Genomic DNA, 130841 nt, shown 5'->3' on the forward strand with positions numbered 1-130841 from the left:
AACCAAAGAAATGCGATCTGGTGTGAAGAACAACTCACCGTTGCTGATTGGCACAGAGGTGGTGGAACGCGTCCACCAATTTACTTACCTCGGGAGCGTCGTGTCGGAAACGGGGGGATGTGAGGAGGACATCGCCTCACGGATCGCCAAAGCCCGAGCTACTTTCGCGCAGTTGAGACCTGTTTGGCAGTCACGACAGCTGACCCGAAGGATCAAGCTAAAAATCTTCGGGTCCAATGTCAAAGCCGTAGTGCTTTACGGGTGCGAGACGTGGAAGGTCACAAAACTCATCTCACGCCAAATCCAAGTCTTCGTCAACCGATGTTTGCGCCGTATTCTCGGAATGTACTGGCCCGAGACCATCTCCAACTCAGAACTGTTGGAGAAATGCCGCGAAAGCCCCATTGATCGACAGATTAAACGCCGCAAATGGGGATGGATTGGCCACACACTCCGAAGGGATCCCGACCACATTCCCAAGCAAGCCTTGGATTGGAATCCTCAGGGGAAGAGGAAGCGTGGCCGTCCTCGTCAAACCTGGCGTCGCACTGTGATAGCTGAAGTGGCGAGCATCGGTATGACGTGGAGCGAGATGAAGCATGAAGCTCAAGACAGATCGAGATGGAGAACCTCTGTGGACGCCCTCTGCCCCATCTAGGGGTCATAGGACTTTAAGTCAAGTAAGTCAAAAACTAAAGTAAATTAAGTTATGATTTACAGAAACGAAACTTTTTACATAAAATACCGACAAACCCGACCCGTTATAGGCATTTAAAGTTCGAAATCCTTTATTTTTTCAATGAAATGTTATTTGAAAAGTTATTAATTGTTCATTTCTAATCGTTCGTATTTAAAAAAAAAAAAAAAAAAAACAAAACAAACGTACAAGGCCATTATTTAAAAACAAATTCTAAATGCATTGTCGAATACAATACCATCCAATATTATCAAGCGATAATGAATACAATAATTGTGATAATTCGAACATACGAACGTCAATATACGAGTAATTTCATATTACACGCTTCAATTTGGCGCTCTAATTTTGAATTTAATTCAAATACCGAATTATACATTGTTATAAAACAATTGATCTAAAATTTATCAATATCATAAAGTTTTTCGAAATGAGTTCGTACATATGTTACTTTAAATTCTGTATTTAAATTTCGAACACAATATTTGTTTAACATTATATTCAAATAAATTGATGAGCCTATTTAATTACAGAGTATCCTAACAGAGGAGCCTAGAAAGCCTTTATTATCCAATTAACGTCCAGTTTCGAAGACGTTATAATTTCAGACGTTGGAGTTTGACTAAGAATTTTAAGTCTGCCGAATTCGATGTATTGTTTTTATTGCCCAGTGTGATCGGATTCCATCAATAAGCATTACATAGGATAAAACAAAGTCGCTTAGATCTTTAAAATTACGCAACGAATTCTGATGCGGTTTTATTTAATATAAAGAGTTATTCAAGAAAACGATTTTTGTAAATAATATATGGACAATATGGTAAAGCAACACTGATGGAATTAGATATTTCTTATGTGATGTCGTAAATAAACAAATTCTGTAGAATATTTAGTATCGATATTGCATCCGTGCGAAGCCGGGTCGGGTCGCTAGTAAGTTCATAAATGTTTTAAACGTTTAATGATGTACAGTCAGAGTCAGAATTCCATTCCTTTATATAGTCTTAAATTCTTAGTACCTTTTAAATCTAAACATCAAACCATTGCGACGCAATATGCTATTCTCATTTACTTAGTGGTAGGGCTCTGCGCAAGCCCGCCTGGGTAGGTACCACCCACTCACCAGATATTCTACCGCTAAACAACAGTACCTAGTATTGTGTTCCAGTTTGAAGGGTGAGTGAGCCAGTGTAACTACAGGCACAAGGGACATACCATCTTAATTACCAAGGTTGGTGGCGCATTGTCGATGTAAAGAATAGTTAATATTTCTTACAGCGTCAGCGTCTATGGGTGATGGTGACCACTTACCATCAGGTGGCCTATATGATCGTCCGCCAACCTATTCCATAAAAAAAAAATCTCAATCGGTAAAGCAGATTATCGCTCATACTGTGCATACGAAAATTGATCTTGACGAACCTTTTCTTACCCCGACTGTACATATATTGTCGTTAAATCGTCCATTTTAATCGTTCCTCAGAATAATCGCATGATTTATGACATTATTAACTTGTCGGAATTTAGATTATTTTGTCCACAATTATTGTCTTATTTAGTAAATCCGATGGGAATTATGACGAATTTTAATCCGTATAAATGACTTAATAACATCGAAGTGTATTTACAAATAGTATTTAAGCTCGACGAGGTTCATCCGATTACTGTGAAGTTATTAAGTGACATATTAACACGGATTTTCGTTTGCGTCATACATATATCTACATTGCATGTCAATCTGAACCGAATATAGTGGATTCACACCTGGCCATCCAGTTATTTTTTTTACTCTTAATTTTTAATCATTAAGCCTCAGATACACTAGGGAACAATTGGAAGAAGATCAACATTTTGTTTTTGATTTTTATTGTATATGTACTGGAAGTGAGGATAAGCTTATAACGCCAAGTTTCCGACTCCGCAAACTACTGAGTTTCTTGCCGGTTCTTCTCGGTAGAATCTACTTTCCGAACCGGTGTTAGCTTCACTTAATTGTTAAATGACTATTCAAAAGTGCTTGTAAAAGCCTACTTGAATAAAGTTTATTTTGATTTTGAAACAACTACCTAGAGTGTCACCAATACAAATGGCGTGAAATTTACTACACTAGTCTATGTTTATAAAATACTAGGACGTTTGCAATATATTACAGAATTTGTTTATTTACATTACATTACATACAACAACAACAGCCTGTAAATTCCCACTGCTGCTAAAGCCCTTCTCTCCCTTTGAGGAGAAGGTTTGGTACACATTCCAACACGCTGTTCCAATGCGGGTTGGTGGAATACACATGTGGCAGAATTTCTATGAAATTTGTCACATGCAGCTTTCCTCACGATGTTTTCCTTCACCGCTGAGCACGAGATGAATTATAAAGACAAATTAAGCACATGAATCAGTGGTGCTTGCTTGGGTTGGAACCCGCAATTTTTGACACCGACTCCAAATATAACAATAATTATAACTACATGATATAATCGTTAATCGACTTTTAAGTAGTCTAATATTTTTCATTTCATTTAACTAAGGAAGACTCTAAAAAATATGTTCAATACGCAATTATTTTTATTACTTTTTCGTGCATATTCATTTGTTTTAAAATAGTGTTTTGTTTGAAGTCGGTTTTTCTTTTTGTTAAAATTTTATTTATTTTTTGATTTTAAATGAAGCTGATGTTGACTAACTAATTTTTTTTAATATGGATAGATTAAGCGTTCCGTTTATATGAGTCAGAAACTACTTCGAGGACAATTTCAAAGGAAACTTGCGAATAAAGCAAAAATAGACTTTCGAAAATGCGGATTTAATACGTCACGCGGCGTAAACTACAAGGATCCCTCGAAAGAGCTGTAATCGAACTCAGCAAAAAAACTTTGAAAAAGACCAACTATATTTCGTACATCATATGACATCACATCACATACACAAAATTTGATTAAAGATAGTAAGAAATTCTGCCTCATATCGCACCCTAACTGCGAGCCGTATAGGAGTTCCATCACTACATAGTATAAAACAAAGTCGCTTTCTCTGTCCCTATATCTTTAAATCTACGCAACGGATTTTGATGCGGTTTTTTTAAAAGATAGTGTGATTCAAGGGGAAGGTTTGTGTATATAATACATGAACAATATAGTAAAGAAACACTGATAATTTTAGAAGTTTGCGATGTGATGTCGTATATAAACAAATTCTGTAGTATATTTAGTATCAGTATTGCACCCGTGCGAAGCCGGGGTGGGTAGCTAGTTGATTATAATATTCGACTATGATAATTACATAAACATAACCACATTACGGAAGGTGACTCAAATATCCAAATAACCTATAAATAAAAGATTCGACCGAGTATCGCTAACGTGCTCCTCAGAATTGTTCCGTTCCCTTCCGTTCCGTTACTTTGACATGGATCCTGTGCTCAGAACCTTACCAAACTTTCACCAAATTACCCTTGAAGTATATATTTTATTCACCTATTTGTCGCGCATATACATAATGCAAATTTAAGACTTATGTCGTTTTCACATGGATACCATCATCGGAAAAAAAAAATAAAAAAATGGGACCCCACGGGAAGCACTACCTTTCAAACAAAAAAAAAATTATCAAAATCGGTCCACCCAGTGAAAAGTTATGAGGTAACAAACATAAAAAAAGAAAAAAAAATAAAAAATAAAATACAGACGAATTGATAACCTCCTCCTTTTGGAAGTCGGTTGAAAATGATATATTGTATAGTTTGCTTGATTAAAATACGTTTGATTTGATAAAACCTTTAAATTTAAAGGCCGGCAACGCACCTGCAAGCCCCTTGGTGTTGCCGAAGTCCATGGGCGGTGGTAGTCACTTTCCATCAGGCATTGAGCCTCCCGCTCGTTTGCCACCTATGTCATAAAAAATCTAAGGAAATATGATATAGGGTAGCAAGCAGATAAATTGATTGAAGAAGGTTTTTATACATAATACATGGACAAATTACTTGAATATTATGACATGAGCTTTGAAAAGAATTTATAACAGTAGTTTAGTTTAAATGAATTTCGCTCGTGAAGCTGCAATGCTCGAGTCGAGACATCGAATCTTGATTGATTGAATACATTGTAAAGGAACGTGAAACTTGGATGGAGCAATATGGTTTTCGTGTTTCTCGATTTAAAATCGATTGATCGAGTTCTTTAAATTTAAACTCGATTCATATGAAGAAAGAAGGAATTCATTCTTACATATAATATAATATACTAAAATAAGAATATGTTTCAAATTAACTTAAATTATTCTTACAGGTCAATTCACTTCGCGCCTCTATATTATTACTTTCGTACTGCATTAGTATGAGTGACGCTCGTACTTACAAATTACCTTAGTGTGTGTGAGAGGACTAAAAGTAAGGACAGCAAAACAAATAAAAATATTTGTTAAGTTTATTTTATGGAATATATGGGACTTAATACTGAGATGGCCCAGAAGTTAGAACGCGTGCATCTTAACCGATGATTTCGGGGTCAAACCCAAGCAAGCACCTTATATATGTGCCTAATTTGTGTTTATAATTTATCTCGTGCTCGGTGTTGAAGGAACACATCTTGAGGAAACCTGCATGTGTCTAATTTCATCGACATTCTGCCAAATGTGCATTCCACCTACCCGCATTGGAACAGCGTGGTGGAATATATTCCAAGCCCTTACCTTAATGGAAGAGGAGGCCTTAGACCAGCAGTGGGAAATTTACGGGATGTTACTTTACTTTTTTGCTTTCTACGGGAGTTTTTCCAGCCCCTCTGGGAAGGTACCATATATTCTGCTTAGAAATAATATGTAGCATTATTGTGTTTTGGTTTGAGCAGTGACTTAACTGGTGCAACTATAGCCACAGGGGACATAACGTCTTAGTTCCTACGATTGGCATATTGGCGACAAAGTTAAAGTTTCTTACGACGCCTGACAATGGACACTGACTATTTACGTAACTATAAATATAAAACTATATACAACATTTGTGTTGTTTAATGAATTTAATATTTAAATTAATTTCAGCTGGAATATTATTAAACCGACTCAATCTCATATATGAGATCTAAATATCATATAAATGTCCTATCAAATAATCTAAATATTTTATCATATGAGATTACGTCTGTGCAATAATATCATTATTTACTTATATAATATAAATTATTCATTATATAACATATGTATCATCTATCCTGAAGTATAAAGCTACTCATAAAAGTTAATCACAATCGGACGCCAAGTTACAGAAACATTTCCTTAACAATCAATTGAATTTGAGAAAGAGTATTGTCAAGAATTTTACAAAGTAAAGAGATTTATAATATATACGACGTTCTTTGATTGGCTGAATATACAAACATATTATATTATACTAGTTACCCGCGGCTTTTCTCGCGTAGAAAATATAAAATATTACATTGTTGTAAGATCTGTAAATAAAGATTTACAATACTTTTTTCAAAAGAAAAGTAGCCTATGTCCTTTTTCACGCTCTAGGCTATGTGTGTGCCATTTCATTTAAATCGGTCCAGTCGTTGTGACGTGAAAGAGACAGACAGACAGAGTTACTTTCGCATTTATAATATAAATATGGATAAGAAAATTTTGCTCAAAGATTTCAGACATAATGTAGCAAGTTTTCTTTTGAAATAAACGAACAACAGTTCTCTCAATCGTTTGAATCTTATGACAACGTTAAAGTATTTTAAAGTGTAATAAAAGATAATATGTATCAAGTTACACTTATTACTTGAACTTAATTAAATAACTTTAAATTTATATTATTTTAAATAGACGTACTTCTAAAGTATAGTCTATGTAATTGTAAAACATATATAGTGTCTCATTTGACGTTTGATAAGTATGTATACTACAACACAACTTAGGTGTATCATCGGCAAATACAATAAATCGATTACCGCCGATTTATACAACCATTAGAAATACCTCCATATCGCGCCATTCGACGCTATTCGTCGCTATAGATTCTCGCGTCAGTTCAACCCGAGAAAGCAAGTGCATGTAAATCGACGTCTCAAACACTTCACATAAGAAATAAATATTGATGATTTGGGATAGCGTATCTAATTCGGATGTGATCTGTTTTACGAATTTTGCCGATGCTACTTCTAAGTTGTGTCGTACTATACTAGTAAATTCGAATATATATTTTTATATTTGTCTGGAATTTGACGAACTAAATGGACGCAACTAATGCGACGCAGAGGAAAAGTTTTGGGGTAAGCTACGGATTTTGTTCATTCAGTAAATAAATAAAAGTTTCATATTGTCTCTGATACAAAGAGCGATTATATTTTTTGTATGAAATGGAAAGCTTTAACTTATTTAAAAAAACAACACTGTTTATCCATATAGTTGCAAATTATTTAAAAATGATATACGAACCTTATTCATTATCTTTCTATTAATGAAACCGTAATCGCTTGAATTTTTTAAAGAAGAAAGCGGATATATAAACAGATGATATAGAAAAAGCTACTCTGTGTTATATTATTTAAGGAATAAATTCGATTAAGAATGACAGTGGAGATAGGGCATGACATCTTAGTAGAGCGTCTTATAATTTGCCGTCATAGTATACAATTCCAATGAAACACTAACAGATGTGACCTTTTGAGAAATCAAAGGAACAAAATATATTTATATAAACTAAACTTTCATATAACCAATCGTTTAATCATTACATAGTATAAAACATAGTCGCTTACCGCTGTCTGTCCCTATGTATAAAGATCTTTAAAATTACACAACGGATTTTGATGTGTTTTTTTAATAGATAGAGTGATTCGAGAAGGTTTTAGTATATGATACATGGACAATAGAGTAAGAAACACTGATAATCTTAGAAGTAACTAATGTGAAGTCGTAAATAAAAAAAATCTGTGGTATATTTAGTATCAGCATTGCTGCCATGCGAAGTCGGGGCGGGTCGCTAGTAAGAGTCACATCAATTAAATATTTTAATTCTTATATGCATTTTGGGCACATCATATAATTTATAGAGAAAAGTCCAAGGTAATCTCTAGTTTTAAGACAGTGCAATCTCACCTTAACAAGCCTCACATTTTGTTTTCAGTACGTCGAATCCCGTGTGCGAGAAAGTATCTCAGCGCCGTAGTTCTGCGATAACGTCGATACGATAGCGTAAGAACAGCTACGAGATAGTTCCGCTAACGTTAGTTCATTTGATCTAAATTATAACATACCAGCGTTTCACAACCATTTCCCCAATAATCGTTTCATTGAAAATTACAAATTTGAGAGAACCTTCAGAAAATAAAAGGAAAATTTATTAAAAGGCTATTTTATCGCTAATTGCGATTTCCTACAGATGTATTGTAATTCAATACAAAACAATTGTGTCTACGTATAGATACATATTCTTTATCTTATTTTATTTTGAGATTTTTGTCCCACATAGGTACGTCTGTCCCATTGTGCCTTCAAGTGTCTATACAATAGGAAATAAATTAAGTGATGAATACACTTAAAAACATTTTGTCCCGCAACATGACTGGCAACACTCAATATACGTGACGCTGCAACATTGCACCGAGTCTGCAACGCAACGTGTTACGTGACACGGTACATATTGCTTGCTCGCGTCCCGTCCGAAGAGCACGTGCCCCGCGTCATTGCTGCGCCATTTGTCACCGAGTGTAGTCGTGTAGGTAACTTGCCTCTCAATATTATGTCCTACGAAATGCAAACAGCACTAATCACAACCACTTCCTACTGATGAAGTTATGCAGATTTGTCTCAAAACATTCATGGAATATGTACTTGTTGGGTGCATGTCTTGTAGCATGTTGCTGTTGCAGATGTTTAAGGCCTAGGATAGCCTAGGATAGCTACAAGTATCAAAAAGTACTAGCGACCATCCCCGGCTTCGCACGGGTACTTGATTATTATGAAAAAAAAAATTACATAATTTTATTTGGTGGTAGGGCTTTGTGCAAGCCCGTCTGGGTAGGTACCACCCACTCATCAGTTAAAGGCACAAGGGACATAACATCTTAGTTCCCAAGGTTGGTTGGCATATTAACGATGTAAGGAATAGTTGATATTTCTTACAGCGTCATTGTCTGTGGGTGATGGTGACCACTTACCATCAGGTGGCCCATATGCTCGTCCGCCAACCTATACCATAAAAAAAACATAAAATAATTATTAATTGTAGCTTATATGTTATTCTGATGTATAAGCTACATTACTGTAGAATTTCATCCAAATCCATTCAGTAGTTTTCTCGTGAAAGGGTAACGAACATAAATACATCCATCCTCACAAACTTTCCCATTTATAATATTAGTAAAATGATAAGCAGTGCTCGTATCTATAAAAAGTATACACGTATACATCTAGTCTTATCTCATATTAAATTTGTGTTTTACATTTAGTGTTGTATATATTTTAAGAAAATAGCTAAACGCTATTCTCTTGATACTTGCATTATTTCACACCCCTCGCTACGCAGGTGTAGTATCAAGTATCAGCATTATTAGAGGCGAGTGTGCATCGTAAACTGAAGTGCCAGTTAGGTTATTAGCTCTTAGCGCAAACTACTTAACTGTTATTATTAGCTCTCATGCAAATAAATTTTAATACAAACGTGTGCAGATTTATTCAATTGAAATTAATAGTACATTTAAGAGATCTAAGATAGTTGACATGCAAATATTAATACTTTATGAAAATAATATTAAGACTATATGTCCCGGCGTCTCTCTCTCCTTTTGGAAAGGAAGTTTTCAAGATTATTCCACCACGCTGCTCCAATGTCGCTTAATAGAAACACGGGACAGATTTTTCTACCAACATTGCTGTTTCCCTTCACCATATCACTATATATCGATCGATCAATCACTATTGATCGATAGCACACCTTGGGAATGAAACGATCGCCTCCTGGCTTTTTCATTTCATATTAAATTGTTGATATAATATATGAGACAAAAAAACCCGCTGAGTTTCTTTTGCCGGTTCTTCTCAGGTCAGGGTATTTTCTTTTCCGAACCGGTGGTACTGTTTCAATTGACCATCAATAAGAAAGTGTAATACTTCTATATAGAGTAAAGTTATTTGAGTTTGAGTTTGAGTTTTGTTATCAAAGTTATCAATACAAATTAAGAACTAGACAATTCTGTTGTCTACTGGTTAGAACCTCTACCATCGGTTAAGATTCACGTACATATAATTTATTATTGGTAAAGAATGTCTCTATACGACGAATTTTGACTACATCTATCAACCTCCAAGCCTGGTCTGTGTTTGAAAAGATCTAGTGCACAAATGACTAGCAGGCATAAATGAACTTACTATTCCCTTATTGTATTTGCAACGGGATAAACAATCGATAAGACTGAAGAAAGATCAGATACACAACTTATGACATTAAGCTTTCAAAATAGCGCTGTCAACTTCATAGCTTCTAAGAATTTCTAGTAAAGTAAAAAGTAAAAGTAAAGTAACAGCCTGTAAATTTCCCACTACTGCGATAAGGCCTCCTCTTCCATTAAGGAGTGGGCTTGGAATATATTCCACCACGCTGTTCCAATGCGGGTAGGTGGATGCACATTTGGCAGAATTTCGATGAAATTAGACACATGTAGGTTTCATCACGACGTTTCCCTTCACCGCCGAGCACGAGATGAATTATAAACACAAATTAAGCACATATATATATATGACACATTCGACGACCTCCGTGGTCGAGTGGTGTGTAGGTACACCGGTTTTCATGGGTACGCCACTCCGAGGGCCTGGGTTCAATTCCCGGCTGAGTCGATGCAGATTATCATTAATTTTCTATGTTGTCTTGGGTCTGGGTATTTGTGGTACCGTCGTTACTTCTGATTTTCCATAACACAAGGGCTTTAGCTACTTACATTAGGATCAGAGTAATGTATGTGATATTGTCTCATATTTATTTATGTATAGTGGTGCTTGCCTGGGTTTGAACCGGCAATCATCGGTTAAGATGCACGCGTTTAACCACTGGGTCATCTTAGCTCAATTTGTAGTGAGAAGTACTAAATGATTGGTTTATTGGTCTGTTGAAGAAATTCCCTTCACCAAGAAAGTAATATAATCTCTATAAAGGAAACATTGTGTTCAACTGTTTTCTCTGCATAGAATTTTGAGTCTCTAATGACAAAAGCAAGTTTTCTTGACATTGCTTCGTTTAACCTTCGTTTATTTTATAAAAAAGACAATTTCAGTTCATTAAACCAGATTGCGAATCTGAACACAAAACTCCAAGTCGTTTCCATCGTCAAGATATTGCTGATTGTAGCTCGAGTATAACTTAAAACTTTACAACCTGATACGGAACAACTTCAAATGTTACAGATAGGAATACACATAAAAAGTTTAATGGGCACGAAGATAGGGTTGTTTTAATTAAAATTTATTTAATATCAGACCTGTATAACATTGAGCCGAGATTGCCTAGTGGTTAGAACGCATGCGTCTTAACCGATGACTATTAGTTCAAACCCATGCAAGCACCACTGAATATTCATGTGCTTAATTAGTGTTTATAATTCATCTTGTGCTCGGCGGTGAAGGAAAACATCGTGAGAACCATCATGTATATAATTTCATAGAAATTCTGCTACAAGTGTATTCCACCAACCTGAGTTGGAACAGCGTGGTGGAATATGTTCCACTCTAAGGCCTCCTCTCCCCTTCTCCTCAAAGGCCTTAGCCCAGCAGTAGGAAATTAGCAGGCTGTTGTTGTTTGTTTGTTGTATAACATTTTTTGAATATTGCCCTTAAACCATGTTAATGTTAAACTATAAACATATTAGAATTTTAATTAAACATATTAGAATTAGTGAACTGTAGCTGTTGGACAATAATATAAACATAATACCAATTAACCGATCCAAATAATACATAAAAAAGAAAAATAAATTCATAAGAAATGCTATAAAAATACATATTATGTGAGATAGTATAGACGTGAAAAAATGAAACTTATCTAAAATATCCTAAAAAACAAAAAGCAACTTTTAATCTACATAATATGTGTGCGTTTTTGCGGTTTCTGCGTATTTATAATAACTAATACGCTGAAAACAATATTATGACTATTTGAGTTTTAACGTGCAAAAACTGTGCCATCTCTCATTACACAAATTAATTCAAAACAATTTAATTAAATTAACCAAAAAACCAATGAATCAAATTCCATCACCTCAAAATTCAACATACAGCCGTTAATATGCAAATTAAATCGTTTTTCAGTTAACAAAAAACAGATAACAAAAAATATTTGAATAGAATTTCAATTTTAACAATCTATTTCGCAAATCCTATCACGGACTAGCCACAGAGTCGAATGATCGAAATACCTAGATTTCGATAGCAATCTAGATTCCACGTGTTACTCCTGTATATGTGAACTGCATTCTACCCGCGCTTTAATTAAAATACCGACACCACTTTCCTGATTACTTCACAACGTAATATGTAAGAGATACCCTATTTTAATCGAAGAAAGAATAATTAACATCGTATACGTCATAATATTGTACACTACTAAATATATTTATATATATATATATATATATTTTGTTTACACTTTTTCATTTAACTACTTATTTCCAGTACAATTTAACTACCAAAATTCAAATATAATAATGCATAAATAAGTCAATGCATATTTTTTTTAAAGCCATAATGAATATCATAGAGCTCTCGACCAACAATATTGTTTATGGTATTTCTCATCTTGTGGTTGAAATAGGTTGTATGTGCTTTTTAAACATCACGTTTTATTAGTATAAATCTATCTATTAGTACTATCTGATTGGGCCCCAAGTTGAACGAAATGGTTACTGGAATAAGAACTTGAATTCTACCGATTACTTTAATGTTCTTTGTTTACTGTATAATGCAGGCATGTGTTGCATGTAGCATGCGTAAGCGATCCCATGGCGTCCTTCGAAAGCCGGCGAGGGTAGCGCTGGTTTTTTAGTGGGTAAACCCGGCGTACTTGGGCGCACTCGGCGTCCTGGGCTCCGAGGAGTACCCCCCCACTTTCCATCACTTGGGGGAAGCGCGTAATGCGTTTTTCCAGCCAGAAAAAAAGGCATGCCCGTAAATGCCCAAATAAATGCAAAGTAATATGACTAAACAACTACAAAGGCTTTATAAACGTGTAACGAATCTTAAAAAATCTAAATATATTTGAAAAACATTTGTTTTTTATTTTTTTACCAGTTCATATTGGTCTAAATAAATATCAGTAATCCGAGTATTTCTATGGATATTCAAATTTAATATTGTTTACAGGGCATTGTTTGAAATAAAACTTAACGTTCCACATGAATTAGAAAGGTTACAAACAAATACTTAATATTCCAATTGCTTTGAAAATTAAAATATGCTATAAACTCGAGCACGGAATACCCATTATATCAAACAAACGCATTTCTCCAAAATGTTTATGTGGTTTTTGTATATGCGTCAGATCTGAGAGCGAGCGGTTCACCAAAACATCAACCACCTTAAAAACTTTGGCCTCTCGAGAAATACAGAAAGTGCTATCTTCAGGGCCGTATTTAGGGGAGGGCAACAGGGGCAACTGCCCTGGGGCCTCCTCATTAGTGGGGGCCACAGTTTTCAGCAAGTTAACAAATACCGAGATATAGTCAAATTATAATAATGTTATTATTTAATATTTTAAAAGTTACCGATACAAGTAAATAAATCATAGCTTACTGATTTAAATAAAAAAGTCATTAATTCATGATAATATAATTATTATTTCAGATTCTGTTTGTCTAGGGCCCCCACTGCTTTGTGGCCAGGGGGCCTCCAGACCTTTAAATCCGACTCTGGCTGTCTTAGAACAAATATCAAAAGTTATGCTAACAGGTTCCTACCAAATTTGGCGAGACCAGGTCATGCACGGGCAGTGATGGTGAACGTTGACACGCATTGCGAAGAAAGATTCCTTAACGTTTTTGTAAAAGATGAAAGATTTTGAAAAGAACATAAACAATGAAACAATGATAAACGGTGATATAATAATGAATAGGCTGATCATGATGGAACCGAAATGGCCCAGTGGTTAGAACGCGTGCATCATAACCGATTGATTGCGGGTTCAAACCCAGTCAAGCACCACTTAATATTCCCGTTCTTAATTTGTATTTATAATTCATGTCTGCGGTAAAGGAAAACATCGTGACGAAACCTGCATGTTTTATTTCATAGAAATTCTGCCACATGTATATTCCATTAACTCGCATTGGATCAGTGTGGTGTAATATGTTCCAAACCTTCTCCTCGAAAGGGAGAGGAGGCCTTAGCCCAGCAGTGGGAAATTTATAGGCTGTTGTTTTTGTTGTTGTTTTTGTTGTTGTTTGTTGTTCATGATGAATGAAGATATGTAGAAAGTACCCAAAAGTGACATTGAAATCCTGAAAATTTCTATAAAAGATGGTCTTCCATGCCATTATAAACGAGACACGATCTATCTTAAAGATCGCAAAGGAAGACTTTAAGAGGTTTCTTTGATTAAACTAATACATACCATATTACAATGATTGAAAGTTGAATTTCCCACAGTATCTTCTTATCTAGTATAACCTCTGCAATAATTAGCAGAACGAATGAACTTACCTTCATATCGTATATTATTTTAATTTATTCATTGAGATTATTAACATCAGTCTGGTTTTCAAATTTACAAAGTTCTAAGCAATAATTATACATTATATTACAAAAATCTTAGTTAATCTAATCATATTACGAATTGCACAAGACCATTAAGAAATATTAATAAAACTTAATGATTATTTGGAATACATAACTATATTTATCAAATCAAATAAATATATTATAGTGGTTAGAACGGATGCATCTTAACTGATGATTGGGGTTTCAAACCCAGGCAAGCACCACTGAATATTCATGTTCTTAATTTGTGTTTTTAATTCATCTCGTGCTCAGCGGTGAAGGAAAACATCGTGAGGAAACCTCCATATCAGATAAATTCTGCCACATGTGTATTCCACCAACTTGCATTAAAACAGCGTAGCGTATATGTTTTAAACCTTCTCCTCAAAGTGAGAGAAGGCCTCAGCCCAGCAGTGGGAAATTTACATGATGTTGTTGTTGTTGTAATTTTTTTAGCTGTAGGTAATTATCGAGAACTGATTGTTTATAACGATTATTCGTAGACACCGTTTGAACTTTTACTATTGAATCAAACCTTCCTTGAACAAAGCCGTCCATCAGGATAAAGTGGTCTTCTCACTGGTTTGATCTTAAAACTCGATTATAAGTACAAGCTATACTACTTTCATAATGATAATATAGTCGATATTATCATTATACAAGAAATAATTTTCTGTCTTTCATCGTTGTTGTTTTTTCATACATTTTATATATACAGTCATGTCACCGTAAGATTACAAAATTCGTTAGATTACAATCTGACGAGTCAGATTGTAATAATTACATAAAAAAGTAAATATAAAAATAAAGCAATTACTATTGAAATGCATAACAACAATCACAAAATAATGTACAACTTAATCTTATTACGTTCAATATATTTACATAGAAATTTACAAAAAGGACTAAACACAGACATTAACAAACATTCAACGTTAATAGGACGAGGAACTTTAGAAGGGAGAACGTCGTAATGTCGAACAGTATATGGAATAAGGAACCTTCGTCTAGACCATATTCACACAAAGAGTGATCTCTAACTTTAATTTTACGCAGGTGTATGGGAGTACATGCATGACCAAGGCGTATACGACAGATAGTTGTGGTGACCCAACGATTAGCTTGCCTTTGTAAAGAAAACCAAGGTCGCCTTAGAATGTCTGGTTAAAGAGAAGCATCAAATTTATCCTTCTAATTTGATGAGGTTTTCCAAAGAGAGCTCCAGGATTTATCTAGGTGAGTTTTCGCTAGAGCACACTAGTCCTGAGTAGAATTTTTAAAATGATTAGTTGACCCATATGAGATATAGCAGATATAGCGAACGATTTCGCTATATTGTAATCTATCGAAGTAAAACTATCAGATTACAATCTGACAATAATCTGTCAACTGTCGAAAGCTCTTCCTGATTGGCCGATTTGAAATATTTTATTACTTGTAGTACTGGACGCCGAGGATCAATTTTCTTAGTATCTATGAATATAATTGTGTAGATAACCTACATTAAATCAGCGTATTCAGCTATAATGTATTTTGTAACCAATATAAATAAATAAATAAATATACAGCACATCGAAATAAAGATATCCATTACACTAGCAAATTGCGACTTTACTCATCATCTACACACCAATAGATAGATAGATAGATAGAATATACTTTATTGTACACCACAAACAATAAACTTTACATGGAACAAAATAATAATAAATTAAAATGTACAAAAAGGCGGTCTTATCGCTAAGTAGCGATTTCTGCCAGACAACCTTTGATTTAGGGAAATTGTGCAGCGAAAAGGTAGGTGGTGCCTTATATATACAATAATACATATATAAATAAACATACATACATATATACATAAATATATATACTAATAAAATAAATGAACAATTACACATATAAATATAAATGAATATATTAAATATATAATATATAAGTCGTCTCAAATTTAATTATGTAAACACAAAAATTTAAATAAGTCACAGTAAGTAAAAAAAAAGGAGAAACAAAATAAAATTAACAAACAAAACATAAAAACTATACAAGACCATATAGTGACTAAGTTTCCATAGCCAGATAGTGCTCTTTTACCAACCTCTTAAAAGACAATAGCGTTTGCGCTTGCTTAATGTTAATGGGTAAAGCATTCCACAGTTGGATAGCCTGTACGGTAAAGGACATTTTGAAAAATTTTGTGTTATGCACAGGTATCCTCAATGTCAGATTTTCAGCCGATCTTAACCCTTTATTATATAGTCCTAGGAACTCAAATTTTTCCTTTAAATAAGTCGGGGCATTAACATTAAACAAGACGCAATAAAGAAGCGAGAGAACATGCAGATTCCGGCGAAAGCGAATAGATAACCACTTGAGTTTAGATCGAAAGTTGGAAACATGGTCATATTTGCGCAAGCCAAATATGAAACGTATAGCAATATTTTGGAGTCGCTCAAGTTTGTTTAGTTGGTCCTCGGTTAAATTAAGATAGCTTGCGTCAGCGTAATCGAGAATAGATAGGAGTAAAGATTGTGCTAACATAATTTTGGTTGGAATAGGAAGGAAATAACGCAGACGCTGTAGAGATTTAATGGAGCCAATAGTTTTCCGACTCAGTTCTTTAATATGGCAGTTCCACGATAGAGTATTATCTAAATGTATACCTAGATTTTTAACATTTGGACTATAAGGTATTACGGCATTATAAAATTTTATGTTAGGTAAATCAGACCAAACCACTCTCGAAACCAAACTCTGGCTGCCAAAAATAATGGCCTGAGACTTAGAGGGGTTCACCTTGAGACCATGAGACTTACTCCAATGGCAGATCTCTTCCAAGTCATTATTAATGGCAGAAATAGCAAGAGGTAGGTTCTCTAGGGTGGAATGGCGATAAATCTGTATATCGTCTGCATACATGTGAAAGAGAGAAGTGATTTTAGATGTTATAGAATTAATAAATAGTGAAAAGAGTAAAGGTGACAAGACGCCGCCTTGAGGTACGCCGGATTTTACAACACTCCAAGACGAGACAGTCTCATCAATACGGACACGTTGCCGGCGCCCTCGTAGGTAACTGCGAAACCAATCAATAACTGACGGAGATATGTTAACAGAACGTAGCCGACCTAACAGTATATCATAGTCGACAGTGTTAAAAGCATTGCTAAAGTCAAGTGAAGTCATAACTGTTAGGTGCTTATTGTCCATTCCCCAACGAATGTCGTCGGTAACTTTCACCAGCGCAGTAACCGTACTATGACCAGGACGGAAACCGAATTGTAAGGGATTTAGGATATAGAATTGATTAAGGAATAGACTAAGCTGGTGATGGACTAGCTTCTCTAGAACTTTTGAAAGGAAAGGTAGAATGGAGATTGGGCGAAAGTCGGAACAAGTGCTGGGGTTAGCCTTTTTTGGTAATGGAATAATTTGAGCATTTTTCCATGCATCAGGGAATTCGCAGGTATTAACGGAATGGTTTAGGATGTGAGTTAAAACAGGGATAATGATGTCAATGATAGGTAATATCATACTACGGCTAATACTATCGGTGCCGACAGCATTGGACGTGATAGACAATATGTTATTTTTAACATCACATTCAGTAAATTGATTTAATGTAAACGGTGGATAATTTGGAGTTGACATTAAAGAAAGAGTATCAAGCGTAGATTTTCACCAATCAGTGTTATCAACACAAGTTTCTTATTGCTGAACGTGGAATGTTATCGGATTTCCTTGGTGGTAGGGCTTTGTGCAAGCCCGCCTGGGTAGGTACCACCCTCTCATCAGATATTCAATGGGTGAGTGAGCCAGTGTAACTACAGGCCCAAGGGACATAGCATTTTAGTTCCTAAGGTTGATGGCGCATTGACGATGTAAGGAATAGTTAATATTTCTTAAAGCGTCATTGTCTAGGGGTGATAATGATCACTTACCATCTGGTAGCCCATATGCTAGTCCTCCAACATATTCCATAAAAAAAATAGAGAATTAAAATAATTTAAACCATTTATTTTGCTACACATACACCTTAATTACTAACATCGATTGTGCACACAAAAATAATTAAATTCAAGGAATATAGTGTTGGTAGCAAAGAGTTCATCTCAGTACATGCTGTGCTAATGCACACCACTAATTTTCAGATGGACCCTGACTATTGAGTGAATATAAACACATGCTCACACACGAAAATTAAAATAAATAAATGAAATAATACGAACAAAAAATTAAAAATCACTTATCCTTGAGAAAAAAAAACACATTAAACTAAATTTGACAACAAAGAAACATCACAAGAACTTAGGTAGTTTTACCCGAAAAAAAAGACATGAAAAATTAATATGATAAATACTTAGACTAAGAGGTAGTATGACTGACACTATATTTGGAGGTTGTTACTCTGACTTTTGTTTATTTAAAAATAATACCGTCAAATGTTTTTTCCAAGTTACCTGGGACGTATTAATTATTATAGTAATTATAAAAAAATAGATTTTTGAATACATTAAGTATTATTTTCAACTTTCGTTAGTACATAACCATTTTTAAACTCATAATGTACACTGATTACAATAATTCACAATTTATTTTTCGCATTGTCAAATAGCCTATTTAGATATTCAAACCTTAATAATAATGCAATGTTAGCATTCAGTTTCCCCGACGTCGCCTACGTCATGTTCCCCTATAACTATGACGTCAGCTGCGAGTCCATAATTCTGTTCCAACTTCACACTGGATGCTAAAGTTATTACATAATAAGGAATATTTTATTTCTTTAATCCGTTTCTTATCATTTATTTACTACCTTTTTATTGCTCGATCGAATAGTTTATAGAATATTGATAAAGTTAATCTATTTCCTTCCTTTCTTTTTACTCCACATAATCTATGGGTTTGATTTATCCAGATAAATAATGAGACAAAAAGTCTATTGACTCACATCGATTGTTAAATTTTATATATTCTGTATGGAAAATAAATCTATTTTTGGAATATAAATGATGAATAATAAGTAAGCTTTTTACAATAAGAAAAATCACTAAACAAAGTCATATTATAGTTTTTATTACTATAAGCCCTGCGATAGTAAGCCAGTCAAAGTAATGGCCTGGGTACATTAAGAATTGATATAAATCATTCTTATCACCGTTAGTGGACTCCAACAATGGGATCTAAAATGTTATCCTGTTATCTATAATAGAAACAATGGCTAAATTACACTTTAAGCCAAAATATAGGAGTTTCAAGGCTGAAAATTAAGACATTATAACTAAGCGGATCATACCAACCGTACATTAGTTCTTTTACAATGAAATTACTGACTTTCAACACTGGCTAGTGTGATTTTTTTTCTACTTCGTATTCCGATTTCAAAAATTGTTTATCAATATTTTAATGACATTTCTGTCAAACGATATACTGTTCATTTTTTTCTGCAATGTGTTCGATTTTCCTTCGCAATGCTTTTTTGTATGACTAGTAAAAGTTTTAAATCTTGCATTATTGGCGAAGATGTACTAAGGCAGCTCGGAAGACCAGATATATCAATGATGTATATGGAATAGGATCCGCATACTAATGTAAGGTTTGTTTTTAATTAATTTGTGTCAAATAGGAAAGATTAAAAATATCAAAAAGTGAATACAGTAGCACAGAAAAGTAATAGAATGACGTCAAAGTTTGTCTTAACTTAGTGAATAACAACTAACTCTTAATAGGTTTGTCATATTTAAAGAAAATTGGACGTATGACAATCGAAATGCAGGGAAGGCTGCCTCAGAGGAATTGTACATACTTAATGGACGCAAATACGGGTTACTCTCCTAATCGGATGCGACGGAAATCCCATACCACTGCAGAGAGATCAGGTATAAGACTAATTCCTTTATGTGTAACATTGTACAAAAATTGTCCAAAAAGGTTGCAATTGAAAATTTTCGGACGGAAACATTTTGATTGGGTGAATCGAGGGATTGATTCCGAAACCTTGGAATCTGCCTCATGCTATTCCATTAAAAAAACAAGTTCATAAAATATCACTATGAAAACTATACAAGTTGAGAATAATACGGTCCTCGTCAAACGGCAAACTTATTTTCCAAATTCAGCTAACTTACTTTCATACTTATCTTTATCCGTTGGTAAGTAGCCTCAGTCCAGTTTGCGAAAGCAAGCGAACTTAAAATCGAAGTCCATTATACAATGGAGTAACTTGACTTATTCTCGCTGTATTGTGCCAGGAAGGATGTTCACTCAAATTAAATCAAACTTTGCAATTAAAAGTTGCAGGCGAGTTGCCTTCTCGCCTTTGAGTCGATGCACTTCGTTGCCTCCGACTCCGATATTTGATAACTCTCCCCACTCTCCCCTCAAAGTGATACCTTTGTGAGAAACGTCATACTTTTGAAGATTAATTACGTATTCACTGTGAAATTCTGATGAAAGAGTGAACGAAACTTTTGCTCTGGTTACATTGGAAACGTAAAATGTTTTAATTAAATACTTTCCGATAACTTAGTGATAAGTAACAACTAAATATCAAAAGTTTAATTACGTTAATGAATAGAGTTGACTTCATTTGAATATGGAATATTGTTATACTCAAGCATTTCTATTTTTTTTTTCTATTTAAAACTTCGTCATTTTTTATTAACGTACATTATTTTTTTCGAGTAAAACCTTTTTGGATGCTATGGAAGTAAAATTTTGAAAATCGAATGTGAGCGTAATTTCTCGAAAACGATATAAAGTTTCATTTGAGTCAAGTATGTTGACTTACACCGACCTATGCAGAAGTTTCATTTCAGTCAAATATTTTGAGTTGCACGCACTTATTTTCAATCCAATTTGAACATAAAATAAACTGCAAATAACGACATAAATTATGTACTTGGTAGTAGGGCTATTTACGAGTACGTACCACTACCTACCTACTAATATCGAGTACTAAACATTTTCTGATTTGAAACTTTTGAGCCAATGTAACAACAGGCATATTCACATCAAGAACACTATTTTCTTATATCGGGTTTTTGACAACCAGCTATAAGTGCACACAAATATTTTTGAAACTATATTCAAAACTCCAATTACTTGAAATTTCAAGTAAATGGAGTTTTGAATATACTTATTCATAATATAGTTGTTGTTGTTGTTGTCGTTAAAGACAGTTATTCATTTTATAGTTATGAATAATCATTCATATTATCAAAGTCACTAATGATAACATTTGAATATATGAAATCAATCAATACTGTTATTAGTATGTATACTTGTGTGTCTTACAGCTTTCAAGCTGATTGATATAGTGTATTGAAATTTCGAACCGATTTTGATAATTGAACATTTAAAACTTCCGTCATTAAATATGTATATGCTTTTATCTATAAGAACATGATACTCGCGCTTGGTACGTTAATAGTCTTACAGGGGATTACGTAACTGCAAAACGTAACCTTTGCACTACATAGTATAAAATAAAGTCCCGCTGTGTGTCTGTACAAAACTCAAATTGATATTCAAATTCCTTTTTTTTAATAGAGAAGCATAAAACTTACTTATTGGTAGTCAAATTAAACGCTACCGGCTCGGAGAAGTAAACCAGACCTCAGTCGAACCGGCGAAAGAAAATCAGCGGGTTTTTTTTAAATTCAATTTATGATTAGATCTTTGAAACTACGCAACGAATTTTGATAACATTTTAAATTAACAAAGTTATTCAATTCAAATTAATTTTATAAGCTTATACAAAATATACATAAAATAACTTTTGAAATTTCCAATGTATTTTCGTAATTAAACACCGTTTTTTACCTTACATTGCAAACGCTGACGATAGATCAATTTAACGAACACTTTGAAAAGGTCTAAAAAAACGTCTGTGATGGTAGAAGTCTCTTAGGGATAATCCACAATAACCACTTCACATCATTTTTTACGAGAAACAATCGCTTTTTAACGAAGCTATTTTAAGCAATACAGCATTAATCCATATCCAATTAAGTACATTAAATACATTGTGAATTTAATGTAGATCAATTTCTTTTGTAGCATGTGATTTAAATGAATATTTTCGAATACATAACATATTTAAAATGCAGAGTCATAGTGGTTCGTATTATGTAATGACTGAAAAACTGAACGTTGTAAGGCTTTCTATAGTATATTTAGTATCAGTATTGTACCCGTGCGAAGTTGATACTGGTAGCTAGTATATAGTTATATTCAGCAATGAACCCTTTCCATACACGCCGCAAATTCTGTTATAAGAATTGTATTTTTAAATACTTAGTATATTTTATCATATAGACATTACAAAATCGATCTCCTAATTTGTTTGTCAGTATTGGTATATTTATATATAAACATATAATAAAATTGGAGTGTCTATTTGTAATATTACAATAGCCCTTTTTTACTCAATGCATATGTATGTACATATGGTACATATACCAAAATAACGTTGTTTACAATTTTTGTCTGTCGATCTGTGTGTCTGTTTGTTCCGGCTAATCTCTGGAACGGCTTGACCAATATTGACAAGGAGTAACTTAAGCTACAATATTTTTTTTGTTAAATTCAAACGCGTACAAAGTCAGGGGCACAGCAGTAATATTATAGCTTTAGCCGCGATCTGACAGTCGACGTGTCATCCTGCTGCTGTGACAGATGGTGCAACTGTCACAAAACGTCAGGCAAAATAAACAAAACAACTAATAATAATAATTAATAAATTGAATAATGAACGTATATTTTAGAATATAATTTTGGTCCTTTTAATAAATATATTCTAGCCATTAGTAATAAATAATAAGTTATGGTTAATAGCTATTTACTCTTCCGCCAAATAACAGTACTCAGTATTGTTGTGTTTCGGTTTGAAGGGTGAGTGAACCAGTGTTACTACAGGCACAAGGGACATAACGTCTTAGTTCCCAAGGTTGGTGGCTCATTGACGATGTAAGGAATAGTTAATATTTCTTACAGCGCCATTGTCTATGGGTGATGGTGACCACTTACCATCAGGTGGCCCATATACTTAATAATAGTAGGGGACTTACGCATGTGCCTTCTAACATCCTAACGGTAAAATGGTCACCACTACCCTTAACTACATACCAATAAATACCAATCTTGGCCACAAGGACTCGACAAGGAGGTTCATTGTCCTTGTGTCTAGTTATACTGGATTTTTTCAAAGCAGTATATAATAATACCAATAATTGACCTATACCTACTGAGAATCACTAAAATAACTTAAAACCAAATCTTTGTTTCATAAGAAGATGCATTTGACCATTGTATGTTAGGTTAGAGCTGAGATGGCCCAGTGGTTAGAACGCGTGCATCTTAACCGATGATTGCTGGTTCAAACCCAGGAAAGCTCCACTATAATATATATATGTGCTTAATTTGTGTTTATTTTGTATTCATCTCATGCTCGGCGGTGAAGGAAAACATCGTGAGGAAACCTGCATGTGTCTAATTTCATCGAAATTCTGCCACAAGTGCATTCCACCAACCCGCATTGGAACAGCGTAGTGGAATATGTTCCAAACCCTCTCCTTAATGAAAGAGTTACTGTTACTTTACTATGTTATTAACATAAGTTATACACTTATAGCTAATATGATCTGATATAAATTAGCAGAATAAGTTACTCCACTTGGGATAGAAAATATATATATTTACTTAAAACAATTTACTAACCGACCATAAAATAACTCAAACTTCGAATTTATCTTAACAATATTAAATCACCAAATCCCAAATATTGAAGAATTCTACTTTACCTTACTTACTCAGTCAACTAAGCTTACAAATCCAAAAAACTACAACAGACACTTTTAACAAATTACATATTCTCCCAATATCGACCTCCCGTTCGAAAAATAAAATCAAATTACAGTTCTATGAAGATCTATCAACACAACATAATTTTTAAATCTCTCTTTTTCTTGATCAAGTCTTATTTAAAATAGCAAACAAGATTATAGCAAAATAGTCCGGCCAGAACCAACAAACAGATTGTCAACAATAGGTACCCAGAAAGTTAGTCCAAAAGTTTCACTTAGCTGCCTTTGTTCCGCCGTACCACTGGCCTCTGTTGAAAATTCTGCTTTACAATAATTAAACTAAGAATTGAACAGAATAATATCAGCCCCAAATTAAGTTAAACAGTTAAAAAAATTGTTTTGTTAATGATTTAGAATTAATGTTGGTTTTAAAATGTTAAAATTAGTAATTTTTATGCTACAAAGTAAACTAACTAGTTTTGAATAGTTATCAAACTTTGAGCATTATATTAACTAAATTTAAAACGTTTAAAACATTATCCCTTAAAAATCGACAACATTTTTGGATTTTTAGTTTGTTCAAACTTAAAAAGAAATCAAAAACAATGTAAAGAATGGTCAGTGTTTATTGTAGAACCTATTTCTGTAGATATCTAATAAAAACAAAACGTATAATTAATAAAAAATATTATATTTCTGTTCAGAAATTGATAAAAATAGCCAGAAACGTGTTACGACGGCATGCTGCGCAAATTACTTCGAAGATTAATGTTACATTTGGGTATAATACTGCTAACGAATGCATCGTGCGTTTTTGGATTAGCGGCTTTCATAGACGAAATTTTACTCACAAAATGGGCCATTGGGACGACTACAGACTAAACATAATAACTACTAGTTACTGATAAGTAAAATATGCAAACTTTTTTTATAAATAATTACAATATAGTGAAAAATAATGCGTTAAATTGCAAACATATTTCAGTTCACAATATTTCGATAGTTTACAATCTGACGAGATAGATTATAATCTAACTAATTTTGTAGTCTTACGGTCACATATATAAGAATTATTAACATTAAGGTCTTAACTATATACGTATAAATGAAAATTGAAAATAGTTGCTGTACAAATAATGATTGCGAAGAATGCTAGCAATTTTTTACGTTGATTCGCAATACCGATCCTCTAAGCAAATAATGAACCAGCACTTCTCTCACCAGCGGAGGTAATAAGGCGGGGTGTTATAATTTTAATGAGGGCACTACTACTCCAAGATGCAAATGTTTCAAACTACAGACAGTATAGATATAGTTTGGAATAAGATACGAATATTAAAATAGTTATGAAATGAGTACAATTCAAAGGTAAATATTTCACGCAAAACATTAAAACATCCTTAAATGAAATCAAGTAAGAATTTTGACTTTATTTAAGTGTCATTGGAACATATTGGGAATAAAATTATAATCTATAGTTCAAGAATTAAAAGGCCTCTTTCTATTATTCTGACTGCTAATAACCTTCTCCACAATATTTCATCAAAATCCATTCAAACGTATAATCGTGTCGGTAAAAATGTATTCTACGTTTTTAAAAGATCTAAAACACCTCTATGTAAGCTTTAATCGAAGTCCTTTAAGCCTTTTTGGAATGAAAAGTTAATTACATAATAACGTTATACCCCTTTCTCGTAGGAACTTGCATTTTTCCGAATTATAAAGTAGCTTATGTCATTCCCCGGTCCCTACACTATCTTTATGTAAATTACGTCAAGCCGTTGCTCCGTGCTACGTGGGAGCGGAAAAAAGTGACATGGTTTTGCATTTAGAATATTAGCCAGCTTATATTGCTGTAGATCTCCAGATTCAAGGATCAAATGACGAGGTTTTTTAGTCAATATATTCTTCATAATAATCTTTGGTTGCTGGCGTTTCATCCTGTGTCAGGAAAATTCCGTCAAGATTTTGGTCCTGATTGGATTAGGATGGTCCTATTGGATCATGACATTATTATAGTTTTAGATCGTCCCCTCGTCATATTGACGCGATATCCGATGGTAAGGATTTGTAAAGGAAAGTCTACCTCAATAGGTGGCACTTACTCAACATATTATACCTCCAAGCAACAATAATATACAGGCTATTGTTGTTTTAGTTTGAAATATAACGAGACAGGAATGAAAGGAGACAAAGTAAGTACATATGCAAGAGATATAACATGTAAGTTAGAAAGATTGGTTTTTTATGTTAGTTAGGTAATTAAGCCTCTACATAATCAAAATTCTCTTTCCACGGTAATAATAATTCATGAAACATTTTTATTAAATAATAAATTCGTCAGTAATGAAACAAAAGAGTAATTAAATATGATATTAACACGCGAAAACCACTAACCTAATTATTTCGTATAGGTCAGCGGACAGTAATAACATTATAGGGTTGCCAGAATTATTAAGATATTTAACAAACAACAACAATAATCAAATACTTCACACTAAAACCATTCCTATAGCGATAACCCTATTTTGAGGAGGTGAAGCCTAAACGTGATTTAAAAATAAAAGCATGTATTTCATAACAATTCAACTTATTTAATTTAAATAAACTTAGTATATAAGTAATTTTACTGTTTTGCATAATAGCGTTCTGCTATAGATCGATTTATTAACTAAAATACATTTTATACTGTTTCTATTAAAATGTCAGTCTGTGAAATTAATTAATTTCGTAAAACAAATCCAAAGTAATTTTTTAAATAAAAAATTAAATGAAAATGGATTCCATTTAAAACTGGTACAAATAAATAAAAAGTAAAAACACAAATAATAGTTATAGTACACTTACTATTTTAAAAAGATCCTATATGCCAATGGTATAGTAATACTGGGGGTTGGACTCTTTTGTATATAAAAATAATCTCCAATAAAAAAATTCAAATTTCGAAAATAATTGAAATGATCAGATCAAGTTTTAGCGACTATGGTAGATGATGAAGTGTTTCCATTCCAACTTCTGTAGTTGTGCGATCCATTGTACGGTTTATGAATAATGGAAAAATCATTCTCACTGCGAAGTTGCTTAGAACAATTGACAATCTCGATTGTTAAACAGTGAGCTTCTAGCATTTGCAATTCTTTACATTACACCTCTGCGATAATTGTGACAGGTCTTGACAAGTTCTTATAAGCAATGGCGGCAGAATTTCACCCTATAGTAATAAATAGCTTGAGCAATGAGATGGATTTGGCTTGAGTTGCTTTCCTTGTTTAACCAGTATTGGTAATTTACAAATGACACATGTTTCCCTTTTCACCGTGATAATCCTGTGATTTGAATGCCTTCCGGAATTTGAATTAAATTATAGTATAATTTTATAACTTACCTCAAAGGCTGCGACTTTTTTTCAATATTCATTTATTTAAAAAAATGGTTCGTTCGATTAAAAACCAAAGTACTTTCATACATTTCTGGTATTCATCTTAATTGGTCAATAATTAAAATTATTATAGTATACAAAATATCCGAAACATTATTAACCAAATAAGAGATTGAGACGGCGTGTTTAAAAAATATATAACAGTATTTTTTTATTAATTAACACAATAATATTGCAATAGATAATTTAAAAATGGAATAGATTTCAAACTATTAACTCTGTCACAAATAAAACACCAGCCCTATACCAAAAACAATCTAAAACTTTAATCATAAAATGTTATAGATCCTTAATTTCGGGTACGTAAAGCCGATTTGTACATGACACTCAACAATCCTGCATTTCTATGAAATGGTTAAAGTTATATGAAATGGGTCAGGCTTAGAACGGACACGTTGAGGCAATTTACGTGCAATAAATATTTATACCATTTAGTGTATTACGCTGGCATTAAGTATTGAAAATATATGATACTTAACCCAGGTCAATCTGTTGAATAAATATATACATATGGGACAACATCACATACATTACTCTGGTCCCAATGTAAGTAGCTGAAGCACTTGTGTTATGGAAAATCAGAAGTAACGAAGGTACCGCTAACACCCAGACCCAAGACATCATAGGAAACTAATGAACTTTTTTCTACATTGACTCAACCAGGAATCGAACCCGGGCCTCGGAATGGCGTACCCATCAAAACCGGTGTCTACGGATCTAATATTATTTCAATGCTATTTTTATTCATTCATAAAAACAACTGACTCAACGCAAATCTAACCTTAGATTGTTACATTACAAGCAAATACATAATGTAAGGGATCGCCCTTTGCCATTAACCGATAAACAGTAACCGAACGAACAATTAAATATAAAAATGCCATTAATGACCAAAACTACACACAGACATAAGTTTTGATAAGAGAACGTTGGTATTAAAAACTTTGACCACTGAGGATATTATCAAAGAAGACAAACCTACCCACCCAGTTATCAATTACCCTTACTCTCATAGTTAGCAATTACGTCTGAAAAGCGATCAGGTGCAAGAGCCACCGCTAACGATATCATAAATCTGTTGCTGAATGAACAAATAAAACATTACCTTACTTTTATTACCCAAAGCATTCGAATGCAGTCAATGAATTTACCTTTATTGGATCATGTTGCAACTAGAAAGAACTAACTTTAGCCATGATCCTTTGTAATAAGATATACACAGAAGCGTTGTAGCACTGAGGGGCTCTGGATGAAAACCGTGAAATTGTGATCTATATGATCTAATGATGATTATGGATAGACTGGTAGAATAAACGCTAGATGAGGAACGCACATATTCCCATGAAGACCGATCACCCAAAGTAATAATGGCATTCATTAAGATTCATTGAAGAAGTGCTCGTCGAAACGCAAACTTTAAAATTATTAGCATATGTATAATTATGATATTATCATCAATTTTCTGGCATAAAATTAAATCGCATAGTATTTCAGAAGAAGACAGAGAACAACACCAAAAAAAAGTGTCGTAAGACCCGATTGGAACGAAGATGTTTTTTTATATATACTGAGTATTCAATAATATACCATGACATCATTTAGAATATTTTCATAAAAATCATATATAACAGAAAGAGACAAAAAGAAAAGAGAGAGAGGGAAAGGGTATCCGGAATAACGTTTACCTTTCCCCTCCAAGAAAATATCCTTACGTGACAATATCGTCTTCCTCGTGCTGGAAGCAACGTAAAAGAAATTCGTTCCAAAAAGTATCTACTACTGAAAATTAAATCGAAAGCCAAACAAATATATTTTACTGACGTGAAATACCTATTGACGTCAATAAGGTGACGCTGACACGTGACACTCTCTCATGCCTTTAAGGTTAACTTTAAACCAGAGCTGTAATATTGAACCAAAGCATCAATAAGCTTTTATGTTAATACGTGTTACTTTGTATATTTATAATATATTCCATTATAAAAAAACTTTTGCTTAAAATTTCGTTATGTACACACTTTTGCATAATCATTGCACTCTTACTTATATTTTAATCTGAATAAAATATTTCAATGAATTAAAGGAAATTGCTTCGCAAACTATTTATTAGAGAAAAAATATTATTGTGATTGTACCTGAGGAAATAGGCACGTGCTATGCCTTTTAAGACCTTCAATTTTCGAGTAGATACATTGTTTCAATCTACCACGAAAGATTTAGCCAGCGTAAGTGTAAGCGTCAGTTCTTTCCTTTTAATATATACAATACCTTTACAGTTCAGCTATTTAGTGTAAAATATTTAGAGAGTTATGTTATATACAAATATTCCTCGTTTACCGCCCTTTCTATTCGTAAAATCTGCATCAAAATCTATTCAGTAGTTTATAAGGTATAGACAGAAAGAAAAAGCGACTGTGTTTTATGATATTTATATACCTAAATAATTAGATAGTTTATACCTGTAAAATATTTTAATAAATTATTATGGGAGCTGTGTTTTTTCAAATAAAAATACGTATATCTGTTTATTGAAGGTTTATTGGATGACGATTGAAATATGGCTTTCCCGCCATCACGGTCATTGGCTTTTATTGTGAATGATACTTTTTACTCTGTGCAGTATTGCGTGCAATCCGTGGATTTATCGTCTGTTAAAATATTCGAATTCGTTTTTTAAATATTTTCAATGTTTTGTTTATTATAGTGAGCTTTTTATTACCAAATAAAATATTTAAATGTTTTTAATCTGTTGGTCAATTTTAATACTTCTGTTATTGTTATTTGTTGATTCGCGTAAACGTACAATAAAGAAAATGTTTTTATTTAAGCTCCATTAAATTATTTACTATGAATTACGATGCAGAATTCTCAATAACGTAGTACTACTTTGTGTTTTATTTAAATATTGAACTTATTTATTCAATCCTATTTTCTAGGAAAATTTATTTTGTAATAGGGCTTTGTAAACACGTGAGTGTACCGCACTTGTATATTATTTTTAACCTCCAAACAGTAACTTGTTATTGTTACAAGGGACATAACATTTTTTTTTTTTTATGAGATATGTAGGTGGCAATCCAGGAAGAGGCTCACCTGATTAAAAATGACTACTACCGCCCATGGACATCTGCAACACCAGGGGGCTTGCAGGTGCGTTGCCGGCCTTTTCTTGAAGGTTCCCATTTCGTATCGGTTCGGAAAAATCGCCGGCATAAGCTGATTCCACAAAGTGGTTGTGCGAGGCAGAAAATGTCTATGAAATGTTGTGGAATTTCGGACATTAAGGTGGTGCGGGTGAAACTATTCAAATGATTTATGAAACATTAATGTAATAAACATAATTACTATTTTATACATTTTTAACTTTGCCGTCTCGTAAATTCAAAACGTTTATAAAAAATACATTGGTAAAAATGGCGTATTATTCGATACAAGATTTTGTAGATGATAAAAAGGCGTGGAATTAATACCTGTTGACTTCCAGACAGGATATATAATTGAATTAACTAACATGACTGTATTTTTTTAAATGTTGAAAAAGAGTAACTACTGAGTTTCTTGCTGGTTCTTCTCGGTAGAATCTACTTTCCGAACCGGTGGTAGCTTCACTTAATTGTTAAATGACGATTCTAAAGTGTTTGTTAAAGCCCACTTGAATAATGTTTATTTTGATTTGATTTGATTTGATACAGTATCAATGTTTGTGAGCATTGGTTATCACTTATCAGGTGGATTCCTTGTTACAGTGGATGTGGTTCTCTTTCACACGACATCTCGATGATAAATCTGCTTCAGTTGATAAAGCTGGCAGTAACTAAAGTTTGTAACTTTAATGCTAGCAGTTTTTAATCGTTTATATTACATGGATATGGTTAAGACTCTGAATAAAAAAGACAGAAGAAAGCAAAGATACCCGGAAACTGTTGGAGGAGGCATATAACCGCCGACGTCTTGACAGAAATAAACTAAATGTACTTATTCTTATGTATTTTCTTATTTTCTATGATGTTTAAAAAATAAAAGGTAGATCATGGACAACTAGAAAGTTAAATATCGAGATAACGATATCACGATGACAAATATCTTTGGGTATACTCGTATCTCGATGTTCAGAAGATTGTAATAAAACTACTTACATAATAAGAGTCGAGATGGCCCAGTGGTTAAAGCGCGTGCATCTTAACCGATGATTGCGGGTTCAAACCCAGGCAAGCACCGCTGACTCATGTGCTTAATTTGTCTTTATAATTCATCTCGTGCTCAGCGGTGAAGGAAAACATCGTGAGGAAACCTGCATGTGACAAATTTCATAGAAATTCGGCCACATGTGTATTCCACCAACCCGCGTTGGAACAGCGTGGTGGAATATCTTCCAAGCCTTCTCCTCAAAGGGAGTGGAGGCCTTTAGCCCAGCAATGGGAATTTACAGGCTGTTGTTGTTGTTGTTTACTCACATAATATTAACTTATGTCACTATAATAATTTACCAATCGACACATATATGAATTATCTGCTTATTGTATATTAATTATCCTTTTACCGCCCATCTCCGAAACCAGTTACTTCTACCCTCCCCGTTCAAAATCCACCGCCTTTTGTTTTTCTCGTGCCAGGCAGTACCAGCTCGCCACACCACGCCACGAGAGGAAGTGATGGGAGTCCCACCTCGGTGTCGATAACCGAATCAATAATCATACTAATAAATGTTATTTCAAATAGAAAAAAACGTATTTAAAAATCAAAATCGTACTAAATATTATTATTTAAATTAAAATAATAAGTGTCGAGATGGCCCAGTGGTTAGAACGCGTGCATCTTAACCGATGATTACGGGTTCAAGCTGCCTGGATTTGCTCCGCTGATTCATGTGCTTAATTTGTCTTTATAATTCATCTCGTGCTCAGCGGTGAAGGAAAACATCGTGAGGAAACCTGTATGTGACAAATTTCATAGAAATTCTGCCACATGTGCATTCCACCAACCCGCATTGGAACAGCGTGGTGGAATTCTCCTCAAAGGGAGAGGAGGCCTTTAGCCCAGCAGTGGGAATTTACAGGCTGTTGTTCTTGTATATAAGTTTATTTAAAAATCATGACAAGATGCACCATTGGGTCTCGTGAACATAACAAGTAATATTATCGTGATCAATATCCCTCTTTATCTATTTGAAAGTTTTTTATATAAAAAATATCTTAATTCTCATCTGCATATATTAAGTTCTTAACGTAAATAAACCTTAAAATAAATAAATATTAACTATTCCTTACATCGTCAATATGCCACCAACCTTGGGAACTAAGACGTTATGTTCCTTGTGCCTGTAGTTACACTGGCTCAATCACCCTTCAAACCGGAACACAACAATACTGAGTACTGTTATTTGGCATATCATATCAATCAATCAACCAAAGTAAACTTTATTCAAGTGGGCTTTTACAAGCACTTTCGAATCGTCATTTAACAATTAAGTGAAGCTACCACCGGTTCGGAAAGTAAATTCTACCGAGAAGAACCGGCAAGAAACTCAGTAGTTACTCTTTTTCAACATTTAAAAAAATACAGTCATGTTAGTTAATTTTTAAGTTAATACAATTATTAAATTAATATATCCTGCCTGGAAGTCAACAGGTATTAATTCCACGCTTTTTTATCATCTAAAAAATCTTGTATCGAATAATATGCCTTTTTCACCAATGTATTTTTTATAAACGATTTGAATTTACGAGACGACGGCAAAGTTAAAAATGTCTGTGGAATTTTATTATAGAAATGGATACCTTGCCCCAAGAAAGATTTATTGACTTTGCGGAGTCGGAAACTTGGCGTTATAAGCTTATCCTTGAAAGTTATCAATGTTACTGTGAATATACATGATATTGTTGTAAATATATTGCGACGCAACAGTGAGTATTCCTACTCTGTTTTAAACATCCCGAAGAGAGTCTCTAGCTCCAAGATTATAAATAAACCGAATTGCTCTCTTTTGTAAAATAAAGACAGATTCAATGTCTGCAGCGTTACCCCAAAGTAATATGCCACATGACATAATACTGTGAAAATAACCAAAATAAACTAAACGAGCGGTATCAATATCAGTTAGTTGTCTAACTTTTCTAACCGCGTATGCTGCGGAGCTGAGTCTCCCTGTTAGGGACGACAAATGGGGACTCCACTGAAGTCTGGAATCCAATTCTATTCCCAGAATGGCGGTAAAATAACTGATGAGTTGCATAAGAAAAAGACAAAGAGGCATCAAACATAAAATGCAAGGATGTTTTTCGTTTTTGGTAAATAAACGGTTTAAAAAATAAGTTGTAAATATTAGCATACATCGCAAAAAATCCTGTATTGGTTCACTTCTATTTATCAAAATCAAAGTATTGTTTATTCGAGTAGGCTTTCAACTCTCGGTCTGAATTTATATAAGTAAAACTGACAAGAAACTCATTAGGAGTCTAGACTACTATACCATATATTTTATTAAAACTAGAAAGTTGGCTTGTGAATAACCCACAGAGCCAAGAACTTGGGGCTGTGTTATAGCACCAAATCATTGCAGGTAGTGTGGAGGAGCTTTGTTATAAATACCGAATCATCACCTCGGATGCTCTAAGGGTTTTGTGCAATCACGTTTCACCCACTCACTCACCACAAATATACTAACCAAATAGTAATAAGTTTAGCTGTGTTTTGATTGGCAGGGTGAGTGAGCAAATACTATAGGCACCAGCGACAAAACAACTTAATTCCTAAATTTAATGGCAATTTAACAATTAATTGCTATTCTTACATGATAAATGAATATGGTCTGTGGTCAGCTTGCCCAGGTGTTCGTTCGCCTAACTTAAATGTAAAAAAATATATACTCATGATGCCTGCCTCCATCGCCGATTAATACAATTATAAATACAACATACTTAAAAATAAGAAAATTCAGCAGTTGAATCTGCAATCTTTGGTCAATGCACCAGTTCTAACCATTCAGGCATTACAAGTGCCATAAATAGAGTAGATGTCTCCAAGACTTGTGGTACATTATGGTATTAGAGACTCCTAGTAATATAATCAAGATATGAGAACTCTTTAGTAAATTTTGTGTAAAGTATGATCTGATCATAGTTTTTCTTTACTAAAGATAAACTATGATCAGATCATAATAACTGTGATAAACAAAAAAAGTAGTAGGTATCATGTAAATTGTTCCATTTCTTAAACTTCAAATGCTTAATGTCCTAAAAGACAAAAACTTGGGTATTGTCGTAGACTTTCCGTAAATATTAATTCCTGTGATTCAGTAGAACAATGATTAAATGTATTTCTTACTAGATATAACTTATTAGATACAGAAACTCAAAGTTTTCAACTAACATTATATGAAATAGGTAATATATTCTAATAGTTTATAAAAATAATTTCTGATTAGTCATTAGTATAAAAATAGTTGATAAATGAGTCTTGTTTAAACGAATCCTTACTAAAACAAAGTGTTAACATTGTTTTTAGTGTGTGTGTAGGTGTGTGTGCGTTATAAACTTGTTTCTTGCGTATTAAGTACACAATACTTACCTACCTACAGTAGGTAATAGGTTGAACTTGAAACAGGTTCATTTCAAGAATTAAATACGGAATCGGAATTTCAAGGAAAACATAAAGCAGTGCCATCTAGCGTTACCTGTATTAACTTATAAAAGTATTTTTTCCAGTGTTGCAAAGCAATTTCATCACGTGCTAACTATCTGGCTAACCAAACATTCTGTAGCATAATAATAAATATTGCGATTATCATTTATTTTAAATTAAAATGCCTTTTAGGTAATATATGATTAACTCATACTAGAATTTAACTTCCATAAATTCATTTGTTTAATAATAATAAAACGTAAGTTGTTAGAAACTGGTAATTATTTTAATTTTCAATGTTCATTCATTCGTTCTTTTTTTTTAATTTCTTGAAGAGCAAAATAAAAAAAAAGTTTTATAAGATTAAAATTATAAAGAGGTTTATAATGGCAATACCAATAAAGTGAGCCATCGCCCTGTTAACGGTGTCATGGCGGTTTGACTTGTTGAAGGTTTTTTTTGCAATAACTTAATAGTTAATGTGCTTTTTAGCAGTGTGATCTTTGATTTTTGTGTATTATATCAAGTAATTCAAAATAGTTAATAATGCGCGAATACAAAATAGTCGTGCTAGGTAGCGGAGGCGTGGGAAAATCCGCCCTGACAGTACAATTTGTACAAGGCATCTTTGTGGAGAAATACGACCCCACTATCGAAGACAGCTATCGGAAACAAGTGGAAGTTGATGGACAACAATGTATGCTCGAAATTCTTGACACGGCCGGCACAGAACAGTTTACCGCGATGAGGGACTTATACATGAAGAATGGGCAAGGATTTGTATTAGTGTACTCGATTACAGCGCAATCGACATTCAACGACCTGCAGGACTTGCGGGAGCAGATCCTGCGGGTTAAGGACAAGGATGACGTGCCGATGGTGTTAGTGGGCAACAAGTGTGACTTGGAGGCGGAGCGCGTGGTTGGCAAGCAACAGGGCGCTAATCTCGCGAACCATTTCAACTGCGTTTTTATGGAGACCTCCGCGAAGGCTAAAATCAGTGTGAACGAAGTGTTCTACGATCTAGTGCGACAAATCAACAAAAAATCTCCCAAGGAAGAAAACAAAAAGAGAATCAAAAAGCCCATATGTCAACTGCTGTAAGGATCGCGGCGCTTCCGACGCATCTAGGTATTAAATATTTAATAATTTGAAAGACTTCTCGTACCCGGATTTGGCTCTTGACAGTTCCAAAAGTAAACTAGGTCGGGTGAGCATGGTTGGTTATTGAATATCTTGAGAATTTTGCAATTGTGCATTTGTTGAGCTAAAGTGGTCCAGTGCTATAGATGAGTGGAAAATGCATCACAGATCTTCACCTACGGTGTCCCGTTCCGACCAGTGTATAAAGTAGATCCCTACTTTTCGGTCTGTGTATTTATAATTAGTGTTTTATTTGAGGATCCATTAAAAGATTCTGTGTGTGTTTCACTCTCAATATTCCATTTTGTATAGTGTAAATGACGCCATGTTCAGAAGTTTACAACTTGAATGTCCTATTTACTTTGTGATTTCAATTCATATAGAAGGCTATAATGAAAGAATATTGTAAAATATAATTGCCTAAAATATTTCCTCTTGTATTTTTATTAAATAAAACAATCTAACCGGTTTTACGAGAGATAATAAATTATGTCATTAGAGTATTGTTAAAATTCCTGCTTAGTTCAGACAATGAGTGGTTATGAGGAACAGGATAATGATTAAACTAATGATTTATGAAGTTCTGCGTAAATCACTCGTCATATTATAAATGTAGGTTTATAAGCTTTAACGATTTTGCACAAGTTTGTTTTAGTCAAGAATTAGTTTGTTAATACAACCATTTGTTATAATAAATGTGGTAATGAGTAAGTTACATAGGTTATATAGTCGGTACATTGTTTGGTTATCTTTGGTGCAGGAATGTATCAATGTTTTGTCATAAATTTGATATGCGTTTGATAGTGAATGTTCCTGTGTGCGACACAAAGTTGCCCAGTCATTCCGTCTGTCTGAACTAAGCAGATATGTTATGATAGCATTTACTATTATTATTTGATTTAGAAACTTCTGAAAGGCCAGAGTGAGTTATAACAGGCTCTTGGGAGTCCTGGAGTTTGTGCCAGCGGGCCTTAACCAATGTATAATGTTTAATAATTAAGAATACATTAAATTTTTTCAGATATATTATTGTCTTGTTATATAATACAAATGTATCAAAGGAAAAGTTAATTATGCAACACCATATAGGACTCAAATTACTTTTGAACAAATATTAGTGAGCCTTAGGTGAGTGCACCCCACCAATGTAGTGTGTCCAGTGTCTGTCCGAGTGCAGTCGGCACTCATAAAAAACTATTCCTTAATGAAACTAAAGTTTAAAAAATTATCGTTATTGTAAATGGGATAAAGTTTTATGATTACTGGCTCATTTAAATGTGAATTACCAGCCTGTGTTGCTACTATGAAAAACTTTGTTAAATTACTAATTATAATAGGTGTTCAAATATTGTTACGGTTTAGATGTTTCCATCATTATCATTTCTGTTAAAATATAAGATTAACTGCACAAGGATATTGGTAATGACTTGATCTGAGTTGAACTATATTTTTATATATATCGTGCGAATTAAGAACTTATATTTTTATCTTTTCAATCAATAATCGACATGTACAATTAATTTCTTTTTTTTTTGCAAATTTATCAATAAAACCAATTTTAAATATTCATGTTTTGGGTTGTATTATTTTTTCTCGCTCGCGACGTTGTCAGTTATGTGTGTCGAAGTACATCGCGATGAGTCACGCCGCAGGCCCGCACTCGTGGAGCCCTGCCGGCGACATATGGCAATTGAATCGGAATTTTAATGGAATTTAATTAAATGAAACAGCCAATTACCATCTACTACTATTTTATTGACTCGACGTGTGTAAAAAACTTTTATAAAACGTGTCTAACATCATTTAGTATAACTAAACTACGTAGGTACAATGTTCGGAAAGAAATAATGGCAGTGTGACGTGGCGGGCGTATGTCGACATTCTAGTAACATAAGAATTGACACAGTCCAATGGAAATGAACACAATACGCCTTCCTCGACTATGACCTATAAACCAAGCGTTCTAATTATAATATTACAAATCAAGTGTTGAATTACGTCGCTATAAACACCACTACGGCCGCATCCCATCAAATGAAACAGGGTCTAATGCATAGATCGAGTTCACGATGGGGCACGCATCACTTAAAAACATGTTTAAATAATCATATCACTTATTATATTATATACTCCAAGCGTGGGAGATAAAATCTACATACAATTGCGCTCTAAAAGTTTCCATGGTCTAAAAAGACGATAATATGAATAAAATTTTGTGCTATTCTTATCACCACACCCAGAGCGTTACGTTCGCGCGTTATCAGCTGGATATTTATTGGGGACATACATCCAAATGTTCCTGCACATTTTTACAAGTACATACTCTGTAGGTATGTTAACGCTTAAATAACAATACTATGAGTTCTGATAAACATTGATACATAAAACCGGGGACGCATAAAGCATTGTACACACAATTTATATTTAAACTTATTTAGTTATATGTAATGGAAATTGTTAAGTGATGATTCGCGTAAGTGCTAATAATTTTTAAACAATACACAAATATAATTCCTTTAATTAAATTGATTACAGTATAAATTATCCTCGTTTGAGTCACTATTACACGTTACTTAACCACTAAAACATGATATAATTGGCTATTAAACCATGAGGTGGACGTAGATGACGTACATTAATTAAATCAACCATTTCAAACGATTAAAATTACTACATTGAAAATGTATTAATTTAAAAATGGAATTTCTCGATCGTATAATTGAATTAATGACGTTTATATTTGGAAATGATACAGTATACATGTATGATAATGTTAACACCTACACATGTGCTCAATTTGCCTTATTAGTTTTTATTGGAGAGGGTTGTTGACTGTCTAGGGTCATCGAAGGCCGACACGAGTGGGGCCAAGAGGACCGCTTCAAAAATCGTGATAAAAGCGTACCATTTTATAAAAAGTTAAATATAGATTTTTATAAGGAAAAAAATAACCTAGAACGCCTTTTTGGATTCATTGGTATCGTATGTGGTCGGAATGAAACTCGTCCATTTCTTGACGTGAATATTTCTGTCTATGGCACTTTCACTTTCTAATTATATAAGTTTCATTACCCTCCTTTTATAATAAGTACATTAAAAAAATACCTACGATAATAATTTAAGTACATGCATATTCTTAAGTGTAACACAACACTAGCATAATAGTCAATACAAAAAAAAAAAACAAATAAATAACATTAATATGTCAAACAAATGTCACTTTTAGACTAGACCGGTTCGCTGACTCATTTGATAAAAAAAAAACACTTCCGCTGAACTTCCGTGTGACGAAATGACCTCAACACTAAGTCGTGCGTCATCATGAATCACTTGAAACTTGAAGAAGGTTGAGATGTGGATTAAAAATGTAAAGAACAGGGTCACGATGTTGACATAAAGTATCTCGCTACTAATTACCCAACTGCAGACAAAGATGATGCATTTCGCGTGAATGCACGCGCCGCCTACACAGAAACCATATTAACAAAAGCGCCGTTACATTCAAATATGTATCTTGTATATGTAATGACGTCACAAGGTTCATAAATCTAAAATGATGTTTTGAAACGGCTATTTTTAGCGTTCTTCAGCTTACTATTTTTGAATATAAATAAGTTCTATTTACTTTGACAATACCTTTTTTTTAATGTGAAACTTTTTTTTTTCTAAATAGACAAAAGTGAATTGAAATTATTCCCAAGAAAAAAAAACTCCAATTTTAAAAATTAAAATCACGTCAGCTGCTGGGCTAAGTACGGCTTTGTCATGGAAAGTTGACCGAGTTTACTAGACGGTTCTATTTCAATTCAGGTTGATAGCACAAAGTATCGTGTAATTCTTTTTATTAATATATCCGTTATGTTAGTTCATTTTTTGAGTGATAAGCATACGAGTTACCCATAGCGAGTTCGTACAGGCAATGTTCATATAAAGATTTAACCTTCTTTTAATGGATCTCTTTAGAGAATCCTTTTTTTAGTGGATTCGTTATAAAGCTTCCTAGAGTCAGTAGTTATGACTGACAGTAGGTTGGAACAAATGATTTTATGAGTTAAAGCATTGTTATATAAAAAAACAAATGCGTCATTTTTTCTAATATCTTTTGTCATATCCAAAAACCATTCTACAAATCTTCATAGAATATTTATGGCTTGATAGACATTTAATGGAGTTATAAGGAAACATGCCCAATAGAAAGAATTATTTTACCTTTATAATCCAAATAGATAGATTTTTTTGTCTGAACAGCAAAATAAACTCATATCATAAAATATTGACTAGACATAAAGCGTACATTAAAAGCGATTCTAATTCTAATAATAAATAAATATATTATATATTACGAACGATGACGTCATAAAAACTCTAAAGTGCTCTAAATGTATTATCCAAATGTTTGACTCGTCTTTAATGAACAATTGGCATCATATTACTGTATAAATAATGTAATTGTTTCTGCAATTCAATTTGTATGTTTAAAACCTCCCAAAAAGTCACCAACAGTTATAAACATTAAATAGATGTTTATAATTGTTGACAACACGAAAGTTGCTAATTTACCATTCGCAGACTCGAGCTCTAGAAACAATCACCTTTGTCTAAAGATAAGGTGATAGAATATTAATGACTTCCCTAATGGTTCTCTACCGAGAGTTATTTCCAGGAATGGTTATTTCCTGTAAGGAAACTACTTTAGTCGCACATCTTAGATTTAATATCCCCGAAATAATTTCTTTAGTTGGTTATTTTAACAGATAATTTATATTAATAGTTTATTTCTTTTTTTTTTCTTATGTCAAAATTCTTTGATTGAGAGCTAATACAATTTCAAGATGGAATTTGTACGATGTATTTTTACTTTTAAGTGCATATAAATACACAAAAAAGAACAATATACATCTGTTACTAGTAACTTAATTACAGATGCTTTAAACTGAGTACGCATTCTATAATGTGCGACTAAATTTTCATTCCAAATATATATGTAAATCTATAATATGCGCTCTATAATTTTATAATTTGAATAAATATGTATCATCACTTAAATAAATACTTCAATATTTAAAAACTAATGACTAGTGCAAAAGTGGTCCTTATAATATTTGGTACAAAGGTCATTTTTGACATTTTCAAATTTGAAGTAATTTCACAGATTAAAAAAGTTTTCGCAAACAATTTTAGCTTTACACAAACACGATACTGTTATCGTGTATCTGTTATAATTATTATAAAGAGCACTCAATAGATAGCTGTTAAGCCGTTATTTTGCGTAATAATTGTAATGTTAGGTACGATAAATAATTAAAATTTATTTCCAAGAAATATACTGAAACTAAACTGAAAAAATCATCATCATCAATATTTTGTTTGTATTAGAAAAACGTAGGTAATAAAAAAATTACCGACTGCAAATTAAAATAGGACCAAACGTAACTTGGGCAGAATAATAAAAACTCATCGATTCATAAATGGCCGAGATCCAGGTAAAAAACATTTGAAAAAAGAATGTGATGGAATCGATAACTCTCTTTTTAGTCATTTTCAAATATCTCGAACTTACATGTAAATTAGTTTAGTTTTAATCTTAAAACATATAATAAGTTCGTTAATACGTAAAAACGCACTTTTTCGCAGATTGCAAAAAATGAAAATTCTTCGGGAAAGAACTACGTTTCTTTAAATATCGAAAGGATTCTAAATTTAAAATTTAAGAAAAAAAACTGGTCTCTGAAAATAATTTTAAACAGCATCTCAAATCACGTGCCTGATTATAACAATCTCAGTTTCAACTATGAAAAGATTATTTGAACTATGGAAAATAAATTATGATTGCATTTAGTAATCAGTGAAATTACTTCGATTTCGATACAAAGTCGCGAAAATACGACGTATTACTAAAAAACAATGGAGCCTATTAAGTATCTCCACATTGAAAGACTATACGGAAAAATCTCTCAAATGTATCATACATACATTTTCATTTCTCAAAATTGTCTACACAAGTTCAAAATTGAACAGTTTTACTATAATTTATTTTTCTTTTCTTTTCTCTTCTTTTATTTTGAGGAGTCAAAGCTGTCGTTGAGCGGCGGAAGGCTGTGCGTCAGCGTGTTGTCCAGCTTTCTTGCTTCATGCTCCAAGGTGTAGGAGTCCAACGCTGGATCCTAGGGAAACATTATTTTCACCTGTAAACCTTTGTCCTGAAGCATTACATTATAAAGTAATTTAATCAACAAAGTCTTCCGTCACATAATAATAACATTTCATGCAAATAATGCCATGTAATCTAAAATACCATAACTTGAATAACAGATAAATAATCAAACTAGTTTTTATGTAATCTATGTACTACAATATAAAAGCGCATACTTAAATATGATAAATATGAGACAATATCACATACATTACTCTGATCCCAATGTAAGTAGCTAAAGCACTTGTGTTATGGAAAATCAGGAGTAACGACGGTACCACAAACACCCAGACCCAAGACAACATAGAAAACTAATGATAATCTACATCGACTTGGCCGGGAATCGAACCCGAGACCTCGAAGTGGCGTACCCATGAAAACCGGTGTACACACCACTTGACCACGGCGGTCGTCTACATATGTATATACTTCTACGTTAATATATTTTATTAAAAATAAATTAACATTTTTTTTGCTGTCTTTATTCCTAATCGTCTCACGCAAGTAAGACATTTTGTAAGCACGAGCGTCACGTACACTTACTAACGCTGATATTAATTTTTTAACGTGTGGCGTCCCATGTGTGAATATATCTAACAAGACACGATCGTATTTTCCCAACCATCCTCACGTTTTCCTGTATACCATCCGCATGGAGTGGAGACCTTGCAACGCAGATTCCAGTTTTTAATTTGTTGATGAATTTTTTTACTCGGCTCTGAGAAACGCTACATACCCAGGGCCGGATTTAGGGAAGGGCAACCGGGGCAACTGCCTTGGGGCCTCCACAGAGGTGGGGGCCACAAAAGTTTTCAGTGAGTTAACAAATACCGAGATATAGTCACCGATACCAGTCAAGAAATACTTATTGATTCAAATTAATAAAAACTTAATCCATGATATTATTATTAGAATCTCCACGCTCCTGTTGGTCTAGGTCCTCCACTGCTTTGTGGCCCCAGGGCCTCCAGACCTTTAAATGCTCTGTACATACCCATCGCATCAATCATAAGAACTTTATACATTTGCCTAAAATAAAAGACCATGTCTAATAGTGTGTATCATAGAGTCAGCCGACAGTCACACCGTGGTATAGCTCGCGTCATGTAAAAAGAACGCTAGCAGTCAATCTGCGCACTAGACTATTTATCGGTCTATTTGGTGGTATGAGGTGCGGCGGGACAAGCGCCGCATGCTCGCCGGTGCGCTATTGGCTCGTCAGTCGACCTTTGCTATCCACGCTGTGTCCACGTTACGTTTGTTCTCAAAATACCATCACGCAAAAAAGTTTTTATTACGAAATGGTTTTACATAGGAAAGATAGAAATAATATTTATGACGTAAATTGTTTTATGAAGAGAGAGGATGATATTAAAGCAGTTGATAATAATTTATAACAATCTACAAAATGGTGGTCCGTTTTATAGATTGGCACAAAATGGTTCGAATCTAAATATTAAAAGGTTCAAAAGATTCGGAATTTCTTACTGTCTTTCTAACTAGCGGCAAAAATAAAAGAACTGAAAGCCTGCCTATGGTGTGCCTATTAAAATTTAATTTGTAAACCCGCGAGCGAGGCTACTTTAAAAATAAACAATATGCCTAGTACTTTCTTGCTCGATAGTACACATGCGCAAGCACACCCCTCCGCTTTCTTCCAGCGTTCTTTTTACACGACGCGGTCTATATGCGCATGCGCGGCGCTACCTGCTCGACGGCGCGCAGCGAGTCGCCGAGCGCGGCGCGCAGGCGCTGCACGTCCCGCGCGGCGCGCCCGCTGCGCGACACGTAGGCCTGGCGACGCCGGATCTCGGCCGACAGCTGCGCGCGCAGCGCCGACAGCTGCAACGCACGAGAGTGACATATATTTAAATAAAACTAACTAACTTAAAGACAACATTAGTGTCATATATGTGCACTTGAATGTCACGTCCCTAATCAACGTGACTGACGAGGATGTGACTTCTTTCAAAACATAACCACAAAGTGAGGTTATGATATAGACACTCATATGACATAGACACGCAAAAAAATAGACAGTACGACCAAGCAAAACAAAAAGGGCCTATATGATTCATAATTTATGTCGTGCTCAGAGAAAAACAAATTTCGAATTTTAACTTCTGACATTACAAAATTAAATATATTATATTGCTCACTTGATGTTCCAAACGAATGATCTGTTGTCTATGACTCGCTTCCCTAGCCTCCAGCAGCCTCTCAGCTTGCAGCGCCGCTTGTCTGTATTGCTCTATGTCTTGTCTATTGCTCCCCGACGAAGGCTTATCAGTGAAGTAACGATTACGAGCCATTGTTAATTCCGTTTCCTGAAAATTTGAAATTTTTAAGAGAAAATTTATACATTATTATTTACGCAAGGCGGCAGGCAGGAGCTGGATGCGAGTAGCCGGAGAAAGACCACAGTGGCATGCACTTGAACCTATGTCCAGCAGTGGACAAAAATGGGCTGATGATGTGATGTGATTATTATTATAATATATTTACCACTTTGTTATTTTTTAAAGTTAAACAAACAATTACTATCCTATATCCAAAACATCGCTGAAGAATTAACAACACATTTGATTTTATATGGTATAATTAATCTACGTAACTTTAAGTACAAGTGAAATTCTTAAATAGTACAACTTAACATCTTAATCAATTACTTTATATGTATATAACGCACACATTCGAATTTAAATTGCACACTTATGTAATCACATACTTCCCTCTTCAATTCACCCTCATCTTGGTGAGTCAAACATACCGGACGGAAGCTAGCGTCAATCACGAGTTATTTAACAAAGCAAACCCATAAGTATTTATAAATGATTCTTCTAAAGAATTTTACGAACAATACTGAACACTTTGCAAATAAATAAATGCTTCTTTGCAATCAGTATCTACTGCAAGTAGTTCTCGATACAAGGTTCTTTGTAAGCTAATGACAGCCAAAATAATTATAAAAATCTAATTGAATAATTAAATAATTAAAAAAAATCTTAAGCTATATCCTAACAGCAAGTATGGTTATAATTAAAGTAAAATCACAACATATTATAAAACAAAGTCCCCCGGTCGTGTTTGCTGTCTGTATATTCGCGATAAATTCTAAAAGTACTGAACAGATTTTCATCATATTTTCACTAATAGATAGACCGATTCATAAGGAAGGATTAGGTATATAATTTATTGAGATTTTGGTGTAAATAAGTTGAAATAGAATGACAATTGTTAAACATGTCTGAAAAAGAATTGACCTAAAGTTTGTATACGCGCTCAGCCTAAAACGAACAGTATACTATTTCTACTTAATGCTCCCAGTGGTGCCTGATCTACCAAAAAGGTAAGGCCACAGTGTTCCCAATTTTTTGAGACTTTTGGCTGTTATAAGTTTAAACCACCTCGATATTGAGGATTGAGTCGAGATGGCCCAGAGGTTAGAACGCGTGCATCTTAACCGATGATTGCGGGTTCAAACCCAGGTAAGCACCGCTGATTCATGTGCTTAATTTGTCTTCTCAATAATTCATCTCGTGCTCAGCGGTGAAGGAAAACATCGTGAGGGAACCTGCATGTGACAAATTTCATAGAAATTCTGCCACATGTGTATTCCACCAACACGCATTGGAACAGCGTGGTGGAATATGTTCCAAACCTTCTCCTCAAAGGGAGAGGAGGCCTTTAGCCCAGCAGTGAGAATTTACAGGCTGTTGTTGTTGTTTGTTGTTGATATTGAGGCTGAGGCTTAGAGCCTCAATGCTACTACTGAGTCGTAGCGGCTACAGCTTCATTCAAATGGAGATCTATCGCAAGATCAGTTGGCAGATCTAAATCTATCTATACACTTAAACAATCAAACTCAACATATTTATAATATAAGTTCAATTTAATTACTTTATCAGAGAGTTCCTTCTCGAGACGCCTGATCTTCATTTTCAGTTCTCTGTTCTCCAGTTCCAAGAGGCTGAATTCAGAGTTGTAGGGCTTGTCCTTGCAAGGAACTTCCTTGTAGTCTTTATAGCCGCGTGAGTCTTTGGTAGAATCTGCGCCTAATATAAATATAAATCTGAGACAACATCACATACATATACATTACTCTGATCCCAATGTAAGTAGCTGAAGCACTTGTGTTATGGAAATCAGAAGAAACGACGGTGCCACAAACACCCAAACCCGAGACAACACAGAAAACTAATGGTAATCTACATCGACTCGGCCGGGAATCGAACCCGAGACCTCAGAGTGGCGTACCCATGAAAACCGGTGTACACACCACTCGACCATGGAGGTCGACAAACTAAGAAACAAACATTAATAAAAATTTCAAAAACAGCCAAGATTGTGTTGGCAACACTGACATCCTAACTTTCATTATAACATTGAATCATAGATTGTGGAAAACATTGTGAGGAAACCTGCATGAAGTAATATATGGAACTTTTCAATGTGAAGAGGCATTAGCACAAAAGTGCAAAAGTTATAAGTTATCATTCCTCATATCAACAATACTTTCGGAACAAAACTATTGTCTATATTAATATAAAAAAATAATATTTGAGAAAAAAAAAACAGTAACCTTTTGGTATTGATTTGAATATACATTCCAAACCGAGTCCTTTACATTTAAAACATACTGAAAAATGTCTTTATAAATTTATATCAAACTAGCGGCCTCTTGCGGCTTCGCTCGCGTATTTATATATAAAAGATAAAATATAAAAGATAGATATATGGTATCGCGGACTTTTTTGTAGAAATAATTAAGACGAACCAAGTAGCCGTACATTGTTTTTAATTTTAAGCAACTGTTTAGCCAGCGCACGCAAATAATACTGTTTTATGAGGTTTTTTTTCCGACTTGCTAGACATAAGTTGTGATAGCTTGGTTATTACACATGTTATAGAAACAATTTACAGCCTATAGCACTCGGGAATAATGTAGCTTTCTGCCAGTTAAGAAAATTTTAGAATTGGATTATGAGTTCCAGAGATTACCCCCTACTTACAAATATACAAACTTACAAATTTTACCTCTTTATAATAATATAGATAAAAAATTATAAACAAAATAATATTTACCAGAATCAAGATCAGAGGAATAATAGACGCTCTTCTCGGTTCTATCATGGCTTTTGCTGCGAAGGACAGAAGGTCTGGTCTGGATCATGCGTCTCTCGGCGTCCAGCTTCCTGACCGTGTCTTGCAGGGCGTCGTTCTTGGCCTTTAACTCAGACCTCTCCCTTTGTAACGCGTGCAGCTCTCGTTCCAGTTCACCGCTGTCGTTGCTCTCCTTACCGTCCCAGGTTGTCATGCGAAGTTGGGACTCCAAATCCGCTCTGGTGGTCAAACAAATATATTGCAACCAACATAATTATTAGAAAGACATTTTTAATTTCGTCTAAGAAATGGAGGTTATCAGTTCGACATGTGTGTATGTAACATTGTTTATATATTATGTTTTAATTTGAGTATGATGGTAAGTGTGTGTTTGTCCACGACTTTCTCGAAAACTAAAAGTTGTGTTGAAGTATCACATTTAATCTAATTTAGGCATACTTCAACTTAGGGAACAGTGTAAATTTCATTAAAATCGGTGTAGTATTTCATAGATATTTTTTATCTTTAGTTCACTAGCTATTTCTAATTTGGAAGTCGGTTTTTTTTTATATTATGAGTGACTTTGTAAGCAATTGGCATATAGAAACTTTATCAAGCGTTCAATTTTTTCAATTACGTTTTTATTTCTCTCGTAAAAAAGCCTATATCCTTCTTTGAAGTACAAGTTTTCTCCATAACAAATTTTATCAAATTCGGTTCAGATGTTTTGCCGTGAAACAGTAGACAGGTAGATAGTGTGTCAGTGTAAATTAGTTATGTAAAGAGAAGTGGGTGGGGGCAGGACGTTAGGTTTAATAATTTCTTTAGAACTAACGCGCACTGGTAACTTTTGTCACGGTGACTGTTTCGTCACTCTTGTCGAGTCCATGAATATGTATGGAGGTGCGCGCACGTTACCTGTTGACTTCGAGGCAGGATATATTAATTTAAATAATTGTATTAATTAACATGACTGTATTTTTTTAAATGTTGAAAAAGAGTATCTACTAAGTTTCTTGCCGGTTCTTCTCGGTAGAATCTACTTTACGAACCGGTGGTAGCTTCACTTAATTGTTAAATGACGATTCAAAAGTGCTTGTAAAAAAGCCCACTTGAATAAAGTATACTTTGATTTTTTTAATTTTGTTTTTTTTTGTTACGACGTGACATTTGTATCTGCACATATTCAGGGACTTGACAAGAGTGACGAAACAGTCACCATGACCAAAATCACCAGTGCGCGCTAGTTCTTAGTGTTCCCCTGACCACGAACGAAAAATCTTTGTATATGTAATGAAGCCAAAGGAAGGAGGAAAATGATATTAATAATACCAGGCGTTGCTAATTATAAATAAATAAATATGAGACAATATCACATACATTACTCTGATCCCAATGTAAGTAGCTGAAGCACTAGTGTTACGGAAATCAGAAGTAACGACGGTACCACAAACACCCATACCGAAGACAACATAGAAAACTAATGGTAATCTACATCGACTTGGCCAGGAATCGAACCCGGGACCTCAGAGTGGCGTACCCATGAAAACCCGGTGTACATACCACTCGACCATGGAGGTCGTCATCAATTATGATGTTATATATCTTGTATTGAAGTAAATAATGTTACAAACTTTTGCGCTTCCAAATTGGCCATTTGGTTGGTGAGACGGTGCGTCTGATCCTCCAGCGTGCAGTTGAGACGTTTCAGCTCACTCAGCGCTGCCTTAGCGCTTTCCAATTTCTCGGTCAGCACGCGACGCTCGTTCTCACAATTGCCTAAAAATTCAACAACAACAATAGCCTGTCAATTTTCCACTGCTGGGATGAAGCCTCCTCTCCTTTGAGGAGAAGGTTTGGAACATATTCCATACGTATGGCAGAATTTCTATGAAATTAGACACATGCAGGTTGCCTCACAATGCTTTCTTCATCGCCGAACTTGGCATGAATTATAAACACAAATTGAGCACATGAATATTCAGTGATGCTTGATTAGCTTTGAACCCGAAATCATTAAATAAATAAATATGAGACAACATCACATACATTACTCTGATCCCAATGTAAGTAGATAAAGCACTTGTGTTATGGAAATCAGAAGTAACGACGGTACCACAAACACAAGCCAAGACAACATAGAAAACTAATTCTAATCTATATCGACTCAGGCGGGAATCGAACCCGGGACATCGGAGTGGCGTACCCATGAAAACTACACACCACTCGACCATGGAGGTCGTCAAAATCATTGGTTAAGATATACGCGTTCTAACCACTAGGCCATCGCGTCTCCAGTTTTACTCAATTCCCCTTATTCTAGTGAATATGTCACGTCACTTGCCAACATTCTTTTGCATCTGCCGCAACTTGTCCATAGCATTGGATTCGTTGTTCTTGGCCTCGTTGAGCATTCTCTGAGTCTTGCTCAGTTCCGCTCGAAGCTCGCTTTCGGCCGTGGCGGCCTTCTGCAGCGAGGTGGAGAGTTGCTCCACCGTGCCCTTGAGAGAGGTGCACCTGTCTTCCAGCGAAGCGATTGTACGCGTGTAGCCCTCGCAACGCTCTTGAAGCTTCTGTTGATGAGTAACATTGAAATATTAAAAAATCTATATAAAATATGGTACAGGTGTTAGTGTGTATAAGACGTTAACAATAGGGCTGTATTTAAAGAAGGACAATCGGGGCAACCAGCCTGGGGCCCCTACAACAAAAGGGCCTCACAATAGACATTTAATAATTTTAATGCAATATATGTTTAGATATCTGGAAATAGTAAAATTGTAATAATATAATTACATATTTAGAGGAGAGTTGAGGCTTCTTGAATAAGACTCTTGATGAGTGGTCGAAGGAATGATTTTAATGAAAAATTGCACCGGTATATATACAAAAAATACAAAATAAATTAACCAATCAAAAAACAGTATAAAGAAATAATAAGAAATAAAAGAGACGGAGGATATCGTTCCGTCTTGCTCGCACACGCTGACGTCACGCGCCGAGCTGCGCGCGTATTATGCCGGGTCGCGTATCTGCTGCCGCGATGTTATAAATATCGCCCCCGCACGTCGCGTCAGCCTCCCGCGAATTACCGCGGATGCCCCAGGGCCCCGCAAATACGCGACCCAAAGGGAAAACGGCGAACCAATAGGCGCGCCCCTAGACCGACACGAGCCCGTAAGGCACCGACGCGAGCCCCTCAGGCACCGACGCAAGCCCCTCAGGCACCGACGCGAGCCCCTCAGGCACCGACGCGAGCCCCTCAGGCACCGACGCGAGCCCCTCAGGCACCGACGCGAGCCCCTCAGGCACCGACACAGGCCCCTCAGGCAAACGCGACAGCCCCTCAGGCTACCCAACCCAGGGCCCCTCAGGCCACCAGTAAAGGTGCGTGGGATAAACCGTTGCCCATGGTCCGCAAGACCGTAGCGGCAGCCCCGCCACCACCACGTCACACCGCGCCGCGAACGGCAAACGCCCCGATCAGACAACCAACTAGGTCACGCCCGGCGGAAAGGGACGCGAACAACGTCCGCGACTTCTTCGCCATATGCAACAGCCTAGACATGGACGGCATCGACTGTTTCCTGGAAGAGTACGCAGCTAATCCAGGAAACATCGCGTACTTAATCGTTAAGTACTGGGACCTGTTCGCACAGGTCAAAGCACTCCGACACCCTTCCAATGGCCAACGCTAGGATTAAACCGCGTTCGCTAGCGTTAGTCACGTTTAACGCAAACGGGCTTATCCAACAGATCGATCTAGTTCGAGAATTCCTACGAAACCATCCCGTCGACGTCATGCTAGTGCAGGAGACGTTTCTAAAACCAAACTCGCGTAGCCCTAACGTGGCCAACTACCGCATCATAAGAAATGACCGTGACTCCGCCCGAGGCGGAGGCACGCTCATCTATTACAAAAAGTCACTGCACTGCGTGCCGCTCGACAGCCCGCCGCTCACCAACGTCGAAGCGTCAATCTGTCAAATAAGTATGACAGGCCATCAGCCCATCATACTAGCATCAGTTTACCTAAGTCCATCCAAGGACCTATTAGAGAGTGACATTAGGTCACTCCTTGCAACAGGTAGCGCGGTCATTCTGGCCGGCGACCTTAACAGTAAGAGCCCTGAATGGCACTCACGCCACACAAACCAGAGGGGTAGGAAGCTAGAACAACTAGCCCACCCCAAATCATGTAACTTCAATGTCATTGCACCAATGACACCAACCAGATTCCCTCGATCGGATAACCGAAAAGACAGGCCAGACGTACTCGACGTAGCGATCTTGAAAGGCGTAACCTTACAGTTGCGCTCAATCGAGGCACTACCAGAGTTAGATTTCGATCACCGTCCGGTACTTGTCGAACTAGGACCCGACGACCCACTTCATTATCCCTACAAAAAGATTGTCGACTGGAATAAATTTAAACAACAGATCCAGTCCGTAGACTCACAACTTTTAAAAGACATCCCAGACAGTATTGACTCCGTCGACGTTGCGGAAGCAGCTGCGACGAACCTCACGACTCACGTACGCGACATGATAGATGAGTGCTCCAGGGAGGTTCAAGTACGCCCTAACGAGCGTTATGAGCTCCCTGTAGACCTCAAACACCTTATCACGCGGAAAAACGCAGCCACGCGAGCGCACGACGCTTTTCCATCGCAGGAAAACCGGAGAAAACTCTGGGCCCTTCAGAGGGACGTCAAAGCGCGTTTCGAGGAATTCCGTAACTACACGGACGGCGAGTACCTTGGAGAAATCACGCCATCACACACTGCGTTTTGGACGATGCCGAGATCTCTCAAAGGCTCAATGGCCACTACGACCATGCCTCCGATAATACGACCAAATCTTCCACCCGCAACAGACGACTTGGATAAGGCCGAGTGCTTGGCCGACGCCTTAGAAAGCCAATGCTCCCCGAGCATTCACCCGGTAGACCCCGACCACCTCTTAAAGGTGGACGAGGCCGTAAATCGCATAAGCTCCGTGCCACCGATGGACGAGCCACTGACTCCGACGTCAGTCGACGAAATCGAAACGATCGTCAAAGCCCTTCAGGTTAAAAAGTCTCCCGGTGCGGACCGGATAACCAATAAAGCGATTAAAAGCTTCCCGCACCAAATCATTTCTCTCTTGGTGCTAATATTTAATGCCCTTCTGGCAGGATGCTCCTTTCCAGACCAATGGAAAGAAGCCATAGTAATAGGGATCCCAAAACCAGGGAAACCTAGGAATCAGCCCACGAGCTACCGACCCATCAGCCTATTGAGCACTCTCGGAAAAATATACGAGAGAATTCTACTAGCGCGAATCAAGGCCATCGTTCAGGCCAAACAGATCACGATACACGAGCAATTCGGCTTCAGAGCCGGACACTCGTGCGTCAACCAGGTCCACCGCTTAACGGAAGACATATTAAAAGGCTTCGCCTACAGTAAAGCTACCTCCACAGGAGCTCTATTCTTCGACGTAGCGAAAGCATTCGACAAAGTCTGGCACAATGGTTTATTATATAAACTACACTCACTAGGGCTGCCAGACAGACTCGTGCTCACCATACGAGACTACTTGACGAATCGCACCTTCCGCTACCGAGTTGAAGGAACCCTGTCCTCACCTCGCCCTATCAGGGCAGGAGTCCCTCAGGGCTCCGCGCTATCTCCCATTCTTTACTGTTTATTCACCAACGACATTCCGAAGGCCACTCCAATGGTCAACCTAGCCCTCTTCGCGGACGACACCGCACTCTATACGACCTCAACCTCGACTAAGGTCATCACAAAGAGACTCCAATCCGCAGCCAACGCACTAGGCAACTGGTTTAGGAAATGGAGAATCGAAGTTAATCCGGAAAAAAGTGTAGCAGTACACTTTAGTAGAAACCCCAGTTACATAAAATGGAATCAGGGCCAACCGGGAGACATTAAAATATTCAATAAACCGATACCGTGGAAACCGGAAGCGAAATACCTGGGGGTCACCCTAGACAGTAGACTAACTTTCAAATCCCACGTAACTAGAGTCCGAAACAAAGCAGCGTTCGTACTAGGAAGACTGTATATGATGTTATGCGGGCGGAGTAAAATGTCCCTTAGAAATAAGACGACACTATACAAAGCCTGCATTCGTCCTATCATGACCTACGCGAGCCCTGTCTTTGCTCATATCAAGGCGACGCAAATCAAAAGATTGCAGACCGTTCAAAATAGATTTCTCCGCATTGCCACGGACTCGCCGTGGTACATCCGTAACGTAGATCTCCATAAGGACTTCGACATCGATTCGATCGCGAAGCATCTCAAAATACTATCGACGGCGTATTTTGAGAGAGCTAAAGAACACAGCAATCCGCTGATTGCTCAATCGTGCCAATACACCTCTCGAAGAGGTAATATTCCGAATAGACTCAGGCGACCTATGCACGTCCTGAACGACACAGACGATAGCCTCACTATCGCAAACAAACCATTTGTAGGGAATAACACACTACACACCACACACCCACAGCGTTTCCGCCGGCGGAAACGAGGACCCAGTTATGCGACGTCTCGGAGGCGGCCGAGACGTCAGTAAATTCACTCAGTGGTAGAATCACTCCCCACCGATTTCGTCCTGAGCCGAGGTGCGATCTCATAGGAGACACCCTCAGGACGAACTTTAGTTTTAATTTAGTTTTAATTTAGAGCCCCGCGCTCAACCTCAGGGCAGGGGACATTAGTTCTCGCCCGAAAGTCAGGTGACGCTGTGAAGGCCAGTAGGGCCAACAGCAATACACAACACACAAAAAAAAAAAAAGTCGCGTCAGCCATTTCGTTCGAGCGCCGCGCAGAGAGAGGACGACTGCACTGAAGATCGCCGTGTCGACTTGCCATATGTTGTGTAGTGAAGTGTTGAAGAAAGATGAAGATATGAAGATAAACGAATCTAAAAACAGTCCTTTTCAGGACTAATCTTGTTTCGATACGACTTGAAAAACAGTCCTTTTCAGGACTAATCTTGTTTCAATACGACGCAAAAAACAGTCCTTTTCAGGACTACACTTGTTTCAACGACGACGCGAAAACAGTCCTTTTCAGGACTAATCTTGTTTCAATACGACGCGTCTTAACAGTGCTGCTACAGGAGTCCCCCTCAAGTGAAACGTACCGGCAGTTTGATGTTGCGACCTGACCTTGATGTTTTGATGTTGACAGGCTGTGACGTCAAGTTATTCGATGCGTTAGGTAACTGGTTTTCTATGGTAACGGTTTTTTTGTGGTAAGGTAAGGTAATGGTAAGGTTTGTATCTAGTTGAGTGAGGTTATTTTGTTCTTCTGGTTCTTGCAGCACGTATGCAGGTTTCAATCGGTCGATTGATATGTTGGTTTGACGGTCGGGTAATTGAATCGTAAACACCTTATTCGATCGTTGTACGACTCGATAGGGACCTTCATATGGTGCTTGAAGTGGCGTTCTTAATGCGTCGACTCTAATAAACACATGACTGCATGTACGTAGGTCTTGATGCACGAAGATGTGTTTATTGTTTCGATGTGTTTCGAACGGCTGAGGCTTATATTGAGCGATGTTCGCGCGTAGTTTTTCGACGTACGTACTATCCATCGTAGATGTAGGTATGGATGTGCTTGCGTCGAAAAAGTCGCCGGGCAATCGTAGGTTATAGCCGTAGGTAAGCTCAGCTGTGCTAACGCCGGTATCGGTGCGTAGTGCGGCTCGCAGTCCGAGTAGTACTGTAGCGAGTTCATTGCTCCACGAACTCGTGTTCGATAGTTTCGCTCGCAGTGCAGTCTTCAATGTACGATGCCAGCGTTCGACGATTCCGTTGCTTTGCGGATGGTATGGCGTAGTACGGATTTTGTTTATTCCGAGAATTTTCACAAGGTTATTGAACAGGTGACTTTCGAACTGTCGGCCTTGATCGCTTGTTATTGTGGCGGGACATCCGAATCTTGCTATCCAGTGATTATAGACGACTTCTGCGACTGTCTCAGCTGATATGTCGGCGGTAGGTATAGCTTCGGGCCAGCGGGTTTGTCTGTCTATCATCGTGATTAAGTAGCGATGTCCTTGTGCTGTAGTAGGAAGCGGTCCGACGATGTCTATGTGGATGTGTTGAAAACGGTCGCTTGGCGGGAATGCTTCGATGTGGCTTGACGTGTGACGTTGTATCTTACTTTTTTGACAGTTAATACAACTTTTCGTCCATTGAGCGATGTCCGAGTTCATTGAAGGCCAAAAGAATTTTTTCGTAAGCATCTTGCGCGTTGTTCGGGTTCCGGGATGACTTATATTATGTACGCTGTTAAAAACTTGCTTTCTATATTCTTCGGGTATATAAGGTCGAATTTGAGATGTAGATATTTCGCAATATATTTCGCTGTCAGTGTTCGGGATATTTATTTTTTTGAAGGATAAGTTGCTCTGTTGTAATAATTTTTGAATGTTGCTGTCTCTTTCTTGAGCGTTCGCTATTTCGCTGTAATTGATTGTGGATGGGCAGGCTATTGCTTCGATTCGGCTTAAGGCGTCTGCGACGATGTTATTTTTCCCGCTTATGTGACGTATGTCCGTGGTGAATTCGCTTATGTATAACAGCTGTCTTGTTCGCCGCGGAGTTTCGTTCGATGTTTGCGTCTTGTTCATAGCGAATGTAAGCGGTTTGTGGTCGGTGAATATTATTATTTGTCGTCCTTCGAAGATCTTACGAAAGTGTTTAACTGCCATGTAGATAGATAGGAGTTCTCGATCATATGTTGAATATTTGATTTGTGCGTCGGAGAATTTCTTTGAAAAGTAAGCGATAGGTTGCCATTTCTCTTTGATATATTGTTGTAGGACGGCTCCTGCGGATGTATCGGATGCGTCGCAGAATATCGCAAGCGTAGCTTGATGTGAAGGGTGAGCGAGTAAGGTGGCGTCGGTTATGCTCTTCTTACACGCTTCGAAGGCTTGCGTTGCTTCTTCGGTCCATTGAATGACGGTTTTATCGCGCTTCTTTACGTTGTGTAGGTATGAGTTTAACGGAGCTTGTAGTGTAGCTGCGTTCGGTATGTGGTCACGGTAGAAGTTAAGCATACCGAGAAATCTTCTTAATTCTTCTATTGTTTTCGGTTTAGGATAGTCGACTATTGCTTTTACTTTTTCTTCAGGCGGTTTAATTCCCTCTTTAGAAACGATGTACCCGAGGAATTTGACTTCAGACTGGCCTAGGTTGCATTTGGCGGGGTTGATAGTGATTCCATTCTCTTCGAGTCTTCGTAACACTGTTCGGAGATGATCTCGATGTTCGGTTTCATTGTTTGAAGCGATGAGTACGTCGTCGATGAATGGAAACACGTAGTCTAATCCTCGAAGTACTTGATGTATAAAGCGTTGGAATGTCTGTCCGGCGTTTTTTAATCCGGGACACATTCGGGGAAATTCGAATAAACCCATTGGTGTTATAATGGCGGTTTTCTCGATGTCTTCTTCCCTTACGCTTAGTTGTTGGTATGCTCGGTTGAGATCGATCGTTGAAAATATTGTTTTCCCGCAGAGATGATACGTAAAGTCCTTGACTCGCGGTACCGGATAGCGATCGGGTTTTGTAATCGCGTTGAGTCTTCGGTAATCGCCGCATACTCGTATGTCGCCGTTTTTCTTAGGAACTATGTGCAGTGGCGATGACCATGGGCTTTTACTCGGTCTGCAGAGTCCTTGTTGTATCATGTTTTCGAACTCTTTCTTGACTTTTTCATATCGATGTGGCGGGATCGGTCGAGCGCGACAATGTATAGGCGGGCCTTGTGTCTCGATGTAATGTTCGACGTTAATCTTCGGTTGTAGTTGCATCGCAGTTAGTCGCGTAGTGCCGGGAAACTCTGCTAATATTTCGTGGTAGGCGTTGCGGATATCTATACTGCGGACTGTCGGCGTGTCTGTTGATGTTATAGGAGCGTTGATCTTGAGATTTGTGACGGCGTCAATCAATCTTCGATTTTTTAAATCTACGATCAATTGATGGTGGTTTAGAAAATCGGCTCCTAGTATAGGCTTTGACACGTCAGCAACGATGAATTTCCATTTGTACGGACGTCGTAGGTTGAGATCGAGTTCGAGTGTTTTTTCGCCATATGTTGATATTGTCGTGTTGTTCGCAGCGTACAGTTTGAATGGTAACGGCGTTGTTTTCTGGCCTTGTCTTCTTGGTAGAACGGATATGTTAGCCCCAGTATCTACTAAGAAAGATAGTTTCGTCTTCTTGTCTGTTACGAATAGGCGGTATGATGTAGTAGGAACGCCGGATTCCGCCGCAGCCAACGTTCTTTCTAGTTTTCCGATGCTTCTTTTTTATAGCTGCAGGGTGTTGTGCAGCGCCTCGCTTGACTACCGAAACGACGGTGGTAGTAACAGTAGGGTGATGATGATTCTTCACGTGTGCGGGATCGGGACGAGCTTCGTTGGCGGGACCGGAAACGTTGACGGTGATAGTTGTATGGCGGTCTTGTATTCGGTCTTGCTTTTAACTCGGCGATTTCGAGAGATAATTTTCGGATTTCGTTTATAAGAAATTGTGTGTCGGTTTGATTGGTTGATAGCATCGGCGATTGTATTGTAGATGGTTGCGTGGAGACGGCGGCGACCTCTTGTGTCTGTTCTATCATCTTGTCGGCGAGGAGTGCGAGCTCTTCGAGTGTCGTTTTTGAGCTGAAGGTTTCGCTGACGGCTAGGACAGAACGGACGTGTGCTGGTAGGAGTTTAGTCCACATCATACGCAGCGTTGAGTCCGAGACCTTGTCTCTAGCGAGATTTCGCATGCGTCTGAGTAGCTGTGTGGGTTTTTGATCGCCTAGCTCCATCTCGGCGAGAAGTTTTTGGAACTGACGGCTGTCAGATTCTTCATAGACGGAGATGAGTCGATCCTTGATGGCCTGGTATTGCTGTTCCTTCGGGACGTTGAATAGGATATCGGATATTTGTTCGATATCCGCCTTTTCTAATTGTACGAGGACCATCTGTGTGAGTTGAGCCTGGCTCCTCTTCAATTCCTCCGTTGCGGCTTCGAAGCTGAGGTACCACAGCCGTGGGTTTTCGCGCCAGAATGGTGGTATTCGCATTGACAGCGCAATACTCGATACTTCTGGGGTGCTTGCGAAGGCTTGTGGCAGAGCTTGATTGTTGTCTTCCATTGTGTCGAACAGGGATTCACGTCGGATAGGGATTCGTCGAGCAGGGATCCGTCGAGCAGGGATTCGTTCCAGCAGATTTTTTTTGTAGGTAGCTGGGCAGAGATTCTTCTTCTTTGATAGTATTCTTGCTTCAGAGTGCTCTTGTTCGGGGTCACCACTTTAGAGGAGAGTTGAGGCTTCTTGAATAAGACTCTTGATGAGTGGTCGAAGGAATGATTTTAATGAAAAATTGCACCGGTATATATACTAGGGTTGCTGAGGATTCCTCTTCCGCTTCCTCATAATGCAAAAGTTCCGCAATATTTTGGGTTCCTCAACCGATACCGCTTCCTCATAAATAAAAATTAAAAATCCTCTTCCTCTATCGCTTCCTCAAAATTTAAGAGCAATTTATGAGGAATCTGGAGCTATAGTAGACACATCACCCACCGCTTCCACGTTTAGTAATAGAGGAGAGGTGCGTGTTACTAAAGCTACTATTAAATAACGACATTAAAAAAAACTAATTAATATGCATGAACACAGTCTTTTATGGTGGAAAAATGATCCGAAATATTTGGGAGCTTTAGGGCAATACCTATCTTCTCCTCCATCAAGTATGCCCAGCGAACGACGTTTTAGCAGTGTTGGATTAGTACGAGTATATAATGAGTATTCAATTCCTTTATTTTGATTAATAAAATAATTGACTTAAGTAATTAATAAAGATATAAAGACTGCACTTTTTTTAGTGTATGTATGTTATGTACAGACAGGACAACGGCTTTTCGGTTGGGTCCGCTAGTATTTATATTTTCCTATCTTCCTAATCCGCTCTCTCTGCCGCTTCCTCATCCGCATCCTCTTATTCGAAAAATATCCTCATCCTCATCCGCATCCTCTAAATTTGCGTTCGAAAAATCCTCTTCCCCCTCCTCTTCCTCATAATCACTTCCTCAACAACCCTAATATATACAAAAAATACAAAATAAATTAACCAATCAAAAAACAGTATAAAGAAATAATAAGAAATAAAAGAGACGGAGGATATCGTTCCGTCTTGCTCGCACACGCTGACGTCACGCGCCGAGCTGCGCGCGTATTATGCCGGGTCGCGTATCTGCTGCCGCGATGTTATAAATATCGCCCCCGCACGTCGCGTCAGCCATTTCGTTCGAGCGCCGCGCGGAGAGAGGACGACTGCACTGAAGATCGCCGTGTCGACTTGCCATATGTTGTGTAGTGAAGTGTTGAAGAAAGATGAAGATATGAAGATAAACGAATCTAAAAACAGTCCTTTTCAGGACTAATCTTGTTTCGATACGACTTGAAAAACAGTCCTTTTCAGGACTAATCTTGTTTCAATACGACGCAAAAAACAGTCCTTTTCAGGACTACACTTGTTTCAACGACGACGCGAAAACAGTCCTTTTCAGGACTAATCTTGTTTCAATACGACGCGTCTTAACAGTGCTGCTACACATACAACGAAATAAATAAACTATTAACAAACTTTACTGAAAGAAATGAAATTATTAATAATAATTAGGGGCCTCCACTCCTGTGTCTACGGGGCCTTTTTTTACTTCTCGCTGGAAAAACGCATCACGCGTTGTCCCCTACTCCTCGGAGCCCTGGACGAGTGCGCTGTGTCTACAGGGCCTATGAGTTCCAATGAACAAGGTAAGTGCCCGCGGCGGCGTGTGTGTCTACAGGGCCTATGAGTTCCAATGAACAAGGTAAGTGCCCGCGGCGGCGTGTGTGTCTACAGGGCCTATGAGTTCCAATGAACAAGGTAAGTGCCCGCGGCGGCGTGTGTGTCTACAGGGCCTATGAGTTCCAATGAACAAGGTAAGTGCCCGCGGCGGTGTGTGTGTCTACAGGGCCTATGAGTTCCAATGAACAAGGTAAGTGCCCGCGGCGGCGTGTGTGTCTACAGGGCCTATGAGTTCCAATGAACAAGGTAAGTGCCCGCGGCGGCGTGTGTGTCTACAGGGCCTATGAGTTCCAATGAACAAGGTAAGTGCCCGCGGCGGTGTGTGTGTCTACAGGGCCTATGAGTTCCAATGAACAAGGTAAGTGCCCGCGGCGGCGTGTGTGTCTACAGGGCCTATGAGTTCCAATGAACAAGGTAAGTGCCCGCGGCGGTATATGTATGTGCGTGTGGGGGCGTGTGTGGGTGTGTTTGCGTGTGTGGGTGTGTGTGCGTGTGTGTGCGTGTGACCTTGAGCGCGAGGTCGCGGTCGCGCGCCGCCACGGCAGCGCGCTGCGCGTCGCCCTCCAACTGCGCGCGCCGCACGTCCAGTCGCGCCGCGCGCCCTGCACACACAAGCCTCTTACAGAACAACTACTGTCGGATTTATGTGTTTATGTTTACCCAATAGTCAGGGGCCATCTGAAAATCAGTGCTGTGCATTAGCACAGCTTATATTGAGATGAATCCCTTGCTACCTACACTGTGTTCTTTAAATTTAATTTTTTTTTTCTTTCCTGTTTATGCTATGTAATGTATGTGTGTAACAAAATAAATGGTTTAAATGGATTGTATTACTGGCGACATCGTATCACCACTGTTTAATCTCTTTAAAGGCGATCAAATTAAAAGATGCCCACGATAGACGAGGGGGAATTCCAGAAATATTTCGATATTTCAATTGGATATAAGAAAAATATATATGTATAATTTAAAAGTAGCAAGTAACTTGTAGAGTTTTAGATTTCGAACAGTCTAAAACTATCAAAATTTCTTTAATAATTTCTAGAGTAAATAGAATATGAATAAACATTGTTACCAACCAGAAAGTTATTTCTAAATTGTACAACCTTCACTACTGAGTAACTATCTACTAAATAACTTTCACTACTGAAATTACAACTACACAAAAAAATGCATTAAATAAACTAAACAGAGGAAAAGCCTAAATTCTTAACATTATTTAACATCTTCACCTAAATATCACTTTTGTCTTATCAAACAAAGAGTACCTTCAGCGGCTGCGAGGGCCTCCCGCAGCTGGCCGACTTCCTGCACGCGCTCTGCTAACTGCACTCGGAGACTTTCCGATTTATTCTGTAACAATTAATAATAAAAAACAATCATTTAATTATCAAGTACCAATGCAAAGTAAAAACATGGGAATTAGCCCCTGTTTCATTTAATTTGGGATGTGCCCAATTATGTATAATTTGGAAAATTTAATTTATTGAATAGGCGGTTATATAAAATCCTCGTTGGTGGTTCTCTCATATTCTGCGGAACCTCATAATCAAATCAATTTCTATATTTAAATAAGCTGTTTAAAATTATTACCTAAATAGACATTTACGACTCCAATTAATTTCCTATTCTTGTAACATTTTACTATTATAAAAAAAAAACAGTATATATAATATATCAAATATATATTTGTATTAAGTATTGAGTTGAGAGTGGAGATGGCCCAGTGGTTATAACGCGTGCATCTTAACCGATGATTGGGGGTTCAAACTCAAGCAAGCACCGCTGAATTTTCACGTGCTTAATTTGTGTTCAGAATACATCTTCTGCTCGGCAGTGAAGGAAAACATCGTGAGAACCTTTATGTATTTTATTTCATAGTGCATTCAAACAACCCGCATCGGAACAGTGTGGTGGATTATTTTCCAAACCTTCTCCAACAAGCCCAGTAGTGAGAAATTTACAGGCAGTTGTTGTTGTATTAAGTATAAGTATTAGAGTGTAAACATTTGTATGTAAGTTTATGGATGCACCGCCTACCCAAATGTTCTAATTTTTTTTTGTGTTTATTCCAAGGATTTATTTAGATAAAGTATAGTAACATAGACGTAATAATAATATTTAGCATTACTTTCCTACCTCGTTTTGCATTTTGTCCTCAGTGATAGAGCTCAAAGTCGCTTCCAGACTGGTTATCTTGTCCCTCAAGTTGCTGATCTCCACCGTCTTTGCTTGTACCGACTCGTTCTGAAACGAAATAGTTTATAATTTTTTAATGATATTTTAATTGTTTTATTTACTACCTATATAGTTTTACTGTCGTGTGAATTCGTGATTTTGTCGACACTTTATTATTACTAAGAATCGGTTATACAATATAGTAACCATAAATTATAAGATAATCAATCAACCAAGGCGTTAATTCCACTAATTTATAATGATTATTGGACAACATCACATACATTGATCGCACACATACTCTGATCCCAATGTAAGTAGCTGAAGCACTTGTGTTATGGAAATCAGAAGTAACGACGGTACCACATACACCCAGACCCAAGACAACATAGAAAACTAATGGTAATCTACATTGACTCAGCCGGGAATCGAACCCGGGAACTCAGAGTGGTGTAACCATGAAAACTGGTGAACACACCACTCGACCATGGAGGTCGTCCTTTATTAGATTAGATTAAAGTGTGAAGTGGCAATTTGTTAGTAGAATTACTCTAAACTGGCTTATGATTAAAATAAATTATAGATGCTGGTGTCATTTCTTACGTGATGGTATATAGTCGCATCAATGTGCGGTATAGAAAAAGTTACAATTTAAAAAAAAATCAAAATAGAGTATTCTATTAAAGTAGGTTTCTACGTGCACTTTTGAATCGTCAATTAACAAAGCCTATAAAGTGAACCACCGATTCGGAATGCAGATTGGACGGAAAGCAGGCAAGAAACTTAAGAGTTACTTCTTGTCAACATTCAAAAATAAAAGTAATGTCAATTAAATACAATGACATATGTATATAATATGTAATAAATCATGCCTGGAAGTCAATAAGTATTAGCTCCATACTTTTTTGCCATTTATATAATCGTATCCTGAATAATATCCCTTCTTTACCAATGTATTTCTTAAATAAATATTTGAATTTTTGAAACAGCATTTATGAAAACAACTAATTAAAATCAACAAGACAGTAACATCTCCTATAGTTACCAATTTTTGATCTATATTTACTTTTTAAACTTTTCAATTAAAATAGGCTATTTGACAATGTGAAAAATAGATTGTGAATTATTGTAATCAGTGTATATTATGAGTTGAAAAATGGTTATTTACTAACGAAAGTTGAAAATAATACTTAATTTATTCAAAAATCCATAAAAAAAATGCATTTTTTCAAACGTTTGTCACGTGACACAAAACGCTCCCGATTGGCCGGGCTTATGATGAAGTCACTTTATTGTTAACCTTGCTTCTCTACTATGTGTACCGTAGATTAAAATACAGCAAAGTGACATCACCGACCCCATTGCAGCGCCATATTGTCCAAGTGGCGTTTTCGCGCGTTATTTAAATATGGAATTTTTAATATGATATTTTTCGGCAAATATGTACTAGAAATAAAAAATACAACTTTTACTGTGCGTTAACTTCTTCTAAATAATATAAAATGGATGTTAAAAACCAGTCAAATAGCCTATTAACAGAAAATTCGACTGACCAAGGCATTCAACTGGGCTTCCTTCTGGCCGAAGGCTGCCTGCAAGCGGGATTTCTCCTCTTGCGCCGTTCGCAAGTTGTTATTGAGAGACTGCAGTCGTCCCTCGCCCTTGCCCTGTTGCTCTGTGGCTTCCTTGAGCTGCTTTTTCAGGACTGTCAGTTGCGATTTGTAATCGTCCTAAAATATTTGGTCATAAATATATTAGGACGTATTTTGATATAGTACATACACATAAATATTAATAAAGTCGATATAGTCCAGTAGTTTGAATCTACAATCATAAGTCGTCTATATAATTTCCATGTGCTTATTAATCTTTGTTTATGGACTTGGACTTGAATCGACAGTGATGGAGAAAATCGTGAGGAAACCTGCATGTAATGCAATAAGGTTCAAGCTCTCCTCATAACGGAAAGGACTTTAAAGGGCCTGGTTTTTTTTATACAGGCTGGTTTTTTTTATGTGATATCTTCTTATGGGAGGTTAAACCAGCGTTACGTAACGCGTTACGGCTCATACAACAGCGGTAGGCACAAGGCAGGTTCCTTTCTCCAAGTAACTATAGCCCTATCCATATTTCGGGCTGTTTAAGTTATAACGTCTGTCGGGAGTCAAATCCAAACGTGTTTATAAGTATTGATGAGTCGAGATGGCCCAGTGGTTAGAACGCGCGCATCTTAACCGATGATTGCGGGTTCAAACCCAGGCAAGCACCGCTGATTCATGTGCTTAATTTGCCTTTATAATTCATCTCGTGCTCAGCGGTGAAGAAAAACATCGTGGGGAAACCTGCATGTGACAAATTTCATAGAAATTCTGCCACATGTGTATTCCACCAACCCGCATTGGAACAGCGTGGTGGAATATGTTCCAAATCTTCTCCTTAAGGGGAGAGGAGGCCTTTAGCCCAGCAGTGGGAATTTACAGGCTGTTGTTGTTGTTGTTGTTATAAGTATTAGTTTATTGGATCCTACCTTTTCTCTCTCAACCTGGCACACTTCGTGCATCAAGTTGCGCATGCCCTTCTTGATCAGTTCCGGATCTACGTCGATGATTTCGTTGCGTTCTTCCGAATGATCGCGACCTGGAATTGAGGAATCCAAACTTTTACTTGGCTGTAAAGTTATATATAATATACACAAAAAACGTGTTATAAATGGCTAATACTTTTTAAAGCACTGATGTATTTGGACGGTAGTGACAATTTATCCACAGATTATCAAAAACAAAAACTGGTACATTATACCTACCCAAAACGAATTTGAGTCACTTCACTTCATCAATCAATCGATCAATCAAAATAAACATTATTCAAGTAGGCTTTTACAAGCACCTTTGAATCGTCATTTTACAATCAAGTGAAGCTACCACCGGTTCGGAAAGTAGATTCTACCGAGAAGAACTAGCAAGAACTCAGTTCTCACTCTTTTTTAACATTTAAAAAAAAAGAGTCATGTTAGTTAAATAAAATTATTTAAATTAATATATCTTGCTTGGAAGTACACAGGTATTAACTCCACGCTTTTTTATCATCTATAAAATCAGATAATTTATCCGAAAAATATTTATTTCTGCCACCACTCATTCACCTGTAATACTATCGCCAAGTAATACTCTATATTTCTGTGTTGCGGTTTAAGTTATGAGTCGTCAGTTTAAGGATAGATACAAGGGATTAGATAGTATCAGCTGGCTTATCAGCGGTGATCTCTTACACATTTAGGTTTATTCAGTCACGTGACCCTGCATGTAAAACTATTTATTTATTAAATACTAGTTGCTCGCGTTTTAGAGTTTTGGTAATCACGTGTGAGGCAAAAAAGTTCAAATTTGTTTCATACCAAATTTCATCAAATTCGGTTCAACTGTTAGGTCGTGAAAGAGCTACAGACAGGCAGACAGAGTTACTTTAACATTTATAACTTTAATATCGTCGGCATGAACGATTAAAGGAAATAATAGTAAGTAAGCTTGCGGCGTGACGTACCGCGGTGCGGGCTGTAGCGGCGCGCGGGGCTGGCGAGGCGGCGGCGCGGCGCCAGCGAGCCGTCGGGCTGCACGCCGCACACGCGCCGCAGCGCCGCGCACACGCCCGCCAGCCGCGCCTCCGCCAACCGCCGCGCGCCCTCGCTCTGCGCCAGCGCCGCCTCCACGCCGCGGCACCGGCCCTCGCTGCCGCCCAGCCGCGTCTGCGCGACACGTATAGTACGACACAACTTAGATGTCGCATCGGCAAAATTCGTAAAACCGATCACATCCGAATTGAGTACGCTATCCCAAATTATCAATATTTATTTTCTTACACGAATATGATCTTTGCACAAACGTAATAACTTGTAATATCATATGACCTAATATATCCGTCAATTTGACGCGTCTATTTACATGCACTTGCTTTATCTGACGCGTGAATCTATAGCGACGAATAGCGTCGAATGGCGCGATAGGGAGCTATTTCTATTGGTTGTGTAAATCGGCAGTAATCGGTTTTATTACCATTCCATTGCATTTTCCGATGCTACATCTAATTTGTGCCACATGCAACACTTTACTTGGTGGTAGGGCTTTGTGCAAGCCCGTCTGGGTAAGTACCACCCACTCATCAGTTATTCTACCGCCAAATAACAGTACTCAGTACTGTTGTGTTCCGGTTTGAAGGGTGAGTGAGCCAGTGTAACTACAGGCACAAGGGACATAACATCTTAGTTCCCAAGGTTGGTGGCACATTGACGATGTAAGGAATAGTTAATATTCCGGACAGCGTCATTGTCTATGGGCGATGATGACCACTTACCATCAGGTGGCCCATATGCTCGTCCGCCAACCTATACCATAAAAAAAAAACTCGCCACCAATACTATAGTATAAACCGACGCAAATCTTAAACATTTATTTTAAACGAATCACCTTTAACTCCTGTATCTGCTGCGTGGCATCCGCGAGGCAAACTTCTAAGTTGTGTTTCAATTCTTCCAACCGACGCTCCTTGGACCTACAATCTTCAAGGCGTAATACTAATTCCTGTAAATTAAATAATGTTCCTGTGATATTATATACTATATAGTAAGAATTAGTAAAGTAAAGTAAAGGTTAATAAGGGAGATCTGTTTCACTCAATGGATCTAAAAAATATATAGACTTCAACCTCATAGACTATGTATACTATTAACACAGAACAATAAATTATATCTATGTAGCCTTATAACTGTATCAATAATATACAGATTTACTTAAATTTTGCATTCGATGTTACAGTACATAGTTGATACATAAAATTGAAACAAAATTATACGTGTAAATTACACACGGTGTAAGTGAAACTAAATGAATATTGTGATATAGTGGTCTGTCCGTATAGTTGCGTTGTCACGTATGTATAGTATGTTACGCGTGGCACCTGGTCGCGCGCGCGGCAGGCCTCGTCGAGGTCGGCGGCGCGCTGTCGCGCGGCGGCCAGGTCTGCGCGCGCGGCGCCCAGCAGCGCTTCCAGCTCGGCGCCGAGGCGCTTGGCGGTGGCCGCGTCGCCCGCCGCGCGCTCGCGCTCCTCGCCCTCGTTCTGCAGCCTGCCGCGGGGACCAAGTTACTCATTACTGCGACCGCTATTCCATTCTCTCAGGAAAGCGCATTTCATTCAAAAATTTTTTATAAAATCATCTTAACAAATTGACGAAAATTGCATATTTTTTTGCTGTCTCTACTTTTGTCGTGTGTAGTCTCACGCACACTTGGACATCTTGTGAGCACGAGTATCCGTCTACGGAAAATTCGACTAAAAAAATTCGTCTAAATCAATTCGACTAAAACAATTCGTCTAATATTTTTATATTTTTGTGTTGTTTTTTTTATTCAGTTTATTATTATTTTCTTGAACGAACGATAGAGACAAGCTGATTTCAAAGATGAAAGAAAGAATAAAATTAAAAAAAAAGGATGAAATAAATTCTTCATATCGACAGATTGTTCGCAATTGATTTGATTCTTTTAGACGCTTTGTTATTAGTCGAATTGTTTTTAGTCGAACAGTTTTTTAGACGAATTGTTTTAGATGAATTTTCCGCAAATCCGAGTATCACTCACTCATATACATAAAATACACACCGATTTTAAGTATATTTGTTCCAAAACTATAAACTAAAGCAAAAATGTTAATTTTAGGTAACATTTGTAATTTTGGCTTGAATACGTGAAAAAATAAGAAGCTGCCAACAGATCAGCTTCAAGTGGCAGTGTCATCATCATCATCATCATCAACAGCCTATTTTTGTCCACTGTTGGACATAGGCCTCTCCCAGTGCACGCCACTGTGGTCTTTCTCCGGCTACTCGCATCCAGCTCCTGCCTGCCGCCTTGCGTATATCGTCACTCCACCGTGCCTGAGGACGTCCTACACTACGTTTGCCACAGTGTACCTGGACTGCAGCTCCTTGATGTCGTGCTGCGCCTGCTCGAGGGCGGCGCGCTCCCGCTTCAGCTGCGCCTCCGTCGCGCGCAGCGAGCGCTCCGTGTGCTCCGCCCCGCTCTCCGACTCCTTGACCATCGTCTGCATACGAGACAGCTCCAACTCGAGGGTTGTGCGATTCTCCTCCAAGCCTAAAGTTCAAGGTAAATCAAATTATTATGACTTTTTAAATTGTTACTTTTGCAAAAACACCATAATTTACCATTGGTTTACATCCTCAAAAGTTCAAGGTAACTCATATTATTATGACTTTTTTATTTGTTACTTTCGCAAAAACACCATAATTTACCATTGGTTTAAAGCCTTAAGTCAAAAAAAATCGGCAGAAATTCAAATGTTCACTAAATCAATACATAAATAAGTGAATATTAATTTTTATTTTTTTTTATGGTATAAGTTGGCGGACGAGCATATGGGCCACCTGATTGTAAGTCACCATCACCCATAGACAATGAGACTGTAAGAAATATTAACTATTCTTTTCATAGTCAATGTGCCACCAACCTTGCGAACTAAGATGTTACGCCCTTTGTGCCTGTAGTTACACTGGCTCACTCACCCTTCAAACCGGAACACAACAATACTGAGTACTGTTATTTGGCGGTAGAATAACTGATGAGTGGGTGTTACCTACCCAGACGGACTTGCACAAAGCCCTACCACCAAGTAATTTTACAAATTATATTTGTAATTACTTCTAAAGTCATTTGAAATAGTAAGAAAGGAATTTTTTCTAAAAAAAAAAAAGTAATTTGGTCTCAAATTCCAGTTTCTACGATTAGCAGGTCTAAAAGCTTCACTTATCGCACCGGCAATCTTGTGGTAGGCCTCGTCACGCGCGCGCGCGGCGTCACGGCGCTCGCCCTCGGCGCGCTTGACGTGCTCGCGCAGGTCTCGACACGCGCCGTGGTACTTGTCGCGCTCCGCCGAGCTGCTGGACAGCTGCCGTCGCACGTCAGACAACTCCTTACGCAGCGCCTCCGACTCGTTCTCCACTACCGGATTGTGATTAGTAAAGTAAAAAAAAGTAACAGCCTGTAAATTTCCCACTGCTGAGATAAGGCCTCCTCTTCCATTAAGGAGAGGGTTTTTTGGAACATATTCCACCACGCTGTTCCAATGCGGGTTGGTGGAATGCACATGTGGCAGAATTTCGATGAAATTAGACACATGCAGGTTTCCTCACGATGTTTTCCTTCACCGCCGAGCCCGAGATGAATTATAAACACAATTAAGCACATATATATAGTGGTGCTTGCCTGGGTTTGAACCCGCAATCATCGGTTAAGATGCACGCGTTCTAACCACGGGGCCATCTCAGCTCTACTCAGGATTGTGATTGCAATAGGCTATTTGACTGGTTTTTAAAATTCGTTTTATATTATTTAGTAGAGGTTAAGGAACCCAGTAAAAGTAGTATTTTTTTTATTTCTAGTACATATTTGCCGAAAAATATGATATTAAAAATTCCATATTTAAATAACGCACGAAAACGCTACTTGGACAATATGGTGCTGCAATGGGGTCGGCGACGTCACTTTGCTTTATTTTAATCTGTGGTACCTATAGTAAAAAAGCAATGATTACAAAAAAGTGACTTTATCATAAGCCCGGCCAGGACCGTTTTGTGTCACGTGACAAACGTTTGAAAAAATGAATTTTTATTTATTTATTTTTGAATAAATTAAGTGTTTAAAATTTTAAAGTTTCGTTAATAAATAACCATTTTTAATATACACCGATTACAATAATTCACAAATAATATTATTAATATTTTTCGCATTGTCAAATAGTCTATTGGGTGTATATAATTTCATTTCGAGTGGAAACAGTTTTAGTACAAAGAATTTTCGTAATATTTCGGGCGTCCCGTAAAGGTGTGAGTACATATTTCTTATATGTTGACGCTCCTAAATCTTAGAAATGGGCACAAATTTTCATTTAGAATTATCGGCTGGGGACTCACGCTCCTTGAGCTTGCGCAGCGCGTCCTGCAACTGCACGTGCAGTGCGTCGTGGCGGTCCTCGGCGAGCGCCAACTGCGCACGCACGTCGGCGGCGTCGCGCGCGGCCGCCTCGCGCTCGCCCAGCAGCTCCTGCACGCGCGCCGACAGCCGCGCGCACTCGTCCTCCGCCGCCGCCCTGCGGACACGCGCACGTTACAAGTCACTGTCACCCGGAACTCTAGTTACAAGTTACTGTCGCCCGGAACTCTAGTTACAAGTTACTGTCATCCGGAACTCTAGTTACAAGTCACTGTCACCCGGAACTCTAGTTACAAGTCACTGTCACCCGGAACTCTAGTTACAAGTCACTGTCACCCGGAACTCTAGTTACAAGTTACTGTCGCCCGGAACTCTAGTTACAAGTTACTGTCGCCCGGAACTCTAGTTACAAGTTACTGTCACCCGGAACTCTAGTTACAAGTTACTGTCATCCGGAACTCTAGTTACAAGTTACTGTCACCCGGAACTCTAGTTACAAGTTACTGTCACCCGGAACTCTAGTTACAAGTCACTGTCACCCGGAACTCTAGTTACAAGTCACTGTCACCCGGAACTCTAGTTACAAGTTACTGTCGCCCGGAACTCTAGTTACAAGTTACTGTCGCCCGGAACTCTAGTTACAAGTTACTGTCACCCGGAACTCTAGTTACAAGTTACTGTCATCCGGAACTCTAGTTACAAGTTACTGTCACCCGGAACTCTAGTTACAAGTCACTGTCACCTGGAACTCTAGTTACAAGTCACTGTCACCCGGAACTCTAGTTACAAGTTACTGTCACCCGGAACTCTAGTTACAAGTTACTGTCACCCGGAACTCTAATGCTATTTTTTATAAATAAATATGAGACAACATCACATACATTACTCTGATCCCAATGTTAGTAGCTGAAGCACTTGTGTTATGGAAATCAGAAGTAACGACGGTACCACATACACCCAGACCCAAGACAACATAGAAAACTAATGGTAATCTACATTGACTCGGCCGGGAATCGAACCCGGGACCTCAGAGTGGCGTACCCATGAAAACCGGTGTACACAGTACACACCACTCGACCATGGAGGTCGTCATCGAGTTAAATATGATCATCAATTGGAATGTTGGCACGGTTTACCTCGTTTTATCCTTAAAACTAATAACCGTAAAAATCCTAACCGATCTCGTGTGAAACAAGAAAATCCGATCTGACCGAAAATATTTGAGACGTGATTTCCAAGACACGGTTATCTTTTTCTTTTCTTTAGAAAAGCTCAAAACATTTTATAAATCCGACTTGGGCTTTGAAGTTAGGATCTTAGGATCTGTGACACTTATATTTATCCACAAAAAAAACGACGCAGTTAATAAGAAAACAAATGCCACACTTAAACAACTTTTTCAGATTAACAACCCTTTTTAAAGAAAATTTAATGCTCTCCATCTTTTGTAATAACTATTTTTTCAATAAATATCATAATTGAAGAATTATTTAGCAAAAACTAACAAAGTGCACCTTTTTTTCAAGATGGCGGCTATTCGGAGCTTCAATTGTTCAGGACTTTTAACCTGTTCATTAATAAGCCAGAATGAACATTGTAACCAAATTTCAAAACTTTCGTATTTATTATTTTTATTTCGTGAAATTTTACCTTCGTTGACTGGGCTACTTACTACATTTGTGTGCCTTTACGACTTTTGCAAACACAATGACATAACACTATTTTTTAAAAACACCCATTACTCGCCCTAACAAAAAGTATATTATCCTTCAACTATATTTTAAGACAGGTTTCAGAACATACTTGGCTTCCTCGAGTCTGGTCTTCAGGGTTGCCAAGTCGTCCTTGAGCTGGTTGATGTGGTTCCGGTCCTGTTCGGCTCTCGCCTGCCCCTCCCGACGCACACGTTCCAACTTGTTCTGCTCGCAGCAGAGCATGCGTTTGGTATCTTCGAGACGTTCCATAATAGCTTGGTGTTCTTGATGGGCTAAAACACAGAAGATATTATTCAATTTAACGAAACCAAATTCATTGTAAATAAATGTTAATATTTATATTTTTATAATTTGAGGCCGACATAGACGGCCTATAAAGGCCCCTCAAAATACAAGAATAATAAAATAAAAAAGACTATCTATTTTCAGATCTATATCTGAAAATAGATAATGCCTTTCAGTGTCAGTCAGACCTAACTTGTTATTTGCTGTACGTTAAGAATATATTTGTGTGTACTGTGTAGAATTGTACTTGAGTTTGTAATTTCAGTCTTTTTGTGTTTGTTGGGCAACAATCTGCCCTCCGTAAGCATAATAGTGAGTGCATGAATCATCATCATCGTTATGCACAGTTATAAAAAGTGTATTTCTTTCATCTATTTTTTATTAGCCATAATAAGATCTGGCAATTTCACTCAATACTCAAAAAAAAGTTGCCTTGATATCTAGATTTCAAATTTGCTATACCTACTCTATTCCAAATTATCAATATTTATTCCCTATGTGAATACGATCTTTACACAAATAACTTGTAATATCATATGACCTAATATATTCGTCAAATTGACGGCTTTCTCGGGTTGAACTAACGCGAGAATCTATAGCGACGAATAGCGTCAAATGGCGCTATAGGGAGCTAATTGTATTGGTTGTATAAATGGGCAGTAATCGGTTTTATTGAATTTGCATTTACAACTAAGTTGTGTAATACAATACTCGTCTAACTAGTCTGTAAGAATATATTTGTTAAAAGTCGCTTTTCAATTATCTTCTTTAATTATTTAAAATGTAAAACATTAAGTTACCCATAAGCAGAGCTTGCTGTTTATCATTCTCAGCTCTGAGCAACGCTTCGTCGTGTTGCAATATCAGCTGATCCCTCAACGCCAGTAGCTTCTTCTCTTTCTCTCGCGCGCCCGCTTCCAATGCTTCTTTCTCGCTCGTTAGTGATGCTATTGTCTGACTTAACTTCTGTTCTAGGGACTGACGTAATAGCTCCTGTAAACATAAATAATATTTTAAAATGCAAATCAAAACATACTTTATTCAATTAGGCTTTTATACAACCATATTAAGTGAAACTGTCACCGGTTCATAGTGTAGATTCTATCGAGAAAAACCGGCAAGTAACTAATTAATTACACTTTTTTAGTATTTAAAAATATATAGTGACGTTAGTCAGATTCAGTCAGATTTGAATTTATGAAACGGCAAAGTTTAAAATGTCTGTGGAATTTTATTATAGAAATGGATACCTCGCCCCAAGAAGGATTTATTAACTTTGAAGATCAAGAAACTTGGCGTTATAAGCTTATCCTAACTTCTTGTGCATATACAATAATTATCACAGATTATATCAAAGTGATCAATGACACCATGTTGTTATTTAGAAAAGTTAGGAGTGAAATTGTACCAAGTTATCATATGTTAATTTAAAAAAAAAAACAATTTAAGAAGCACCATATTTAAATTACTTTGTTTTCAAAACCCACGGCTCTTGTTTACAATAAGTTGCATATTCAAATTTACTGTAAAAATTCAAATATTTTTTGCCGCTCATTTATTCTGCTAAGTTGCAATTCAGTTGTCAGTGATCACATATTTTCCCGCCCAACCGCCGCAAATATTGTCTATTACTGCTTAATAGACAATATTTTTAAATAAGCAAAAACAAAAATATATTAATTTAAAACGCTATGTGTTATTTTTGAGTAGATAATTTATTTAACGAAAAGTTATCCTTGTACACACATTCACACACTTTTACTAAGTGTGCGTGAGTGTGTACGTACACGTTCATATAATGTAAATATAATACATATGTGTGAAACACACGCATACATAAGTAACAGCTTTACCTTTTCCTCCTTAAGCTTGGTGATGTTCTCGGTAGTGGTGCGATTGAGATTAGTGATAATCTGTTGGTATTCCGCCTCCTTTTTACCCGATTGCTGGGACATACTGTTCCTTGTTTCTCGAAGTTTCTTCTCACTATTCTCGAGGTCTTTCGTTAGACGAGCTATCTGGCCTAAAATATTTAATGATAGGGTCATTATTTAATTTTGAAATTTCATTACATTTTCATAATAACAGCCTGTAAGTTTCCCACTGGTGGGCTAAGGAAACCTGAGCCCGAGGAGTTGAGGTTAGGAGTATTCCACCACGCCACTAGCTTAATAGAAATATTTTCGTATAACAATAGGGCTTATTTTATGGCATACTAGTTTCCGCCGCGGTTTCGCTTACGTTAGGGGTTAGTCGACATTTTATATTCAATGCTTAAATTCAAGGGCGTTGGTTGTCATGTGACAAAAATAAAAAGCAGCCTATGTTCTTTCTAGGAGTTTAAATTTGCCTCATACCAACAACAACAACAACAGCCTGTAAATTCCCACTGCTGGGTTAAAGGCCTCCTCTCCCTTTGAGGAGAAGGTTTGGAACATATTCCAATACGGGTTGGTGGAATACACATGTGGCAGAATTTCTATGAAATTTGTCACATGCAGGTTTCCTCACGATGTTTTCCTTCACCACTGAGCACCAGATGAATTATAAAGACAAATTAAGCACATAAATCAGCGGTGCTTGCCTGGGTTCGAACCCGCAATCATCGGTTAAGATACACGTGTTCTAACCACTGGGCCATCTCGACTCTCGCCTCTTACCAAATTTCATCAAATTCGATTCAACGGTTTGGTCGTAAAAGAGCGACGTACAGACAGAATTACTTACACATTTATAACAGTCATATAGATTTCATTAAATTCGGCTTAGTGCAGACAGACAGACAGTCATGGCAGAGTGCCATTTAAAACATAGGTTTAGATACACATTCTTAATTTTTTTTATGATATAGGTTGGCGGACGAGCATATGGGCCACCTGATAGTAAGTGGTCACCATCACCCATAGAAATATTAACTATTTCTTACATCGTCAATGTGCCACCAACCTTGGGAACTAAGATGTTATGTCCCTTGTGCCTGTAGTTACACTGGCTTACTCACCCTCAAACCGGAACACAACAATACTGAGCACTGTTATGTGGCGGTAGAATAACTGATGAGTGGGTGGTACCTACCCATGTACCTAATCTGTGTTGAGCTGTTGAGCTGAGTTGGCCCAGTGGTTAGAACGCGTGCATCTTAACCGATGATTGCGTGTTCGAACCCAGGCAAGCACCGCTGTTACATGTGCTTAATTTATCTTTATAATTCATCTCGTGCTCAGCGGTGAAGGAAAACATCGTGATGAAACCTGCATGTGACGAATTTCATAGACATTCTGCCACATATGCATTCCACCAACCCGCATTGGAATATGTTCCAAACCTTCTCCTTAAAGGGAGAGGAGGTATTAAGCCCAGCAGTGGGATTCCACAGGCTGCTATTGTTGTTTGTTGTTGTTATACATTCTCAATAAGCGGGATTACCTTTAAGATTTTCCTGCTGCACGAGCGTGTCCTGCAGGTCGCGCTCGGCCTCCCGCATTGTAACAGCGTGGTGGAATGTTCCAAACCTTCTCCTCAAAGGGAGAGGAGGCCTTTACCCCAGGAGGGAATCTACAGGCTGCTGTTGTTGTTTGTTGTTGTTATAAACGAGATCCTACCTTTAAGGTTTTCCTGCTGCACAAGCGTCTCTTGCAGGTCGTGCTCGGTCTTGGCGCGCTTGCTGTCAGCGTCCTCCAGCATGTTGGCCGTGTCGAACAGCACGGCCTCCAGCGCGTCTTTCTCGGTGCGCAGGCTGGCCAGCTGCTCTTGCAGGTGCTGCTTGTCTTTGTCCAGGTTGTCTATGATTATCTGTCGAGCGTTCATTCGAATCAGTAACATACCCAGCAAGTTCAATGACCTTGAAATGGTGAATATTTCTGATTAATATTAATAGCATATAGAACGACACAATTTAGATAAAACCGATCCCATCCGAATTAAGTACGGTCTCCCAAATTATAATATATTTAGGAGATTCCTTTAACTATCTAAGTGGCTGGAAAGTATGAAATAAAAAAAAAGAAACAAAAGCGCGCGAAACTGCATGAAGCTGTCATTATTCTATCATTTTGGGCGCGTACAGTAAGGTCAATAATAATGGCGCGACTTGTAATTTGTTATAAGTGTTATTTGTGTTTTATTTGGATTTGTAAACTCAACCGAGTAAGTAATTTACTTCAATATGTATGATTTGATGATTTATTTATGTTAAGATATTTTCGAAGTTAGAACTATTATGTTTGCTTGTAAATGATGGAAGTTGTTTATATCCTGATTAAAGTTATTTATGATCTTTTTTTCATCTATTTCACTTCTGTATGCTAAATATATATTCATCAATTTGACACGTCTATTTACATGCACTTACTTTCTCGGGTTGAACTGATGCGAGAATGCATAGCGACGAATAGCGTCGAAATGCGCGACAGGGAGAAATTTCTATTGGTTGCGTAAATCGGCAGTAGCCAGTTTTATTGAATTTTCCGATGATATATCTAAGTTGCATCGTACTATACTTAGCAAGTTCAATGACCTTGAAATGTCATTTTCAATAATGCCAATAATTTCTGATTAATATTCATAACATACAAGCATGTTCGCTGAAGTTGAAATGACATTTTCAATGATCAAAATCCCCAATAAATTTTATTCAAGTGGGCTTTTACAAGCACTTTTGAATCGTCATTTAACAATTAAGTGAAGCTACCATCGGTTCGGAAAGTAGATTCTACCGAGAAGAACCGGCAAGAAAGTCAGTTATTCTTTTTCAACATTTAAAATACAAAGTCATGTTAGTTAAATACAAATATTTAAATTAATGTATCCTTCTTGGAAGTCAACAGGTATTAATTTTTTTATCATCTATAAGACTCAAACTCAAATTCCTTTATTCAATATAGAAGCATTACACTTACTTATTGATTGTCAAATAAACATAACCACCGGTTCGGAAAAAGGAACGCCCTGACCTGAGAAGAACCGGCGAAAGAAACTCAGCGGGTCTTTTTTTTGTTTTTTTTTTTGTCAAATTAATAAGATACATAGTAGTATATGATTAGAAATAGCCAGGAGGCGATCGTTTCATTCCCAAGGTGTGCTATCAAACATAAACTCGCTAATTGTATTGTAACCTTTTGCTCACAAGCGTTCCTTAACAATTTTTTTAAATTTGGCAACAGAAGCATTTTGAACGCTTTCTGAGATCCTGTTGTAGAAGCGTATACATTGCCCCACAAAAGAGTTACTGACTCTATGCAGTCGAGTAACAGGAGTAACAAGATTGTGTTTGTTCTATTCTATGACTGTTCTATAACTATTTCTGTTATACGAACCTGCCGTTCTTCAGCATCTTTGACGTGGTCGTCGAGGGAGCGGTTCAGCCTGCCGATGGTCTCGTTGGCTTGCTCCAGTCGTTGTTGTAAGCGAATTATCTCTTCATTGAGAGCGTCCTTCTTTCGAGCCATCGCTGTCAACTGGGAACTGAGCTCTCCGCGCTCTCTGAAAGAAAGAAAAAACTGTTAACACAACTGAATCCTTTTTATGTATCTCTATAACGTATGCTACAGTTTTTTTCTTGGTTCTTTACTATATTGTCGATGTATTATATGCAAAAACCTTCCTCTTTAATCACTTTATTTATAATTAAAATCCGCATCAAAATCTATTGCGTAATTTGAAAGATCTAAGCATACGTAGGGACAAACAGCGGTTAATTGTAAAGCATTTGCAGGGATGAATATTTTCAAAAAAGTCGATGTATGTTCATTAAGTTGTGAATTCAAATTCAATTCAAATTTACTGTAAAAATTCAAATATTTTTTGTTGCTCATTTATTAAGCTGAATTGCATTCTGTCATCACATATTCTTATCTATATTGTTGTTATATAAAAAAACCCTTCTCTCAAATCACTCTATCTATGCAAAATAAACGCATCAAAATCCGTTGCGTAGATTTAAAGATATAGGGACAAAGAAAGCGACTTTGTTTTATACTATGTAGTGATGGAACTCCTATACGGCTCGCAGTTAGGGTGCGATAAGGGGCAGAATTTCTTACTATTAATTATTCAAATATACCTAGTAATCAAATTTTGTGTTTGTGATATCACATCATATGATGTACGACATATATTAGCCGGCTCCAAATATACCAATAACTATAACTACGCTATATAATCGTAAATCGACTTTTAAGTAGTCTAATATTTTTCATTTCATTTTACTTAGAAGGACTCTAAAAATATGTTGAATACGCAATTATTTTTATTACTTTTTAGTGCATATTCATTTGTTTTAAAATAGTGTTTTGTTTGAAGTCGGGTTTTCTTTTTGTTAAAATTTTATTTATTTTATATTACGTAGTGATTTAAATAATGAACCTCATCACTTGTCTCAATTCCATCTCCACTTTCTCCCTCTCCCCTTCGAGGAACTTGATCTTCTCGTATAACGAAGCCTTATCTGCTTCTAACTCCATCCGATTCTGCTCAGCTGCGAGTAGTTCCTTGCGTAGAGAATTGAGGTCGCCTTGCTGTTCTGATGACTGGTTTGAGAGTGACGATCTCTCGTCTTCCAGCTTTTTTCAAATTAATTACATAAATTAGTAGGTATTTTAATTATTTTCCTATTCAAAGATACAGATAGGCCAATAGCGCGATGTAAAAAGTTATAGGATCGATACTGACACCTTGGTCTATTTCCGGCCCCACTCCTAACTCAAGCGATAAGCGTAAAGGAGGGGTAAGTATGAATATTTACTTGGTGGTAGGGCTTTGTGCAAGCCCGTCTGAGTAGGTACCACTCACTCATCAGTTATTCTACCGCCAAATAACAGTACTCAGTATTGTTGTGTTCCGGTTTGAAGGGTGAGTGAGCCAGTGTAACTACAGGCACAAGGGACATAACATCTAAGTTCCCAAGGTTGGTAGCGCATTGACGATGTAAGGAATAGTTAATATTTCTTACAGCGCCATTGTCTATGGTGACCACTTATCATCAGGTGGCCCATATGCTCGTCCGCCAACCTATACCATAAAAAAATATATGAATAATTCTCCAATTCATTTGGGGCTAATGCAATACTATTCTTTTGAAAGTTAAAAATAAAATACTATCTGTGTATAGATTTTACTTTAATTCCGGTCTTACGATTAATTCTTTTTATAGACTTGCTCGATCGGCTCATAATTTAGGAACAATTAAATAACACAACTTAATATCACAATTATCTGAAGATTATTAAGTTCGTTTAAATTTTTGTTCTTTATAAAATAAAACGACAGTTAAAAATTGAGAGTTGACTATTTGACAATGCGAAAAATAAATTGTGAATTATTGTAATCAGTGTATATTATGAGTTTAAAAATGTTTATTTACTAACGAAAGTTGAAAATAATACTTAATTTATTCAAAAATCCATAAATAAAAGTGCATATTTTCAAACTTTTGTCACGGGACACAAAACGCTCCTGATTGGCCGGGCTTATAATGAAGTCACTTTATTGTTAACCTTGCTTTTATACTACATGTACCACAGATTAAAATACAAGAAAGTGACGTCACCGACCTAATTGCAGCGCCATATTGTCGAAGTAGCGTTTTTGCGTGCTATTAAAATATGGAATTTTTAATATGATATTTTTCGGTAAATATGTACTAGAAATAAAAAATCTACTTTTACTGGGTTCCTTAACTTCTACTAAATAATATAACATGGATTTAAAAAACCAGTCAAATAGCCTCTTCAATTACCTGTTTAACGTCTTCCTGCAGTTTCTTCTTGTCCGCTTCCAAGTTGCGCACGAAGATCTGCAGCTTGTCCACGAGGTCCTGGAGGTCGCCGCGTTCCAGAAGCGTTCTTTCCAGCTCTATTTCAAGCTCACCTAAAGATGTATGAAACAAACTATTAACCAACAAACAAATCTATCTTTAGAAACATTAGCTACCCAGTAGTGGATCCTAGCATTAGGTCCAGCCAATAAAACGTAACGGGTCGAGACGCCTCGGCCTTTGAGCATCCATGACCCGTTTGACAGATATTCACTACCATATATAAATAATTTGCTTAAACACCTTAAGTTAAGTTAAGTTTTTTTTTGTTTGTTTCTCATGTAAGTGATTTTTTTTGTAAATCTTTTTGAGAAACTTAAATCTTTAAACCAAAAAGAAAAAACACCTTAAGTATAGTAGCAAATAAAGGGTATGGTATTTCTTAAATTCTTAGGAATCTGATTGGTTGCACAATATTATGGTTACTAGTAGTATATCTATTTCTATCATGAAGAGCGCGTCTCTAGCTTACTACTTTCAATATCGACTATCGTCGCTAGCTTTTTAATAAATATATTAGTTATAATACAAATATGGCAATATATAAAACACATGGCCTTAAACGTGAGCACAAATGTGTAGATTCTTCAGAGCCCTTTCAGGGTGGGACCACGTGTGCCCTACGGTTAAAAACAGTCACGTGTAATCGCATTGGTATTTTTCCTAATTTTCAATGAAAATATAATTTATTCGTTGCACCGACAAAAAGCAACTAATTATTTCCGGGGATGCGTACGATACACCGAGAAATGCAAATGTATTATTGTAAAATACGTATGTGTGTGTTCGAAAATAAATTCCCACACTTACAAACTACGCTCTTAATGTATATGTCGAAGCATCAAAAAGTTTAATTAGGATTTATTTATTTTTTATCGTACATGGAAACATTAGACGTAGAAGAACATATGACAGCTGAAAAATTGATAGTTGATGCAGGTATGTCATCGTATTTGATAAGGAGTTTTGTAACAACATGATATTCCTCAAAGAAATTTTATAAAGCTCAAATCAAATCAAATCAAATCAATTTTATTCAAGTAAACTTCACAATGAAGCGTTTTTGAATCGTCAATAATCAAATACTACCACCGTTTCGGAAAGCAGCTTCTAGCGAGAAGAAACGGCAAGAAACTCGCATAGTTGCTCTTTTCAAATAAACAGATTTACAATGCTGTTATTGACAGTAATTAGCGTCCTATAATGGAACCCGAGCCTAACTCCAGGCGTTTCTCTCTAAAAAGTACTCTTTTAATGAATAGTATGATTTATTTATTAATTTAGTCTTAATAATATTTTTAAATTTTGAAAATGGTAAATTGATTATATTTTCCGGTATCTTATTATATATGCGTATACCATTGCCCAAAAACGTTCTATTTACCGTATGCAAACGGAAACTGGGGGTTACAAGTTTATTCATATTTCTTCGACTTACTCCTATTCTTCTCCATCTGTGTCATGATGGCGTCGACCTCCAACTTCTGTTGGTCAAGGAGGTCTCTCGAGAGCGCGGTTTTGTTCAGCTCCTCCCTTACAGTCACGAGTTCGGAACGTAAGCGAGACGAACGTTCCTCTTCCGCCCTGTATATTTATTTGCACATTATTTTATAGTACAAGTATAATTACAGTGATAGCGTGAAACTAATCAAATATTATTCTAGAAGAGAGTACATATCATATTAAGGATATTTGAGTTTATTATAACAATATTTATTTGTATAAAAATGGGATCGATTTACCCAATGAATTCAAAATTTCTATGAGGCTTTCTTTGTTATTTGTTTTTTTTTTATGTTATAGGTTGGCGGACGAGCATTTGAACCACCTGATAGTAAGTGGTCACCATCACCCATAGACAATGACGCTGTAAGAACTATTAACTATTCCTTACATCGTCAATGTGCCACCAACCTTGGGAACTAAGATGGTATGTCCCTTGTGCCTGTAGTTACACTGGCTGACTCACCCTTCAAACCGGTACACAACAATACTGAGTAATGTTATTTGGCGGTAGAATAACTGATGTGTGGGTGGTACCTACCCACATGGGCTTGCACAAAGCCCTAGCACCAAGTAAACTGGTTGTTAACTTAATGAAGATCAAATATAATGACAATGGCAAATAAAGCACGTTAAAGTTGAATACTGTTACTTCTAAGGCATCTTAACTTAACTTTTAAAAACTGATAGCAATTTGTAAAATCTTACAAACACTACAAATATACAATATTTTCTAATTTGTACAAGACTGAATGATTGAATGTGTTAATAATATAAATGTCTTTATTCTTAAGATATACAGAAGTGTCGTGTGTTTGATGTGTGTGTGTGTGTGTGTATGTGTGTGTGTATGTGTATGAGAGTGTGTGTGTGTGTGTGTTGTAATTTATTTCTAAAGTCTCAATACCTCAATACGGACTCCCTATTAGCGGCCTCGTGTCGCAAGTGGTCCACTTCCGAGTTCAAGGCGCGTTTCTCTCCTTCAAGGGCTTCGATGTTCTTCTCTAGACGAGCGTTGATCTTTTGCAGCTTCTCGTAGTCCGATGTTAGTGACTCAACCTAAAAAACAAAAACAGATTATGATTAATCGGGTTAGAAAAATATACATTACGATCAACGCTAACTTTCTCATATATGTCCTTTTTATTGACCTTTTTTTTATTTCTTTTTGATTATCTTTTTTTTGTAGTTTTATAACTAATCCTGCATGATGCACTGTAGAACGTGCTGTGTGTACTGAGCTTTATTACATAGAGTTTTAGTTTTTTAGAGAGGACTTGCTTATTAAAACTTTAATTAGGCTATATTATAAAATGTCATACTTATAACTTAGCTATTGAACTGTTTACGTATTTATATTTTATTTTAAAATTGTATTCAGTAAGTAAGTTAAGTGAGAAAGTAAGATTTTTTACATTGGATATTCTTTTTAATTAATTTTGTGGGAATTTTAAAGAGCAACCTTTAGTACAAATTCGTTCATATTCGAATCGGCTGCTTTGAAATAAATTCCTAGTTTTTATACATTTTGGAGAGCTGAGAAAACGGTTTTGTTTTTAAAATAATCTGCAGAATAAGTTTCATAATGATTTTTTTTAGTTTTTAAGGCATTTTTGAGGAAACAAGATAAAAAAAATATTGAAAAAATATTTTAATTTTTTTTTAATTTAAGCTGATAATGATTGTTTAAATATTGAAAAATATCCAGTATTTATTCGTTTTTTGTAAATCAGAAAAAAAACATAGATTTTTATTGATACGTTTTACTTAGTAAATTTTTGAAGACTTTTTTACAAATTTTGAAAAGAGCTAAAAGACGATATAACTCAAAAATGGTTTACTTTTGGATTATGCATATGGGGATTAACAGCGAAAAAGAATAAACGACAAGAATAAGTTGCCTCGTTTCAATTTAACGGAACCTCACGGCCAAATGTAGTCAGACCGATAAAGCGGGCCTCTGTAGTCCAAAACCTTTGTAAACAAGCGGAATCGAGTCTAGTACAATTAAAATACTTAAAGTGAATTCGAAACGAAATAATATACCCAAAATTATAAACCATTTTTGATATTTCATATTAAACCTTACCTACCATATCGAACCGCGAATAGAAAGAGACATAGATAAAAATGCCTCTGTTGCCAAATTTAAAAAAAATATTAAGGAACGCTTGTGTGCAAAAGGTTATTTTACAATTAATGAGTTTATGATCGATAGCCCACCTTGGGAATGAAACGATCGCCTCCTGGCTATTTCATCTCATATTAAATTGTTTATTTATATAATATATGAGACAAACAAAAAAAAAACCCGCTGAATTTCTTTCGCCGGTTCTTCTCAGGTCAGGGTGTTTTCATTTCCGAACCGGTGGTAATGTTTCAATTGACCATCAATAAGAAAGTGTAATGCTTCTATATTGAATAAAGTTATTTGAGTTTGAGTTTGATGAAAGGGACACATGGAGAGGACAAAACGATCACTATACTGAAATCACGTAAGATCTTCGTTCCAAAATCATCTGTATCTAGTCTCACTCACCATGGCGTTTATGTCAACTCTGTTCCGTTCGAGATTGTTCTTGTCGATTCTGAGCGCTTCTATAGTCTTCTGCATTGATTCCTTCTCTTGCAATATCTGGTTCAGATCGGCGTTCGCTTGGTCTAATTTGCCTGAAATTAATTACATTAAATTTAAGTATCTTTCTCGTCTTTTCAATAGAATAGATCAATTTATTTTTAGACAGAAAATTATGAGAAAATATAGTATTGTTTCAATTAGTTTATAAGGTTTATATTACAAGTAAGAAAGACATTTGAAACCAAACTTTAAGAAATATTAAAGACATACGTTAAAAAGTGTTATATACCGATTTTATTTAACAATTTATACACTATTTATTGTATAGACATACGTCCTGGTGACTGGTACCGATCGGAAATTCCAATACCAGTAAAGTTATTCTTTTTTTTATGCTATATATTGGCCGACGCGCATATGGACTACCTGGAGAGTTACGACAAGAAATTTGCCCAAGAACATGACGTAGCATAAGACCGTTAATAATTTTTTCTTTATTTTTAATTTATACTGTGAAGTTTTTTTACTCATATACTCTAAAAAATGATGTAAGTACCTTGTAGATCTTGAACTTTTCCTTCCAAGGAGATGATATTGGAGTCTGCGACTTCACACTGCTTCCTACTCGTTCCCAGCTGTTCCCTCGCATTTTGGAGTTTAACCTGTGATAACACAACTTTCAAATAAAATACTGGATTTAAGTCATTTTGGAGCCCCTACCCTTATCCCAATTTACTTATACCTATCTGATCATCTCACAAGTAACATTCTTTCCAGAAATATCACTTTTCACTCAAACCATCCATCTCTTCATTGGTCCTCTCCTTCCTCTATATCCATCCAAGTTCATACAAGACCTTCCTCACAATATATTTCTCATTTCTACAGTTATTTAAAACATATTTTAACGTGAACAAGACCTTCGTAGATAACGAAATATCGAGATGCATCAAATAAAAGTAAGAAACCTGATAAATATTCAATTTTAAATAACTGTAACAATAAAAATAACCATATTAATTTAATCTTATATGTTATTCATTCTCATAACATGCCCATAACATTCAGTCAGCTTCCACATAACTTCCCAGCTATCGGTGCATGGAAAGCGAATACCGCACTCAAACATGCATTATCTATCAAATCTATCAAAAAAATCAAAATCAAAGTATATTTTATTCAAGTGGGCTTTTACAAGAACTTTTGAATCGTCATTTAACAATTAAGTGACGCTACCACCGGTTAACAAAGTAGATTCTACCGAGAAGAACCGGCAAGAAACTCAGCGGTTACTCTTTTTCAACATTTAAAAAAAATACAAATAATAATAGACAAAAATACAAAAGTTTCGACGACCTCGATGGTCGAGTGGTGTGTACACCGGTTTTCAAGGGTACGCCACTCTGAGGTCCCGGGTTCGATTCCTGGCCTAGTCGATGTAGATTACCATTAGTTTTCTATGTTGTCTCGGGTCTGGGTGTTTGTGGTACCGTCGTTACTTCTGATTACCATAACACAAGTGCCTCAGCTACTTACATTGGGATCAGAGTAATGTATGTGATGTTGTCTCATATTTATTATTTATTATTTATTAATAATAAATAAATAATAATAAATGTTATATATGTGTATTAGATCAGTGATTGGTAAAGTATGTGCGCACGCGCCTGCAGTTCGTGCGCGCGGATGCGGTAGGAGTGCAGCGCGGCCTGCAGCGCTGACACCGTGCTCTCCGCGAACAGTGCGCCGCCCGCCGACCTGCAACACCCACGCTAGCACTCCCTAAGGGAACCCTTAGGCCTGAAGGGTTCCTTTAGCAACTCCGGGTTAAGTAACGTATTATATGAATTTTATAACCATATTATTATTATATTAGCTTGGTCGTTAGACTAGCACTGTCTAAGGGTTCCGGCCCTGAAGGGTTCCTTTAGCAATTCCAGGTTTCGTAAAATCATATTATATGAATTTTATAACCATATTATTATTATATTAGCTTGGTCGTTAGATAGTTCCGTTAGGTTTGGTAGAAAAGAGTGCTTCGAGAAAAAAATTAATTAATTAATTTCAATTCAATAGTTTGACCTTGAAAAGCGGACAGACAGACTTTCGAATGTGTAATATTAGTTTCATTTGACACATTGTTAATAATTTATGATTATGAAATGCAAAATTTCCTTGGCTTGTATAAATCGTTACATTTTATCAAGTCTCTAATTTCCTAAATGGAAATTATCGTCATGTATTCGATGAATTCACCTCATTGTACTAAAACAAATTTTCTATTGTCCCCGAAGTTATTCAAAACCAATTACAATACCAGCCTACACAATCGACATAATAAAACCTTTTTGGTAAAAATTTGGCACTGATAATTAAATAGCAGAATAACTTTACGACTGAAACATCTAACTACCTAGGGCTCTGAAGACAATAACACACTAGAAATAAATATATCTTTATATTCATCATGACAGCTTGTCCCAATTCAGAGTGTCTCACAAAACTTTTAAAGTAACAAAAAAAAGTCTCAATGAAAACTTATACTTCAATTTCAGTTTCTAATTTTTATTTACCTTGATTTGAATAGTTTTAACTTAATAGTGCATGCTGTGGTCTCCTGCAGTTAAAGGAGGAAACCTTGGAAACCTTACATAATACTTTATTCATCTTAAAAATATACATTTGGTACAAAAGAAAAAACTTTTTAGAGATAAAATAAAATATACTAATAAATAGATGCAAGAAAAAAGAGAAATAATAAGAGTTCGACCTCTACGTTTACATTTTACGTCTATTCCTCTCACTAATAGTTCTAAACATATAAAATAAATACGATTTTACAAACCAGGGAAATATAAAATCCAATCACAGTGGGTTGGTAAATATGTAGAGTTAGTAAGGTTCCCTTGTAAATCTTTTAAACATATTTTATGGAGAAGGCTGCAGATCGCTATAACTCTGCTGGCTTCTGGGACTTCATGATCTTAAGACGCGTCTGATGCTGCTTACCTATCAGAGAGGTGCAAGTGCTGAGGCGCGCTGTCCGGTTCCGAGTCCTTTATCAGCACGCGAGCGACCTCTTCTAAGGCGGAGCGCATGACATTCGCCTCGGAGCACATTGTCTCCGCGCTATCACAGCGTTCCTCCTGGGAAAAAGAATTCAAGTTTAGATTTTAAATGTTGAAAAAGTGTAACTACTGAGTTTCTTGCCGGTTCTTCTCGGTAGAATCTACTTTACGAACCGGTGGTAGCTTCACTTAATTGTTAAATGACGATTCAAAAGTGCTTGTAAAAGCCCACTTGAATAAAGTTTATTTTGATTTTGATAGAATCAGGAATCGAAGTAAGAATAAAGATATCATCATAAAACATGAACGATTTTTATCTCTAATTTAGTGTTTCTAAATCTAATTCGATGGTTAAATAGAGACTTGAGGAAGTCTATATTAAACTAAATGTTATACGCGGCTATTGCTATTTATTGCCTTGGAGTTTGGTTCATATGCAATTTAATCAAATTAGTTTTGCAGTTTGATCGTGAAAGAGAAACAAACAGACATACATAATTACGTTCCCATTTTTAAGATTTCTATATCAGATTATAGAACAATCTTTGTTTTCATGATAGTAATAGTTACTTTGCAACCAGACCCCTCTTTGAACTTTGGGCAAATGCACAGGGCCCCATGATCGATTGAGGCTCCCCTCAGATTATATAATAAGATCTGCATATTTTCAAAATGAAAATAACCACTTTTCCGACACACCCAGAAACTACAGATATAAATTAGTAACTAGGTATTACAACAGAGCATTTTTTGCTCGCACATTGAAGAACAATGACAGTTTCTTAGTATATTCTAACAAATTTGCTATTTGACTAGTTTTTAAAATCCAGTTTATATTATTTAGTAGAGGTTAAGGAACCCAGTACATATTTGCCGAAGAATATCATATTAAAAATTCCATGTTTAAATAGCTCGTAAAAATACTATTTGGACAATATGGCGCTTCAATGAGGTCGGTGACGTCACTTGCTTGCATTTATCCTGTAGTACAAATAACAGGCAAGCAAGGATAACAAGCAAGTGACTTCCATGTTCAAGTTTCGTGTCACATGACAAACGTTTAAAAAAATACATTTTTTTATTTATGGATTTTTGAATAAATTAAGTATTATTTTCAACTTTCGTTAGTAAATAAACCTTTAAACTCATAATAATATAAACTGATTACAATAGGTGACACTTTATTTTTCGCATTGTCGAATAGCCTATTGTGTTTATAATAGTGTTTATAATATCCTAATATGCAACAACTTTACTACAAAGAAATCGAGATGGCCCAGTGGTTAGAACGCGTGCATCTTAACCGATGATTGCGGGTTCAAACCCAGGCAAGCACCGCTGATTCATGTGCTTAATTTGTCTTTATAATTCATCTCGTGCTCAGCGGTGAAGGAAAACATCGTGAGGAAACCTGCATGTGACAAATTTCATAGAAATTCTGCCACATGTGTATTCCACCAACCCGCATTGGAACAGCGTGGTGGAATATGTTCCAAACCTTCTCCTCAAAGGGAGAGGAGGCCTTTAGCCCAGCGGTGGGAATTTACAGGCTGTTGTTGTTGTTGTTGTTGTTACTACAGTGTAAACGTTACCAATCCTTGCAGCTCTCCCAGCAGGCGTTGTATGCGAGCGTCCCTCTCGCGCAGCTCGGACAGCGCCGCGTCCCGCTGAGATGACGCCGCATGCAGCTCCGCGCGCAGGGCTTCGCCCGCGGGGCTCACCGTTTGAGCGCCTTGCTGAGGCTCTGCCTGAAATCAGATATTATTATTACTTTCAAATTATTTATTTTTGAATAATGACTTATTAATTATCCTTATTTTAAATTAAGAACATCCCTGCTTCAGTGATTAGAGTTACATTATTATGATAATATACGCAAATCCTTGCGTACATTTGTTTTAGTTTTAGTGGAAAAACCTTAAATTTATGTTCGACTTGATATCATGTTTATTTTTAATTTTTTGCATATTTGTACAAACTATATGAAACATAAACACAAACTGAAAAGTATTTTCAGCAAATATTCTATATTTAATATGGTATAGAATTTGTCTCTCTTGGCTTTGATCGCATTTTAGGGAGTTAGTAGTTACCTGATAAGTGTAGTAAATTAAACCAAGTCCTTCATTAGACTTTATACTTGGACGCAAATTTCATAAAGTTTTATGAAGTTTGCGTTGCGGTCAAACGGTTTGGCAGTAAAAGTGCAACGGACAAACAAGCAGAGTTACTTTCAAACTGCTAGTATAGATCATTAAACATTCCATTAACAACAAACAAAATCCAACAAACCTTTGTCCCTTGAGAGGCATATGAATTGATAGCATAGCCACTTAAAGTTCCAACGAGGTCCCTGGCAGCGGAATCAATTTCATTCTTAACTTTGTATAAGTCACGTTCGGTGCTGGTCTGTAGCTCACAGAAGAAGCGCTTTACAGAGACCACTTCACGCCAAAGGTTAAGTAAGCGATTGTGCTCATTTGAGTAGTAGTCATTGAAGGCCTAAAATAACATAAATTTTAGTTGGTAAGCATATTATTTGAATGAGTAAATAAGTATTACATACAATTTAATACGCAATATGATATAAGATTATGTTAATGCTTTTAAATTAAAGCTGGAGTAGAAAAATATTTGACCCGCCACAAAACATTTTATACCAATCAGTTACAGATCTCATAAGCAATTCTTTAATTAAGTTATTGAAAATGAAAAACTAATTAATGTGTGGGTATGTGAGTAAATCATCATCACCAGTCATAAACTATTTACATAACTAAATAGATAATTTAGTTATGTAAATAGTTTATGACTGGTGATGGTTTTAAAAATTCTCTATCAGATTGGTTTGTCTGGAAGAGATGGCTAATTGCCATAAGTCCACCCCTTGTACAATATATGAAATTATTGTTTATATATAGTTTTGAGCATTATTACCATATTTGTTTTATGTTTTTTTGTGTCTAATCATAAGCTTGCTTTATTATCTTTGTGGTGTAAAATAAAGTATATTTCAATTAATGTAAGGAACTCAAATATAACCACAAAATTACATGAAAATAGATATTTTTATTACAACATTACATGGAAATGAAGACATACAAATGCAACAAACATAAATTCATATAATGAAAATACAACTGTGAACAATATTACCATAGAAAATAGATTTAAAAAAAAATAATACACATACTTGCTCTTCATCCTTCCACTCGTCTTCCTTAATGGACATTTCGTCTCGCAATGCCTCCCAATCATTTGTGAGCTTCTGTAGATCATTGGTGAGAGCCTCATTCAGTTGGTGAGACTCTTCTAACTGATCACGTAGCAAGTTGTTTTGAGACACCAACTTCTCACATCTGTTGTTGAAATAAACAAATGTTTGTTTTCATTTGAAGAAATGCTTCAAATATAAGGGTAGTAGTATTAAAACTTTTAGAAACATGTGCTAATGTGTAACATCTTTTTATTATATACTATTATATGTTTCTATATACATATATATGTTATTCAAATGAGTCACTTCATGTCATGTGGGCACCACTGCCCTTAGAAATTGGCTTACTTCACTAATGCACTTTATCTTCTGTTATCTTCTAAGATAACATCCCCCTCGTGCCTTTAGATACACTGGTTCACTCACCCTTCAAAACGGAACGCACCAATACCAAATATTGCACTTGGTGGCCAACGGGCTTGCACAAAGTCCTACTACCGTATCTATACATGAGAGTGGTCGATTGGACTTGAAAGTTCTTGTATTTTGGCGAGTTATAATGATGGAAATACTGACTTGCGTTTCTCTTCATCCAGTCGTCGCAGTGCAGTATCCAGATCCCCAATTCTTTCTTCCCGGCGAGTGTCTGATGCGGGCAGAGCGGCAGGCGCCGGGAGCGCTATGCTCTTGCTGGATACCGGCTTGTAGCTCGTGTCGCTGCGTGGTGTAGTCTCTAGCATTTGGTTCTCTAGCTCGGAACATCGCTGTTTATACTGGAGAACCTATTTCGAATATGTACTGCTTTAGTTTAAATGGAAATAGAATTTCGTCGGCTTGTATTAAATAGATTAGTTACGCGTTAATCCTTTCATATAATTGGATAATGTTAGCCGCAAAAACTTTGTTTTGATTTGTGATTGACGTTGAAGTATTGTGTGTATGTTGACATTTTGACAAGTAAACTTGTCAGTTGTATGTCACAATCAGCTGTTAAAAGTAGCTTTAAAAATTAATTGGTAACTACAATTACTTCCCTTTTTATATTATTTTTGCATTTTAATTAATGTTTAAAATGCCATTTGCCATTCATTATTTTTAACTATTATTTTTTAATATATTTAAATTTTTGTTAAAGTTGTCATTTATGATACTTTTTTTTTTTTGCACCTATGTCAAAGTCGTTTAGAAAAAAAAATTCAAGCATATGTACCTTTGCTTGAAGTCTCGATACTAATGCTGCTTGGCCTTGTTGTGCGCGACGGTAGGCATCAAGCCTTCGCTTATGGTCGGCGTTCTCACCAGCCAAGCGTGCTCGAAGCTCTTCATTCTGCCGTCTTAGGTCACTGCTGACGCTTCCTACCGGTGAATCCATCTCTGGTGGACTCTCCGGTGTCCGGTCCTTCTATAACAAGTATATTCCATCAATAAAAAAAAAAAATCCCTTACGGATTCGGAAGAAATGCCTTAAAATTGAAACAAACCATAGAAACTCAATGAGATTATTATTCTTTCTTCAATTAATTATTATTTGAAACGATCTGTAATCGATCTTTTGATTCCCAAGGCTTGATTCCCAAGGCTTGATCTATCAAATACTAAGTAAAAAAAACCACATTTATCTGAATTGTAGCAAGCATTTTTATAAAATTAAATGTGTATCTTTATATTTTCCATTAGTTCTTTAACAAATCTCCTTCGGAACGAAACCATCGTCAAATCGTTTATGCTTTTTTTTACATCACCGCAAACAAAAATGTTATTAAACATCGGTAATCAGATAACATCCGTATTGTCTAACAGGCAAACTTCTAGACCTGAATCGTTAACCAATTCATTGATATGAATATATATCTAACTTAAGATGCTACTCACAATTATTATAGCTTATCATCTAAAGTTATATAAAGGAATCAATTGCAGCAATAAATTATAGTATTTCGAAAATGCTAATTACTTATCAGAGAAGGAAAATAATTTGTTTGAAACTCCCACATTCACTGCAACCTCGAGATGTCTCTTAGATACTTGATCTCAGTTACATCGACCCGGTAAATTCAATTGTTCAGATATGACTTCAGAAGTTTCAGGTCGGCTTCTTCTGTACTTAAATACTTCAATAGTATTTTATGGTCGTTTCAAGATATGTATTAGTGTAGGTATGTGTAAAAAAATCTCTGAGAAATTATCTACATATCCAAAGAAATATTTAGGTAAATAGGACAAGTATCTTAGCTTAGATGCTTACCTCTTTTGATTCCTTCTTAATTCGTTGATGAGGTAGGGTACTAGTAGACCTCCTGCCAATAGGAGCGCGAGCACTCCTAGGCGTAGTCAAACTTTCCCTCGCTGGCAACTATAAATAAAACATATTACGTTTTCCTCTTGATAAAGAATAGAAACATATTAAAGAGGTACCTGAAATGTTACTTTCTTTTTAACTTTCTTTTTATGTTTCACTTCTAAATAACAATGACGATAATACTTAAATTCAAAAGACATGGTAGTTTAAAAGTTTAATTGCAATACTATCTTAAAATATAATCTGTGAACGATAAAAGTGTAAAAGCAGAAGGAGGTCGCGACCGAGCGAAGTTTTTTTGCAAGACAACGATGAAAATGTGTCGAGTTTTAACCGCAAACTAACGGAGTAGACTTCCGTAGGGTGGTATCATGGCGCTAGGGCATCCTATCGGTCTAGATCTAATTACCACCCATATTGCACTAATTGCAACGTTGGGGTGAATAAACCTTTTTCTTTTGAGCCGTGCCTATATCATTTATTTTAAATGTAGTGAAATGGTATGTAAAACGAAATTGGAACAAAAATATATTTATTTTAGTAAAGTACATGTTTCGAAATTTAAAATTGCCTATTAATCTTCACCAAAATATTTTCAATCTTATCTGTGCTTTAAAAATGTACCTTCGGTATCCTAGCAACGCAATCAGTAATGCGTCTACACAAACATTATAGGAAGAATTACTATACTATAAAAACGCAATATCTTTTTAATCGTAGATAAGTTTATTTATTAAGTAATAAAAAATTAACTTAATTGGAAAGACAATTTTGGTTTCGTAAATACAAAATTAATAAATACTTTTTGAAGTCATTATTCAACAATGTCGAACTAAATATTTAACAAGACTAATTGTTATACACTGATTTTGATGATTTAGGTACACGGAAATACACTAAAATTAGTACAACTATCTAGAAATTTATTTCGATTAAAAATAACTTAGAATGTCACGCACTTACGTCAAATATTTCTAGCTAGTGCGTTTTTCTCAGTATCCATTGTAGCACCTGTGTCCAGCTGAATAAAGCACTAACACTCAAGCGCCTGACAATATTATGATAGCAACAATCAGTTTAATCAATAAACGCGTTAGTCATATTTGAATCTATGAAAACATTTCCTGGTCCGGTATGGAAGAGAGGGGTTACAACACTGTTTAAAGTTTTAGGTTCTTTATGTTTGTATGGGGTGTCGTTCAGCTTGACTGATCACCCCACGTGACCACGCAACCTGCTTTATTGATAAGAATATGCACTACAATTGAAACATATGTATTATTATTATTTGCCTTGAACAGCAACTAAAAGAACAATATGTAAGTTAAATATATTAATAATAGTATTATATGTAAGGCTACGCAAGAAAGTAACTATACAAAATTACATAATATGTACATAAATGTGCTATCTATTATCTTTAATTGCCTCCTGGTTGGTATAGTAAATAGGTATAAGACTAGATATATCTAAGATCTGAGTTCAAAACTAGGTCAGCCGGATATAAAAAAAAAATTGGATTTTTATCAAAAAAATCATAGTAGTTGCCTTGGTTCTGGAAGTCGGAATATGTACTCATGCTTTCGAAAGCACGAATGTTTGCGGTAGGTATCATCGAATTATGGCATCGAGAGTATGGCAACAGAGATCGCCTTTGTGTTTGCGTACACACATGTGCACTATTATAGTTAGTTAGTATCGTGGATCTTATTACGTTGGTGGCTAGCTTATAAGGCATTAATCCCGAAGAGCTGTAGTACAAACCTCGGATTAGACAGATAAAAAATTATTGGATTTTACTATTGAGGCCAGAAATAAACTGTTTTGCGCCTGAACTCTTGCCAGTCTCGAGAATGGTTACATTACATACACACATTAGCAGCCTGTAAATTTCACAATGCTGGGCTAACACCTTTGTTAGTGGACACACATGTGGCAGAATTTCATTGAATTTAGACACATACAGGTTTCCTCGTGATGTTTTTCTTCACCGACGAGCACGAGATGAATTATAAACACAAATTAAGAACATGAAAAAATTAGTGGTGCTTGCCTGGGTTTGAACCCGCAATCATCGGGTAAGATGCACGCGTTCTAACCACTTGACAATCTCGGCTTCGGCAAGAATTGTTACCAAGGCCAAAATTGGACAAGAGGCGGCCATTATCATCGTCATTTTGATTGGGATGAATCGATGTCAACAAAAATATTTTTTACGACGTTATAAATCTTCGGAAAAAAATCTTTCCGATGGAGTTCCAACGTTATAAACCGTCGGGACGAAGACTTTCATACCTAACGAATTTATTTTTTATAGATATGCTTCATTTCTAATTAGTGGAAAAACCGCAGATCTAATCGTCAAAATAGAAATTAATACGTGTAGTATATCACTGTGCCCTTGTTTGCTCTGTGTCAGATGCTGTTGATTAATGTTTGATATAGGTATTCGTGACGTTGGTAATTGATATTTTAAACGCTTTTCATCGTGGAATTATGATATAGCGACCTGTGCTAAATATTTGCGAATTCCAAAAGTACTAAATGTAAATGTATATGATAAATATAATTATAATAATGACGTGGTAATGATCCAGAAACTTTCCATGTGTTAATAATAACGTGTACCTACGAACGTACACGCACACACGCACATTTGTAAAAGGTTTACGCGTGTGTGTGTTCTTAATATGTGTGTTGAATAAAATCTTCTTACGTCAATATACAAGCTGCTATGCGTGGGGTCGATGCCCGATATCAGGATTCGTGTGATAACATTCTGATAGCGAGCGCACATGTTTTAATTCATAGTAATTACATTTCTATTTTTGCAATTTAACTATTCTTCAATATACATACCTACATTATTGGTATATTATCCTTAGTTAGTAACCTATTCTAACATTGCCATGAAAGTTACTATATATTGTCATATTACAAGGCAAGATAAGGGCTGCCTCTACAGTATATATTATTATGATATTTTATTTTTATATTTAATTCAACATTGTGGTTATTGACAAATTCTTCATATTAACCTATATTACTTGGTACAAGTATGTCTTTGTCAAAGCAAAAATCATAACCAAAATAATACTATTTATTTCATCGAATCTTTGTATCAAATTCATAATATATCTATTTTACCTAATACCTATATCTAATATCGTCATCATCCTCTTGCCCATATCCCAATTTTACTTGGGGTCGGCGCAGCATGTCTTCTCCTTCCATACTTCTCTGTCAGACGTCATCTCACAAGTAACATTATTTCTAACCATATCGTCTTTCACACAATCCATCCATCACTTCCTTGGTCGTCCTCTAACTTTATATCCATCCACATCCATGCTCAAGGCTTTAATATTTACTAATATAAAAAATATAATTATATTACTTTATTTATTTTTTTATGTTATAGGTAGGCGGACGAGCATATGGGCCACCTGATGGTAAGTGGTCACCATCACCCATAGGCAATGACGCTGTAAGAAATATTAACTATTCCTTACATCGTCAATGTGCCACCAACCTTGGGAACTAAGATGTTACGTCCCTTGTGCCTGTAGTTACACTGGCTCACTCACCTTTCAAACCGGAACACAACAATACTGAGTACTGTTATTTGGCGGTAGAATAACTGATGAGTGGGTGGTTTCTACCCAGACGGGCTTGCACAAAGCCCTACCACCAAGTAAACTTTAATATCTAATAATATAAAAATATCGAACACGAATAGGGTCTTTAGATGTTCATGGGCAAACAAAATTGCACACAGGTTATTTCTTGTTTTGCGCTGAAAAAAAGTGAGCTACGCCAATGCATTTAACCAGGTCAAAACATTATCTCACACAAGGTTAAAAAGATAATGTTTTGCATTTTTTTACCGATTCGTGGAAGTTGCTTCGGTTTATCAAGGTTTATTTTAAAATAAAAATACAATTCAGAAGCTACGAACATTTTCATGTGATGCTATATCACAATTGATTCAGGAGCTCAAATTGTCTAAATGTTTTTTTTTTTTTTTGTTATTAAAGAATAGTTTTCAACTTCTAGAAATTGACATTAACTTAATTTTTATTCCACAAATAATTATAATGGCATTCTATACACATTACAGATGTATTTTTTTCGTCCATATTATTTTGGCAAGAACGTTATGGCTTACAGTGCAATATCCTTTGCATGTTTATATGATGTATTTAAAAAAAAGATTTTTAAATTGTAATATTTTTTTAATTGTCATGCCAAATCTGACGCAAACACGAACCATTATTTAAAATCTCGCGGTCGTTGACTGCGAATAATCTTATCGTTGTTATTGATTTTTAACTCTAAATATACTTTTACAATTAAACAATTTGCTTTATATTAAAACCTCTCTTTTTCTAGCTGTGATTTTTAGGCAGATTGATTTGTGTTACTGGCAACATTTTTGTTTAGTTTAAACCATCCATTATTTTTGTGTGCATGATATACAATTTGGTGTTCCTGAAACACATACTGGTAATGAAATATAAATAAAATTTGTTAATTATTATATAGAAAAGATTTTATAACGAAGCACCAGGTATCCCTTCTTGCACTCCACTTAAGAGTGTTATGTAAGCATTACTAATATAATGTTTTAAAAGCGAATGTAATGTTAAATGTTATTTTTCATGGCAACATCTGTTTTTAGATAATTAACGATATGAAGAATTTCCATAAAAATCTTCACCCCCGATTTACCCCCTTACGGCATTTGATACATTGTCAGTTATTTTAAAATTGTATTAAGTATATAAGACACGAAAAACAACAAATGTTTATAGATAAAACGATAAAAAAATAGTGATGTTTATCATCTACATGTTTAATCTATTATCGAATTATACCTGCGCCTCATTACTTTATCAATGTTTAAAAAAATGTCAAAGAATTTGAGGAAATTTAGTAAAGATATGTATTATTATATGTATTATACATGTATTATTAATTATTTTGATTAAATATAAAATATCCAAAGAAATAAATTTGTAATGTCAAAATACGATTAACGAAGGAATCATATCAATATATAAAATGAAAATATTGTAATTGGTTAGATATGCCACATTTATCAAACATAGCACAGATATTAAAGACTAGATCTTCAGCGGAAATTTTACATCCTAACCAAAAAGATTTTAATCTAAATAAAAAAAAACTGTATATACAACAAATTACGTTTGAGTTTAATTAATATCCGAAAACAATTATCTCTTTCAATCTACTCAAATGCTTAAAAAATCTTAGAAAAACCAAAGTTTCAATAGAAATACGCCAAAAGCTTTAAAAAGTAGTTTATTTGACTTCAATTTCCTGGATTCGAAACCATTGTTTCTAATTGCACAGATTATACGACTGTTCACATCGTCCGTATTTTCAAACGAGTAACTTCGAATTAGTTCGCCAAAATTTGTATTGTTCACTTGTATCCCGTTGCGTGTCGACTCACCCCGTACAAACTAGGTCACCGTAAACGGTTTATCATTTACGATTAGATGATAAAACGGCGAATTATGAAAATGATAAGCGATTAGGCAGCGTATAGCTGCATTATATCGTCCCCATCACAAAGATTATCATCATGTCACGACGACTTCCGATGTAATTAATAATTGTATGTTTTTTTTACCAAGTAAACATAAGTGTGAAATCTTTTCCTTTTTTTATGATATAGGTAGCATATGAGCAGGAGGCTCATCTGATGGAAATATGTGTGGTAAAGACCGGCTTGCACAAAACCCTACCTCCATGTAAATCCATTACTGCCGGTCTGAACCGAACCGATCTATTCGACTTAGTATCGTGAAATATTTATACATGTAGTTAGGAGTACAGAAAAATATATGAGGTCTTTGACACCGCTGATAATCGATGTGTCAGCCCGTAACCTTCTGTGAGACCGACATGGTCTAGAAGACGTTGGAACAGGGACGGAAAGAGCCGATTATACTCGATGAAAACAACGTATCATTACCAAAAGCCCTGACGCTAAGGCCTTCAATATTTTGTGGTATTTTTTTATAGTGATGTAAGCTGCATCATCGTCATTCTGCCCTTATCCCGATTTTATTTGGGGTCGGCGCAGCATGTCCTTCCATATTTCTCTGTCGGACCTCATTTTACAAGTAACATTCTTTCTAACCATATCTTGTTTCACACAATCCATCCATTTGGGGGTCCTCTACCTCTAAATTCATCCACATCCATGCTCGAGACCTGCCTTACAACATGATCCTTATTCCTCCTCACAATATGTCCATACCATGAATAAATTAACTAGTAACTTGGTTATTAGTCTTCTATATGATTTAATTCGTCGTAACTATGATTCCACATACAAAAGAGTATTTGTTTATTTGTCACGCTTTTATGTAAACTGACATCATTAAATTTGCATACAGGTTATCACACATGATACACACATACAGAATACATGTTATACAAAAAATCTTATCTACTTCGTTTTCGTTTCGTTCGATTAGAATGCACCCAAAACGACAGCTTTATCTTGAACGAATTTGATAATATCAATATGATATAAGATTTTAAATTTAATAGACATCAATGATGTTCTAGTAAACAGATATGTTATTATCGCGTAAAAAGTGAAGACTAGAAATCGTCCTAATTGGGACGTTTACCTTTAGTCGTTTTACGTAGTAATACGTTATAATACATCATAATTACGTACTAATACGTTTTGTGTAATTAAAACATCCAGTTATCCCTTTTACTAATTGTTTTTATCAAACTATCCTTTTTACTTGTAACGAAATGTAAAATAAACGGTCCCCGGCGCGGCACACTTTTTTCTGTTGTTTAGTATGGATATAACATATCTGTTTATTAGATTCATCATTGATAGACATGGTTATTTTTATACGGGATATTTACCGCGGCTTTTATTTTTATTCGGTGGAGCTCGATATTTCGACATTAACCACGAGTCACGAGACCGAATAAAAATAACACAACAACAACAACAACAACCTGTAAATTCCCACTGCTGGGCTAAAGGCCTCCTCTCCATTTGAGGAGAAGGCTTGGAACATATTCCACCACGCTGTTCCAAATTTCTATGAAATTTGTCACATGCAAGTTTCCTCACGATGTCTTCCTTCACCGCTTAGCACGAGATGAATTATAAAGACAAATTAAGCACATGAATCAGCGGTGCTTGCCTAGGTTTGAAACCGCAATCATCGGTTAAGGTGCGCGCTTTCTTACCACTGGTCCATCTCGACTCTCTAATAAATATAAAAATCTATCTAAATCTAATAAAAATAAAAAACATGCTAAACATCCCGTAATTAATGGCTGTAATGATAATATGATAGTTTCAGAAATATGGAACGAATAATAAAAAGTAAAGTCAAAGTCTGTATGGCCACTCCGGATTAAGGTTTTCAATTGTTTTTGGACAGTGTTGAGGGTAACGCAACGCTGGTACAGTGCATGTTGTTACACATGTCAAACATAAATTGAGCTCATAAATAAGCTGTAATGCTTAAACAGGTATGCAAAATATTCGTTTATAATTCTTGTTGCTACTCAGAAAATTAAGTTCAAATTATCCATATAATCAAATCATATATGCGATATGTCCATATTTAAAACTGTCAAGACAATAAAGTTCCATGTCTATTGGAAGTAGGAACGAAAGTTAAATAAGAGCTTCTAAAATAATAACTCAAGAAAACTTAGCTCTTTGTAAAGTTTGTATATTTTTCTATACAGAGTATGTACCAACAGAGACAAAATAACATTGTATGGTGTTTTTCCACAATTTTACGTGAATATTTAACACAATGCTAGAAAGTGTTATATATTGTGTTGTGTTAAATATTCGTATTCTTAAGTATACGTTAATAATATATATATTTAAATGTTCTAGTAATCTTGACCTGTAAAGAGAACAGTTCAACATAAGCCATTAAAATATTAAAACAACAATAACTGATAACTTTTACAATAAGAAAGTTTTTTTTCATTAAAACAAATGAACCGACTTTTAAGATAAACTCGATAACTCCAAATGCTAATCATAAAGCAACTTTTACGTTGAGTGTTATCAAAACAATGATACACCGTGTTTACAATAACAGAGTAAAAATAAAAAGCGGTATCTTCAACATTTATAATTTAAGTACCTTAATGAAATGCTGGTGAAATTCGAATACAATACTTAAGCCGAAATTTTCAACATAAAACAGCCATGAATAGAAATTGTTCGTTAAATCGTATTTCCGTGGTTCATGACGTTCTCGCATGTATCCTTCGCGAACTTCCCGCCCATAAATATCGTTTTATGTCACGTGTCAGAGACGCCATCTTGGTTTACCGGCGAACTCGACCGAGGAAACTTTACCGTCATTCTGTGACACCCTTAGGCCTGTATGCGTTGCGCCCTTGGAATAGAGCCTAAATTGTTCCCAATTTTTTTATTGTTTAGCAAAATTCACGTAGCGAAGTTATAAAAAATCGGAGTCGTCTCCTATCGATTGTGCCAACTGGTGCTTAGCTCCGATCTCGATTCTTTAACAATTGGTGGGTAATCGAGTTTTCGATTACTCAAATAGTAGCGTCGAGTGATAGCTTAAAGGAAGTTAACCCTTTAACTTTGTTTATTTGTTGTAATCACTAACTACTAGTTACGAAGTTTTAGTTTGAGAAACCGCCACTTAGGTACTATTAAGTAGACTTAAAATTGAATTTAAATTCTGGTTGAACTAATTTTTCAAATACAATGTTACGCTATACTCTCATAAAATGGAACTCACGATGACAAATGCAAGTGAATCAAACTAAATTAATATAACTCATATTTTATATTGGAAGCAAGTACCATGCTATATTATTCGTGAGTAGCGAACTAACTGGGTTTCACTCGGGTGCAATTTATTAATAAAGAAAATGATATGATATACATATTATTCATACCTGGAAAACTTACACTACACTTAGATATTACAGCTTTCTACCAGTAAGAAAATAATAATCGTTAATTGAAAACAAATAAAATTTACCTCTTAATAAAATTAGTATAGATGTACTTACCTAGATATTAAACTAAATTTCATCTTAAATAATAAATAGTTGTGGAAAACAAAATCAAATCGATGTCTTTATCATGTTATAGGTTACTTGAACTTAACCGGCGTCTACTATAATCTACTTTCATATAAGAATGTAGTTCTCAAGTATTTTATTGGTAGCAATATGTCTTTAATCTATTGATATATTTATAATATTATATTATTGGATAGAACACCAGAAAACTATTTATGATTTGTAAATATTATTTTGGGTACCCTTATAGTGATTAATTCTTAAAAACCACACATGAAAGGGTTCCGTAGCCATAAGATGGGAAGATGGAAATTTAGCAATCTCTGTTTCTACCCTGGCCCACTTCTGTATTACTTATATTATATACTATTAGTTTGTAGGTAGTTATTAAATACGTATTACTCTGTATTCGCTCATTTTTTTATTTAGCCAGAATCCTGAGAAATAAAAATACCTAAACAAAATGTATAGTACTTAATCTATAATAAAGCACAGCAAAAAAACAAGAAAGAGATTTGGTAAACAATGTCAGTAACCGCATCCTATATAGGTACCATTCAGCTTCCAATTTGGGTTCCAAAAACCTGATTATCAATGGTGTTCATTCAAAATATTTTCCGATAAGCTTGTTCCAATCACAATATCATATAATTTCTAAATTTATAAAACATTTCAGTCGTGGAAATCGGCAATTTCTTATACCATTTTCGACTACTCAGCCTTAATCGACTATTTAAAGAAAAAATAAGGGATACGACTATTTGCATAAACTCAATTTAAAAGTTCGATTATAAGATTTTTATGATTATATTTCTTACATGTACACGCAACTTCTCATACGTCGATATTTTTTGGTGACAAAACGTTGCGCTTTTATGGAATTTTGTGTCGATTACTAACTAAGTACGTGTTATACAACATTATTACTTATTATTTAAATCTTAACTATGATCGATGTGCATTGTGATTTATAAAAGTAGTAATCTAAGATAAAAGTAAAAAATGAAGCCTCGAAATATAAAACCGAAATAACTGGGGTTCAGTATAATATACTATCTTGCTTACTTTGTGGTAGGACTTTGTGCAAGCCCACCTGGGTAGGTACCACCCACTCATCAGATATTCTACCGCTAAACAACAGTACGCAGTATTGTTGTGTTCCGATTTGAAGGGTGAGTGAACCAGTGTTACTACAGACTCAAGGGACATAGCATCTTAGTTCCCAAGATTGGTGGCGCATTGTTGATGTAAGGAATAGTTAATATTTCTTACAGTGTCATTGTCTATGGGTGATGGTGACCACTTAACAACAAGCGGCCTATATGCTCGTCCGCCAACCTATTCCATAAAAAAATAAGATCTAAAGCTAAATCATAGCAATTACATCTGTACATAGGGAAATTATTTATCATACCCAGAAAAGTGAGTGGCTTATCTATACCATTATTATGGAATGCACAAATTAGTTTGTTAATATCCTAGTGGTAAGCTTCGAAACTCCAATTCAATTACTTTTACATTTAGAAAGTTTTTTTATTCCTAAGTAGTTATTAATATTAATTACATCAAAGTTTTCTTCTTTACATAGTATAAAACAAAGTCGCTTACCACTGTCTGTCCTTATGTATGATATTGATGTGGTTTTTTTTAATAGATAGAGTGATCCGAGACGAATGTTTTTGTACATGGGCAATATAGTAAAGAAAAGCTGACAATTTTAGAAGTTTCTAATGTGGTGTGATAAATAAACAAATTCTGTAGTATATTTAGTATCAGTGTTGAATACGTGCGAACCAGGGGCGGTTCCCTAGTATATTAAAGTAAAAAATAGCCAGATATTATAGTAATGTCAGGTGAATTCGTCTGTGTAGATGCTGTAGGGGGTTGGGCTGACTTGTAAATAAACAACCGGCAAAAAGCTATTCGTGTACAGTACTCAGAGTTACATACCACCAAATAGCTAACACTAATCTAAGAACTATTAATTCGGTATCAACAGATCGTTTCTCGATTTTTTTTCCTTTATTTGTCCTAGAATATATTATTGCTTATTGCTAAATATAAAAGAGATAAAATTTGTTTGTATATACATTCGGGGTAAGAAAAGGTTCGTCACATAAATATGTATGTTCGTGTGCGATAATTTACTTTACCGATCGAAAATGACGCGTCGCAATGGTTTGATGTTTAGATTCAAAAGGTACTAAGAGTTTAAGACTATATTTGAAAACTAACGAAGGTTTTCTTAATCTGATTGTACATATGTAGAGCATAATCTCAGGAACTCAACATACAATTTAAAAAAAAACTAGTGCTAGAGAATGCTATAGAGGATAAATTCTGTTCAAGAGGTAGACGGACCAGCAAATGGGCCACCTGCTGTTAAGTGGTCACCAGCGCCTATAGACATTAGCAACCATCACCGACCTCGGGAACTAAGATGTTATGTCCCTAGTGCCTGTAGTTCGACTGGCTCACTCAACGTTTAAACCGGAATCAAACAATACCAAGGAATGCTTGGCAGCAGATGATTGGGTGGTACCCAATCAGTTTTGCACAAAACCCTACCATCATAATTTTGTTAATTAATAAATTGTATCCTTACGAAGCGGGGGCGGTATACTAGTAGTTTGTTAAACTGATCAGTTTAAGATCGTTTTCCTTAGATGTAAATTATCGCAATATTTTTTGCTTCAAAATTGATTAGCAGCTAATTTATTTTAAATGGTTAATTAGTATAATGTCTTTATCGCAGGTCAGTTCCGTGGTATGAAGGTTGCAGATAATATCACATGGTGTACACGTGAGGTGTCATTACGATATGATACACGATACTTATTAGTTAATAATTGGAGTGTTTTCGTATCAGGAGGCGTAGCAAGTTGGGTTCCGTACTAATTAATACGGAAATATATTATGTACGAAAATATTCGACAAACATTGAGAACCGAGATGGCCCAGGGTTAGAACGCGTGCATCTTAACCGATGATTGCGGGTTCAAACCCAGGCATGCACTACTGAATTTTTATGTGCTTAATTTGTGTTTATAATTCATCTCGTGCTCGGCGGTGAAAGAAAACATCGTGAGGAAACCTGCGTGTGACTAATTTCATCGAATTTCTACCACGCTGCGGCTTGGTGGAATATGTTCCAAACCTTCTCCTCAAAAAAAAAGAGGAGGCCTTAGCCCGGCAGTCGGAAATTCACAGGCTGTTATTGGTGTTTGTTGTATTCATCACACAATAACACTTATTGATTAAGCTTTATTCAATTAAAATAAGAGATTTATTTTCTATTGACAGACAGTAACGAAACAGATAATAAATTTAAAAAAATAAGACAGATTAAAAAATTGCCGTTGACAGTTGTGCAGTGTCATGTCATCTGCATCTACTCCTGGATTTGTTCAGGTCCATAATTATGAATTGTTATCGAAATTCCTAATTAATTTTGTCATTAAAACTGAACCAAGGTGTTAAATTTTAAGTTCATAGGATAAGAAAAAGTAGTTCTGAATAGTAATTCTTTCAAGATTTGCCTAAATAGTTAAATACATAAACTTAGAGATAAGGCGTCCAACGGGTAAACTATACTTTTGCCATCCTCAGAACACATACATTTTTTTCGAGACTATATCGAAATAACAGACTGCAAATATGCCCCTCCATATTAATCTTAAAATAGTTTAGGACAAATGTACCTATATACTGTTATCAAAATATTCACATAATCAGTTTTTCAGCCTGTAACAGATAAATATTACTAAACCTATTTAACAATGAATAACATATGATCCTTTCCTGTCGAATTGGAATCCTCTTTACCTAAAGATTATGAAAATTTAAAGACTGGGTATTTCAAAAGAGCAACTATGCTTGTTTGTTCCGTTTAATCTTGGATGGCTAAAATATTGATGATTCAAAAATACTCTATTGTAAAGTTTACTTGATTGTATTCTACTCATTTCGACAAATAGATGTAATGTCATAAGAGCGTCCCTAAATGATTCAATATTTATTTAATTACAACATTCTTAATCGATTAATAATAGTGCGTAGTTAATTAAATTTCCATCGGATATTTACAAAATATTCCATATAAGATTATGTAATAGTCAATGTCATTATGTACATAATATATTTGTAAGCTCAATAGCTCACAAGAGATTCTGTGTGAGAAATTCACAGATCACTAATATTTTATGATTGAATGAATAAATTAGGATATTCGTTCATTTTTTTAAATTGGCACTGTTAACTTAAAATTAAAAAACTTGTAAAAGCAGCCGAATAATAGGAGACGTAATAAATAAATTTAAATGTACCCGTTACATTCACGTATTTACGTAATTATAATTAATTATACGATTTGATAAAATTGCGTTCTCAATTTATCAACAGTTTACGATCTTACATCATATTCGGCATATTATGTACAGATGCATAATATATATATTCGAAATACACAACAGATAAAAAATAAATGTGACAGTTGGGGTTAACTTTTTTTTTTTAATTTTTGTGAAAATCAATGAAAACAATACGCAAATAAATCACGCGGCAAGACCGTGGTACAGTATCGTGTCCGGATAGACAAATTGAACTAATTTGCGGCATCTATAATTACACATCAATTATAATTTATACTAAGCGTTATCTTGTGTTTTGAAGATTACGCTTGTTTACCAAGTATGTAGTTACAGTGTTAGTGGGTAAATAAACGAGACACGGTTTCTTTCATAAATTGTTTACATGTTTGTGCGCTGCGTTGGTATTTTATTGAAAAGCTATTCGCTTCCTAAATAATTTACGTAATGTTTTCTTGTAACTGATTCTCTAGAAAGTAATTAGAAATTAACTTGCTAATCATTTGGGATATCACTTTGTGCCCGAGTAGGTATTACTTATCATTAACAACATTACTGCACAGCTTAGTACTGTTTTGTTCCTGATTGAATATATATTGCTAGCTAGCTAAGCTAACCTTAATGACCTCACTTAGATCGATGGGCCATCGACTGTCTATTTGTAAAAGTGACATTGTTATTGTCTATGTCTATGGCGGTGTTTACAACAAATATCAAATTTTTAGTTACTTGCATACATACAATATATGTACAATATTGTTATATGAAGTAGCGTTTAATGTAGATCTCTAGCAGTCCTCCAAGTCGCTTTTCAGGGCGGATTCAGAAGGAACAACCGTTTTACTTGCTTTCCTATAGAAGGGAGTATAAGAACTAAAAATTTCCAAGCTTTGAATGCTACTGACAACTTCTTGAAAAATAAAATAACTAACTAATAAATAAAATAACTAAATGAATACAGAAATTCGGCTGTATTATTAATGTAGTATTCGGCAATATAAGCCAGCCACTACACCAATGAAGCAGTTTTTTGTGTCAATATACCCTGCAAGTGTAAGGTTAGACTAGTTGAATTATTTTATAGAGACATTATGTATATTCTCATAATTAAACTACAACGTGAGAAAAACAACAGCGGCGTAGAAACACAGATAGGCTAAGATGCTATTAATAAAGGTTACTTTTTATCTGTATTTGCATGGAACTTGAACGAAAAACGAGTCTTATTGTACAACACTTATTATGATCTTTTTAATATATAATACTAGCTGTTACCCGAGGCTTTGCTCGCGTAGAATATGAATATATTTACTAATTAACTTAAAATACTTTACGTTAATGATTGGTAGAAACATTGTTTTCAAAAAAGTAGCCTGTGTCCTTTCTCAGGCTCTAGACTATTTGCGTACCAGTTTTGATTTAAATCGGTCCAGTAGCTTAGTGAGACAGACCGACACAGTTACTTTCGCATTTAACAATATTATTATGGATTCTACCAGGTCTTCACTTCTCAAATACTATAATTACATGATTAAGAGAAAAAGAAAAAACAATGTCTCCAGTATTTATAATTTAATTTATTTTAGTTAAAACTATTATCCTTGCAAAAATATTAATGTGAATTTTCCGTTTCAATAATTCATGTGGTACCTAGCAAAAGCTAATTTATAATTATGAGTTTTCGAACTATTTACAGTAGCCACATTGTAACTGCTGTTTTCTAGTTCAAATTAATTGTAAAATAAAATACTGTTTAAAAACAGAAAACAAATTACTCTATAACTAAAAAAAACAACGAGAATCAAATGTAAAATATGTATAAGCAAATTGATTTAAAAAAATATATAAATATACTATTATTTTATTTCATATTCTAACGATCTTCATAATTATTGCCTTTGCCTTGCCGTTATAACTCTTAAAAATAGAATACAGAATGACATTAAGTAACTCGTGTAATATAATAGTTATCAATAACACTACATTTTATAGGTCAAGAAACTCAAAACATTACTCATATACATGATGAAGAAATGATTAATAATATAATTTTGCGCCTTCTTCATTCACGTGCTTAATGATTGAACAGGCAGAAAGAGAGAAATCATTGTTTAACTATGCTCTTACTAAACAACTAATAAATATATAATGTACTTTTTTGAATTGTCTGGAATATGGACATGCCATAAGATGCTCTGATGTATTCATATAATAATGTATCGTATTGTTTATAGTTTAATACGCGGAAGTAATGATAAATTTAGCAAGAACTGATGTATAGAGCTATTCTGTCCGTTGCTATAGCTGAAGTTTATTTGGGAAATGCTAACTACATACACACAATTATTTACACGTTCTTATTGTTTAAGAAATACCCGCTTCAATTGGTCAAGCTATGAAACTTACGTAAGTTTTTATAGCTGATTCTCGAAGAAGGTTCTAAATGTTGTCCTTAAAAAAGGAGACATTTACCCTGCAGAGCAAGATAAATCATCTCGAAATTAAAAAAAAAAAGAAAACTGTTATACATTTATTTTGTGACTTTGACTTAAATACTTTTTTTTCTACGTTCTAAGTCATATTATAAGATAAAAAAATATGCTTTACATTTGAAGAACGATCATTGTTTAATCGATAAGATGACAGTGACCTCATTTCGAATATATGTAATACTCCTTTATGACTGACGTTTTAAATTTGATAGATAAATAAAATATTTAAAAACATTCCGAAGATTGTTAATTTAGGACAATGGCTCATGACCTATGGTATATTTAATATAATGATACTTTGTTTTATCTGTTACCATTTTAGAATTTTTGTTACAATGAAGGAATGGTTAAATATATTATGATAATTAAACACGAACATTTTGACTTCAAGCCAGGGTACCATTGAGTTCTCATGTCATATTTATCAACATTAGCACAACATTGTGCTCAACAAAAACGCCTACCAGCCTTAGCCACGGATAATTACTATTTTCAACTATAAAAGAACATATGAGACGACGTTCTCTTTAAATATTTCTTATCTTATTACCTTTTTTAACTTTTATCTCACTATATTTTTAATTGATGAAGAAGTAACTCATAAATGGACGTGGTGGAAATTTATATAATGTATTATATCAAATTCAAAACCAGCATTTTCTTATGCAAAACAATTAGTTGGTTTGTTCTATCTTTCTTCTTGTATCTTTCCAATTTTTTTTTTCTATACGATGACTGGACTTTGATGGTGATATTTATTTTAGCTCTCTCTTCAAAATTGCTTACTTTTTGCGGTTTGTATGTATGTATGGTTTGTTATAAATTAGGTGAAACGATGTCGTTCGTGTGATATTATTTGGGGCGAAGTTTGTTTCTTGTACATGAGAAATGGGGTTGAAGGACACTTTTATATATTTTTTACTTATCATCGTTACACAAACATGTTAAACAGTAATTAATGTATCCGGCAAGACAATCTCGGTCCGAAGTCCACATGTATCTCAACGCGAAGTCTATCATTTCGCGATATGATGAAATATTTTAACGATTTGACATAACGTTTACGATACATTACGGTGTAAATACACGTGTAACCTGTTAAAACAGCTCAAAGGTTTGTTAAACTATGTACCGTGAAATATTCATCAAAAAAAATTGATACTTTTATAATATATACTTCATCAGATATTCTACCACCAAACAACAGTACCTACTTGGTATTGTTGTGTTCCGATTTGAGTGAGTAAGCCAGTGTAACTACAGGCACAAGGGACATAACATCTTAGTTCCTGAGGTTGGGGAAGCATTGGAGATGAAAGGAATGGTTAATATTTCTTACAGAGCCATCGTCTATGGGGGTTGTGAACTCATATGGTCAATGGTGGCCCTTATGCTCGTCCGCCAACCAATAGCATAAAAAACTTTTTTTTTATATAGAACACCAATATTCTTCGCGAACTTAAATTGGTATATATAACTGAAAAAAGCTGCTACACAAATTATAGCCAATGGAATAACATCAGTATTTCCCAGATCAATCGCAATTCCGATGCTATAGGTAGAAAGTTAACAGTAGGTGTATTACTCCAAAGGACAACTGCAAATGGAACAAATTATAAATTACGCTACGCTAATTAGTCAATATAAATCCCAGACTTTCTCTTAATTGATACGAGCGTTCTTCACCCTATAAACCCTGAGTCAAGGTACAAAGTATGACTCATGAATTATGGCTCATATTTAAAAACAAAGTCAAGAACTCCAGTGACGCTCTAAGGGCCGATAGATTCAACAGCGTTAGTCACTCACGAAATAATAATAGTTTAATTGACCACTAATGAGGTCATGACTGCACTCGTTTTGAATATTTAGATACAAAAAGGTTTTAATCTCGATAATATAATGGTTACAAATGAATACTTTTCCACAGAATATGTTTATCTGTCAAAAAGAACTCATATAAGGATATATGAACTAAAAGCAGTTACTGTATATATCTTGACCGCGTGGAATTCTTGCCACCATTGCACGCGGTCAATATTTATACAGTAACTAGTTTTAGCTTATTTAAGCAGTCAATGTTATTAATTATTAAGTTAATAAAGAATCTTTTGCGTTATATATAAGACAGTAAATATTACTTGGCTCAAAATGCATCTCGCCGTAGTCACGTAGACATGACAAACATCGTTGTTGACAAAATAGGCGTCATTAAAGTAATGACATGACAACACTTTGGGCTATTAATATTTCTGTTTAGAACCTTTGACTTAAGATATAATGACGTAGCAATATGTGCCTAGACTAAAAAAACGTTTTGTAGTCTTAAATTGATTTCAGATTAGCGTTTTTTTAGCGTGTATAGTACGACAACATAGATGTAGCATCGGCAAATACCGTACAACCGGTCACATATCAATATTTATTTCTTACGTGAATATGATCTTTACACAAACGTAATAACTTGTAATATTATATGACCTCACATAGTCGTTAATTTGACACGTCGATTTACATGCACTTGCTTCGTCGGGTTGAACTGGGGCGAGAATCTATAGCGATTAGCGACGAATAGCGTCGAATGGCGCGATAGAGCTATTTGTATTGGTTGTATAAATCGGCAGTAATAGGTTTGATTGAACTTGGCGATGCTACATCTAAGTTGTGTCGTACTATACCTAATCTCTTCTTGGTAGTGCGTAGTAGGCGCGTATAGGCCCCTAAGAACGAACGTCCAATTAATACGAACGTTGCCACGTAAACCGATAAGAGCTTCTACGAGCAAAAATGCGCTGTTCTAAAACTACGTTAGACGTAACTTGTCTGCATTTATTTTTAATAGTCCAGTCCTATACAAAAGTTAGTAATAACCGTAAAGCTGTAAATTAATTCTAAATTTATAATCTCATCATTAAAATTATTATATATTCCTTTCAATTTACTTTATATATTAGTTAAACAACAATTTTCTTTAATGATCATTAAGTTAATCATACAAACTATCAATGTTATCGTAACAATCTTTGAACTAAAACGACATACGTTACAACGAATCTCAACAAAAATATAAGCAATTATTTATAGAGAATTCAAAAGTTAGATAGAACCGTTAAGCAGCAACAACAACAACAACAAAAACAGCCTGGAAATTCCCACAGCTGGGCCAAAGGCCTCCTTTCCATTTGAGGAGAAGGTTTTGGAACATATTCCACCACGCTGTTCCAATGCGGGTTGGTGGAATTCACATGTGGCAGAATTTCTATGAAATGTGTCACGTGCAGGTTTCCTGACGATGTTTTCCTTCACCGCTGAGCACGAGATGAATTATAAAGACAAATTAAGCACATGAATCAGCGGTGCTTGCCTGGGTTTGAACCCGCAATCTTCGGTTAAGATGCACGCGTTCTAACCACTGGGCCATCTCGACTCTTTAAGCAGTACGTTGACTGACTCCCAATACATCATTTTCCTTTTAATTTCACTTTATATTTTAGCTAAACAACGATTTTCTTTAAGAATCATTAAGTTCGTCATACAATGCCTATCGCCTATTAATGTTTTCGTAACAATCTTCAAATTGAAACAACATGCGTGACAATGAATCTTAAAAAATATATAAACAATTATCAGATACGTTACTATTTTACGTACATCATAGTTCATACACTAGAAACAATCACGATATTGTAAACAACAACTGTACAAAGTTTCAATACAATCGGATAAACGATCGTAGTATAACACGTAATACGTCGAACTCATTAGATACCGAATAATTAGATGGAACCAATATTACGTAACTTGTAACATTAAATTTAAATAATATAAGTATTTTTGACCTATATTTTGAATATAATTTTAGGTCTTTTTTTCGTAATTAGAGATTTTCGTGACATTGATTAATTATAATTATCTTAATGTACATCGAAATGCATCAAAGTGAATTAATTGTACCTAATCTTTTTATATCGATAATAGAATATATTTATTACTATTTTATTTTTAATGCAATCTTAAAAGTACGCATAATTTATTCCTAATGAATATCGATAAGAGTGCATACTTGTGTTGAAAATAGTTCGCCAAGAATATAACAATACTGTTTATGAATGAGTTTGAAGAAATATCTAATAATGTATTTATAAGTAGAGTCAATAAGCACAAGCTCAGATTTTTCCAGTAGTGTAAACGACATAAATGGAAGCATTTCAAACACGAGATTTTGTTAAACACGTGTCTTACCATTTAATAACCGACTATTTTAAATTGTGTTTTAAAAAAAATGCCATCAAAAGTAGAGTTTATATGTAGGTTGCTCTACATCAAATCTTAAAAACATGACTTTAAATTAGCAAATGCATACATTGATAAAAGTGGGCAAAGTATAATGTATATATCCTATATTCGTAGTGTGCTAAGAACACAATAAGTGCCAAGCTGCTCTACCATAATATACTCTCTCTCTCTCTCTTCTTCGCCACGGGTACCCAGCATGATGTATATCGGAAGATAAGGTTGTTGAATAATAATATAATAATCATATTAGGAATTGAAAAGTCAAATGAAGTTTTTGTTCCCAGATATACTTTTGGTAAAGATCTGATCAATCCCATGGGATTTGAAATGGTTATAAAAGTGTTTTACTTAATTTGGATACATTACTATTTTAATAAGACACAATAATTGTGATAATAATAAAAAAAACACTTCATTTTTTTTTATAAAGTGTGTTGCAAATTTTAAAGTACGGTTACAAATAATGTGTGATTGGATCATGTCGTAGGTTATTCGTATTTGTGTCTTGATGTGTCGAGCAATTATTGCCGCCGTATGTACTGGTTGTAGTAACTTACCGGCATTTCTTCCTTCGATATCCCGCGTAGTCCGCCCACCGCGCCCGCCGCCCTACTGCCGTGAGCAGCGAGCCTCCACTGTGCCAGCGCACCACCTGGCCCCATCTGAAGTCTGCTCGCGTGACCGACTCTATCATCCTGCATACCACAAACATCGCTCTTACAACCCACCGAAATAAAACCTCTTTTTATTTGCCATACCTCATTCTGATTTACATTTGAATTTGATGTGTCTTCGACATCCGCATTAGTTACGATAATCGTCGGTATATCTTTCCCATTACCAACTTTATCAATATCAGCACAAGGACCTGATTGTGCGACGTTACCAAATTTTTCCTTTATCGAATTAATAATGGCTTTCCTTGCCAATTCGTAGGTAGACTTCGACTTTCTCTCCCTCCATTTCCTAAGTACTTCGTCCTTAGGTTCCACCCTTTCTGACGTTTTTGTTTTACGATAAGTAATATTGTTTTCTGTGCTTGTTGATTTATGTTTTGTTTTCGGTTCGGCTAAACTTATAGCTTCAAAAGTTTCGTTGTTTACGGTACCGCTATATTTATGTTCTTCTAAGTTTTTAGTTTTCGTCGAAATATTATTGATTTCACTAAACATATTCCAGCATATGACTCCATCTGTATCAATGGGTTCTCTAGATCTTGGCGTAGTTAACAATTTGCAGCTTTCAGACATTCTCACTACACTACCTGTAAACCCAATGAACTGATATTTCTCCCAATATACTTTTCGGTAGGTGTAATTTTGTCGACGTGTGAAACGTAAATGGTTCCTTATAAGTAATTTAGCGAAACAGCAAGTCAGTAACCCAATTTCCAATAACATTTCACAAAAGACAAGTTTTTCAATACCGTTTGTGTATATGTAAACAATAATGCTTTTGTAATAGGTATAAAAGATTTGCTTATACGTTCTAGTTCAGTTCGTAAGTGAAGAATACAAAATAAGTTATAATACATATTGATTATGTATTAAAATGATTCAATTAATTAACTCCAAAGAAAATTCCATAGTTGAAAGTCAGTGACATCAAGTTTGCTGTATAAAATAATCCTTGTTTTAATTAATCATAAAAAGTAAATTAACAGCCTGTAAATTTCCGACTGCTGGGCTAATATCCTCCTCTCCTATTAAGGAGAGGGCTTGGAACATATTCCACCACCCTGTTCCAATGCGGGTTGGTGGAATGCACATGTGGCTTATTTCAATGAAATTAGTCACATGCTACGGGTTACAGGTTCACGGTGTTTTCCTTCACCGCTATGCACGAGATGAATTATAAACAAAAATTAAGTGCTTGCCTGGGTTTGAACCCGAAATCATCGGTTAAGACGCACGCGTTCTAACCACTGGGCCATCTGGGCTTTCTTCTCTTAATTAATCATGATAAGAGATTTTTCAAGACGATGTCTGATACTTATCAGCATCTAACGTAAATAGTAACTAAAAGCAAAAAATATAATTGAATAATCTTACATAACACTATTATTTTTCTTTTTATATAATTAAAAAAATAAAAATAATAAAATCGTAATAATGACCTCCTGGCCAAATTTGATTAATTTGTCCAATTTTCAGGACTGAGAAACTACATTGTTGTTCATTAATATACTTGTAATTGACAATGTATTTAGATAATCAAGCTCATTATAAGATCTGTAATACGCGTTATAATCTATAATTAAATTATTTATATACATTTTATTTTAATTATAAATTAAATAGCGAATATATCAAAACGTTGGTAATTATTTGAAGTTATTATGATTGATATATATATATATATATATATATATATATATGTATGTATAGATTATTATATGTGTCAATTGAACGCAACTATCGTTTTTGTTTCCATTCGCTAAAGATTGTCAACATCTTGTTGTCTAATTTATTAATTAAGAATTTTGATAGTTTTATTGAGAACTAGCTGTGCCCGCGACTTCGTGCTTGATTGAATCGAAGCCTAAGTTAGTCCTTTTTGCATCAGCTGTCTGCCAGTGAAAATCCCATCAAATCCGGTCCAGCCGTTACAATATTATTCGAAAGATAGCCCGAAGAGACAGAGAGACAAAAATTGTAAAATTTGTTATTTTGGTATATGTACCGTGTACATACATGCATTTAGTAAAAAAAATACTTTAATATTACAAACTGATAATTCTCTTTTTCCAATTTTATTATATGTATAGATAGTGTCCAGTCCTTATTACTTGTAAGTACCTACTTAGTAATTGTCATATAAATTGTAGGTGTTCATTTAGTAGGTGGTCTTCTGACTGATATCCAGTGATTTATAGCTAGAACACGCAGATGCCCTCAGATGTCTAGACTTCGAGGATACATTGAACTTAATACATTCAACATATAATCACACTTTGTTTATTCGTATAATTAATACGGTGGAAATTTTTTGTATTTTTTATGATATAGGTAGGTGAACAAATATCAAATCAAATACACCATCTGATGGTAAGGGGTCACTATCGCCCATAGATAGCGCTGTAAGAAATATTCACCATTGTACTACCAATATTGAAAACTATTTAGTTACACTGGCTTACTCACCCTTCAAACCGGAACTCAATAATATTGAGTACGGCTGTTTGGCGGTAGAATATTAGATTCTAGAAGAGTGGATGGTACCTATCCAAAAGATCTCCAACAAAGCCATCTATCATTAAGAGAATGTATGAATTAATTAATTTGATGAAATTATAATACAAAAAAAAACTTATAATTTTGTAAAATGATATTAAAAGTTTATGTCATTTTATTTAATATACAAATGCAATACAATAATAAATATAAATATATGTACACTGATAATGATAATTACTTTCATTTTCATTTCATTATTTTTCAAATGATATCTATAAATATGAAAATATGAATATAAATACAATTATGGTTTCCGTAACAAAATCAAAATGCTAACATATTTAAAATCATCCATTTAAATGTGCAAATGAAAGTTGAGCTACGGCGTAGCAAGCCTAGTCAACCTGCCTACGCTTACTGCTACTTATATTTCTAATTCACTATGTATCATTTTTACAATCCGTTTAATATTGTAATAAATAAAATATTATGCGTTATTACTATTTAAATAAATATTTACCAAACTAAATTATAACTTTAGGGGTACTGTTCTTATTTCAAATTTTATTAGTTTTTCTTGTTATAATATACCTTGGATCAAATATACACACACACAGTAATGATATAATGAGTTATAAAAACCTTCAATATATTTTTGTTTTTACATAGTTTATAAAAAATTCAGTGCTATGTAAATAATTCAAAAAAACATTGTTATTAAAAGTCGAGCTTTCGTCGTTGTTTTTAATATGAGAAATTGAGATAGAAGAAGAGATTATATAGAGTGTAATTAATTACGTTGCGCATAAAAAATCCATTGTATCTGTTTAATTGGTATTATTTAAATTATGACTTAGTTATTTGTCAGACGATAACGCCTTCTTTTTTTTAACTAAACATTCTAGAATTACGAGTAGTATATCCAATCAGGTTGAATAAAGATTGTTGATTTTTTTTTAAACTTGGACGAATAATTAGTGACATACAGCCAAAAGTTACTTCATTTAAAATAAATAATTATTTAACGTAGATGTATAGATTATAAATCTTTTCTATTGATTTCGTTTCCATAAAATTAGTTCAAAAGAGTTGAAAGCGTTTATTGCCGGTTTTCCTCTGTAGAAAGTGCATTTGTTTCCCGCTTAAATAAATAATATTTTAATGTCTTAATTAATTTAATTGTCACATATTAATGATGATACGTTGCGGGAGATTCAAAAGTAATTGATCAAAAAATATTTTGTTTGATTGATGACTTGTTAATTAAATTCGACATTGATAGCCCGCCTTAAACCCCAATTATATATCGTTATTATGTAAAGTAAACATACAAAATATCAACCATTCTAGATGTGGGTCGTATCGTCTGGGTCTTGGACTTTGTACGTCTGTCTGGTGTGATGGCGATGCATTGACCCGAGAACTTTCCACGCGTTACAAGTTTACTTGAACAACATACATACGTGTTCAAAAACGACATTGATGTACACGACAAATCATTCACTCTCACACGTTCTCACTAAGAAATTATGTACTACTTGTTTTTTCACATAATATATTATACGTGAAATTTAAATTGTCAATACTTGTTCTTATAGGCATCAAATGTAAAAGACATTTTTGTATGATGACGATGAATTGACCCGAGAACTTTCCACGCGTTACAAGTTTACTTGAACAACATACATACGTGTTCAAAAACGACGTTGATGTCGCGACGAACCATTCACTCCAATACGTTCTTACTAAGAAATTAAGTACTACTCGTTTTGTCACATAATATATTATACGTGAAATTTAAATTGTCAATACGTGTTCTTATAGGCATCAAATGTAAAAGACATTCTTTTCGTTTAAGTGAAGTTCAAGATCATTTGGTAGATCAAGAGAATATCAAAATTTGTACATGGCCTTTTGTTGGCTTTTTACTACGAAATAAATACTTACAAAACAACATACATTAAACACATACTTTAATTCAATACAATGTGGATAATTTCTAAACAGTCATTGCTTACTTTAGTATTTATTTTTTACATGTTTATTTGGAGATTTTTACTTCATATTTATTGTAATTAATACCTGTTGACTTTCAAGCAGGATATATTAATTTAAATAATTGTATCTAACTAACATGACTTTGTATTTTTTAAATGTTGAAAAAGAGTAACTACTGAGTTTCTTGCCGGTTCTTCTCAGTAGAATCTACTTACCGAACCGGTGGTAGCGTCACTTAATTGTTAATTGACGATTCAAATGTGCTTGTAAAAGCCCACTTGAATCAGTGTTGGGCAAATTTTAATTGCAAGAACAATTAAAGATTAACAATTAATTAATTGTTAATTGTTACTAATACAGTTAACAATTAATCAATTGTAATTGTGGAAAATCACAACTATCAATTAATTAATTGTTAACTGTATTAGTAACAATTAACAATTAATTAATTTTTAATTGTTTTGTTAATTTTAATTAAAAAATAACAATTAAAAATACTGCTATAATATAAAGCTGGTAAATATAAATATACAATATACCCGTGTGGTTCCGGGTAGTAGAATAGTGCCCCCCATCTTTTCATGTAGTTAAATAAATATGTTAGCAACCAATAAAAGACTTGAACGAAGACGACGACTTGAAATGTTTTTGTTTTACACCTACGCTGCGGAAATATTGATCAATGCAACTTTATATTATATAATATAAAAAAAAAACACTTTTTTTTCTGTGGAAAGAGAGATTTAGAAAAAATAAGCTATACTTAAAGAGCCTTTGACCACATTTTTTTTCGTCTGAAATCTAATACTTATAGCTTAATTTTCCTTAATCTTTACTAATTTCATTTTGATATATAAAGTTAATTGTTAGTTTTAATTATTTTATAAAACAATTGAAAAAGTTCATTGCAATTATTTTAATTGTAAGTTGCAATTGACATACGTTAATCAAATTAATTTAATTGCAAGGTGCAATTAAAAGTGTAATTGCGATTAATTTAATTGTAATTAATTTAATTGCAATTACTTTTTTAGTCAATTAATAAAATAATTGACAATTGCTTGATTAATGCCCAACACTGACTTGAATAAAGTTTATTTTGATTTTGATTGCAATAACTTTCCAAAAGTCCGTTCAATAGTTTTAAAAGTAAAATGGATCTGACTCTGATGTGTATGAGTATGTACACTATATGTATAGGGTACACTTGTAAATAGACAATTAACGGAACTTTCGATGGCATAGCCGAATAACCGACATTAAACTAACATGTCATTTTAAACGTTGAATAAAAGTACCTATTGCTTTTCTTCTCAGTAGATTCTACATTTCGAAACGGTGGCAGCTTCACTTGATATGGTTGTTAAATGACGATTCTTGTATAAAGTATATTTTGATTTGATTTAAGCAATACCGTAAAACGTAGTTATAACGGTCCTGCTAGATAAACAAATATTGTGTTTAATATTTTTTTTACGTTCAAAGGAATATAATATTTTAGGGTTAATAATTATTCCTCCCACAGACGTCTTAATTAACTTATCGCATAACAATGGTATGCATACGTGATTCGTAGCATGTTACTCGGCATCTGTTATTTTCCATTACTTTTGTTATTCATTACTGGTTAAATATTTTTTCTTTGTTAAGTAATGGCAAGCCGAGATGAGAAAGTGTGCATTTTAACTGAAGATTGCGGATACAAAGCCCTGATTTACAACAACGACAACAACAACAACAGTTTTATCAATAAGACTTTAATATAATAATCACACATGTGACACTAAAATTCACACACCTTTGTTATTATTACCATATACCGCGAACACATTTTTTGTTCCTTTGAGGTGCATATCTACGAGGATTTGTAGATGTGCGCCTCAAAGGAACTTGTATAACCTCTTTTTGAAAACTCTATTACAGTAATATCCTACATGCAAAAATACAATAAAAATTTTGACATAAATATTAGCTGTATGAAATCATTTAAAAATAAAACTGAATATTGTATTAAATTTAAAAATGATAAGCAATCATCAACACGTCTACACCGCGTCTGACCTACACAGCACAACCTTGGACGATGGACACGAATTACAATATCGATGATAACATTTTTTTTTATTTCCTCAAAATATTCCCATAACAATAAACTTTACATTGCCAGAGCCAAGAAAAAAAAATAAAACGTATAAGGAAAAAAACAAACTATTTCTTATGATGAAGAAATATACAGTCACCGATACACGTTCCACTTTCCTGGACAGACAAGTGTCATCGATATAAGTGTGCTACGTCACTTCATTTAAAAGTGAAAGTATTATCTACAAATTTTCACGCTAACTTTACATGTACTTAATTTGAAATACCGTGTGTGATCCATGTCATGCCATCAATAAATAACATATCTTATCTGTACTGCCATGATATTCTTCATTTGAATTTATTGATTTTGGACTGGATCTATTTAAAAAAAATTGAAACGTCATTCTACGAACTTTTTTAAATATCAATATCGAATTAATGATACTATAGTATTTATGATTGGAAAATTGAAATGTTAATTAATATAATGACATTTTCGATATGTCTGTATTTTATTTCATTCTATTTTCAAAACTTTGCTTGAACATTGATACTTGATTTTCGATCTCTATCATTTATGTTCACTTGAAAAATAAAAAAAAAAAACTACGCCCCTCAATTTTTAATATCAATTTTATTTTCATATTTGTTTATAAACATAAGAATTAACAACATTAAATGTTTAAATATATACATACAAATATGAACTAAAACTAGTTACTGTATAAATCTTGACAGCGTGGAATGGTGGCAAGAATGCTAGCAGCATTTCCCCGTTGAATCGCAATTCCGATCCTCTGGGCAAAAAACGAACCAGCCCTCCTGTCACCAGTGGAGGCAATGTGGCGAGGTGTTATACTTTTGATGAAGCTTTTTGCACCACTACTCCAAGGGCCAAGCGTTTCGACAGCAAATGGAACAAAAAAGTTTAATTTTTTGTTTTATTTTAGTTTCATAAAACAATATGAAAATAAAATCGATATTAAAAATTGAACGGCGTAGATTTTTCTTTAATTTTTCAAGTGAACTCTCTAGTTACATCCACAACTATTCTACAATCATTTATATTAATTATAAATATTATGATAATGTATATTGACCAATAAAAATAGACAAACTACACGAACATAAAAAAAAGGAAATAACGAATTCAATTTCAATTAACAGTTTCAAAATGAACTGCAAAAATAAATGTCAATAAATATTTTTTGAATCACAAATTATTATTGGTCAGAATTATAAGTACTTAATAATAATAATATTTATTTATTTCTTATCAAAGTAAAAATCTTCCAGTCATTTGAAATTATTTTTGGTATCACAAAACACACACTTGATTGAGTAATTAATTTATTTTAGTACAAAGTTCCGTTTTGCCTATTTACCTAATTAATGTTGGATATTTCCAGAGTGATAGGAATTGGGGACTATTCTACTAATCTATAACGGAAATTTCATTTCAACTATTACTCACAAAAACCCCAGCTTAATCATAACAGTAGTCCGATTCTACTTATTTATATCGAATACGATACAATACTAATTACAATCGGTCAAATAAACTCAACTACATATAGCTTAATCCAATGGTAGGTAGAGAAAAAAAGATAAACAAATCTTAGTATACGTATTTTATGCGATTTGCTTATAACTCAGCTATATTGTGCACTAAAAAGTATTCGATATTAAGATCAATACATATTTATCTATAATACAACAGTATTACACTTAACTGCTTGTATACCAGTTTTACTTCCAAAATTTCGATAACAGTATCATTGACGTTAAAAACGGTATTTTTCGAAAATGCATAGTTACTACCTCAAACTCAAATAACTTTATTCAATATTATTACACTTTCTTATTGATGGTCAATTGACACACTACCACCGGTTCGGAAAAGAAAATACCCTGACCTGATAAGAACCGGCGAAAGAAACTCAGCGGGTTTTGTTTTTTTGTTTTATTATTTGTCGCATATATTATATAAACACCATAAATTAATCAAGCTCTCGATCAATAATATCACTTCTATTTGCTGTCAAATGTTGTTTGTTTGACTTTTTTCCGATTATAGTTGGAATAGAGTATAGATGATTATGTATATGGAATATTTGGCTGAACGGCAACGATTACGGCGCTAACTGTCCATTTGTTAGTCGAATTGGGACCCTGATTTGTACCTAGAACTACAAATAGAATTCGTACATCCTGGGTCAAGTGGGCAGACGAAACACGATAAACAATTCCCCGTTCCAGAGACAACATAGATACAACTGTGTATTTAAAATAAATTATATAATGTAACTGATAACATTTATCAAATCAACGAAAGGAAAAGTTTTACGTATCCTGGTAACACTGCAATTAGTCATGTAAGAATTATATTATATAGGCTTTTGTTTCAGAACGTTTCTTTGAATAGTGAGAGACCATGATATGCCTTCGTTTTATTGCAATGATATTTCATTTTTTTTGGTTTCCTAATGATTTATGTCTGTGTGATGTACATATGCATTAATGCACCTGTCTTATGATAACTGTTAAATTAACTTATTTTAAATACCAATTCCGTATGTGTACACCCATAGCCTTTTCGCGTAATGTAAAATATAATAAATACTAATCAAAGACAATGAGTATAAGCATAGAGAAATTCTCAGTTTTTAATGATTTAGCATTCCTAATAATATTATGCTCATTTATTTTAATTGAAATTAGATAGGCCAATGTTCACCTTCTATTCTTACAGTCATAGATATATATGTAATAGGTAATATAAGGCAAAACGAATTTATACTTATTTATTATACAAAAGCAGGCTCAGAAATATAAAAAAGTATGAAATTTATCTTTTTTAATCTTATATCGATTTGAAGCGAGCCCAACGATGTAAAAGTCGCAGAACGGATCCTGATAAGTTGGAATATTGTTGTCCCAACTCCTAACACAAGTGATAAGCTTAAAAGGAGGATAAATAGGTAGGAATATAAGTAATTTGTTAATATATAGGTGCATTGCTACTATTCTTTTTTTAAATATTGTACTACCAACTGGTTCAAGTTAGCATAAACAGCATTCGTTGACGTAATGTATTTTCTTAATAAAGATTTAATTGAATGATTCCAAATATCAAAATTCCAATATTGACAATGTATCAATTAGGGCAACGTACAAAAAGATAATTATGTTTATATAGTAATGGCGTGAGCCCTTAATAAATAAAGACATAATTAAACAACCAAATACGCAGCTAAATTCTGTTATTATCACAATAAATATTTATAAACAGATAATAAATATCCGCAAGCGTTGTAAGGTATGGAACATATAATTAAAAAACAAGTGGTCAGTCAAAAATATTAAATGGGTTTATAACAGTCTATATAAAGTTGTCAAATTACATCGCAAAATTTATAAAATGAAAAGTTAAGTTTGTAATACATTTTTGAGTGAGCTTATTCAATATAGAAGCCTTACACGTAACAACTCATTGATTGTCTTCTCGTTAGAGGCTGTTTTCAGAAACGCTAGATAGTATTGAAATATTGACGATTCAAAAACGCTTGATTGTGAAGTTAAGTTAAATAAAATTGATTTGATTTAAGACACTACCACTGGTTCGGAAAATTAAATACCCTGATCTGTGTAGAAACGACGCAAGAAATTCAGCGGGTATTTTTGTCAATTTTATTATTTACATACATTCAACATGGATAGAAATAACTAGGAGACGATCGTTTCATTTCCAAGGCGTGATATCAATCATAACATGCATTCCTTATATTCTCTTAGGAAAACAATATAATATGTACGAGTATATTGCAATAAGCAATGACAATTCTAGAGGCATACATATATAAAAAAGCTACGACCGGTTTGAACTTTTCACTTTTGTCAAGATTACAAATTAAAATATAGAACTACATGAAATGCCTTCTCCGATTGTATCCACGGCGGCTACCCAAGGGACTAGCAAAAGTGCAGCTATGCACATATGCCGGGAATAGTTCAACAGCTCCTCTTCTTCAAGACACTTGGGAGTATGAAAACTACTATCTTCGACAGTCTAAACTGCTTTATCATCCTCAAAAAAAAAAAAAATCTGACCCTAGATCACGTGATCTGCGGCCTTATAAACTACCCATTTGACTAACTAGGCAGACGTAAATATATTAATATTACAATGCCTATGTTATTAGTTTGATCTATCAAGTCATCATATTTTATTAGCCTTAAAAGCTGAATTCGAAAAATCAAATTAATTAATCGAATTACTGAATTAAGATATTTTATAAATGAATGCGAAGTATTGTGTATCGATTTTTAGTATTTAATCGATTAATAAAAAAATGTGTAAGATAAAATTTTTTCTTTATTAAATTGACGAATTATGTGTCGCCAATTTTACCACCCTACTTAAATCGTAAAATAGTAAGTGACCAATTTGAGTGAAAATATCATAAGAGTTATTTTTTAATTTGAATAAAGATCCAGTTAATTAAATTGACAGAACAAATCGGTTGATTAATGCTCCATTGCAATAAAATCATTAATGTTTTTTTTTTTAAATACCATTAGTAAGAACGTCATCACGATAATTCGTGATATTTAATAAATGTTTCTTTTTAATTAACTTCATAAAAATTTTGGCATTACTAGGAAAACAATCTCATTTAGTAATTTTACCTAGTTATTAACAGAAAACAATTTCTTTGATTGAATTATTTGATGAATCATATTTGATTACACAATAGCGGCTGATTATTGGCATAAGTATTTGTGCCAAAGACCTAATATTTTACTGATGAAAAATAAATTAAATTGTTCCATCGCACAGACTATTAATCAACTTTATTTTTATTTAAACATAGACTTTGGTAGACACGCACGAGACGGCTGACAGATGACTACAATACGTTAAAATATTCCCAGCGATAACGAATTTATTTAATTTTCGAGCGTGTTTCGTTAATATCACGTGCTTTATTTATAGATATTATTTAATTACGCATCATTAATTTCGTCATATTAAGGATGTAGACTAGTAACCTCATTTTAGAAAAAAATAAAGCGCGTGCAATACTTGTATTAGAAGTAAAACCTCTTTGTGTCAGAAATATCAAACCGACAAACGTTGCAGTCAAATTCGCTATTGAACCTACTTAAATAACGAATTTAGTTAAACATCCTTATAAATAGAAACTCTTTTAAGAGGGACCTTTTTTTAAGAACTCAATCATGATAATATTCCTTAAAAATGTAAGTAAACAAATGCACGTGTCAATTTATCAGTGATACGATAGCCAGCAACGTGATGACAAACCAAAACTAATATTTTATTAAAATTTAAATCAGCTTAAGGGCTTAAGGGCGATAGCATTTTTTATCAGTCGTATTGAGGTAAAAATAAATATTTTGATACGTAACACAGTTTTTGTTTATATATATAATAAACTAACGTTTTATTGATTTAAAGCTTATATCAAAAATACATTTTTCTTACATTAATCTATTATAATCATACTCTACCTAAATCTTAAAATACTTATCAACTATCTGATTTGTGATAAACAAATGAAAAGCAACTGTTACATTAGTTACTATTCTATTACTTAGAAAAAGTAAGTCCAAAGTATCCAAATTTCGCGCCAAAAAGTTGACTCGAGGCTCTGTGACAACTTTTTTTTTAAATGTATTATGCTCTAAGGCAACGGTCATCTTCCTTGCGGCCCGTGACTGTTTTGTAAAAAAGTTGACAAATATATTAAACATACAAAAAATAGCATCTCAATTACAACCTCAGACATCACACTAAAATTTGTGTAAAGTCAGTTTCCTATTTAGGTCGTTTGCAGTTTTCATTTATTTATTTTTCTATGCTCAAACATATAAACATAATGTAAGTATTATGTGTACGAATTAAACTCTGTATCATTTAACAATTTTCAATAACATTTGTCTTTTATCTATGGAATATGACTAATTAACACTAATTGTGCGTAGGTATATTGGGCTTCTAGCGTTAATATCAGGACTGCGGCCCGCCTATACTTTATTTTGCCACCTTGTGGCCCTTGCCTACCAAAAGGTTGCCGACCGCTGCTCTAAGGTATTGAAACATTCGGCTGTAAGAATTAACTTAATATATATATTAATATTATAAATGTGAAAGTATTACCATTTGCCTGTCTGTCTGTCGCCCTTTCTCGACCAAACCGCTGAATCGAATTTGATGAAATTTTGTATGAAGCAGACTTGAGCTACAAGAAAGGACATAGGCTTTTTGCCTGACACTTGATAACCAACAGCCTAAAATTCGAGCCAAGCGGCAGACGACTACTAGAAAATAATAAAGTAAGGTATGATATACTGTAAAAAATATAAAAATTATTATTATTGTTGAGGAATACCGACCAACAAGAAAATAATGTACTGACTTTTTTTTTTCTTATTCATAGTTGATACATATTACACATACATTCCTATATATGCTTGATAAAAAACAGTAAATACTGTTTTTTTAATGGTTCTAGGTAGAATCTACATTAAAAACCGCTGGTAGATTTACATTTACATATAAGAGCCTACTTGATTTAATTTTAATCGATAATAATTACTTAGTTATATGTAACGAGTAAGTAGTAAATCTCGTGCGTAATATTGATATAAATATACTACGATTTAGTAAATAACTAACATTATTACTTTGTTTTTGTTTTGATGTGAACACTAAGTTTACATTTAGAAAAAGTCTATTCATTTCTACAAACAAAAAATATTATTCGTAAGAAATTAAGTTTCACTTCAGTTCAGCATAATAATACATTAAACTCCTAAAAGCTTCAGTGCTATAATTACTACAGAGTCTCAGCGATCATTCAACTATTCGTTCAGTCATTTAAATTCAAATCATTCACATTGCATATCATGCGTTAGTTATCACGAGCGGCGGGCATCTCCCGCCCACGTATCCAAGCACGCACGCGGCTTATGACCGGTAATCACGACACAGTCAACTATTTACAAGCCGTTCACAGCAAACATGTAACCTACTGTATTACAATTTTATCGTCGAGAATACATGCTTTCAGCCCTGTAAAATCATTGAAGATAATTCTTAGTATTATTAAATAGCGACCCGCCCTAGATTCGCTGAATAAATCTGATACTAAATATAGGTAGTACAAGATGTTTTACAACGTTTACAGTTTTTCAGTCGTCAGACTATACAAACCGCTACGTCTTGACATCAGTTTAGAAACTAAAAATATTTGTTTTCTACTATATTGTGCATGTATTATACATATAAACCTTCCTCTTGAATCAATGTGTCTATTAAAAAAAACTGCATCAAAATCCGTTGCGTATGTATGCGTTAATATGAGTAATTGTATTCATCTAAGATGACTTTGTATTTTTTAAATGTTAAAAAAGAGTAACTACTGAGTTTCTTGCCGGTTCTCGGAACCGGTGGTAGCTTCACTGAATTGTAAAATGACAATTCAAAAGTGCTTGTAAAAGCCTACTTGAATAAAATTTATTTTGATTTTGATAGGGACAGAGAGCGGTAAGCGACTTTGTTTTATACTATGTAGTGAGTTGAAACTTTTATGGGTGTTTTACTGGTGAGATCGACTTTTATGCTTTAACGGCAAACGGCATACACCGTCTTATGCCGTAACCTCTCCGCTCATTAAGCCACGTGTACGCCTGTTGAAAAAACTGTATAATTCTTTGCTTTCATTATTTATATGTCTGGAGAGGCTGTCAAAGATGAGAACGCATTAAAAATAGTAGCTAACAGTTGGTCACTACGTACAACAACAACAACAGCCTGTAAATTCCCACTGCTGGGCTAAAGGCCTCCTCTCCCTTTGAGGAGAAGATTTGGAACATATTCCACCACGCTGTTCCAATGCGGGTTGGTGGAATACACATGTGGCAGAATTTCTATGAAATTTGTCACATTCAGGTTTCCTCACGATGTTTTCCTTCACCGCTGAGCACGAGATGAATTATAAAGACAAATTAAGCACATGAATCAGCGGTGCTTGCCTGGGTTCGAATTCGGAATCATCGGTTAAGATGCACGCGTTCTAACCGCTGGGCCATCTCATTACTTACAAGCACTAGTAAAGACATATGACGTTTTGTGACAAATTTTGGTAATTTCCACCCATACCAGGATATTAAAGTTAGCCAGCGGGTTGTAATTCTTTTGCAGTCCACTATCTAGATGTATAAATAAACAAAGCTTTGTCGTGTATGTTATTGTGACATATACATATGTCACATATAGTGACAATAATAATAAATATATGTATTATTAATTACTATGTTTATGTTTTTATTTATCGGTTTCGTTTATTTACAAATTAATTCTTTGAACCTCGATTTCGATGTTTCATATTTGCTAGGTATCGTTTGTTGCTTTTTTTTTTGTTTTGTCATTCTGAACTACTTACTGTGATATACATATACGTCGGTAAGCTGTAGAGCTTAGTTTTTATAATTACACTGTGTCAAACCTGTATTGAATTATGTCACTGCCATATATTTTTTTTATGATACACGTGGCAACCGAGGAAGGGGCTCACCTAATGGAAAGTGACTTCCACCGACCATCAAAATCTTCAGACCGGGGGCCTTACAGTTGCGTTGCCTGCCTTTAAGGAATGTATACTCTCGGAAAAAAACCGCCCGTAAAATCTGGTTCCACAGAGTGGTTGTTCGTTGTATTATGATATTTACCTAATTTAATTTAATAATGCCCTCAAAATCTAAATTACTTTACTATCATATGTTATATATTTAAGTATTTGTATCTTTTATATATTTGAATGAAAACAATGGAAAGAAAATCATCGATCAAGAAGTTTCTTCAGATTTCTAGCCAGAATACAAAATAACGATATCTGCTTTAGCTATATATCTCTTCAAACTACGTATGTAGAACTTGGTGGTAGGGCTTTGTGCAAGCCCGTCTGGATGACCACCCTCTCATCAGATATTCTACCGCTAAACAAGAGTATTATTGTGTTCCAGTTTGAAGGGTGAGTGAGCTAGTGTAATGACAGACACCAGGAACATAAGGTTAGTGGCGCATTGACGATGAACGGAATGGGTAATGTTTCTTACAGTGCTACTGTCGATGGTGACCACTTACGATCACGTGAGGTGTGTGATCTGGCATAATAAAAATAACTCCAACACAGGATTTCTCTTGTGAATATATCGTGGTGATAGTGATCTTGCCTTTATGCTTAAAAATATTTCCCAATAAATAGGAAACACAAAGCTAATAGACATCAAACAGAGTGAGAATAAAAAAAATGTTTCAACAAAATAACGCGAATAGATGAACTAAAATAAATACAATTTGTAATTAAAAGTATTATGTAATTAACTACAATTCTATAAATAGAATTAAAATGTTTAATAACAAAATGAACAAGGAACGTGTTATATCTTGACATTTCATTCGTTACAAGATCTCTAACTTTAAGTGGGTAGGCTGTGAGTTGAAATGTTGTGACGGAAGTGATTGTTTTTCTAGAGCCATAAGATACTGTACAAAGAATAGAATTGATGTTACATAATGTTATAGTAGGTACATAGTGTCCCTTAATTTTTCGTAAATAAAATTAAAGCACATCCACGTCGTAGAATAGGTTTATTTTGAAAAGGATGGCTCCTAAAACTTTTATAACATTCTCTGATACAAGACGCCAGTTTTTAATTATTGATGTGTTTGCCACGACTTGTCGAGAAAGGTGTGCTCTTTGGCCGGTCGCGTCTGGTGACCCGGACGGCGATAAACGCTATCTGCAAGTGCAGTGCAGTATCTTGGAATTCATAATAACATGTTTCAGGCCTTATCGGGCTGGATGCAGAAATATCTGTTTACTATTCGAAAAATAATTCCCGGTTACATATTTGATTTTGCAATTACATTACATATTATATACGTCGCTGTTTGTTTTGTCTAGACAAATGGATTCTTTTTTTAAAACACAATTCTAAAAATAAATTTACAAAAAAGAGGTTTTATATTTTTTTATAAATCCAAG

General features: G+C 35.1%; 2 protein-coding genes across 2 annotated transcripts; one reads left to right on the forward strand and one right to left on the reverse strand.

The window, feature by feature from the left end:
• Positions 1 to 35673: 35673 nt before the first annotated feature.
• Positions 35674 to 37999, forward strand: LOC124535370 (ras-related protein Rap1). Its single transcript, XM_047111569.1, has one exon. The coding sequence runs from the start codon at positions 35834 to 35836 to the stop codon at positions 36389 to 36391; it is 558 nt and encodes a 185-aa protein (XP_046967525.1). The 5' UTR covers positions 35674 to 35833; the 3' UTR covers positions 36392 to 37999.
• Positions 38000 to 38172: 173 nt separating this feature from the next.
• Positions 38173 to 114759, reverse strand: LOC124535385 (rootletin). Its single transcript, XM_047111594.1, has 37 exons — positions 114067 to 114759; positions 92167 to 92358; positions 91533 to 91738; positions 90933 to 91098; positions 90032 to 90241; positions 89332 to 89487; positions 87681 to 87817; positions 86339 to 86429; positions 85228 to 85333; positions 84633 to 84763; positions 83001 to 83152; positions 82029 to 82174; positions 80513 to 80643; positions 79141 to 79337; positions 78093 to 78258; positions 76380 to 76569; positions 74631 to 74800; positions 73578 to 73770; positions 72581 to 72764; positions 70759 to 70934; positions 69602 to 69787; positions 68743 to 68923; positions 67731 to 67896; positions 67241 to 67354; positions 66321 to 66522; positions 65308 to 65417; positions 64334 to 64510; positions 62742 to 62849; positions 61871 to 61955; positions 61110 to 61204; positions 50071 to 50299; positions 49361 to 49505; positions 47709 to 47965; positions 46524 to 46678; positions 44783 to 44950; positions 44331 to 44465; positions 38173 to 42594 (listed from the first exon to the last, which is right to left on the reverse strand). Exons 1-37 carry the CDS (start codon positions 114757 to 114759, stop codon positions 42487 to 42489), a joined length of 6414 nt encoding a protein of 2137 aa, XP_046967550.1. The 3' UTR covers positions 38173 to 42486.
• Between the last annotated feature and the right edge of the window lie 16082 nt (positions 114760 to 130841).

Source organism: Vanessa cardui, chromosome 14, assembly GCF_905220365.1.
Source record: "Vanessa cardui chromosome 14, ilVanCard2.1, whole genome shotgun sequence".
Classification (NCBI taxonomy): Eukaryota; Metazoa; Arthropoda; class Insecta; order Lepidoptera; family Nymphalidae; genus Vanessa; species Vanessa cardui.

What these genes read in the sequence shown, in the direction of transcription:
- LOC124535370 (XM_047111569.1), top strand. Translation starts at nt 35,834, where the DNA reads ATGCGCGAATACAAAATAGTCGTGCTAGGTAGCGGAGGCGTGGGAAAA.
- LOC124535385 (XM_047111594.1), bottom strand. Translation starts at nt 114,759, where the DNA reads ATGTCTGAAAGCTGCAAATTGTTAACTACGCCAAGATCTAGAGAACCC. An exon ending in GAGTTGACATAAACGCCATG is followed by an intron (nt 83,153 to 84,632) that starts GTGAGTGAGACT and finishes TTTGTTTTTTAG; the next exon opens with GTTGAGTCACTAACATCGGA. An exon ending in GAATTGAGACAAGTGATGAG is followed by an intron (nt 78,259 to 79,140) that starts GTTCATTATTTA and finishes TCTTTCTTTCAG; the next exon opens with AGAGCGCGGAGAGCTCAGTT.